At 38.3% G+C, this 144,179-nt stretch overlaps 4 protein-coding genes and 1 long non-coding RNA gene across 6 annotated transcripts in view; 3 read left to right on the top strand and 2 right to left on the bottom strand.

Moving 5' to 3' along the window:
• Positions 1 to 1,177, top strand: part of LOC139712411 (uncharacterized) — a 5,843-nt gene extending 4,666 nt beyond the window's left edge. For both annotated transcript variants that reach the window (XR_011709563.1, XR_011709562.1), the window contains one exon: positions 540 to 1,177. This is a non-coding gene — a long non-coding RNA (uncharacterized lncRNA). The remainder of the gene's footprint in view (positions 1 to 539) is intronic.
• Positions 1,178 to 33,021: 31,844 nt separating this feature from the next.
• Positions 33,022 to 38,557, top strand: LOC139712409 (histamine N-methyltransferase-like). The gene is made up of 3 exons (XM_071624232.1): positions 33,022 to 33,226; positions 37,310 to 37,639; positions 38,193 to 38,557. Exons 1-3 carry the CDS (start codon positions 33,022 to 33,024, stop codon positions 38,555 to 38,557), a joined length of 900 nt encoding a protein of 299 aa, XP_071480333.1.
• A 21,589-nt stretch (positions 38,558 to 60,146) lies between these two features.
• On the bottom strand, positions 60,147 to 102,667 carry LOC139712412 (homeobox protein PKNOX2-like). Its single transcript, XM_071624234.1, has 11 exons — positions 102,647 to 102,667; positions 75,237 to 75,437; positions 73,987 to 74,158; positions 70,994 to 71,133; positions 68,796 to 68,880; positions 67,745 to 67,819; positions 66,862 to 66,957; positions 66,178 to 66,462; positions 64,179 to 64,255; positions 62,235 to 62,443; positions 60,147 to 60,869 (listed from the first exon to the last, which is right to left on the bottom strand). The coding sequence occupies exons 2-11, from the start codon at positions 75,410 to 75,412 to the stop codon at positions 60,637 to 60,639; spliced, it is 1,548 nt and encodes a 515-aa protein (XP_071480335.1). The 5' UTR covers positions 75,413 to 75,437; positions 102,647 to 102,667; the 3' UTR covers positions 60,147 to 60,636.
• Positions 102,668 to 107,104: 4,437 nt separating this feature from the next.
• On the top strand, positions 107,105 to 114,073 carry LOC139712415 (small ribosomal subunit protein eS19-like). The gene is made up of 4 exons (XM_071624236.1): positions 107,105 to 107,136; positions 109,471 to 109,648; positions 111,718 to 111,786; positions 113,620 to 114,073. The coding sequence occupies exons 2-4, from the start codon at positions 109,471 to 109,473 to the stop codon at positions 113,814 to 113,816; spliced, it is 444 nt and encodes a 147-aa protein (XP_071480337.1). The 5' UTR covers positions 107,105 to 107,136; the 3' UTR covers positions 113,817 to 114,073.
• Positions 114,074 to 122,487: 8,414 nt separating this feature from the next.
• LOC139712410 (uncharacterized) lies at positions 122,488 to 135,817 on the bottom strand. Its single transcript, XM_071624233.1, has 7 exons — positions 135,701 to 135,817; positions 132,000 to 132,188; positions 130,233 to 130,567; positions 127,909 to 128,070; positions 126,452 to 126,555; positions 124,482 to 124,604; positions 122,488 to 122,575 (listed from the first exon to the last, which is right to left on the bottom strand). Exons 1-7 carry the CDS (start codon positions 135,807 to 135,809, stop codon positions 122,488 to 122,490), a joined length of 1,110 nt encoding a protein of 369 aa, XP_071480334.1. The 5' UTR covers positions 135,810 to 135,817.
• Between the last annotated feature and the right edge of the window lie 8,362 nt (positions 135,818 to 144,179).

The raw sequence follows: 144,179 nt of genomic DNA, 5'->3' as shown, positions 1-144,179 counted from the left end.
ACATTTTCAACTTTTCTCCAGAGATAGTGGACAGAATTCAACCATACTAGGAGTTGATCATCCTTGTTTAGTTAGGGGGCAAGGACCCAAAGTTGTTCAGGATATGGTCATGAGCCCCCCCCCCCCCCCCCCCCCAAAAAAAAAAAAAAAAAAAAAAATGGCCTTTACAGGGAAATTAATTGCATCTATGTCTTAATTAAATCATTGGGCAAATATACAGGCAATGTGGGGGCTTTTGATAATCTTTGATGTACATGTTCATAGATGTCTAATAAATTTTGTGTGCAGATTGGTCTGATTCCATGACTTAGGTTGGATGTACGTAAACTCCAACGTAACGTAATGTAACGTAAGCTCCAACATGCCAGTTGCGCCGTTCATTTATTATAAACCTATTCTCGTTTTCTTCCATAAGAATGCCACTACATGTATTTCTACTGCTATCAGATCTTCATCAGTTATAGTCAACTCTGTGCCAAAGTGAAATTTGTTGAGACTCGAGAAAAAGCTTTGACCTACAATGCATTCTTATATTTCAGGAGTACCTGTATGACAAGGATCTCGGGATTCATTGAGTATCGTTTGGAGACCTTGAGGAGCTATGACACCACTCATCAACTCAGGCAGAGAGAGAGTAGTTGCAGCTCCCACCAAGCCCCTGACTGAACACAATTCCAACGTTAGATTAGAAGCCCAACGAGAAGAGACAGCTACCATCGGTGTATAGGCCTACGTACATATCCTTGCTTTTTCCTCTTTTGAGATACATTAAATGCTCCTCTGAAGTTGGAACTTACATTCTTGTTGAAGAGTCAGCCTCATCAGGCTCATCTGTAGTTGAACATGAAGCTGTTACCAGGACGTACTGCAGCACTTCAACACTAAAAGTAGAACAGGGCTCGTCGATGAAAAGAGTTTGTTTTGAAACTTCAAGCTGCCCTGAAAACAACCTTATTATAGGGAAGATTTTATTTTCCCAAACAACTGGCAGTATTCACCAAATATTGTGATGACACAAAACGATCCAAATTCTGTATGTTCATCCATGCTTCCTTCCATGTGTCCATCTGTTACAGTTTCAGTAACTTTTTTGAACTTCAATCGTAACCAAACTTGGATAATAGGTGCACTATGGTAACTTTCCCCTTATGACACACTTTGAAGTCACATGACAGGGTCAAAGCCTCAAAAGTAAAAAAACAACAAGGTCATTTGAGGTATAATTGTTAGTTTATTTTGGTTAACTGTTTCAAATTTTGTCAATTAGTGCTAGTTGATATTTAATTTGAATATTAGATGATCAAATATCAGTAACACAATAAACTGCCTTTAGTCAGAAACTGGCTTTCTGGTGAAAAAAAAAAAATGATCTATTTTTAGGACAGAGACTGGTCGATCCATGTACTGTTTTCAAAATGTGGTCTTAACAACTGCTAGTGAAGTGGGTAATGTTCATTGTGTCTATTTTAAACTCAACTGAGCCAAAGGCTTGAGTGAGCTATTGCGATCGATCGCTTTTTGTTCGTCATGCGTCGTGCATAGACTTTTACATTTTCATCTTCTTCTCAAGAACTGGTGGGCGGATATCAACCAAACTTGGTGGGGATCATTCTTAGGGGGTAGGGACCAAAAGTTGTTCATGTGGAGCATGTGGCCCAGGGGGACAGCCCCAAGGGGAAAAAGGGGGTAATCTTTAAAAATCTTCTTCTCCAGACCCCAAAACAATGCAGTTAATATGTTATTTGTAGATCTATACATTTACCTATAAAGAATATAGTTTGTTCATGGAAAGACCCAAGTTTCGGTGGTGGGGGCCAAGGGGAAAAAACACATGTCCATCTTCTTCAAACCGGAGTCCAGATTTCAGTCAAACTTGGTTGGGATCATCCTTAGTGGGTAGGGTCCCAAGGTTGTTCATGTTGAGCATGTGGTCGAGGGGGGGGGGGGGGGGGGGGGGGGGGGCAAGGGAAGATGGGAGAAACTTTTGTGCTCCAGATCCAAAAGCATTATAGGCAAGATATGGTGTATGTGGATATCTTTATAGGTGAAGAATATACGTTCATGACAATGCCTCAATACCTATGATAACCTCCTTGGAGCTCGGGGGGGGGGGGGGGGGGGGGGGGGGGGCAGAGGATAGGGCCCCCAAGAGAGGAAAAAAAAATCTTGCTCTCCAGACCCGAAAGCATTACAGTCAAGATACGTTTTAAGTAGATACCTTAAAGATAAAGAATATTCATGAAATGTTGTTCATGACAATACCTCGGAAAACCCCTTTGGACAGACTGTTTTGTGTACTAACATCGGTCTTGTACTAGTCTGATTTCATACCTTGATACCACCTTCAGAAATGCATCCTTTCTGTACAAAATGGCATGATATAAAAAGAAAGTCAAAATCTGAAATTTTTAGAGAATTTGTTCCGTTTGTTGTATTTTTAGATCAGATTAATACATTACATGTACCTACATTTGTATTGGATGTTACATCACTGCAAGCCTCATTACATCTTATTCTTATGGACAGTAATGTGTTTGTGTGTGAAAGTTTATGAAATATACTCTGTAATAACGAAATTGTATAGGAACCACACACATTATCTCAATGAGTTATTACTATATGCCTATGTTATAATCATTTGTAAGAAAGCAACCAGAGTCAGATTTCTCTAATTAAATTCCAAAATACATGTACTGTACATTTAGTACACAATCCTTGGGAATGAATTTCTGCTTTAGTTTCAGACTTTGCCTTGCGGCTACTCCTTGACACAGATTTCGAGTTGTATAGCCACATATAATTTATAGTTCTTAATACACTGTACAATAAAACATGCGTTATGAAGCTGAAATAATGAGAAGGATGAGAAAGACTCAAATCAAGTTTGTAGCCCATATTATACCAAAATTATGAATTATAATAAATTTGCTCTCATAGTGTTAAGTTGACTTGGTCATATGATTAAAGCTTTTGTGACTTGATTTGAGATAATTATCATTGAGAAATTTATAATGCATTTGGAGTTGGATTATTATACCTGTCCTAGCTGTAAGAAAAAACCAAAATCAACTGCCTAGTTCCTAGTATAGCAAAGTTATTCACATAATTAAAAAAATCGCTCCCATAGACTTTATGTGTACCGTTTCTCTCCCCTCTCCCCCTCACCTCCCCCGCACCTTCATCGTTTTTTTTTTTTTTATTCTATCACTTGCCGTGTCACAATTTCATGTGCTTAATGAGCTCATATAACAATGAATCATAACATAATTTTTTTTTTTTTGGTCCACCCTTTTGGGTTGCAAGTTCACAACACATGGCCATTTACGGGTTCAATTTTATATAAATGTTGTATATAAGGAGATATGCAGTTGTAGAGCTCGACTCTTGATTTATTTCATGCTTCCCATTGTGCATTGAGTGTTTTTATGTAACCCTGTATATTCATATGTTTATTCAATGCTGCAATTCAATTTCTTTTCAATTATGTAAGATTCATTTGTGATATTCATGATGCCTACATTAATTTGCTGCATTCGTTGGATGAATAAAATTTGAGATTTTTAACCTGATATTATTGCTTTTGTTTTAATGTATTTTCGTCACAGTTACATTATCTGCATACATGTAATTTCATTTCAGATTCATCTCCGAGACCTTGACTAGCTTTCGCTTGTCACGCATGCTGCACTAGGTTTGGTGAAAGCTAGTCAAAAGGGCCAGACCAGCAATAAGCTAGTCTAGCTGTTTGTACTAGCTCTATGTTAGTGTAACTTGACACCATCTACACTAGCTTAAAGCTAGTCGTTTTCTAGTCAAGCAGCAATGACTAGCCTTACTCAGCATAGTCCAGCATCCATTACAAGTCTCATGCTAGTCCAGCAGTCATGACTAGCATGGAAATCCAAAGCTAGTAACTTAGTTCAGCAGACATGACTAGCTTTGTGCTAGTCCAGCACTCTTTGACTATCTTTTGCCTAACTAGTCCAGCAATCACTACTAACATGATGAGTAGTTTTATGCTCATTACTAGCTTGATTTCCCTAGTCCAGCAGTGTTAACTAACATCATGACTAGCATTATGCAAGTCCAGAAGTCATTACTTGCCTTGGTTTACCAAGTCCAGTAGTCATTACTAACTTCACGGTAGTCCAATAAGCAAGTCAAGCTAGCATTACTAGAATAACACTAGTCCAGGGTGACACCATCTGGACTAGCTTCTTATTAGTCCTGCCTACCAATTTAGGTTGTGTGTGTATTACTAACGTTAAAGGGGCCCTGAAATCCAATTTTATTTGAAAACATCACTTTTGCCGTGAAACAAATATCTCTATTGTTACAAGGGTGGTTCTAAGAAACATTCCATAGGCTCTAGTATTAGCTTACTACTTTTTAACATTTTTTTTCTTCTATTTTTCTTGAGATTACTTGGGAACGCCCACAAAAAAAAAATCCTTCAAAACTAACAATAACATGTTAATCAATAGTTTTAACGTTACGTTAACAGTTAGATCCAGTCTAAGTATTATTCTGATATAAATATTCTTGAGATGACATCATCTGTCAATCATTGCTGAAGTACAGAAAATGAGAAATGTTTAACAAAAGACATTTGGAATGCACCTTCCTTTCGACTCAGCATAACTTAACGTTAGATTAGAAGTTGCATGTTTCTATCATATAATATCATTGGGACTATTACAAAAAACATGGCGAGGGAAGGTGTAACTGTTATTCCAAATCAAATGTATTTTGTTAAATATTTCAGTACTTTAGTCTTTACCAATGACTGACAGATGAGGTCATCTCTAGAATAATATTGATTAGAAATGTCTTAAAGTAGATCTAGCTGTTAGCCCGTTAGAACTAGCATGTAAGTTTGATTTTTTTTTTTTTGTGGGCGTTGCCAAGTAGAACTCTAGAGTCTAATCTGAAGAATAAAAAGAAAAAGTCGTTAAAAATAAATGGAATGTTTATAACGTTAGAATATTCGTTTCACCAATAAAGTGATGTTGAGAATTTGAGGGCATTTTAAATCAACACAAATCAACATGCATTTGAATTTCAGGGCCCCTTTTAGTAGGGCTAACGTTAACTGTTAACTGTGTACGTTTAGACCTCTTTCTTTGGGCAGGTAGGATTTAATTCAGGTAGAAACTCGGGTCTATGGAACATTTTTACTACACTAGAACTGTAACGTTAACGTTAGTTATATTCCAAGTCAACGTTAGATTTTAGAATAGAAGTATCTGTTGCTAGGATGCCTCACAAAACAGTTAACGGTTGTCGTTAGATAGCGTTGATTTTAAAGTTTGTTAGTTAGGCACCCTGTCTCTAAATCTAACGTTAACTAGACATCTAACGTTACACCCCATGTGGACTCACTTTTTCCGTTATTGGATTGACAAAATGTGCTTAAAATGTTTCGATAAATCAATGTTTTAATTTTCTTTCATTTTCGGACTAACGAAACGTCGTATTTTTATAGGCCCTACCAAGATCCATAGTTGATTCTTTGTCGGATTAAGAAACTATAAAAGACCCTAGTAACGAACCTCTAGAATAATGACAAAAAGTTCGTAAAACAAACCCTAACACTACTTTGCTAGTGTTGTAAGCCGGGTTAATGATGACGCTGACAGTCTCCAGTTGACGTTGCATAGATTTTATTGAACAAATCAAACAGTCTCAGTCTGCCGTAACTGCGACCAGCCCCAACACACAGTAACTCCCACAGTGTGTAACTGTGTCCCGGGGTTAAGTCTGCCGATACATGTATAAACTCCGCATTATCCTCAGCTACATGTCGAATACAGAGTGAATAACAGATACAGGCCTATTAACTATTCAACATAGCAGAGCTCGTAGAGAATACATTTGTATGTCCATTCTCTCTCAAGTGAAAGTGAAGAATCAAGAATCAATCAAATCTGCGTCATTATATTCACATGAAAAATAAAAGTTGCGTTGTGCCCATGCCAACCACACGCACACTGCGCCATTGGCATGGACACAACGCGCCTCAACGCATTGACGCAACAATAACATACCGCATATTTCCATTTACCACAAACTTCCCCGCGATTATATAACACAACCATGTGTTATATAATCCCAATTACATCATATTATTTTCATACCATTACACACAATAATACATAACGAAAAATTCCCCGCTCTTCACATCAAATCATTACACTTTACAGCAATTCCACACAGAGCGGATTAACAGTAGATAATTACAAAAATATGTTTCAGGAAAGCGTGTGTTCCCCGCTTTTCCAGTCAAATATACAAACGCGGAAATACTACAAAATCGAACATTATTTTTGAAATCTGCCAAAAGCTGAAACTCTTGAACCTTCCAAATTTACAGTAAATCATACAAATTCAGATACATGGCATAAAGGTTCGGGCCAAGAGAATAAGACATCAATACGTCATCTTCAGTTCCGCTTAAATTCAATGTAAAGCTCAGTTGTTCCACATTGTCAGTTATGTACAGATTCTCCGAGAAAATGGTCTATATAAGCCCAGAATAACGTCAAACGTGCCGCAACAGAACATGTTCTGCGTCGTATATAAAACCATACATTAATGTCTGTATCAATTAAGATTTATATCGAGGCACAACATACATAGTCAGGTCTCTTAATACACTATGCAAATTGTACATACAACACGACAACTTCCCCGCGATTATATCATACGACCCGTATGATGATAATCTATTTTCTAAGAGTAATATTTCTCAATTACTCAATATAACACATATCAGGAAATGCAACAGTTAAAACAAGGTGAAGTCACGGAATGTTAGAATTCACTAATAACAAATATGAGCTTCCCCGCTTTAGCAAGCGAATGATAAAGATAACTTCCCCGCTTTATGTGTCATAATATATCGTCACAGTCGACAATTTGCTCATTGACAAAACTTCACACAAATTAAGGGATCATTCAAAGCATGAATTTTCGACCAACTATTCTCATTATCAAAAGTTCCTGACTCACTGAACAACTACTAATTGTCAGAATGCCACGTTGTTCAGCTTCAAACAAAACAATGAAAACAATGGCTATAGTTCCTTCATTTTTCCACGTATATACTAGTGATTTCAAATACTTTATCACTATTCCAGTATCATTAAAAACTTCTTATCAATCACATATCAATTAAAACAACCATATTATATTGATAATCATTTCTCGCATTGATATTGCATCTCTAAATGCGCATAATTCCTAATTCCATTGCTACTTGAGATGGTACACAAGTTTCAGCTGCAGTCATGAACGTATACACTGTAAGCGAATCAACTCACAACAAATTCCATGAACGGACAGCGGATTTCTAACCTGCAGCGACCAAGATTCCATGAAAATCCGGTCTCCAGTTTGACTCCCAGGGCCCCCATACCGTTCCCTGAATATGACATCCATGCTTCCACATGTTACAGTTAGGTATGCATGCCTCCCTTGTTGTTACATTATTGACAACAATGTCACCATGAGAAATATTCTCCCCTCTTGGAACTGACCGCTCCGTTGGCGCTACGTTAGTTCTTTGTGGCTGCACTTTTGCATGCTTTAGGACATCCTGACCTTCAAGTGATAATTCGGGACCCCTCTTGGTACCCTCTCCCACAGGTTTTGCAATTAGAAGCACCCCAGCATCTAAACCCTTTGCATCAACCTGTTCATCACATGACTCATGTCCATGTCCCTCAGCATCAATTTCTGCACCACTCTCATCTACATCAACGCAACCCAGAATCTGCGATCCCCCATCCAAAAGAGTAGATATGGCATCCTCCTTCTCCTGTCCAGCTGTATCTGAGGAAAGATCTAGCTGCTGAGCAACCGGGTCAGTGAACACTCCCTGTGTTCCAGCATCAGCACTCCCAATTTTCAGCCCATCTCCCTCTAGCATACAATCTTCACGGAGAACTAACAGTGCTTCTCTCCTAAGCACTTCAAATCGGCCTCCCCTATTTCTCATGTGCAAACGCCTTAGCAAAATTCGTTCTCTCTCATCCCGTGTACCACTGACAAACTGATTTGACAGAGCTTCATCCCTAAGCTGCCTCAAAGCCGCAGCTTCCTTCTCATCGTCTGCAGCACCTACACTGTAAAAAATTTGTTTAGTTTCTAAACACCTAACTAAACACTTTTCTGTGACAGTTTAAAAACACTGCGACGCGTTTATATATTAAACATGTTTAGAAACTAAACACATGCTGTGTTTATTTTCAGCACACCCTAGGTGTTTATCACAGACACATGTTTATGTTTTAAACGGTTCTGATGTTTAAAAACTAAACACCTGCTCTGTTTATAGCCTAAACACCAAACGTTTACACCATAATCACTCACAGTGTTTAAATACTAAACACCGCACAGTCACATAATCACCCACAATGTTTAAGATCTAAACACTGAACCAAAAAATAAACATGACGCACTGTTTACTATGTAAACACTGCGACATGTTTATTCGCTGTGACAGATTAAAAACACTGCGACATGTTTATTTGCCATTTTAGTGTTTATTCTCAGAACACATGTCTGATTTTTAGATCGATCACAAAATTGCATACACTAAACATGTGACATGTTTACATATTAAACATCGCAATTTCTCAGTGTTTATATGATACATGTTTACACCTTATACATGCTGAGTGTTTATATGAGACATGTTTACACATCATACATGGTAATTTCCACGTGTTTATACGAGACATGTTTACACATCATACGTTCATACATGCTAATTTATACGTGTTTAAATGAGACATATCATCATGCATGTTAATTCCCATGTATTTATTAGTGTACAGTGGATTGTTTCCACTTTTTTTTTGCATGGAATGGGATAAACGCATAACATTATATAGAATTTACCCAGTATGTACCAAATCATCAGCACACTTACATCGCATAATACCAGGGAAGACCTGGTTTAGCTTTCACAAACATTTTGGCTACAAGAGGCAAAGGTAATTCTCTGAATGCAAGTTATCAAAACATCAGTCAAACTTGGGCAATATCTAATGAATAATACTAGTAAGTTAAAATCCTTTAAAGGGGAAATCGAGTCCAATAAATACGATAGTCTGATAAAAAAGAGTAACGCTTAACAGTAAAAATCTGAATGAAATCGGATGAAAAATAAGGAAGTTATAAAATTTTGAAGTTTTGCTAATTTCTGCAAAGCAGTTAAAAGTGGATATAAATATGCAAATGAGTGAGTTGACCATGCCATAACCTCACAATTTTTCATTGATCGTATACAAAAAAAAATGATGAAATTCAATGTTTATGTTTCGTAATGAAATGTGAAACATTATGGTATTGCTGGTTGAATAACTTCAGAAAAGTGATCAGTTAGATATATCAGGACTTGAGCCTCGGGAATAATTGCGTTTGAATGAAAAACTTGAAATTAAGTAAGTTGTGAGGGAATGACATGCCCACGTTGCCATTTGCATATTCATATCAACCACTCAAGAACTGTTTCCTCAAAAATTAGCGAAACTTCAAAATGTCATAACTTCCTTATTTTACATCCGATTTCGATCAAAATTTTACCAATGAACTCTTGATATTTCACTCTTTCTTATCAGACTAACATGTATTTGGACTGGATTTCCCCTTTAAATATTGCCATGTTTTGCTATACGACACCATACTGAGTTAAATGCAAGATACCTGGGAGTCACTGGCCTGTTCACGAAGACGTAAATGAAATTCTCTCCTATACACACGGTAAAATTTGTATATGCAGGAAATGGCACACAACTCATTTTGGAGAAAAAAATTATTGCATTTAACAATTACTTTTCAGTCACATATAATTCTTGGCCTACTTTCAAGAATTGCCGTCTTTCTACTGTATTCAGAACTAATTCTTAGTATTGTAAAACAAACTAATAAACTTGTTGATTGTGAATTGCAACTCGACGCTTCGGAAGCTTGACATGTATGTAACACCTCCAGGAACATAACTGCAGTCTGTGAACAAATACATGCCGACCTTAAAGATTGCATCAATTATTGGCAAAGTGCTTTGGGATGTACCCGAACCAGATTAGGCTCACGGCAAATTATACCATGCACAACACTATATGGTCGTATTGGTACTGATCAGGGAGTGTAGATGATGCACTCCATCATAAAGAGACCAAAAAAAAATGTTTTCACTGTATTTAGCCTGTGGTGAACATCTGCACTCCCTGATCAGTACCAATAATGGAACTGAAATACATACATAATATTGTTCTTTTCACTGCGACGATCACTGAAAGTACATGTAGGCTAACAGTACTGTATGGATTTTTCACTTTTGCTATTATGAGAGAAATATTAGAATGTTAGTGGATATCAAGGGGTGAGTGAGAAAAAACTTCTACCTTGCTAGAACCTTGGAGAAAGAAGTCAAAGTCAATGGGTATACATGAATAGTCTATTAGAGTCTAATCAGTCTCATCATACTCCACATAATCATGGTATGGAGGGCTACTTTCAATCTCGACACAGCAGAATTTTTGGTAAAGACAAGAGGATATGAACAAAGAAAAAAATAATGCATTGCAACTGGAGGCGGGAGGGTATGCAAGGCTGTCATGAACACGCGATGTGATCAGCAAGACTCCTCCCTTGTCAATTTGTCAGTCAGTTGCAAGACTCCTCCCTATTCTCCATACATGTTGTACTACATTTCTAATACCTCTCTCCATGTCACCGATTTCAAGAATATCTCAGAAAGAAAATATTAATTACCGAATACTGCATTTCCTGTCAGGTCTACAAGAAAATTGCAAAGAATTCCAAACAAATGCAACTACTGGCCTCTTATTTGCGTCCAATATCTGCTGATTGTATTGGAAGCACCTGAGGGGGAAGAAAATGAAATGGCTGATATTTTGATTTGATTTGTTTTGATTTCTATATTCCTTTTTGCACAAGAATATAACAGAAAGCCAATCAAACAAAGTTCTTGAGTAATATCTTAACAGTGAATTACAAGGACATTGGTTAATGAATAAAATGAAGTGAATAAAACTGTTTTTTCTTAATAGTGCAAAACGATTTCGAGAGAGTGTCTTTACATATTAGATAAAATTACAATTTTACGTACCAGCTGTTAAAAAAAAAAAAAGACAATTACACATATCTATGAGCAATAAGAATGCAGGTGACCATTATCGTAAGCACAGAGGACGATAGAATCGCTTTGTTTTGGATATCCCTGCCATTTCAAAACCAATTTTCATCAAAAAAGCATTGAATTCATCTTCGAATTATATAGGCCCCCTACCTTCATATTTCTTTAGAGGTTCGTCATTATGTAATACACACACGCATTTACACGCACACGGAGAACTGAAGCCCCATCGCATACAAAACCCTATCATCCCCCATATGATTTACTTTATTCTAGTATACAGGTTTAGATGCAGACTGTCAGTGAAGACAAAAAAAAAAAAAACAATAGAAAGGTTGCTCTAACAGGTGGGATGCCTCCTAATAGGTCTGTAGTGCATCATGACGATGTGAGACATCACATGGCTAGCGGGAAAAAGATTATTAACATTCAAAATTATTATCCATGGTTCATTTCCTTCATATGGCATGTAGGCCTATAGATATACTGTATATCAGTATATCTTGCGATGTCCTTGTAATCCTCAGATGTTTGCACTTTTAGACGGGTTGTATAGAAGTAAGCGCATGCATCTTTCAGTCTAATCCAGACAGGTTTGGCGTGATCCCTGATCAATTCTTCCATGACGTACTGGTGCTGGTAAAAAGAAATGATTACACAAGGAAAACAAATCAGGTGGCTTTGCAATACAATGGACTTAACTGCTCCCATAGATTCTGAAAATGAATGGATAGCAAAGAAGTTGACTGAATCCATAAGCAAGTTCAAATTAAAAGGAATGACAGAATCCCTTCATCACATTAGCACTTAGTGTCTTGCGTCAGTTTTTACTTACTTTGCTGAATTTTCTGGAAATAATTTAAGTCTTTTTGTTGTTACTGTTGCTTCTTTCTGTAATATTCATCATCATTATCAAGCAGAGTTACGACCATTACTGTATCCTTTGTCTCTTGGGTGAAGATTTTCACATCTTTAATTTACACTTTCAACAATATTTGCAATAAATCAATTTTCCATATCTATTTTAGCTAATGGATTGGATTCAGGAGTCAGGAGTAGGTAATTCCCCCCCCCCACAAAAAAAAAACAAAAACAAACAAAAAACAAACAAAAAACAAACAAACAAACAAACAAACAGAAGAACTTAAAGCATCTAAAATCTGCATTTTATAGAAACTCATTTACATGCCCTTTAAGTACATAATATTCATTGATTTGGCTCTGCAATTTTGAGTAGACTACTTACTTGATTTCCACTTTCCACATTGGTAGTATACAGTGATGTACTATCCCCAGTTGATTTACTCTGCTGACTGCACCATGCCTCGTTCTCTGCCAGCAGAGGTAATGTCTTGCAGAATTTATACAGTCGTCAGGACATCATCGTCACCCACTTTGGTGCCATCGGCATCCCTTTCCAAGACATCCTAATGGGCTTTACATTCAATTTTCACCACCTGTTGAGTTATGAAGAATTTACAGGGAATAAAACTGAATTTCACTCAAAATATAGAGTCTAGTCACTAACTCATCGTCATTCACATGAAAGATACTTCATAACTTCGTAAAATTAAAGATACAGTGAGTTTGCTCGCTTGGCCGAGTTTACCCATAACTACGGTACCGGTAATCTGTAGAGTGTAGGCCTATTGTATTGATTGTAACGTTAACAACACTAACAGTGAACACGTTACAGTTAACGTTAGAGCGTTCCCCGTTCTAACGTTAGATTTAGAAATAGAAAACTAAAACAAACGAGCAAAATCTTTAAGGGCGTAGCCTATTTCTACGCCTACTACAGTTTTACATTAAACGAGGGCAATTTTGCAATAAATTTTGTTATTCACCGACTTAGCAGACTTAGCAGACTTACCGCTTTCATGCAGACCGGCCAGGCTAGAACTTTATCGCTTCGACGCCATCTTAGCTAGATTCGCTCCTTTATGCAGTACACAAACAGTCAGTGCTAGTGCAGTCGATCGAGTCGTATTGTACAGTATATAGTGTAGTGGACGATACCGTACACCAAGCCTAGAACGAATGCGCACGTAGTAATCTGTAGGCCTACGCACATCACGCTGCTAGGGCAGCACCAGCCAGCCAATCAGACAGATCCATCCGTACAGGTACGTACGCGCACATCTCCTTTCCCGCTTCCCGCCAATTGTGCATTGATTATGGTCATAATTTATGCATAGCACGAGTGTGCGCTAGAAGCGCACGCACAGGGCACCACTGCGTGCGTTGTGGCCGGCCGCGGCCGTCATGTTGTCACATGCGTTGCTGACTTGTAGAGTACGAGTATCACAGTGTTTATGTTAAACATGTGCGGTGTTTAGAACGTGTTTACGAGGCGTTCTAAATGTAAACGCGTCTGTTTACCCTGACAGTAGAAGTGTTTAGGCCTAACCAACAAACATTTGGGTAATGCCCTAAACCATGAACGAAATCATTAACAAAGGCAACTACCATTTTTTTTCTAGCAGTTAAAATATAGGACTGTACATGCGAAACAAAAATTTAAATTTATTAAAGTTGTATTACATATTTTTAGTTTATCCTTTTTCCTTATTGATTAGGCATTTCCATGAAAGGCCTAAAACATGAATTATTTCATAGTGCATCTTGATGTCGTAACAGTTTCCACTTTCTCGTGATAAAAGGAAACTACGAAATTGCAATTCACACGCCATTTCCAACACTTCTCCATATATATATGGACATATTGAGATTAACATAGCGTGACCAGAATAAACACTCCAACTAAACACTCCAAGCTAAACACTTTAACTCTCAATACTTTACACGTGCTATACACACCGGGTGTTTAGATGTTAAACATAGTGTTTAGATCTTTAACGCTGTGTTTAGTTCATAAACATGTCGCATGTCGCATTTTTTAGAGTGTACCAATTTGGCATAAAGACGAATGAGATCCCTACTGAAGTCTGCCAAGTCTTCATTATCATGTTGTACACGATTATAGAGCAAACATCGTAAATAGTGAGAATTCTCTCGACTAAAACATAGACGGAGAGCTTTTACAATCTCTGTGAAACTCCTCCGCTTCTCGTCAGACAGACAATAAAGAATCTCCTCTCTTGCTGGCCCCGTGAGGTTGCTCACCAAAACCCAAGCCTTCTCCTCATCATTGAAATGGAAAGGTTCAATAATAAAATTGAATCCTTCCATCCAGTTAGAAAAAGGTGTTTCAGTGCCATCTTCACAATACCCACTAAACTTTTCAATCTGAGCATGGCCTAGAGCGAGATTTACACACAACCCTATTGCCTGTCGATATGATGACGAAGAGCAATCATCACTTTGCACATCCTTATAAACAAACTGTTCACACATGACTAAAGACGCACTTAAACTGACCAATTATAAGACACGTCATTTTCAAACATGAAACGTAATGCCCAAATGGCATCATAGGTCAAAATCTGCATTAAGTCCAATCGGTTAACACGGTTAAACGAAAGTTCAGCATCATCCATTGATTCAGTTACCAAATACTTGCTCAGTGCGTGAGATATATCGCAGCTCTGTAACCGTCGATTTCGCATCCCGATTGATGTTCAGCCGCCCCCGACGCACGCCAGCGCACTCCGACGTCCACAGCAAAACTCCCGACGCACCATCAGCTCCAGTCTCCAGCCCGCCATCGACGAGCCTGATCATCTTGAAGCTGCCTCACAGAGTAGTGCTGCTCTACCAGGGCTGATCAACGTACACCATCAAGATCAACATCAAGATTACCCAGCACTCCTGTCCGCTACCAAAGTGTAGTTAAAACAGCAGGTCTCCTCGGAGCGAAACGTGGACCATTATTCCGTCATACTCGAGGCTGTTATTCGTCGATCAGGGTTCTTCAACTAGATGAAGTGGATCACTCCGTCAGGCTGTCATCATCCCACTCCTGACACCATTTGTTGTAAGCCGGGTTAATGATGACGCTGACAGTCTCCAGTTGACGTTGCATAGATTTTATTGAACAAATCAAACAGTCTCAGTCTGCCGTAACTGCGACCAGCCCCAACACACAGTAACTCCCACAGTGTGTAACTGTGTCCCGGGGTTAAGTCTGCCGATACATGTATAAACTCCGCATTATCCTCAGCTACATGTCGAATACAGAGTGAATAACAGATACAGGCCTATTAACTATTCAACATAGCAGAGCTCGTAGAGAATACATTTGTATGTCCATTCTCTCTCAAGTGAAAGTGAAGAATCAAGAATCAATCAAATCTGCGTCATTATATTCACATGAAAAATAAAAGTTGCGTTGTGCCCATGCCAACCACACGCACACTGCGCCATTGGCATGGACACAACGCGCCTCAACGCATTGACGCAACAATAACATACCGCATATTTCCATTTACCACACTAGTGCTAGACTTGATTAGAGTTTGTCTTTTCCGAACTAAAAAGTATTACTAATTAGGCCTAGAATATCTATTTAGACCCCAATGTGCATCTCACACGTATTGACATTGTTAGCGCTAGTAGTAGTATAGTATTGTCAATAATAGAATGTATCAAGTTAGTCGTACTCGGACATCAGTGCCACTAACGTTACTAGTACTCGTACAAAGTCGTAGAACTAGCGATAGGTTCTAGACTGAGTAGTAGATCTAGCTCGAATCTAACGTTGTTACTAGTGTTAGTTGCCTTGGTTTTAAAATCACAGCGCAACTGTGTAAAAATAACACCCCTACCCCTGTTCGTGTGTCTTTTCTTTATGCTAAAATTCAGAGTATTTTCTTTACAAGTTTGTCAAATCTGAGGCAAATTGTGACTAGTAACGTTAGAACCTGATACTCGGCCGTGTTGGAGACACCCAACTAACGTTTAGATAAATAGCTGCAGCATGCATGCAAAACATAAAAGTCATGGCCACATTACCGTACACGTGTATGTCAAACTGGTGATTGTCTTCCGGGTCAGTATCGGATTATTGAACCTGGCGTGTTTCTACAGCGCTGACACTGGAAACTGCCCCGGAAAGAACTACCTCATTAGACGGTTAAGTTAAGCGGAATCGGTATCGGAATCTGCATCGGAAAGAAACCGTTACTGGTGTGTTTCTACAGCCCCCTCTATCGGATACAATCCGATAGACCCGGAATTTGGGGTTCTGTAGAAACACGCTGATTGTCATTTCATTATGACGTAACATTGCACTGTTGCCAGGATGCGCACTGGGTGTTAGGATGCCTAGCATTGATGCGTTAAAGCGCGCATCCTTGGTAACACGGTTGCAATATATTGTTATGGCTTAAAGCCCAAACAAAGTTCTGGGGGGTGTTTCATGAAGCTGTTCGTAAAGTTACGAACAACTTACGAGCTACTGGTGATCAGTTCTGATGTGCTATACTTATCAGAATTTCCATTATTCAGCACAAGAACTGATCACCAGTCGCTCGTAAGTCGTTCGTAACTTTACGAACAGCTTTATGAAACACCCACCTGGTACGCCTGCAAAAGTTGTCAACTTTCGCTCCCGAATGTGAACGTATGCTAAGGAAATGTGCAGGATAACGATGTTATAACAACATATTCGATGAGTAACGACGAAAATGCGAAATATTAACCAAAAACGTTCAGTCTCAGAACTTACCCGAACGGGGTCTGGCTAGACTCGGACTCGGGGATAACTCGGCTTCGCTCTGACGGCGGGATAATGAGTTGTAATGGTTGTCCCTCTGATTGTACAGTGTTGTCCTATGGGAGCGGCCTGTATAAACTAGCGCTTCGTGTTCTGGCTACTCGCAGTAATGGTCCGAGTTGTTACAACGCGCGCATCAAAAACCTCTTTTGCGCGCATGCAAAATTAGTGTGCGCCTATCAAGCACCTCTAAAACAATCAAAGGTGCATGATAAACAACAACAAAAACTCCAAAGACCGCGCGTCTCAGCAACTGAGGACCGCGCGCTGTCATTTTTGTTTTGTTTTGTACAGGATTACGTTAGCACGCACTTTCCTGTCCATTCAGTTATAGGCCTCATTTGGTATTATGCAGTGGCCAGTAGAATGTGGCGATCACGAACTGCGTGTGAGTTGTCTGAAGTAGGGTCGATTTTTTCCCGAGACCGAGTTAGTCTGGAGCCTTCTGGAATAAAAGTCGGTTTTCCTACTATTATTATTTTTCTCAAAATACTCCAAACTGACTCATCATTCCGGCAAACCGCGTCAGCCAGGTAAGTTTCTTAGTGGACTCTTTCGATATATTGCAAGAAAAAATGAAATGTTGCTAGACGGGTTCTCAGGCACTAACCGAAACTTAGTTTTCACTTTAATTTTGTTATTGTTCTCTCAGTATCAACACTTGAGAAAGGGCGGCGAGACGCTCGAAAATTTGTGTGAAGAAATAAACCGTTGGTGAATACAGCATGAACTTTGTTGCAGCTTTGTTACTTATCTTTATATATATATATATATATATATATATATATATATATATATATACATATATATATACATGCATATATATCTATATCAATCTATATATATATATCTACATATATATATATATACATGTATAGATCATTGTTTAGATAGATATAGATATATACTGTATCTGTAATGAAACTGTAATGAGATATACTAGAATAGTAAAATTTTGTTACAAACGGGCACCTTTGCTAGTGGCCTTACCCGATGTTTTAGTCTAGGAAACAGATCACCGTCATCAGCTGACGACATCAAAGAAGTTACGTGCTCTCTGTCTTGTATAGTACGATCCACGTGTACCGATAATTTGAAATAAAAACTGGGAGTTTATGGAAGTGTGTCAGCTCAGCATCCATCAGTTGAGATATTTTAGGAAAAATCAATATTAATGTCAGGTTCAATTTCGTAAAAACCCAAGAATCATCCCGAGATCTGGTGGAAAGTGTGATCATATCTAAGCCGGAGAGAGACTAAAGTAGTTTTAAACGCTTTGAAATCAAAATTCTCACTGTTAATAGGGTCTTAACAGGATCCATCTAAAATACAAATGGTTGACAAACGAAACCGCACCTAAACACTGCTAAATGTTTCAGTTGACTTTCTTATAGTAACTGACATGTTGACAAAAGGCATCTTCAATCATTGTACTCACCATACTTTCTTTGTCAAATGTGGGGAGGTATAAAACTCCTCTACTGCCTTGATAAATTTGTGTGTGCGTGTGTGTGTGTGTGTGTGTATCCCTTAAATGTAATTTGCGTTTCTCTCGTCTTTATGACATTGTCTCAAAGACAAAGTTTTAAGAATTGTATTAATTGGATATCTGGTTTGTACTGCTAGGACACTACGTAATCTTTTTCGTGAAAACTGCAATTTGGGGGCATTTTCATTTTATTTTCATTATTCCACACCACATCGCAATAATCCAGTTTGGCTGTAGTGCAATTATAAATGAGGAATGCCTGCTTTTGATGTAATGTGGGTTTCTTCACAACAAAGTTACCGATATGTTCAACATGTTTATCGCAGCTTAGATAACTGGGAGTATATACACCAAGATATTTACAATTAGTTACATGTTTCATTCTATCATTATCAACATAACATTACTAGTTTTACGTTTTCCTTCTTTTTTTGAGAACTTATCCCATAGCTTCATGTTTCTTTGCGGTTATTGACAAGCAATTATATGACAAGACACCGAGACATATTTATCAAATCATTATTTACTCTACTCTTTATGTCCCTAATGTTTACCTGAATGATGTATGCAAGCATTGCAAGCATCATTTGCGTATAATTACGTAACACATTTCTAAAGACAATCCCTGAGGATGTCTATAATATGAAGAATGAACAATAACGATCCTAGGTTCGACCCCTGTCAGTGGCGCTCCCCATGAACAGTAGAAAATGCGCCATGTCTGTCACACACTGACACTCCTGGCGCAGAAAGGTGACGCCTCCGTTTACATTGATTCCTTTGGAAAGAGCAACGATTGAAAAAAAAAACTAAAACACTGGATAAAAAAGAAAGTGTTTTAGTTCTCCTTTGAAAAGAGAGAATGAGGTCTCCATTCTCGGTTTCAAAGTCAATGTGTTTAAAGATTTTCTTTTTTTAATGTTTTTTTTTTCGCTGTGTCCGGTAGTATGTATATTGTTATCCACAATTTATGTACTTGGTGTTTTCTGCCCGTTTTTCCAATTTCAACTGTTCTCATGATGATTATCATTTGAATGACACTTCAAAGGTTTTAATTGACAGATTTATCATTAGCAATAAAGATTTTCCAATAGTAATTAATAAACTGCATGTTTTGATAATGGTACAGACAAGATATCGTTTCCACACGTGTTTCCACATACACTTTGGATTAACTAACGTTCAGAATAACGAACCTTATTTCATTTTCGGACCTTTGGCACAATGAACATAACGCGTATTTCAAACGGTTGCATTCCAGTTGATCAGGGTATAGCTTGTTTTAATTTCATTTGTCTTCATTTGAATTTGTTATTTGAATCAAGTCAAAAATATCTTTTGTCATCTAAGTTGAGGCGTTTTCTCTAATGTCTCTTTTTGTTTGGCCTTTAGGTGTGCTTCTGTTGTAAGTATTATTTCAATCGACTATTTCGTAACGGTATGCACTATGTATATCATCATTAATCTTTAGCATTCCACTGAGACTGTATTTATATAAAATGTATACATTAATGTAATCTTTAATTGTGTATTCATTTTTATTTATGAAAATTTTTCTGATAGCGGCACACTCTTCGCCCCATGTGCAATATACCGGATGCCATCACAGAAACTTAAAAGTAAAATGTCTGATTGATCAATCTTTTCGTTTCATTTGTAATTATCAAGCCAAAAGTTTTAGCGGTACTATATGTAATTCTTGGCGGAGTGTCCATTAATTGAGCCAAAGTGTAATTATCTGTGATATCCAGGGTCCCATTACAAAAAAAAAATAAAAATGCTAGGATAGCAATTCTCGCTGTAAGGACAGTTTCCATGGTAGCGACGAGAACCTAATCTTTGTGTATCAATTTTCATTCATTAAAATTCTTCTGATGGCGCCACACACTTTACCCAGTATGCAATATATTAGATGGAATCACAGAAACTTAAAAGTAAGATGCCTAATTGATTAATCTTATCATTCCATTTGTAATGATCAAGCCAAAAGTTTTAGCAGCATATGTAATTCTTGGCGGAGTGTCCACTAATTGAGCCAAGTGTAATTATCTGTGATATCCAGAGTCCCATTTCAAACAACTTTTCCACGATAGCAATTCTCGCGGCAATGGTAGTTTCCACGGTAACGACGAGAACCTAATCTTTAATTGTGTATCAATTTTTATTCATTAAAATTCTTCTGACAGCGACACACTCTTCACCCCATGTGCAATATATCGTATGCCATCACAGAAACTTAAAAGTAAAATGTCTGATTGATCAATCTTTTCATTCCATTTGTAATCATCAAGCCAAAAGTTTTAGCAGTACTACTGTATATGTAATTCTTTGCGGGGCGTCCGTTAATTGAGCAAAATTATAATTGTCTGTGATATCCAGGGCCCAATTAAAAAAAAAAAAAGTTGCAAGGATAGTAATTCTTGCTGGAATGGCAATTGCCATGGTAACGACGAGAACCTAGCTTCCTGATGGGTACTTGTTACGCTAAACGTTGCAGTCGTACCTGTCATGATAGTCAACATTTGTACAAAGCTGATGCATGGCATATGATTATTAAAGTTTAGTCGGCCGTCAAACTATGTCATTAGCACAACATGGGAAATGATTTAGAGGTTTTATAATGAAAAACTTTTAGACCTCATTATTATCTAATGTATGTGGTACAAAATGTATATGTCTTCGTTGATTTTGTATAGTCGTAATCAGTTCTTGGCAGCTTTGCTGGAAAGGGGCTCCGTCTCCCCCCCCCCCCTTCTCTCTCTCTCTCTCTCTCTTTCTTTCTCTTTCAAACCCAATCGTTCAAAACCATATGTTTGCTCTCTTCCTCTATTTCTCTTTCTCCTCAAGCTCTGCGCCATAAATCGAAGTCATCAGGTAGCCTACTTCATGTCACTGTTGACAACGCTAGAAAATGAGCAGTTCCATTGCAATAACCGACAACCAACTTTCAGAGGCGAATGGCATTGGTAACGACGAGAACTTAGCTTCCTGATGAGCTTCTGGTACGTTAAACGTTGCTGACCTCTACCTGTCATGATGATCAGCATTTGTGCAAAGCTGATGGCATACGAGTAAATTTAGATTATTGAATCGGCCGTCAAACTATGTCACCTGCACAGCATAGAAAATGATCAAGAGACTTGATAATGAAAAGCTCTTAGACATCATTATTAACTAATCAGTTTGTCGACATAGATGTACATTAATGTACATCTTCGTTGATTTAGTCGTAATCCAGTCTTGGCAGTTTTGCTGGAAAGGGGATATTAAGCCCCTGTCTCTCCCTCCATCTCTCTCTCTCTTTCTCTTCCAAAACCAATCATTTACAACAATATGTTTGCTCTCTACCTCTATTTCTCTTTCGCCTCAAGGTTTGCGCTATAAATCGAAGTCAGGGAGCCTTCATGTCGCTGTTGATAACGCTAGAAAATGAGCAGTTCTATTTCAATAAGCGACAGCCACCATTCAGAGGCGATTTCAGTATAAGATTTGAAGTAATATCACCTAGATTGATGATCGTGATAAATCATCTTCAGCTCTTCTTTGTGCAATTGATTCTACCGAGCATCAGAAGAGAAGCATCCCCGAACATCTCGAGATAAAAACCATCAAGGCCTGAAGACAGTCACACTGAAGCATTACGGACTCATTTCGGTTAAAACGTTATTGGAACCTCCTGCTCTTTGAAAGTATACGAATTAGCATGGATAATTACACTTAAAACATCACCGAACTTCATGCTGCTTGATGGTTCATTAAGCAGTCATAAAACGAAACTGAACTACAATAGCTGACAAAGTGGCACCTGGAGACATATCTGAGAGCAAAGACATGAATTAGTTGCTACGGGCAGCTCAGACAACGGTACAAGACTGACCGCAATGACATGGCCTAATATAGCACCAAACAGGACAAGAAGTGCATCTTTTCATCAGTGCACAATTCACAGTTTTCATCATAAAAATTCACGTATGTCACTGACTCTATTCAGAAAAGCTTATTTTGAGAGGTACGGGTTTCCTTTTTTTTTGAAGAAAATATGGCATTCAACGGGACTACTTTGTTACCATCAAACGAAAATAAGAACGTGCTCATAGATTCTCGTGCTTACGCTGCAATGGCGATTTCACTTGCTGCTTTCGTTGTAGCAGCTGTGGTTAACTTCTTCGTGTATTCTACGCTCTCTTCGAAATACGACTTCGATTTTCCCGACGCAGACATGTATCTCTACAAACTTCTTGCAGTTCAAGACACGATAGCTGCGTTTTTCTTGAACTTGGGTGTCGCCTATTTTTCCACCAGCTTATCTGTGCATCTAAACGTCAAGTTTTGCTTATCTATCATGTTTTTTAACGCTTTCGCTTTCATTTGTTCTTTGTGGATGACACTGACTCTCAGTGTTAACAAATTTATATACATCACCAAGCCACTAAGGTACTACGCAATAGTCACTCGGAAAAGACTGCAGTTCCTTCTCCTTTTTGGTTACATTGTGTCACTGAGCAGTATTTTATTCTTGCCCATTCCTAATTTTCCATTTCACGACCTCGACGATTGCTCGGCCAACGCCATTGCCGTCACGTTTTCTTCTGAGGACATTATCCGACTTCTACCCGTGATAGGACTTAGCCTAGGAGCGCCAGGTGCTGTCACTATATTCTTGAACTGCTATGTCATCTTTGTTGGGGTCACGCAAGGTCGAAGGTACCGGAAAGCAGCCGTACAGCCAGTACAACGCGCCCAAGAAAGACGCCTGGAAAACGGCGGTGACCAAAGACATCGTTTCGGACCTAATGTGATATCCCCGATTGTTCGCCTGACGGTGCTCGTTTTTATGCTGATTCTGATTACAGGGACCGCGATACTTGTCGTTTCCCTTCAAAACGCTCCGGACGCAATGCTCGTGCTCTTCACGACTGCTATCTTCCATATGATCTGGCACGTGAAATCGCTCATTCTCATTTCTTGGAGCACCAAATTTAAGAGCGCTGCGAAACGAAGGCTCGGTGTGCTTTGCCGCGGCACAACCACTTGAAGATTGATCGACCTAAGTTCCCACACCTCAATGATTGGCTTTCATTCCTAAGGTGCTGCCTTGGTGCTCATCGTCAAACCATGATCAGCATCTTCGTGACTTTACAGGTACCAATATCTTTATACTGTCCAATCAATTTTCTTCGACCTTGGAAGGAAAAAAGGTATCCGATCAGCAAATAACAAGGCGCCTCTCTTCGATTTCCCTTTCTATCCAGAACAAAACTTATGGCATGCATAAATAGCGGCACTGCAGACAAAATGAACTTTAACTGGTATAGGCCTATATCCTCAGTTAAGTCGGCTATAACTTCTTTCATGATAAACTTTATTGTCAAAAGTGACTACGAAAGTTGATTCATTTGTTTACATATCTCATATTTCGCCATCCGAGCACGTGCTTCATATCTATATGTGTGACATTATTACATGCCATTTTTGAACGTTTCACGTCTTGGAAGAAGAAAAAAAAAACAGATGCCAGCGTAACTCAATGACAAATTGCCCTAAATCGACGTTTAGTAATCATTGAATTAATCAGTAGAAATAGATGCTAATCGTTAACGATTGGGCGGCGAGGTTTGCAATCAAGTGTCATGGGTTCGTGTCTCACTGTCCATTACTAAACAATGAAGGGGAGTATCATGCCGTTCCTTCTAGTATTCTAAGAGCAAAGCAGTCTGTCTCTCTGATAAGGCATCAATTGGACATCCATGCATGTGACAGAGACAAAACCCACACGCCTGAAGGATATTGTTTCCTGTGTGTCCCTTGATTCATCGCTAAGAGAAATGAGTCAACCTTGTGGAGTGTTAGGCCAAAAACGCGCCGGAAAAAAAAATGTCGGGAGAAAACGACCCCTCGTGGTCGACCATAGATGGCAAGCAACGGTAAGTTATCAAGCGTGAATTTGGTGCCACATTGGGAGAAGAAGCAGACGAACTGTGTGCAAAGCTTGTCGCTGTTTGGTAAGAAATGGACTAGAATGTAGCACGAGCCTTCAAACCGCAATTTTGAAAGAGCTTGCGGAATTCTTTTCTGAAGTTCGAGTCGCTTGCAACTAGAATTATCATCTTGCAGTCCCACAAGAGCATCGTTATATCGAGGAGGAGATCGACTGCTTCCAGATTACGGGACTTTGGCAAGAGAGCAGAGGTTATTGTTATCGTGCTTACAATTGTTAGTGTGACAAGGGCCACAGAAATCACAACGATGACATTTCTCACACCACTGTTCGCCGATTGTTTGTTCTGTTCGTGATTTCGACGGATACTGCCACTAGGAGGATCGATCAAAGCAGCGCCAATTGCTCGTGACTGCCTAACCGCGATGCGGATTAGAGCGACATTAAAGTAGACAGCGACGATGACAGGAAATGCAATGAAAATCAGAATCATTGTAATATATGGCTTCGGATTAGTGTGTGTTTGCTGCAAAAGCCCTTGGATTGAACATTCTGCTGGGCTGGAAAACGGAAAATCTTCCACCGGCAGCATGACGAGCGCGTTGAGAGACACGACAAGGGCGAGGCAGATGCATCCTTTCACCCTCGGCAGTGTGACCCGCTGGAAGTACTTCAGAGGTGACGACACATACACGTATTTGTTGATCGCGACTGCACTTAGCAACCATCCAGAAACGTTGAACAATATGCATATCAAACAGGCAGAAAGTTGACAACTCACTCGAATCGTTCCGAGAGGTATCCGTTCGGACAAGATGACACAGACGAAAAACGATGTGAACATACAGGACGACGTAATATCTTGTGCGACCAGTGACTTGTAAAGGAATGTATCGATCTCGGTGACTCCGTTTACATCGACTCTGGATAGCACGACCGCAATTAATGAGTTCAAAGAACATTTAATCACAAGATTAAAAACCACTATGATCATAGTACTGACTGACAGTGAACCATCAGAAGTAGTCCACGAATCTGTCACCGGATCAATCGTTGAACCTTGTAGCATGGTGATATTCATTTTGTGCGACACGGGTATCCTCTCGACTTTATTTCCAATGCTTGCATCAAACAAGAGTTGGTGCCTTATAGCGTGGTGCCAAAACCTTTATAAGACAAGGTAATGGATCTTACTCTATAACGTAAGCTGCCAACGACAGTGAACTACAGCGTATTAATCACTCTTGGATACGGTGTTCAGAAATCTGTTTCCAGCTCAAACAAAATAGCAGGTGCCCAACCACATAGATTATTGAAAACGGGAGCCTCCCACTTCTGTTATCAGTAATATTACTATAGGTGTCACTCAATATGGAAACACGTAAACGTTGATAACTACCCTAGGTGAGACTCAATTTGTTATTTGGACATCACCGGCAAAGAATTCTCGAAAGGTGGTCATTGTTGTAATACCAAAATACAAAACGTTCTATCTTTGCAAGGTAAAAAAAAAATACATGACGGACATTGTCACGTACCTGACCAGAACCTCCAACAGAGCCCGTGGCTGCCATTCTGCAGCATCAATTAAAGGATGTCATTTATTCATGAATGAAAAAATGCCCTATTGTGAATGATCACGCTTCTCATACATTTTAGATTAAATCTAAGTGGCGGGTTCAAATACCTTGACGACGAAAGTTTGTGTATGTAGCCAGGAAAAAGTGCCCTCTGTATGAGAAATCTCACATAAATATCATGGATTGTGTTCAGGCGCTCTGTGGTAGTATCCTAGAATTAATCAAATAAAAACGCAACTGTTGGCGAAGTTTCAATTTCTAACGAACAGAAGGCGGGCGTTATCTTAAAAATGCCTCATTCATTAAATTTGAGTCAGTTTGTATAACCACCACTCATGCCACTAACATGACCAAGATATTTCGAAAAGGTAATGTGAATTGACGATAAACATAAGAAGTTCTTTTTAATGACAGAAACACATTGCATATCTACCCGGGAAAAAATGAAATTTCGACATTATTTAATAAAAGACGTGGCATCCCCTTTGTGTGGTCACTCTTCGTTCCAAAATACAAAGAATAGAGCGTCGAAAGAAGAACTCTAAGACCTGAATTTTGAATCATGTCTGTCGCCAAGTTTCAATAGTTTAAATTCACCAGTGAAAGGTGAAGAATAATCCATCGAGGAAAAATAAAATTATGTTTTCTCATTTTCAATCAAGCCTATACTCTTTAGATATATATATACCCTTTGATGAAAACGGGGCAATTAAACCGCGGAAATTTCTTTTTGTTATAAGTACACAACTTTTCCCAAAATCTTTGACTTTGTAATCATTCTTTGTTATGCTAAATGTTTTAAAAAAAGATGTTTAAAGAGAACGCATTTCTTCGACGGAGATTAAAGGAACTTTTTTTGTTACACAAAGATTTCTGCTTATTGTCAAGCGCTGACTGTCGCCACACTCGCTACTCACACACACACACACACACACACGCACTCATATATTCACAACAGTAGTAATTACGGAACTAATATCTTCGTAGACTTCGTGTGAGGCAACATGAGAATGAAATTCATAAAGAATGAAGACGTAAAAGAGTATTTCACCAGATTTCTGAAATGCGTATTTAGAAGCCTATCATATTAGTAGATATTTGCCCCTTTAGCAGGAAATTCACCCACCAATTCTCTTAACTGTTTAAATCAGCACGTAATCTTAGTTAATTAGCACTCTCGTTATTTTAGATCAATTTCTGTCTTCTTGCTCATTTACATAAAGGGCTTTGTACTTCTGCTCGGTAAATGAAAGTGCGTTGTATTCTTATCATTGCATATAAATTTCTATTCTAGAAGAAAAATATACTCTAGTCTATTTGTGTTGTTATTGTACTATGCAGTAAATGATATCCGAGTGCAATTGGTCATGAAAAGAGGCCGTATTATGCCTGGATTGGAAATATGGGCAATCGAATAGAAAATACCGCTGGGGTGTTTGCGTGTATGTGTCTGTAAGGGGAGGGGGGGGGTGCGTGGGTGTTTATGCGTGCTAAGTCCATTCGAAGACTAAAATTAATCAGAGAGATGAAATACTCCGACAGCTGCTTTAAGGTCTAGTCGTGATGACGGATTTAATTGCTTATACATTATCTCTCTAATAATAAAACCCGAGATATACATCGTACATTACAACATGATGTTCAGTTACATACACACACAGACACACAGACACACACACACACACACACACACAGACAGACACGTATATCTATATACACATATACATTTATATGTATATATACATATATATAAAAGTACTTGCTTCAAAAGGCGCTAAATCCATTATTTTCAAGGGATTTAGCGCCTTTTGGAAGCAAGCTCTTTATTTACTTATACATACATAATCATACATACATTATAAGTATACATAATCTTTATGAGGGACCTTTGTGACAGATCAACATTCGAAGAATCACGCTTTAGATTCTGGTCATTATTCATCAAAGCAGTACGATACTACGATGTTATACGGCTTGGTACAAGCCATAACAATATTGCAACCGTGTTACCAAGGATGCGTGCTTTACAAAATCGCGCATCCTTGGTAACACGGTTGCAATATTGCTATGGCTTAATTTGGTTATTGTTCTCTCAGTACCAACACTTGAGAAAGGGCGGTGAGGCGCTGTAAAATTTGTGAGCAGAAATAAACCGTTGGTGCAAAAAAGCATGTACTTTCTTCCAGTTTTGTTTCTTATATATATACATATATATATCATATTATATAGACATATATATAATCCATATATTAATATATATGTATATATATACATATATTAATATATATGTATATATATATATATATATATATATATATAATATATTTGTTGCTCGACTTTACGATAATGGACTCGGTTCCAGGTAAAAGGCTTGAAAAAATATTAGATTAAGTTATTTAAAAATACATATGAATAAATTACCGATTTACACAAATCTTGCAATATGACCTTATGCCATGATAATTCACTTTGAAATAAATCATATTTCAAATACGTTTCTAAAAAATCCAAAATTATATGTCAACGTTTGACACCATCATCAACAAATTGTATTTCTGGTTTGTCAATATCAATAGACTTTGGATTCCGTGTTTCTTGTTTTTTGCCGGGTTTTTTTTTTCTGCTAAAAGTATTGCGTTCCTATCATTTTGCCTATCATTTTGTAGATGTATCAGTATCTAAACATATGACGGAATAACGTTTTTTAGTTTTGTTTTCAATAAGGGTAAATCTGCCGGGTATTTTGCATATTGAGAAAGACTTAAGACAAGGAGATTTTTGCCTTTGTAATTCATAAGTTTGTAAATTGACGAGGTAAAAACCGGTGCCTTTTTCATGTGATATGATCCTTTTACTTCAACGATACCGCATCAATTAATAATCTATACATAGAAAAGTAGTTTTAATCTTTAGTACAATTATCCGCTTTGAAAATTTATAGAGGCAAAGCTCTCATAGAATTGCTGAGCCCCCTTCCTAGGAAAAGGGGGAAAACGCCTTTTGATATGTTAGTTGAGGTTTTTAGAATACACGTACTCGTATATTGTAGGCGTATATATAACCGTTTCATCAGACGTTGAAGTATTGATTACATGGATATCGCGTGAAATATGAAAGACTGTGTCATGGTGTGAACAAAAGGATTAATTTTGATGGGTATAGTACAACTAAATGAAACGTTACTTTCGAAATTAAAGTAAGTATCATTACCCCAGTACAACTAGATTATAAAAGGAAGTGAGAAGTGGCTGTACAATTTATTTTTAATTCAATGAAAAGCACGGAATCAAAGGAATATAATATTTTTCCAATCAGGCTAACGGAGAACTTCGGATGAAAATGTATTGAATTTCCATAATTGCGCACAAATAATAACACGGATAAAGGACGTATCCTGGGTGATTTGAACATGGGTTTGCAATGATTTTATGTGCAGGACTCGTGAGATGGCAGGTCCAAAGATAATCTTGTTAATACTTTTTTTTTTTTTTGGAAATGACAAACTGTCTCTTAGTGGAAATGAATTAAATATCTACTTGTATGCCAAGTCCTTCTATGAATATTATGGTCGAATTGATATGTATATGCTTGTAAAGCACTAATATTTTGCACGCGCTTTCAAACACAATCTTTGATAAAGCTTCCAAAATTCTTTTCTTAGATGTGGGTCGCTCGCAACTAGTATTATCATCTTGCAGTCCCACAAGAGCATTGCGACATCAAGGAGGACATACAGTTCGTCCAGTTTGGGAGTGTTCGGTAAGAGAGCAGAAGATATTATTACTGAGCTCACAATTGCTAGTGTGATAATGGCCACAGAACTCACAGCGATAACATTCCTCACTCCACCATTCACTGGTCGAATGCAGAAGTTGACATGTTCTTTGTCCCGATGGATAAATGCGCGAGGAGGGTTGAGCGCGGCTGCATTAATTGCTCGAGACTGCCTGGCCGCGAGGCGGATTAGAGCGACGTTGAAGTAGACAGCGACGGTGATGGGAAATGTAATGAAAATCAGCATCATCAGGAGGTACGGCTTTGGGTCAGTGTGGGTTTGCTGCAAAAGCCCTTGGATTGAACATTCCGCTGGGCTGGAAAACGGAAAATTTTCCACTGGCAGCATGACGAGGGCGTTGAGAGACACGACAAGGGCGAGGCACATGCACCCTTTCACCCTCGGCAGTGTGACCCGCTGGAAGTACTTCAGGGGCGACGACACATACACGTATTTGTTGATCGCAATTCCACTTAGCAGCCATCCAGAAGTATTAAACATGACGCTCATCACACAAGCAGAAAGTTGACAACTTACTCGAATCATGCCCAGAGATATCCGACCGGACAGTATGATACAGACGAAGAACGATGTAAACATAAACGAGGACATAAAGTCGTGTATGACGAGTGTCTTGTAAAGAAATATATCGATCTCGGTGGTCCCTTGTTCATCGGAACAGGACAGAACAACTACGATTGTCGTGTTCAAAGAACATTTAATCACGAGAATGAAGAACACAAGGATTAAACGGGATGCTGATAGAGAATCGTCAGCATTAATCCACGAATTTGTCCCCATACTGAGCATCGAACCTGGTACTAGAGTGGAATTCATTTTCTCCTTCAAGTTTTCCCCTCATAGCGTCCACGCAAAAAACTGCTTTCATCAAAACGAGTTGCTACCTTATATATTTTTTGTTTTGATTGTTGGCTCATGAAATCCGGAAGTGCCCTCCCTCCCCCCCCCCCTACTTTTTATAACGCTCTGCCGACCCTGTATGTATGCACATACTAATGGATCAACGTTTCTGTATATACGTGTGAGTTTATTCATAGCATGTACCACGAGCTAATGGATGGTACAACACACCGAACAATAATCAGTTTCGTTGCAGTTAAAGTTACTCAATCGACTATAATGACAACATGTCCAGAAATGCGCATTTGCAAATCTGTCTCCGTCTCAAACAAAAGAGCAGATGTGTAACTAAACCCTGGAAAGGGAAGCTTCAACTTTTATGATGATTTTTTTGAAAGATTTTTGCCACAAGATGTGCATGTCTTAACATTAATTACCGCAGTCTTTTATATAACAACCCAGGGATACATATACGTCATTCAAACTTTTAGGCCTATCACTAACGTCTATAACGTCCAAAAAGGTTTTCTACAGGTCCTTAAAAATTCCGAAAGGTTTTTATTGGTTTTTTAAACGTTTATAAAGGTTTTTTATAACGTCCATTTGAAAAGTTCTAAATACGTCGAAAACCTTCCACAACATGACGTTCTGAAAAAGTTTTGATAGAACGTTCAAATAACGAACTTGGAACGTTTCAAGAACGTTTAGAAAACGTCCAAATGTTAGCTCGGTTAAAATCTTTGCGAGTGAGAGTATGTTTGTGGCACTTCAAGATCAGTTTAGGACTCATGAATAATTTTGGCATGTGGTTGCACTTCAGTAAAATGTACGGAAACGAGTACAAGATATCATAATTCTGTCCATGCTTTTTCTTATTTGAACACAATTATCATGGAAATGTTTTTAGTGTGAAAAGCTAATCAATTTAAAATCTAAGTGTCATTAAAAGGCGTCCTGTTTTAAGCGTTGTTATCAATGAGCCTGTCTATTATGATCACCATTTGCATTAATTCAACAACCTTTGAGTAAGTTGAGACTACATTCATGATATTGGCTGTCAAATTATTCATCTCGAGTATATTGTGTGTGTGTGTGTGTTGTGTGTGTGTGTGTGTTTGTGTGCATGTGTCTATAATAATACACTGTAAAAACATCGGTGTTAGATTTAACACCACGGGTGTTAAATCTAACACCGATCAAACTTCAATAAAGGACCACACCCACAGGTGTTAAAAATGCACTGTGATGGTGTTGAAAAGTGTTCACCTGACACTTCGTGGTGTTAATTTGACACTGTACCTGGTGTTATTTTGACACTGTGCTGGTGTTAATTCAAAAATGACACCACATGGTGTTGATTTGATCTTTGTTGGTGTTAATATCAATGGTTTAACACCCGTCCAGCTTCAATAAGAGACCACACCGGCTGGTGTTACTTTGGCGTAAATTTATTTTCACATGTTTTCAAAAATCTAGTATTTTAATGTAAAATTCTTGATCGTCTTGTTTAAATTAAAAATCAACAAGAAGTGCAGTTACTAAGAAACTCTTCAAAAAACAGTTTAAAATTTGGAAATGACACCCGGAGGTGTTAATTTAACACCAGAAATGAGCACCGAAAATTTAACACCAGCTCGGTGTTCACTATTTAACACCGGACTTTTTGCAGTGTATATCTATCTTCGATTCAATCATAATCCATCCTTAAGAGCTTTGTTGGTAAGCGGAAATTATTTTCCCACTTTTCCAACCCGTCATCTCCCTGTCCTTCCATTCGAAACCAATCATTCAATGTTCTTCCTCTCTCTCTCTCTCTCTCTCTTTCTGTCTCTGTTTTCTCAGCTCTGCAATGTACACAAAAGTCGCATATTTGTGGCAATTAACGACCATCTCATATATCATTGGCAATATTGGTTGCAGATCATGATCAGCCATCAATGCAATTTGGGTAGAAGAGTGGTTGATAAAAAGTTGGTGTAATTACGTCAAGCTTTCACTTTGAGCCAATGTTAGCTCGACGGCCATATGACGTTCGGCAACGTTATGTTTCTGATGCTTGGCCTAGAACGCACGCGCATGACGATGGATTAACGTTGGTGCAACGTAGTATTCAAGATGAAAATAGCTGATATAACGTTGGTCTGACAAAATTTAACAACGTCGCTCCAACTTCAGGCTTTCAGTGTGGCGCCAATGTTTGTCCAACAGCCAAACTGATGTTGGGCCAACATCATGTTTTTCAAGTTGGCCTACCCGATGAGCATAACGTCGGACTAACGTGAGGCTAACGAGGCATTACTTCACATTTTTGCTTGTATATTTCAAACGAATTCATAGAATAAAAGTACATTATTCATTTTTCTTGTTTGGTCGTCTATGCGTGAGTGCTACACAAATAACTCGGTGATCATGACTTCAAAAGCTAAATTTGGCGGTCGTGTCACTGTGATCCACATCACGTCAAAAGTACGTGTTCAGCACATGCGTTAGGTGTTAGGCATTAGTCTCACTGTCAATTTGCATCGAGACCGACGATGGAGCAAGCCAAGTTGAAACCCCTTATGTACGACCCGGACTACTACGCAAAGACTTTCCATGTTTTCGCCAAGCGATCCGCCAAGTTCCAGGTCCTAGCCAAATGGAGAGATACAGTTTTTCCTCAACAAGTGGTTGAAAGGCTCGTAGAGCGCTTTCCCACAGACTCCACAATATCAATGCTGGGAATCGGCAGCGGCTCGGGTGAGAACCTTAACCTCCAGTTACTATGATCTTTCTCATGCAAGTTAGTTCTAAATGTGTTTGAAATATTCAGCTAAGCTTTCATTCAACGAAAAGCACGAACACATTGTCGTAATTTGTAATTTGTGAGAAAAATGGTGCACTCAATCATCGCTTTTTAAGCATATTCTACGTTCCTATACTTTTTTTTTCTTACATTCTCTGCGACAACCAGAAGCTTGCTAAACTCCTATCCGACATGGCAAAAATCACGGCAGCTGGCAAATTCATTTAAGTGTTAAGTATATTCAGAAGCCAGCACATAAATTGAAATGCAAAATACTCGGAGACAACCATTAATCAAAACCCGTAACCAAAACATCAGTATAGTACTGTATACTATAATATTTACAGTAATGGAAATTATGTGCTTCTGTAGTGTACATCTAACTTCCATAGAAAGTGAACTCTGTGCACTGTATTGATCTTTTGTGCCCCCTTTTTACAGAAACCAAGTAACTTTTAAAAAAAGAAACAGTGAGTTGAAGCACTGATATAGTAGCGCATATCATAAGCCTAACAGGAACAAAATAAGCAGAAGATACCTGAAAATTAGTCTTATAACCGTTATTGAGTGTTTATGTTTGTGTGTTTGCTTCTTTTGGGCCCTTCTCTCGTTCTTGGAGTAACCCAATCACACAGCAGGTTTCGTGAATTTTGCTCCATGCTCTTTCAAACTCTGGTTTCTCTTCTTTCTTTCTTTTTTCTAATCATTCTTCTATTTTTTTCATTGGTGTGTACTTAACAACGTGTTTTGTACACTCATACATTCACTCTCAGAATGAGATCTGTCTGTGTGTATTCATACGAGTGTGTATAAGGCACATTAGAAGATCACATGCCGCGTCGAAATCGCGGCGTCGCCGTTCATCAGCCCTCGTGGCGGTGCTTAAAAAGACCGTTGATACGCAGGGGTACTCCAGTGTATTGTCACGACCGTTGATCACACCACACCTCTCTTCACCGTACACCACCAGTCAGAACATGCGAAGCATGCCGTCCCCAGTCATTCACGGGATTTACATGCAATGATTCAATGCAGGCCAATGATCACCATTTATGCCATGTACTAAATCATTCAATCGTCACAATCAGCTCTCTATGCATAAAACAAATTCCTGTAGATTTATATATTCGGATTACTACTGGGGAATCTCTGCTTCATTCGCTTGCCCTTGCCCATCAGCAATCTCCCAACGTGAGGCGGCAGCAAACCACCAACCCGTTACACTAGTCTGCCCCCTCTTAAGAATCAAGTCCTCCTCGAGTGCACTGTTTAAAGCAAACATGCATCAACTGATGACCCTCCTTATTGTACAATTGCAGCAAAAACGTTATTGTCTTTACCAATTCATCACAAGTTTGGTGAAAAAAAATATACAAACCACCAACTTTTTAATATGATATGTAACATCGAGTAATTTTCACGATAACAATCTCTTAGAACAAAGTGCATCAGGAAAGATCCTAGCAACTCCTAGCGGTAGCACCTTGAGGAAAAATAGATCTCACCTGAGAGAGATGCCAAATGGAACCAAGCCAATAGTTCTAAAACAAGAACATTTCGAAGACGACGGCAGGAGTGAAGAAAGGAAAAAACGTCAAAACAGAAGACAAGGACAATCTGATAGGAAATCAGACACTACCCGGTACATAACGCGATATGGATGTGAAGTCAGTCCCCCATCGCGGTAATAAGAATAATACCATGCTGGATGGTAAACTAGCAGCATTGCCAGTGTAAATAATAGTTCTTGTAAATGTATTTGTCTACAGTTGATTTAAAAGATATATGTTCATTCATTATGTTTACTGTTATTATATTTTCTTAATGCAAATCATTTGTGTAGCCAAGTGATACACATCGTTTTATTTCTCAAGACAATATTTGAAATTTAAGTTAGGAACCATAATGATTATAATTATGCTACATTATCAAAATAGTTACTGCATGCTATATTTTTATACATGTATAACTGTTAATCACACTTGTGCAGTGAAACTATGATGTAGTTGTTCACTAAAAAGACAAGCATATAGATTGTTACCTGTGTTTATGATAATCTGAGTACAAACTCAAAGGCTAAATTGCTATGTTTGTATAGTATTTCGTATAAATATAATTGTTCCTGCCTTATATTTCTAAAGCTGTCATTAAGACGTACGTAAAGTTATTGTAAATATGCTAGTGTTAAACTGCATGCATTTTTGACAATTAATTTAAATAGGTTTTTAAGATTCAAGATTCAAATTTGTCTTCACTTCCATCAAATAAGAAATTCTATACAATGCATATGTACAGGATATTTGTAATAATTGCAGAATGTGATTTAACAGTGTACATATCTAAATTATAAAAATGAGTGGCAGATAAAAAAAAACAACGCAGTTATATCTTTGTTAATATATACATAAAGCGTATAATACAAGTTAACTAAGGATGGGGATGGAAATGGAGGGTCCCACTAAGAAGCAAAGCTTGTACGATATGGGACCCTCAAAAAATACACAAGACAGCAATACAAAACAAGATAAAACGAACCGATGTCAACTCACATGAAATCAATATACTTGGGAAGGGGAAAAAAAGGAAAAAAGAGAAAAAAAGATTATTGATTTATTCGTCTTATCTTTCGATGCGAGATATGTCGAGATTTGTTCAGAATATATATCATACATCATAAATGTAAAATCTGTATTGTACTGATGAAAGGAGTTTTTTGAGTCGTTACATTAATGACACCAGCTGTTTCATGTAGAACAGATTTCATGTACCTGTCTGTTTATAAAATGTCTAATTCAACGTCTCTATGCAGGTCTCACACAAGCTTTTTACATTTTCAGTATTCTGTGTCAGAGATTCACATTCATAATAATTGGAGGATCAATGTGAACAACGTGCCCATGCAGTATTGTGTAGTTAAAATATATTCGCCATTATATCTTTTCAGAAGGAGGGGGTGTTGTATCCTGAGCGCACTACATTTATCGCACGTATTCTATTATTGAGTGATACGGTCAGTGTTTGTACTTGTGAATAAAAGTTGTTACAAAGTTAATTAATCTTTAAACGACTTTTTTTAAAATAATTACGCAGTAACCGCTGCATGCTGTAAGGATTAGAACCAACACTTGCTGTCGGGCAAAAGTTCGGTGGTCTAGTGGAGATGACGCCTGTCCGGTGATCAGGAGGTCGTGGGTTCGAATCCCGCTCGAGTATTATGTACGCCCATGATTTTTTTTTTTTTTTGTCATGGCTACTACTAAAACACTGATCAATTCAGTGCTTATTTACGTCAATGCAGGGCAATTTGTCAATCGGTTGCAGTGAAAGCATCTCGACGGAAGAATTTCATGAATTTGAATGATACATTACGCAGTACCCGCTGCATGCTGTAAGGATTAAAACCAACACTTGCTGTCGGGCGAAAGCTCAGTGGTCTAGTGGAGATGACGCCTGTCCGGTGATCAGGAGGTCGTGGGTTCGAATCCCGCACGAGTATGTACACCCATGATTTTTTTATCATGGCTACTACTAAAACACTGATCAATTCAGTGCTTACTCACGTCGATGCAGGGCAATTTGTCAATCAGTTGCAACTTTTTGTTTTGTTCAGCATTGAATCTGTCCACTATTACAACATGGTAGACGGCCAGGGGACTCTATCTAAATAAACGGAAGGTCCCCCCCCCCCCCGCTCGCTGAGTTAGTATTAAAAAAAGGTCTTTTTTTTTTCGTCTGACATGTCCTCCGGAAGTCCTCCTGTGGTCCTCCTAGACAGTGGGACTCTAAACAGGGTATCATACAAAATTACAGTTTTCATGCCTTGTTTTTGTCCAGCGTGTTTCCGCAGGGTGGCGGTTTATAGGGCTCCTGACAAAAGTGCGGGAATCCGGCTATAGCACGCTTTGTGTGGATACGTTTGTCTTTCTTCCTAAGTTTGTTTTTCTTTTGAGTGTTCTGAATAATATCTTGCTTTCACAGTTTTGTTTAGTTTCCTATACCAACATCAATCACGTGACATATCTAACAATCCTATTTAGGAGAGATGGATAGCCAAATGGCCGCCAAGATCCGAGATTGTTTCCAGTCCGTTCGAAACGTCGTCATCGAACCCGCTGCCAGCCAGCTTGATATGTATCGTGAGCTGATTGCCAACGGAAAGGAAGGATTCGCCGGGATCGACTTCGATCTTCGCCAGGAGACGCTAGAGGTTTATCGACAGAAGCAGAGTGAAATGGGAGTGCATCCGAAGTACCACTTCATCAGTGCCATTCACTCACTTTACTACGTGGACGATTTGAACGATACTATTCGATATCTACACGACTGTCTGGAGGAGGGTGGAATCCTGTTGGTCATTGCTCTGGCAGGTAAAAATGGGGAGGAACATAAGATAGCCATTTAGAATGCATTGGATAGATAGATTAACAGATGAACTGACTGAGAGAGAGAGGTACATAGATATAACGCCATTATGTGATGAGTAGGCCACAAATATTTGCTTCCCAAACTGACGTAAAGGTAGCGAGGTAGAAAATAGCACAAAAGATGCGTAATTGTACATGTTCTTCATGTTATTAACGTAAAATCTCATGAAATACAAATGAAAAAAAAATAACTATCTGTATCTAAAACAGAATGTTGAACATAAATAAATCTGTGCTTAAGTTGTGCAATTATAGTACATGTATCAATGTTAAACAATGCATTTTCTCATGTGTGTGTAATTTGAAGGCCCTACCACTTTCAGCATGACTCCTAGAAACGATTTCGACCCAAACATACACGTAATCACCACTACATGTGCCTGTGATTCAATTTCTCTACGTAGGTGTGAATAACCGTTTCCGTCGTTTTGAATAAATATTGATTTTCTGCATATAATCTATTTCAATTGCTGTAAATTGGCTAACACTGTTATAGATTCGAGTGGGTTGTGGCAACTGTGGCAACGTTACTCCCATTTCCAGGATGGTAACAGCAAAATGTGTAGGCAGAACCAGCGCGACGCCTTCACCGCCAACGCCATCCCGTTCACAGTCGTGAGACAGGAGTCGCGTGTTGATGTCACCAGCTGCTTCGATCCCGAGTCCGACGAGGGCAACCTCCTGGTCGATTTCCTTTCTCATGTCTGCGACTTCCGCGGCTCTGCGGCCCCGGAGCTCTATCGGGAAGTCCTGGATTATATGGGTTCCGCTGAGTGCTCGGAGAGGAAAGGAGACGGCACCGTGCTTTTCGACAATGACTGGAACGCCTTTATCGCGCAGAAGGGGACGGGGCATATCTAATGTCACTATTTCTGTTGTTCGGAAGTGGGGGTTCTTGTTTGCCTTTAAAGGGGGAATCCAGTCGAAATATTAGTTAGTCTGATAAGTGAGAATAAAGTCTTGTACGAGTACAACGGTAACATTTTGATTGAAATCGGGTGAAAAATAAGGAAGTTATGACATTTTAATATTTCACTATTTATTTTTTCAGGAAACAGTTCTTTAACGGTCAAATGAATATGCAAAAGGCAAAGTGAGCATGTTATCACCTCACAACTTGCGATATAGTTGGTACATAAAATTTTGAAATTTACATTTTTTTTTCATTCAAACGCAATTATGCCCGGGGCTCAAATCCTGGTATATCCAACTGATCACTATTCTAAAGCTATTCAACAAGAAATAACATCATGTTTCAGACTTCGATGACAGAAACATAGAATTTTTGTCATTTTTCCTGCACAATCAATGGAAAATTGTGATGTTATGACATAGCTCACTCATTTGCATATTATTATCTCCACTGTACACAATGATGTCGACTCAGCTGGTAGCATGTTAGTTTAATAAGTGTATATCTTTTACGGGGCTTGAAATACCATAACACTTTTGTATCAGCACTATCGGGTTCTTTTTTCGTTATTATCGTTATTAATATAATGATAATGATAATAATTGATATTTTTTTAAGAGCGCCTTTTCCACTGGACACAAAGCGCTATGAGATGTCATCTCTGGTCGCCATAGAAGTTCAAATATATACGAATTACCAGGCAGCGACAGTACGAGTCCAGTGCATACAAACAATAGGCATCAAATTTTGTTAGAATTAGTGATCAAGTGTTGGTGATGATTTCAGAAGAAGAGGGAGCCTATCCCAGTAGATGACAAGGCTGCATCGCTAGCTTTAGTTTGTTGGAGCATGGATGAGTGAATAACTGAGATGAAGAAAGACGACTGCGCCTAGAGTGAGAATGTCGTAGCAGACACTCCCCAATGTACTGCTTTGCGGTAAACCAAAATTCGAGAAGTTTGAAGGATGTCCTTGACTTGACTGCATGGCAGCCAGTGGAGTTGACGCATGAGAGAGAGTGGTACGAGTATACACATGAATATTGTGTTGAATAGCACAAATTGATTGCACTGACACAGTTCGTGGGTCGCCTCACCAAGGTTTTCAATGTTATACAAATACTATCTTGAGTATGCGTATCCAAGCAGAGCCATGGTATCCATAAAGCGTTTTATGAAATTCTTGCCAGGCATGGCGACATCTTATGAGAAGGGCACCTTTACGAAATAAGCCAAAGGAAAGTCGGTGATTGGAACAGTGTATCGGAGTGCAAGGATTTGGAAATGGTAAATGTTACCGATTTGCAAATGAGGTGTTCGACTGCCCAAAGAGGCAATGAATCGATTTGTCACGTTGTATTATTTTTCAGTCAAGGAAGAGTTCACGTTCGATGGGAGATTATTAGGAGAATACACAGAATTCCAATGATATTAAAGGTACTTCGCCATTTAGAATTTTGTTCAACACCAAATGATTAATCGGAAAGCATGTCAGTTGACCATAATCTTTTATGGAGGACGACAAGTCTACCGTCTTTTTTATTTGGTTTTTCTTCTTTTCCCCTGTCTTTTCAACTATATAGAAACCAATGTCAATGATTATTTGCACGCGTTTGCAATGTAAGATAACCCTATGGTACTTTGTATCGTTTGGCTAATAGGCAATTATTAGTAATAAGACTATATGTAGCTCATGAGTAACTTTGCCTTTTCACTTCACGTCGGAGAATCATTATGTTCATGCAGATATACATACATTGCATAATCTTATGTTGCTTTTAGGGGTGGGGTTGATGATAGTAATATCATCTGTACTATTGAAGGAGATCGAAGATGGGATTTGAGTTCAGTAATCCACCAATAACATAACATGATAATCTTCATCAAATCACATCGTCTTTGATGGACATAATCTGATAATAGAATTCAAATGTCGAATTCCGATACGAGCAATAGTCATGCCCTTCTACGTCTGCTTTTTATCGTTATTTCATCGAACACTTAAAACTCATTTCAATTCAATTCAATATTTTAATTTATATCCATCATGGAAAACTCACTTAAAACTCACTGGATTTTCTGTCATATCTGAATTCACATCTTAATGCAAATCTTTAGATCAAACTATTATTTCAGTTTTTGGTGGTTTTTTTTTGTGGTTTTTTGTTTTTGTTTTTTAAGAATAGGCCTATTTGACCTGTGACAATTTTAACCCATGTCAATTTTACCATTTTTAGATTATTACCTCTGATGATTAAGCGTTCGCCACGATGTGTCGCCGGAGGCACTATGTTTTCGGGTTGTCCGTTCTTCTGTCCGTCCGTTCTTCCGTGCGTAATTGATTTGTCGACAGCGTAACTCATGAACCGTAAGGGGTTGGAGGTATCCAAAAGAAACCTGGCATATTAATGTATGTATGCGTGGACGAAGCTGTGGCAATCACCTTCAGGGTTCGCACGGTCAAGGTCAAAGGTCAGAGGTCACAATCAAATTCATTTTAAAAATTCCTTATATATCTCTTCAATGCATGAAGTTGTTTGCATGAAACTTAGTGTATATATGTATTACCAGGTAAAGAGTCACTAGCTCCAAAAATTGGTAAAATGTTACTACTTAGAATGGATCTACTTATCTTCATGAATCTTAGTATATATGCATAATTTGCTTAACAATTATTTTCGTGAGAAGTTTGGTTTGAATACAATTATACACGTTCATCTGGTACCCAGTGACAAAGTTAATGTGCACTCGAACGGTGCGATGTGCACGCTTTCTCTGACTGCATAAAACGAAAAAAAAAAAACCGCACTGCACTACACGAACGATTTGTAAACGTAGCGTTGAGCCGCCTACGAGAAAGAATGGAAAACGATAGATTTAGCATTTATTTTCACTTGAAATTGAGGAATGCCCCCATGGGCGGGGGGGGGGGGGGTGGGGGGGGGAACAATGAGATCTAAATGAATCATTTGTGGTTGAGCAGTTCATGAATCTATAGTATTTTCCTGACAGTATCAGCACAGTCACTGGTGAATTTACAGCGCTGGTGGGATTTCACGTTGAAAAGTGGGCAATCGCGAAACAGGTACTACCCTGAACCATTCTAACTACTTTTCTTTAGTAGATGTTAAACTAGTTCGAGACTTTTGGACGAACGGTACAGAAAACCTGTTAAAGTACTATAGTACTAAAGTACTATAGTAAAGGGGACTGGAGATGTGATCAAGAGTTGAAGTCATTTGCAAACACTCTTCCCCTGTATCTCCATTCAATTTCTTCTGCAAATTGCTTCTGCCAATTGAAAAATTAGCCTTTTCTGAAAGTTTTTATTGGAACTGAGCTACTTCCTTGCAGTCCTTCCCATTGAGAATTTTAAAAATTCTCTCTAGCCGTTTTCGAGTAATTATCATTATCATTTTAACTACTAACTATATACTTGTCTCTTTTTACGTCTTTAAGTAACTTAGTGCTAATTGGACTTTATAGAGGTAAAAAGGAAGCAATGCCATTCATCATTCACTACAGTCATTAGCCCTATCTGCTTGCATGTCCATGACTCAAACAACCATTAGGACCCAAAAATAATCATGTAAACGTACGGCTAACTTGTAACGTTGATCTTAAAATTGACTGTGTTGCTGCAGAGCGTAACTTTCAATGAGCAGCATGAAAATACACGGTACCACACTATGCGACTCGCTGCAGAAAGATACGATGAAATTGTAACAAAGGAGTGTGTACATACTGACGAAATAATGTTCATTCACGCATGTAGAACAGACATGGATGATAGAATATCACTTCAAATGCGAAAAAGGTAGAATATTCCTGATATGCGCTACCAGTGCTGCATAAATAATGGCAGGGATTTGAATGATCTTTTACATATTCGTGAGAAAGTCCACTATCACAGCTAGTCTTTATTCATCCTTAAATGTTGTCTATGCAATCACATGAAAACATGTGCTTACTTTTTCAAGTGCGTGCAGTAAAAGTAACATAACGTTGTTAATATGATAATATGTAGTACTAATTTGTAATCAATATAAAACTAAGCACAATGAAAACATGTGCCTACTATTTTGAAGGGTAATCATTTACTCTAGCATGAATTCAGACTAGCAGTACCCAAGGCAAACCATCATGAAAATCAATATAGCATCCATGTGCCTTTGAACAAGAGACCAGAAGCCTAGTCAACAGAGTGAGCTCTGAAAAGGTGGTAATTGTGGAATTCATGTCTATTGTTCATGGTCATTAAAGTAAGCACACACTCGTATACACATCATTGGTTCCGTGTAAAGTTGAATTTTGTACAGATCGGGGGTTAAAATTTGACCAAAATCTGGAACATAACTTTAGAATTAATCTTGGATTTCATGAAACTGATTCACGCATACATAGTCAAATCACCTCCAACTAAATTGTACATTATTCAGCTAGTACTCATATCAATGATATCATGATAGTGTCATCTACAGTTTTCGAACTATCAAGGATCAAATGTGGAACTTTTTTTTGTAACACCTAATATTACATATCGCATATACATGCCTCGCGATTGCCCTTTTTTTAATGTGAAATCTCACCAACACTGTAAATATACCAATGATTGTGCTCAAATTGTCAGGAAAATATCATAGATTCATAAACAGTTACCTCATTTTGGCCTCGAACTCCGCGTATGCAGATCTATGCATATCAGTATCGCCTTGTCCAAGCCGCATAGTATTACTTTAAGTCTCACTTTACTGAATAAACAAGTCACATTGAACAGCGTGTTGTCAAAAAAAAAATGATGCATTGAGATTGTATTAAAAATTTTCGGGATTTTTATTCCTCAATTTGAATTTAGAATGGAGAGTAGCTTTATCGGTTTGTTTGTTTTTTTTTTTTTTTTGTATTTCTTTTTTCTCAAAGGCGGCCCAACATTATGTGAATCGTTCGTGTCGTGTAATGCGTAGGCCTATGTTTGTGTTTAATGCCCTGGCAGAAATCGTGTTTGCGAGTGCGAGCACATTATTAGTTTGTAACTGGGTACCAGCTGGACGGGTAAGATAGGATGGGGGAGGCTTGGCACGTGGGATTGTTATGGTTATAAATAAGCATGCTCAGTTCAGCTTTTGTGATGAGTTAAAAATTCTGGCTATAGGTTCCTATACCTTCTGTTTATTTAGACGGTGGTTTAGACATGGTCTGAAGTATTAAGTCCTTGGTTTATTTAGTCCGCCGTTTGAGAAATACTCATGGTTTGAATTAGAAGCATCGACAATTATACGTAGTCTACGTTTCAAGAATCTATGAACTAAATTGAGGTGGTCTTAGTGAATTCGGCCATTTTTGTCCCTCATTCGGGTCCATACTATCCCCGAATTTTATGTATGTGTGTGTTTTGAATTTGTGTGTACACATACTTCGCTTAAGGACTTTTTTGTTCGTTCATGTTCGTAGCGTAGATTAAGTTGTAGCTTAGATTAAAAGGGTCATAAACTAAAGATAAAAATACGTATATCACAAAAAGTGTTGTCCCCGAGGACGTGTATTACTACACTGCACAGAAAAAGTTTGGAATTATGAGTTTAATCGATTATTTTTCTCTTAACTCAATTATTACTCGATGTAAGATTGGCATCAGGGAGCTATTATTCGATTTTCTGTAAAATTACACCGTATTTTATACTTGTTAAGATTATGGCGTACATGCAGGTGCGGGATTTTCAAATGTGGGGTGAGGTCTAAATCAAAAAGTTGAAAAGTAACCCAAATTTCCCATTGTTTGCTTTTCTTTGGCTGTTATTCATAACATCAACATTTACATGAATTCAAACAAACATGTGCAAAAACAAATTAACAACTATAAACAAACATTCATGTATGGGTAGTTAAGAACAGGACATAAAGCATTATTAATCTCACAAAACCATTACCACATTAATACTGTTAAGTCATCAATATGGGGCTTAGTCCCGCACTCTTCAAGCTTTACAGGCTTAATTCTGTGTGTGCAATGGTTGTGTGAATGTCCAGTTAGTATCTGAGGATGGGAGTGAAAATCCATTTGGTTGGTTGTGGTGCATTTTCTAAAAAGAGGACAAGAGGAAGGACTTCTCTCTTCACTTCACTATACAGTAGTATAGTGAATGCCATTGGAGTGAAGCATGAAGTATGTTTGTCTGACAGTCAGTGACTTGTCAGTCGAGTTTCACAAAATCGTTCATAAGCTAAATACGACTTTCATAGTTGTATGTAAACATCGGCAGCTCACACATAGGTATTTCCAGACGACAGATTTAAGACGTCAGAATCAAGTATATACGTTCTTCGCATTAAACACTGTACTGTTTTCTTCATCTTTCTTCACGCTGACAAATAAGTATTGTGAGAAATCGATTTCGCAGAAATATGACGATAAAGTGAAAGAAAATATGGCAACAAAGATGTCTGCCGGAAAGGTCTCGCAAAGTGACGGACCATGGGCCGGCCAGCATCTCCGGTCAGTCAGGACTAAGGAGACCCTCGGTGCTGCCTTCTATAAATTATGTATGCATGTATATATATATATATATATATATATATATATATATATATATATATATATAATTATACATATATATATATATATATATATATATATATACGTATATATACATGTATATATATATATATATATATATATATATATATATATATGAGTATATGAATATAAGAACGACCCAAGTCCATGGAAGATCATTTCGAGTAAAGTAAAAAAAACTTCATATCTTTTTTATTTGTCCAATAATATTTCATTTAACTGTGATGGGAAGGCAACATTGTATATACAAATTAGAACATATATTATTATGACAATTATCATTTACATTAATTGTGGAGAGGCCATTTTGTGTGGTGGACTTGGGTCGTTCTTTGATTCATATGGACTTGGGTCGTTCTTTGATTCATATACATGATATTCTGCTATAGAGATGAGAGAAGGGTGAGAGAGGGCGCTATTATATGAATGTAAGAATGACCCAAGTCCTTCATTCTTACATTAATATAAGATTTAACTCATTCATTTCAGGCACTTCCGGGGGTAATTAGGATTTATCATTTACACACAAGATGAGTCCATGCATAAGCTACAATTTCCCATGTCAAACTGAATTTGGCCAAAAATTGGACTTGGGTCGTTCTTATATTCATATACTCATATATATATATGTATATATATATGTATGTATATATATATATATATATATATATATATATATATATATATATATATACATATACATATATGTGTGTGTGTGTGTGTGTGTGTGTGTGTGTGTGTTACATACATAAAATGCACCCCGAGGTAATGGATGCTACAACACACAGAACAAGAATCAGAGTTTCGTTGAATTCCAAGTTGATACCCAATTGATTATGTGACAATTTGTCAAGAAATGTGCATTTGCAAAATCTGTCTCAGTTGCAAACAAAACAGCAGGTGTGTAAATAACTCTTGGAAAGGGGAGTTTCAATTCTTATCATGGTGACTGCTTTTAATAAGATTTTGCCCCTAGATGTGCATGTCTTACCATTGATGACAACCGTCTTTTATATAACAACCCAGGGACGCAAGAATATATTCGTCATTCAGACACTTAAGCCTATCACTAAGGAATCCACCGAACGATTTGTTGTAATTCTGAAGGGCAGACCTTTCATTTTTAAGGAGATTTTAATTTACATATCCATTACTTTAAACACAACTCGTCATTCGCCAGCATTAGTTCAAAGCTGTCATTCATTGATATAACGGCATCATAAGAAACCGCCTTTCTCATTGCTGGCGCATTTCACACAGCCTGCATCATATACCGTGGGTTTGTTTTACTCCTTTTAAGACTAGATATGGAGCGCTCACATAAGACATATTCAAGACTATAATAATATATATACAAGCAACATAAAGGTACGAGTATAATCGAGGACTCTCTCTTATCGTTTGTGTGTGTGTGTCTATCTCAGGGTTAGCGCTCTAACCACGAGCTGCGAGGGTCCCCACTCGTGTGGACAAAAATCAACCATCTCAAAGGGGCAGGAGTTTAACCTCGAGGTTAAGCTTCGTCGTGTGGACGCACGTCGAAGTTAGGGGGCAAGAGCTTAACCTCGAGATTTGCTAACCTCGAGGTTAGGGTTTGTCGTCTGAACATATAGTTATCGTCTGTGTGTGTGTGTGTGTTATTATCTCCGCAGACTTATCGAGCTCTGTAAACAAAGTGAAATGGTGGTTAAAAAAAAAAGATGGGTGAATACAATCGAGCAGTCTCGATTTCTGTCTGTGTGACGATGGGTTAAATTCTTTTAGGCTTCAAGATCAGTACAGGATTCATGCGACAATTTTGACAGAGGATGCACTTCAGTAAAAATGCACTAAAATGGGAAAAGAAATATATCTATATTACTCTTAATTGGTTTCAAGTATCAGTGTCCATTATCATTATCTGTCAATGCTCTCACTGGTTCGAACACAAGTATTATGAAAATGTCTTTAATCCCGTTCGAAATTCAAGTTTCATTAACATGGCATCATAAGTCATACGTTATGATAGTACCTGCCTATCTCAGTGATCATCATTTGCGTCGATTCAACGACCTCCTTGTGAGTTCAGATTATATTGGCTGTCAAATTACTTACCCCTGATAGGCCTTAGATGTGTGCGTGCATGTCTGTATCAGTGTAGGTCTCCTTTGATTTAATCCATCCTTGATAGTTTTGTTGAAAGGCGGAAATTATTTTCCCTTCATTATTGTCAGTTCTCTTTTTTGAAACCAATCATTTAATGTCCATCACATCATTTGCTCGCTCTCTCTCTCTCTCTCTCTCTCTCTCTCTCTGTCTTTTTGACAGCTTTATGATGTAAACAAAAGTCGCAGATTTGAGGCAATTAAGGCGACCACGCCCGTTGTCATGCAAAACTAGCAGTAAATTGATCTCATATGGAGCACGATCAGTCATCACCAGTTTTGTGTCTTGCAACTAATCATTGTACCACGCATGGCCAGCGACAGGTCCATGCTATTACCCTGTAGAAGGGTCACAAAAAGATTACGCTATTTGATTTTCGGACATCGCGACACAGAAACCTATGATTGGAGGCCGTCATATCATACTGAAGCATTCAATTGACTGATCAGGTTAGCTGGGATAAACCAGCCTAGTACAACATTTGTCTCCGGATATAGTGTGCACATTTATCCATCAGATCTGTTCACGGTATTGAGTGTTACTGAGCTGTTCTCCTTCGGGTGGCGTTACGAGGAAAAGGCAGAGCAACGGCAGAGCAACTGCATGGGCTTATTTTCTCCGTCCAAATCGAGCTTAAAGACATGAATGCTGACAGCAAAGACGAACATAAGCAAAATTGATAAGTTGCTTCGGTTGCTTTTGGTTGCTGGATTCAAATCCCATCTGGGAAAATGGCTGGATAGCCCATTTTGAGCTGCAGAAGTTGGTCTTCCAAGGGGTCCAGTTGGATTTGAAGCGGACCACTTCACTGGGTTATGCACCATGCTCTTGACGATGAATAAATGAAGAGAGATCTTTACGTGCATGAGTTGTGATTCTCTCACATACCTGACCTTCATTTCAAGTCATATCCGACGGACGGAGTGTTTTGGCGTCAATACCTTGATGTTGGACTGCATTCACTGACAAAACCTAATGCCATAGAATCGGGACAAGAAGTGAGTATTCTGGTTACTGCAAAATTCGCGTATCGCACCATACACATTCACGCATAATACTTCAAAGATTCACCAAGGCTCTTTTTCTCAGCCTGTCTTCTCCACCTTGTAAAGAAATATGTTCTTCAATGGTACTACAATGATACCCCCAGACGAATATGGATATGTTTTCATAGACCCTCGCGTTTACGCTGCAACGGTGATTTCACTCGCAGCATTTATTCTTGCAGCTGCTGTTAACTCTTTCGTGTATTTTACCCTTTCTTCTAAACACGACTTTGATTTTCCCGAAGCAGATATATATCTCTACAAACTTCTCGCCATTCAAGACACTATAGCTGCGTTTTTCGTGAACTTGTGTGTCGCCTTTTTTTCCCACAGCCCGACTACGTCTCTCAACTACAAACTTTGCACATCCATCTTGTTCTTTAACGCTTTCACTCTCAATTTTTCCTCGTGGATGATACTAGCAGTTTCAGCCAATAAATTTATATACATCACGAGGCCACTGCGATACTTCGCAATTGTCACTCGAAGGAGACTGCAATTACTTCTCCTTATTGGCTTCACTGTGTCACTGAACACGGTGATATTCTTACCCATTCGTAATTTCCCATTGTACGGCCTCAGCGAATGCTCGGTCAACGCCATTGGCGTCAGGATGTCCGCTAAAGACAATATCCCACTTCTACCTGTGATAGGGGTAAGCATTGCGGCGCCAAATGCTGTCTCTGTGTTCATGAACTGCTATGTGATCTTTGTTGGTGTCACACAAGGTCGAAGACAACGGAAACCAGCCGCACAGCCATTGGAACACGCCCAAGAAAGACCCCAACGACAGGGCGGTAACCAAAGACATCGTTTCGGAGCTCCGGTGATATCCCCGATCGTTCGGTTGATGATTCTCATCTTGACTTTAGTTCTCATCCACGGGACTGCAATGGCTGCCATAATCCTCAAAAACGCTCCCGACTTATTTTTCGTGCTCTTCACAACTGTTATCACCTTTATGATCTGGCATGTGAAATCGCTCATTCTCATCTCCTGGAACGCCAACTTCAAGTGCGCTGCCAAACGAAGGCTCGCCGTGCTCTACCACTGCACAAAGACTTAACTTCGGATCACTCAGATTACCTTGCCTACAATGTCGACTCACACTGCCCCATTGACCCAAGGTATTCCAACTGTTCTTTAAAAGACAAGGGTCTCTGTCTTGATAATGTCATCACAACCCGGAACCTCAGAAGTGCCACGTCCATTCTACAGCTGTCAACGTAATCATCCTCCGATTTCAAAACGGGATAGAGGAATTCCTTCACACACGTGTCCAGGAGGCTCGCTCAGAAGTCAAAACCAGAAAGCTGAAAGTTGTGAGCTACACCAATCACAGCGGTTGCAGATAAATTAATGCAGTTTTGGTAACTGCCATACCTCTCAATTTCTGATACAGCTTCTCTCACTGTCACAACTGACAAGAAATCTAATCTAATGTTATCTTTTGCTATCCTTTATTTTTCCGATATATTTCCTCATGTCTTACTTTAAACGCCGCTAAATTTTTCGCACTTCTGTCTAAACTTTTCGCAATGTAAGAAGAACAATTTCAATATACATAATTATACACATGATCTTCGAAAAACTAAAGTCGCTTTACTGTCTAGTGTTGTATAATAATCAATTTCGTGTCGTTTTACAGCGATGTCATCCCGTTTTGGGGAAAAAAAACCAAAGATAGACCAAACATTGATCTGTGTGCATGACTTGGCGCCGCTTGAAGATTATTTTAACTACAATGTCGCGCCAGCCTTTACACAGAACAGGTGACAGAGTTTCTGAAACTCCTTTCTAAATTTTGAGTTGCTCACAACTAGAATCATCATCTTGCAGTCCCACAAGAGCATCGCTATATCAAGGAGAAAATATAGCTCATTCATTTCATGGGCTGCGGGTAAGAGAACGAAAGTAACTATAACTGTGCTTACAATTGCAAGAGTTAAAAGAGCCACAGAAATCACAGCGATGACGTGTCGCACACCACTGTTCGCCGATGGCAGGTAATCATTGCCTCGTTCGTGATCCTGACGCATAATGCCATTGGGATGGTTGACCAATGCAGCGCTTATCGCTCGGGACTGTCTAGCCGCGATGCGGATGAGAGCGACGTTGAAGTAGACAGCGATGACGATAGGAACAGTTGTTAAACTCAGCATCATTACGACGTACGGCTTCGGGTCTGTGTGGGTCTGCTGCAGAATCCCTTGGAGGGAACATCCTGCTGGACTGGAAAACGGAAAATCTTCCACAGGCAGCATGACGAGCGGGTTGAGAGACACGACAAGGACGAAGCACATACACCCTTTCACCCTCGGCAGTGTGACCCGCTGGTAGTACTTCAGGGGCGACGACACATACACGTGTTTGTTGATCGCAATAGCACTTAGCAGCCATCCAGAAACGTTGAACAATACGCATATCAGGCAGGCAGAAAGTTGACAGCTTACGCGAATCGTTCCGAAAGATATCCGACCAGACAGTACGGTACAGACGAAAAACGACGCGAACATACATGAAGACGCTAAGTCGTGGATGACGAGCTTCTTGTAAAGATATGTATCAATCTCGGTGATGCCGTTTACATTTACTCTGGATAGAACGACTGCAATCAACGAGTTCAAAAGGCATTTCAACACAAGAATGAGGGTCACGATGATGCAACGAAGGACTTCTAGTGAGACGTCCGCAGCATTGCTTACTACATCCGTCTCCTGACCCAGTGTCGAACTTGGTAGAGCAGTAGAGTTCATTTTGCAGGACACAAGATCATCTCGGTGACTACTAATACGCGGAAGACTTCCCCAGACCATGCCGACATGAACGAGTAACCGTCTAACAGCCTGTATGGCGCCGGACATCAACTTTCCTGCACAGAAAGAAGCTGTTATCAGCGCCATAGTAGAATATCAATCGGTTAGCTCATAACTTAGTGAAATGTAATTACGTATAACTTTTTTGACCTTACGCTATTAAAACATAAATTACTTCATGTTGCAAAGGTTAATACATCGGACTGGTTAAATTTACACAATTAATGTGTGAAGGTGTCCAAGACTTCTTGAATTTACATTTCAAATTTGGCTCTATTTCAAACGATTTAACACGTATTTAAATAATTGCCAACCTTCATTTCTACAATAAGAAAGGGAAGCATGTCTCTAATGTTTCGATATTAGAGACTGCAATATTCAACTTCACAGGTGCACGAGAATCAATTGTTCAGACAGTAACGTAAATAGAACCACGGAAAGAGGGGGAAGAGTGGGAACATTCAATCGTTTTACGTGCAGACGTGTGACGTACATTAAATGAACATCATGTGTAATGAGAGAAAGGTAAACAGAACCGACGCCTTTCTATTAAATCAAAGACAGTCATTTGTGTACACTTAGGGAAGACACAGTCGTCTTTACCAACGCCCTCACCATCAACATGTTCCGTATTGAATACAGATTCCACGTCAGTGGAAGTACAAGTATATTTAACCTTTTCTCTTCCAGGGACTTCGGACTGTGTAGAGTGCTATGGGATTTTCTGTGCCAAGCGGCACACAATTGGCACTCAACACACAAAGGGTTCAAATGCCATGACGAGCCCTAACCTACACGGATGCTGTTCGTTATTCCGAAGGTTCGCTATTCCGAAGGTTCGCTATTCCGAAGGTTCGTTATTCCGAAAGGTCGTTAATCCGAAACACGCAAATTCCCTATACCCAGAGGTTCGTTAATCCGAAAATGAAAAAGGGTTCGTTAATCCGAAAATTTGTGGCGTTATTCCGAAGGTTCGTTATTCCCAAGATTGGTTAATCCGAAAACGAAAGTCGGAACAATGAACCTTCGGAATAACGAACCTTCGGAATAACGAGCTGTAACCCCCATTACTCGCGCTGACATGAATTAGTTTGTTAGTGTTCTTTTGGACGCTATATTTGAAATGCTTTCATCGGCGCTAACTTGCAAGGTAACGTGCACAGCGCGCGATATAAATATCACAATCAACACGTACGATTTAGCGAACTTCATAGATGGCAGTACTAGTCTGAAAATAACACAAAATAAATGAGACTTCCAACTCTGTCTTGTCAGTATTTTTTTTTCTTTTATTGTCATCAGTCTTGTCAAAACTGCAACAATTACTACTCACGAGGACAAATCATTTTGGCGTTATTTTCTTCGTTTTTGTATGAAATAGATCCAATTACTCAACGGCAGTACTTTTTTACAATATTCTTTTTATATATACACATCCATGTACATGTTTTTGTGTAATAAAATAGAACAAAAATTAAAAACGATACATATACAAGATAAAACACAAAGTCATTGACGGGATTACTTTGAAGTCCATCGCTAATTGGCGGCCTGTCACGGAGGAACCCGAACAACAACACAGAAAAAAAACCTCCTATAGTTACGTAACCTTATACGCCCCCCCCCCCCCAGCCCTCCACACACCATCCAATGCGACCGTTTTCTTGAAGCTTACGAGAACTACCCTGCATGCTTGCCAAATTTTATTAATTGGTCTTAATTGGTCTAGAGATACACATACCTAACAATATGACCACCTTACATTATTACAGTACATTATTTCGTCACATCACTAAAATTAATACAAATTTTGAAGTTGGTATATTTCACATCGTTTTACTGCCTGCACATAAACCCCTGTACTGTTGTAGATACTAGTTTCGTGAAGTGGAAAAAGAAAAGGTTCAAATTACGCTGGACTTGTTTTGGGGACTTTTTTCTGTTTTAAATTAAATATAGTACCAAGTGTGATGTCATACCCCATTCATTGCCATGGAAACTAGTTGTAAACAACCTCACGTGTCATGAATTCGTATTCTGTGAACTTTGTTGCTGTTCACCATGCTAGCCCCTCGTTCCAAGCCCAAGTATAACAAAAGGCTGTAACAGCATCCCTTCGGTATCCTACTGGCGAACATCTCTGAATACTGGTGCGTGTGCTAGATACACGATAAATATTAAAAGACTGAAAACAAGGCGGAATACACTGAGCAAGATTCGGGACGGGGCCAAATGTTATTGGATTTGACGTCTTACTCTACGGCATGGACAAAATTTGGAATACAGGATCTCTTATTACCCCAGTTTACTTACTACGCACATATTCCCTAGTGGGTATGGTTTCACAAAATGGGTAACTTTCTACTTGAGGCCCTCTTTCCTGAGCCATCATGGGCTAACAATATCGGAAATAAGGTTGCCACACAAAGCAAGATTTGCTAAATTTGAATCAAGCAAGTTTAGCAAGATTAGTAGTGTAACGTTTAGAGGGGAATAGATTTAACGAGTACTCGATCAATTTCTGTGGCAACACAGCGCCCACAGAGCAGCGAACGAGGTGATTCTTACGACGTAAGATACTCTCTCACCAGAGCCGTCTACAGGTGTATTTAGGGTTCTGCTCACTTACTGGAGAAGTACGCCCTCTTGCGTTGTCTGGAAGACATTACGGCAATGGATGTTACGACACCACATAACTAGTAGCGCGGCCGTTTTGTAAGAAATCGCGGTGGTGAAATCCAGATGAGCAAACTTAGTTAAAAAGCGCATACCACAAACTTCATCTGTAATCTTTAAGTAAAATGTAAAACAACAATATAATGTGTATATGTTATGAAAAAAATATCATAAAAATACAAGAGCTTGATAATTGTTTAGAACCTTGTCACACACGGCAAGAGGAAACACAGCCGTGTCATTTTGAATGGCGGTCAAATTCAAAAGAAAATGCCCCTGGAAAATGCATAAGAAATCACCTTGTCACTGTGCAGGGTAAAAAAGAATTTAACCACACACCAGGGAAGTTTGGTCACAATAGTACTAACACATGCCACAACTTAATACAAAGCATGCCATGGAAATGTCTTTATGTTTGTTCACAAGAGCAATACAAACAAGGTATAAGACCAATGATATTTAAGCTTATTGGTTTCAAAATTAATTTAAAGGAGAATGCTTATCTGATAGATAATTGTGCTTCCAGGTAAGAAGTACCATGACGGAACTGGAGCTTTAAATAATATGTGACTGATTAAAATCTTTTTATTTACTGATTTCTAATTTTGATCTCTACCACCCATTCCCCATCTTCAGAAATGGGATCAGTCCACACAGGTAACTGTCATCTTCAAGATTTCCCTACATTTTAAGAGACACAGATAGCTGCTGGCTTCATAGCCACATAAAATATTGATACCACATCAGCTGACCCAAGTAACTGACCAGAAATAGGTATGCTCAAATAAAACTTTCTCCAAATAAAATGCATTTTGAGAAAAAAAAATCAGCCTGTCTTGTAGGCCTACGGGTTTAAAAGGCAGGAGACACAGCTCCGAAATGAAATTAAAAAAAATAATAATATTTTTTTAAAAGTGCAACTACATTCATGTTGGATGTTAACGACGATATGAAATATATTCAATTCCAGTCCCTTATCAGCTTATGTTCTACACTGGGAACAGGTCTATAAAAGTAAAAGTTGTACTTGAGAGAGTATGGAGGTTAAAAAGACTAACGGAGAACATCAGCCCCGTATTATCCCTCTAATTATCTCCATTATTTTTTTTCTACCACAGGAACATGGCATTATTTTCCCATAAAGTTTTTAAAAAGGGGAATATATGAAACTTCTGTCAAAACACAACACGCTGGCAATTGTTCTTATACGTAGTACATGTATACAAAAGCAGTACTTCACACTTAATGAATATGGCAAGAGCACAATTTCAATTCGGAAAAAGGGCCAATTAAGACAACCTATGATTCAGTGTTAAAAAAAATACAAGTCTGTATCAATAAGAACTACTGGCACAATGGTGGACCCGTGCATATGCAAATCAACCATCAAGCAGTACCAAGTCATTCATGGAACTTCAACTTTTAGCATTGTACTTGAATGCACAAGTACTCATATGTATAGATGTGTTATTTTGGACGAGAAGCAGAAATTTTCCAAATTTTGGTAAATGTAAGATTGCAAATTCATTATTTGACGAGTCATGAAGACTGTGTTATTCTGCTTATCATGAAGCCATAAACATTTCTTTTACAAATTTTGTTCTGTAGTGATTAATCACGCATAATCTGTAAGTAGATCATTCTGGGTGAACATAATACACGGTGTTGAAACTTTATCAAGATGATTAAAGATTTCAATTTTGGCACAACATGATTTGACTGTAAGAATATCATTTGATTTCATATCACAATGCCATATATCTTGCACATCTTAATATGAATAGTAAATTATGGGATACTCTGTTTTTAACCTCATGCAAGGTCTTGAATGCACTAAAAATATTATCATTTTATCATTTGATTTCATTTGCCATTTATTTTCACAAAAATACTCTTCATGGGAGAAGAACATCCAACTATTTTGCCAATGACCGAACAATATTCAAGATAAACTACAATGTATAATAAAATCCTTTTCTCCTTGCTGAATCATATTCAACTACCCTGTAAAATATAATCTGATCAAAAACACAATAAGCATGGCTATGGCTGACTGCACTATCAATCACAGTTCACTTCAATGTCCTTTGCAATTTTTTGGTGATTGGGCTACTTTGGGGGAAAGTTTCTTGGACCTGGCCTGACACCATGAACTTTTCTTTGCTGTCATTGGTAATCTAGTTAAGCTAATATAAAATGACCAACTGTAAGGACTGCCTATCTTATAATTCCTCCATATTAACCTACAGCCCTTATGTACACTGTAGTTCAAATAAAAACGCTTCACAGTATATCCCGCATAAGTAACTTGTAATAGTTCTTTCAGCCCAAACTTGCATAATTTAAAAAAAAACAAAAACAAAATCTGCTTGCATAAAACAGATTTCAAAAGATAGTTTTCACAGATGGCAAAAGTTACTTAAAATTTTGTAATGAATACTCCAATATGCAATTTTAGATTTCAGATTTCCTGGAACAGTTTAAACTGATAAACAGCAGGTGATTGCCTGTACTAAATTTATGGCACACAGAATTGGGTAAGAAAACAGCTAGGATAATTGTAAAACCCATTGAAATATCTTGACAATCACTCGGCATGAAAAACTACTTTGATCCCTTTAGAAACGCATGCATACTACAAAGCCAATAGGAGCTTAAGCTGCAGGTACACAGCCAAAAACTGCTCACTACTGCTCCCTTACAAAGTGAGGTTTATATGTAGCAGCTGATTTCCTATTACGTAAACAACAAAGTGATAAAAACTTTATATCCTGTCTTCTTTTCATTGGCACAATAAGAGTAAAAACACCAAAATACATGTAAAATCACGTGCTCAACTGTGGCAACATTGAAACTTAAAGGACAAGTTCACCTTCATAAACATAAGGATTGAGAGAATGTAGCAATATTAGTAGAACACATCAGTGAAAGTTTGAGGAAAATCAGACAATCCGTTCAAAAGTTATGAATTTTTGAAGTTTTTGTGCAGTAACCGCTGGATGAGAAGACTACTGCAGTGTATGTATAACTTAGATGTCACATGCGTACAATATTTTGTAAGGAAAATATAAAGAGAATTTCACAAAATTCCATCTTTTGAAAAAAGTACACATTCCCCTGACTCGTTACCGACAAATGTTATGGGTAATATTATTCCCCCCGCCTTTAGAAAGAGGCAAGTCAAGTGCTCTTTTATTATGCGAAAAAAAGTGAAAATATGTTAAATTTTCTTTTACATTTTCTTGATACTGTTGTACGCATATGACTCACAAGCTGTAGTAGTCTCCTCATCCAGTGGTTCCAACACAAAAATATTAAAAATTCATAATTTTTGCATCGATTGTCCAATTTTCTTCAAACTTTCACTGATGTGTTCTACTATTATTGTTGCATTCTCTCAATCCTTATGTTTATGAAGGTGAACTTGTCCTTTAAAAGAAACCAATTGTGTCACCAGTGTTACCAGATGACTACTCCCCATAGTCTACATCTATATTGTACTTGTCAGTTATATTGGACCATAATATATTCTTTCACTGGGAAATAAAAAAACATTTCATTTAAAAATTATGCAGGTCCTAGAATTATTTTAGTCATGTTCCAGGAATGTCTCGAAACATTTACAGGAAATCAAGAAATTTGCATGGGTGAGTTTAAGAAGAAGGAACAGGCACACACACACACACACACACACACACACATTGGCACTAAGTATAAACATGTATCTATGTTTCATGTTATCATTCTATATAGCACGAGTTGAAAGGCAGCAGTCAATACATAAATTCCTACGTATGCAACCCACACTGACTAGTGCATGCAAAGAAAAGAAAAAGGCTAGTATGCTACAACAGGACTCCCTCGCTTGCAACTTCTTTGCTCCTGCAAGTTCAAGCAAAAATTCAAAAACTTTGTTGGTCCTCATATCATCCACGAATGAGCTTCTCTGAGGATTACTTAACCCGTTGAAGACTAGTCCCGAGTATACTCAGGTAGGTGTCTATGGGAAATGCATGTTATAGCAAAATCAGCCTGTCCTCAAAGGGTTAACATGGACAAATGCTGGGTTTGTTTGTTTCTTTTTTTCTGCCTGCATAGATCAACCAAAAAAAAAAAAAAAAAGAATAGATAACTACCCATTCCGACAAAAGAACCTGTTCAGACATTGTTGATTCTTGCAATTTCTTTTTGTGGAAATTTTGACATACGATCTTGACTCCATTGGCTCCATTTCACAAACTTCTTCTTTTTTTTTAAATGAAATTTTCTCATTAAAACAAAGTCCCTTACAGATAAGAGCAGGGTTTGCGAAATAAGAAAAACAAATCAATTCATGTGTACAATTCAAAAAAAAGGCGATTTCACCTTTCAAAAAAACAAAAAATGATAAATTGGAATAGAATACAATAATTGCAGATGTTAAAAATTGACTATTGACCCTACTTCTGAAATAAACATATTTTTGGTCCCTGGAATGAAGCAAACAAGATTTCTTGCATTTCACAAATAATGATTGACCATTCACCTATGTCATGGGGAGTGGTGTGCTGAGCTGCAATGAAAATGCTGCCCTCTGTTGGCAAATGAGAGAAGAGTTTGGAAAACACCCAGTGTGGTGTGAGATCATTGATGTGAGATGTGTTGAAAATGTTGCCCTCTATTGGCATAAAACGTACAGCTGTGACGGCTGAAAGGTTCCCAGTTGCCCTCTCAGGTTCAACCATGCAGCACAGTCAACAAAGATGCAAAAACAATAACCCCCACAAAGTGTTCTTTGAGTAATTAACATGGCCGGCGGAACCAGGGGGCCATGGGGGCTTGGGCCTACCCCCCCCCCCCCCCACACACACACACTTTTTGTGCACCATACAAAGGAATACATAAGGTGTCATCACTTTGGCCCCTCCACATTTTTAAACCCAGAAGTACGTAAGTGGCACTAAAAAGAAATAGATAGAGATCTGGAAGTGTGAGCGCGGTAAGGTTATGTTTTTCCGCTGAAGACCTTCTTTGCTTGTTAGCTCATGAAACCCGGAAGTGCCCCCCCCCCCCCCCCCTCCCCACTTTGAGCCGGCCCTGATTAAAGCAAGTCACAGATGACCTAATTAGTCTTTGCTCATCACCCAAGGAAAAAAAGAAAATAGGCCTACGACTCACATATCTGCATCAGTTCATGGTTGTTCAACTCTTTTGTGTAATATCTATATAGCTAGATGCTATTTGTGATGGCCAGAGATCTATACTTCATAGCATAGAGCACAAGCACTTTCTAATGAATGAAATGCTCTATGAGCACACACAAATCCCTTCATGGTCTCTAACCATTAAAGGACAAGTTCACCTTCATAAACATAAGGATTGAGAGAATGTAGCAATATTAGTAGAACACATCATTGAAAGTTTGAGGAAAATCAGACAATCCGTTCAAAAGTTATGAATTTTTGAAGTTTTTGTGCAGTACCCGCTGGATGAGAAGACTACTGCAGTGTATGAATAACTTAGATGTCACATGCGTACAACAATATAAGGAAAATATAAAGAGAATTTCACAAAATTCCATCTTTTGAAAAAAGTACACATTCCCCTGACTCGTTACCGATAAATGCTGTGGGTAATATTATTCCCCCTGCCTTTAGAAAGAGGCAAGTCAATTGCTCTTTTATTATGCGAAAAAAGTGAAAATATGTTGAATTTTCTTTTATATTTTCTTTATACTGTTGTACGCATATGACTCACAAGCTGTAGTAGTCTCCTCATCCAGCGGTTCCAACACAAAAATTTAAAAAATTCATAACTTTTGCATCGATTGTCCAATTTTCCTCAAACTTTCACTGATGTGTTCTACTAATATTGTTGCATTTTCTCAATCCTTATGTTTATGAAGGTGAACTTGTCCTTTAAGTTGAGATGGTGGCATACATGCAGTCATGAGTGTCTAAACCACAGGGTACCCGATCTCTCTTGCATCATACACGCTACAATAGCACATGACTGTAAGTGTAAAGCTGAACAAGCACAACAGTAATAACTATGATTCCTATAAGTGATGAGTGAGAAGTTCAAGTGCATTCTCAGTTCATCTTTCAATGTGGCACTAGTACCTGGTATTATAAGAACTGGGGGGGGGGGGGGGGTCGATATATTACAAGGCTATGACAATTTTGCATGGCCTAGTCCCATGGACCAACCCTTGTATTGACAAAATCTGGTAGCAGAGGGATTCTACGAAAAGTCTCTCACTCAAAAAAGGTGGTGAATATTTCTGGCACAGTGTGGTTACATGTTAAAATGAAGCCAGCGTTTTCAACATGAAGGAGACATGTGCCGACAACATATCCTTTCAAGGACGACTCTCCACTCTCGCTGAGGACAAAGAAATGCGATATGCAATGTCTAGCATCTGCAAATAAATGACTGTCAATAGTCTACTGCTTGTAGACACAACAAAACCACAGCATTAGACACTGTTTTATGTGTTTGTTTTTTCTTCTCTACTGTCACATGCAAACACACTGTTGAATCTGGCTGACAAAAATTGTTCGCCTCTCCCAAGATGGAGAAAGTGCCATAATGGTGGGAGGTGTACGAGGGCGGGGTCATCGTTTATGACCTTTGACACTTGCTCCCATCCAGTGCATTCACGGGCTCCCTCTACTGTTGAGTAGGGCATCCCGTATCACGCATGGCATTGGTCCTCTTAGTTTATAATCGCCTAGCAACCGCTTCCTTGTACTTCTATTTTTCATCCCCCCTCCCCCTTGTAGCTTGACATCAGTCCACCATGCCCGAATCGCTGCCAAGTTCGAGGTTGGTCGAGAGGTCGTCATCGTCGTCATCATCGTCATGGAGACTGCTCCCGCCGTTGGGGCCAATGTCGTCCATGGAGGAGGAAGGGGATGGTGAGTGCTGCCTGACGCCCAACATGGGCGATAAACTCTCCGACTGTAAGTGTCTGACATTCTCCAGGGCTCCCGATGACAGTGCTGTTGATGCCTCAGCATCTTCTGGAGACGCAATCATTTTAAGGAAATGTTAACTTCATCATCTGACCATTTTACTTTTGGCTAGATTCAATCTCACTTCACTTCTACACATCTCAGACTTACAAAAGCATATCAATGATTTGATACAGCATGAAGACTTTAGTCCGAATAAAAACTTGCATGGCATGATTATTCACAATTGTGTGACACTGTGTACACAGATTTTGGATTACAGTATAATAATGTCCAAATTACAAAACAAAAAGGAATTGAATAATAACATGTGCTGTATACTTATTGATATCAAATCCATCCTCTTTACTTTCTGAAAGATTTACTTATTTCTTCTAAACAAAAATAATTCCTATACAAAAATAATGCTGTTTTAATTATATATCAGATAGTTAAGGAGTTTTGCTACTGACTCCAATGATCTACTTCTATGGAAACACTGCATTGAAGTTCATTTTTACTGTCTTTCATATATATTGAATGTCTGGAATTTTAGAATGCAAGGCATTGCTTTCAACGATCAAATTAAATTTGATGAAACACAAAGCACATTATCAAATCAAATCAGACTATCGCATTGTGGTATTTAGGACCTTGTTCTTTACTTCTGAGTCAGATTAGAATTTTGATTGTACACCAATCTCCCTGAAACAGTTTTGCACTAAAAATCAGTATTTTCCACAGCAAAATGTGTTCTATGTAGTTACATTTGATTTGACCAAAAAAAAATGTTCTTTCATACAATCACAAAAACACAAATCATATTCATCCTCCACGAAAGAGACATAAATTTGGCGAGGAAAAGAAAGGCTGAAGAAACTTTCGGATTCATGTTCAGTAACAATTTATGCATCACAGAAAATGGGACAATGCTAAATATACACTTCCTTAGCTGCAGCACAGAACAGAATGATAGCTGACTTGCAATGTGCATCACTGTTAAAGGCATAATTTACCATTTGCAGATGACTCAAAAACCCAGCATTAGTGTTTCAAAATAGTTCTAAAATATGAGTTAGGGATAGAAACAACCAATGTAAACATTTGAATCAGTGTTATTGATTCTAAGTATTGTTAAATATACAAAGTGTGAACAACAGTTATATAATAAATATGTTTCCAGATCAAACCATCTACAGTTATGGTTTATTGAGAAAAACAGTGATATCTCCTTGTATTTTAGGCTTTATTGCAAAATTCATAAATGACAGGATGTTTTGTGATACAACTGACCAACACAAATGCATCAAATGTGATATCTTGAACATTTTTAAATCACTGCTCCCAAAGGTGAACAGGACCTTTAATATTCCTTGATCTTTGCATTTGGAGTGTGAAAGAGATCATGTAAATCAAGATTAATAGTGACCTCACCTGCTCTCCTATCTAGCAGGGCGCTGTTAGTCCCTCCTGCAGTACTTTGCGTCACCGTGGTGGTCTGGCCCAGCTGCGCCAGCGACTGGGGCCAGAAGCGCTGGGTGGACGGCCGGTTCTGGCTCTTGGGCTTCTTGTTCTTGGTGGCTGCCTCGGGATTACTGGCATCCAGCATGGGTTGTAGGATTCGCCTCCTGGCATTGATAAACCTGTAGACGGCATCAGAAGTTTTTTCATTGATTGATTTTATTTTCCGTTCAAAAGACAACAGATGGATATTCAGTGATGCCAACACGTTATCGCTGGCTTTCATGTGGTCCAGAACATCAAAATTACAAATACCACATTATGAAAATATGAAATACATACATTGAAAACATGGAAATAGGAGATACATAAATTGGTAGGTAAACAGACATGAGTGGAATATTGATAAAGCATCATAGCTGTTTTGTGAATCCTCGCAACTTGTCATTGCTTGCATATAGATATGACTTTGTGATCAGTAATTGCATCTACATTTATTGATATTGTAGACCTTCCAACAGTATGAAAAACAAGAACATGAAATACTCAGCAACTCAGCAACTCAGTACATCCAATTTGTCCTATATATTCCACTAATTTCAGTACCATTCAATCAACAACATCAAGGAATAAATGTTGCCTTTATGGTATTGGTGTTTCCAAGTTGTTGCTAATTTTCAAATCGTGGAAAGAGTGATTTTCCTTTTACCATCAATCTATCACAGCACAGTTGTTTGATCAATGAAGCTAAAGTGTAAATTTGAATGTTCAGAATATTAACATTATAAGGATATAACAGAGTTTCATATGTTTTGTTGATTTTTTTTTTCAAAATTCTTTGTCTTTAAGAATGGCAGTAGGAAACAAATATGTTCACACCACATTTTGGTATCAAATATGAATGCAGTCATGCCAAAATCACTGCACTTTTGTTTGTGCCTTGGGGAAGGCCTTTTGTTTTATGTCATAAAAACATTTAGTTCAAATCAAAGCAAATATATGAAGTAATTTGGCCTCTATTAAAGCAAAGGGTAATATTTCTGCAGAAATAAAAAAAAAAATATCACAAAAGATGATGGTGGACAGTCAATCTGGTCCTGAAAGTCAACCCACGAAACAAACATTTCCAAACATGGAAAGTTTCAATTCACTACTTCCTACCCTCAGTCCGCTGCATTTTTTAAACGAGAAAAGCACTTGCAGAGCACAGACCTCCGCCAAGCAGTTCACTCCCACACGTTATACACACATCCTGAAAATCGCACAATTTCCCAATATAGAAGCCTTTTGTTTACATCATCAACTTCCAGCTACGCAACACCTCGCCCACGCACAGCATACACTTAAAAGCCCGTATGTAAACCTGAAATCCCAAGTTCATTGACACTATCTGCATAAGAATCCTTCAAAAATCAATTTTAAAAATTCTGAATCACTACCAATATTTAATAATTTGTTCCTTGTGCCATTATCAACTTTTCCTGCAAGTTTCATTCAAATCTGTTGACAATTTTTTGAGTAATTTTGCAAAGAGACAAACAAACCAACACTGATGAAAACACAACCTCCTCCTTCCTTGGCAGAGGTAATGATGATTGCAACCATGGCGTGACTTCCCCCTTTAACTTGCTGCCTCACAGATATGGTTAATCTCACAGAGTACTGTATACGCTGTTATTTTCGCGTACAGATATTTTCGCGAATGACGAGGTAACAGACATTTTCGCGAGATGTTGTTTTCGCGAATCGACGCGGACGCTTATGTTAATGCTCTATTAACACAGCGCATGGAGTCATTTTCGCCTGTTGTTAAATTCGCGATCCAACTGTGATTCGCGAAATTCGCGAAAATAACAGCTTATACAGTACATGCATGGCACTCCTGTTTCCAGCAAGCAAGGAGTTAAGTACACTCACCAATTGTTGACTTGAAGCATCGTGAGGTTTGTTTGAGCTGCTATCATCCTCTTCTCATCTTCGCTGGGGTAAGGATGCTGAGAGCGAAACCACAGAAAAATAATGAGAGTAAGTTTCTGGCAAGCACAGAACTAAGTCCTTTATGTTCCTGTAAACATCAGTATAAGTACATGAAGGACTTTAAATGAATTATATAGTTTTGTTTGAGATGGGGCTTCAGGTTTCCAACTTTTTTTTATGTGAGATAATGAGAAACGTCTTAAAACATATGAAAAAGCATGTACAAGTGTAATTCTACGAGGGATTCAAAGTTTATTTGATGAAAATTGGTCTTGAAGTGGCTGAGATATCCAAAACAAAGTGACCCTACTAAAAGGTGGGTCCCGCCTGTCATTAGGATCATACTTTGTTTTTGTGACCCTGAAACCTTGAACTTTCCATATCTGTTCTTGTAATAAACTGTCAAACGTGTCTATAGCGACCACTGTCTATAGCAGCCACCTGCCGTGTGCGACACTAAACACAATTACCCCAAAGAGAAAAGCCATGTTAACGACCCTGTCTATAGTAGCAACCTGTCTACAATGGTTACTTTTTACATCTCCTTGGGATGGCCACAATACGCAGGTTTGACTGTATCTGCATACATTGAATCCACATACCTGTATATATTTGGGATGAACAACGGCCCCTTTAAGTTTTTAATACAAACAATTCCACCTGAATGGATCATTGTATTGCAAATGTTGTTAAGGACTCATTCATTAATCTAAACAAAACTACACAGGACAAAGAATGATGGTCATAACATCATAAATACTTGTAGGATACAGTCCAGACATCATTATCCTTTCTGGAGTAGAAGCTACTGCAATGGCTTGGTAATCAAATCATAGCTCACACTGGAACACCTGAAACAATTGTGGCATGAAATTTTCACCAACTGGAGTCGACGGCCTTTTTCGCAACATGAAATGTAATGCAAATTGCCACTGGCATTCAATGCATATAGTGTCGCCAAGAATTTCACATGCATTTTTATCAATTTTGCAAACTTTGGTTCTTGTGAAATTAACGAAATTAAAATGCACATGAAAATTTCTGGTTTCACAGCACTTTTTGACATCAAACAGATAGGAGTTTAACGATGAAAGCCACTTATCAAAGCAAACATCACATTCTACAGATTCCCATAGCCATGAATAAGGCTGCGTGAAAAAGGCCTTAAAAGAGAGGTTACGTTGAATCTCACGGTTCAAACGGATTGTCCAATTTTCCACAAACTTTCACGAATGTGTTCTACTAATATTACTGCATTCACTCAATCCACATGTTTTCGAAGGTGGACTTGTCCTTTATGATAAGTTGTTGTTGTTTTTATCTGAATTTACGCTAAAATAACTCAAGATCAAAGTGTTGGCTTCCTGCAAAAAGTGTAAGAGCAATATGCTTGTTCCCTGGGACTACTGAGATAAAAATTGCACACTTTAAAATATGAAATATATATGAACAGAATTTCACTGTTAACAATTTAATCCTTCAGTAATGCTCTTGTCAAAACCCTCACAACACCATCATCTTAAACTCCTATTGACAATGCATACAAGCATGTCACCCATGAGACTAATAGAGTTAGTCCCTGCTAGCCCCAAAGATACATCCCACATCCAACAACCACCACCACTGCTAGCCCCAAAGATACATCCCACATCCAACAACCACCACCTGACTGGGGTGTCTGTGGTTCCCCCCCCCTCCCCCACCCCCCCCCCCCCCCCCCCCAAGGTCATGAGAACAACAAGCAACAACTCAGCTCCAGCAAACAAGCCACTTCACTCATATTGTAGTAAAGATGACTTCCCTTTGTGAGGTTTCACCATCTGATGGGCTATATACAACTCAATATTCAAACAGAAGAACAATTCCCTAATACATTAGATGAATTTCTCCCTGAAGAGCTAGTAGTCTTCCTTTTCCTCTCAAGAACGGTGGGACTTACTACTATATGTTGGAAGAGCCACGATCTCATAACAGTGGTAGCGTGTTTCGGCAGCACCCCTCTTTTCGGTTTCCTCTTGTTCAAGAGGTCGTTGACCTCCGCGGCATCCACCATGGCCGCCCGGAGGTCGTTCTGGGCGAGGGCCAGGGAGGTGGGCGTCGGCTGGACGGTGCCCTGGCCGTGGGATATACCGATCTGCGAGAGGGGCGTGGAGCCATGGATGATGGGCACCACCTGCTGGGGCTGGGCCTTCTTCCGGCTGATGTGGGCGTCTCCTGGAATGGACTGCAGAGGAAGATGAGGAATTAATTAAGATACAGCTTTGGCGGTGCAGTTGAGGTTCATGGAATTTGGGGAGAGAGAAAATGACAGTGATGATAAAATCAATGATGACAGTAATAACACTGCTGATGATGCTGATGGTAGTGACAATGACGATGATGGATATTGCAATGTAGGCTTATAAAACAATGGTCTGTGCTCTGAGGAAAGCAAAATGAGGATTTCATTAAAATATCAATCTAATTAGAAATCACGTTTTCAGATTTCTATATTCTTTTTCTCTCTTCCAATGGGTTGACAGATTTCACATGTCCTTACAACTTATGACAAAATGTTTTCAATAGTAATCCATTCACTTTTCAAAAGCTTTCACAAGGTTTTCTACTCCAAACTGAACCTCACCTGTGCTAGAATGCCCTGCGGTGTGACCACGCCCTGTGGAATGACTGGGGCGTAGACCACTTGACCAGCTGAATTGACCACTGTGGCCGTCTGGAACTGAGAACCATGAGGGGAACAAATTTTACATCAAATCAAAGTAAGACATTGAAATTTAAAGAAAATAATCAAATGTCAAATATCAACCACATATTTCAAATATCCCAGTGTATTTCGTGATACACTCCTGTATCTACTTCCTTTTCCTCCCACTTGATTTGACAGTAAAATGCAACAGGTTTGGTGATATTGGTTACTAAGTCCGGCAATCTCCATGCAAACTTCAGCAATATTCTGTCACTGACAGCCTGTGTGTTAAGAGGCTTGAATATTACTGTCATATACAAATCACAATCATCGCTGTTGGGGTGACAAATCCTCATATCTCAAAAATTTCAAATGTTCAGGAGACCTAAAAAAAAAACTGGCAAAAGAACTATAAGAAATGGTATTGCCTTTCCTCGTAGTGGCTTCTATTTTGGGGGTACGAAAGACAGAATTTTGACAGGACATCACTTAATTGATTACACACCTCCAAACCTTTGACTGAAAAATAGGGATGATATGGCTCAAAAGTAGGAAAGAAAGAGCAGCTCCTATAGGAGAGAATAGTAAAATTATCAAGAAAAATAAGAAACCCCTATTGAAACGAGGGCTAGGAAAGGTCAAAAATTCAGATTCTTTCCTATAAATTACAAATGGAAGGGAGGTTTGTGATTATTTTTTTTTTTTAAGTGATTTTTACCCAAATTTGAGATACAAGGTCTTGTCATCCCACCAACATCATAATCATACCTAATCGGATCTCAGATTCGGAGCTTGTGATATGAGAACCAAGCACACTTACTTGATTAGCCTGTGAGTGTGAACCGTGCTGAAGAATAACAGTACCACTATTTGGGGTAGATGTTGGATGATTACCCTGAAAGGAGAGAGAAAGAGACCGTGGGAGGAGAGGGGAGAGAGAGAGAGATAGAGAGCAGAAGATAAAAAGAGAAAGATATTGAGAGAAGTGACATGGAAAAGAGAAGAAGAGAGAGAGGGCAGAAGATAAAAAGAGAAAGATATAGAGAGAAGGGATATGGAAAGACAGAAGGAGAATGAAGAGAGAGAGAGCAGAAGATAAAAAGAGAAAAATATATATGAGAGAAGAGATATGGAAAGAGAGGAGAGCAAATTGAGAGAGGGCAGAAGATCAAGGAAGAAAGATATATAGTGAGAAGAGATACGGAGAGAAGAAAGTGTAGAAGATAGAAAGAGAAAGATATACAGAGAGAAGAGACATGGAAAAGAGAATAAGAGAGGAGAGAGAGAGAGAGAGAGCAGAAGACAGAAAGAGACAGATGTAAAGAGAGAAGAGATACAGAAAGAGAGAAAAAGAGGGGAGAGTGGATAGAAAGCTTCCTTTATATTAGCCAGTCTAACAAGTGGACTTATGATCTACAAAACAAAAGGTTAATTCTATGACAGAAACCATGAATTAGGAGCACATTTAATGTCTTCACCAATATACCCAGGAGATGCATATATACTGTAAAAGAGGAACTTCTACAGGACTAATGTTTCATAGTCAGATGAGTAAGATAAATTTTGCATGTTTTTAATTCCGAGAAAGTAACATAAGAAAAAAAAGCATCATGTTACACAAAATAAGTAAAATTTTCCACACCACAAGAATTTCCACTTTTACAGTATATGAAATTCAGATTAGAAGCTGTCCATGGAAAGAGATTGCAGTCGAAACCTTTTTACCATGAAACAACTAGTTCTACCCAGAAAATTAGGAGTGAAAAAGGTATTAAATGGTGCCTTGTTTCTAGAATGCAAAGATGAAAGGGCCTGGGCTAAAACTTTGGCAAGATACAAGTTCTGGATTCAAACCGCCGTACTTGACTTACCTGGTTCGGTTCTGCTTGGGGAGGGGGTTCCAGATCGAGATCTCCATTAAATAAGTACTGACTGTCGAGGGATGCCGACTCTCCCCTGTAAAACAAACAAAATGTTAGAACAGTTACTGCAATACCTGAAACATTCACAGCATAAAACGTTTGCAAATTGGCACTGACTGCTTTTCTCACGGCACATAATGCACTGTGTAGAAAAAAACCTTTGTGTGCATTTTGCTTTTGTGAGTCTCGGCTCCTTGCAAAGATCACGACAGTTTCTTGCAGGGACAAAATGTCTGGTTTACAGTACTGCATTGGGGGAAAAGAAGGGGAGTGATAGAGTATAAACTGCAAGAAAAGGGACACCACTGCTTGAATGGCTGGCTATGTCACAAAGCAAATGACACTGCATCCAATAACGAGTGAAAAAATGTCGCTACAGCGACTGGTTATACCCCCGCCAAACAACATTTCATAAGCTTTGGTGAAAACAACATTTCATAAGCTTTGGTCAAAAAACTGAGGAAGTAGTTAAATCCGCAAGATCTTTCCTTGATCTTCTGCCATTAATATGCCGTTACCATGGCAACGTACTTTCGGGTACTGTCGAAAAATGTGTCTTGCACATCTACAACCAAAGGCACACATCTGTACCAAGTTTCATGGAAATTGGGCAAAAACTGAGGAAGTAGTTTGCAACACAAAATTTTCCATCATTTTGGCTCATAATATGTGAGCTGTTACCATGGCAACATACTTTTTGTCACTGTCAAGAAATGTGTCATGCTGACCTATATCCTAAGACAAACATTCAATATGAATTCCATGAGAATTGGAAGAACACTGATGAAGCAGTTTTGCCATGAAGCATTTTGCCCTATATTTTACCAATAACATGCCGTTACCATGGCAACGCACTTTTTGCCACTGCGGAAATATGTGTCTTGCACATTAACATATTCAGATGAACATCTGTACCTAATTTCATAAAAATTGATCAAAAACTGTGGGAGGAGTTCGCGACGCAAGATTTGTACCCATTTTTGCCCATAATATGCCGTTACCATGGCAACATACTTTTGGGTACTGTCAAAAAATACGTCTTGCACATCTACAACGCAAGGCACACATCTGTGCCAAGTTTTATGGGAATCGGTTGAAAACTGAGGAAGTAGTTCGCGACGCAAGTTTTGCAACGGACCGACCGCCCGACCGCCCGACCGCCCGACCGTCCGCTGATTCCTGATATACCCCCTTCAAACTTCGTTTGGCGGGGGTATAACTATGCTGACACAGGTTACAATGCTCTTTTCTAAAACAATTTTAAGACCTTCTTCTGTAAATAGAGTACTGCAGATTTTAAAGGGATGACAACTCGAATCACTGCATTTAATTTGTAAATCAAATATAGATCCGTTATGATGAGCAATTGAGATGAACAATTCACATGTACATATGGTAAGTTATCTATATGTACATATGGTAAGTTATCTATGATACATGTGTCTACGCATCAAAATGTCACACTGCATAAACTTTTCACTCACCGATAATCAGTTGATGCCCCTGCCACAACATGATATCAAAAACATTTTCCTCAAGAGACATTCATAAGGCTTTTATCTGAACTAAGTTACTCAGTGTCAGTTTTTGTGATGGACAGGAGCAAAAATGACTGTGCATACACCCCAACCCCCCCAAAAAAGTTACATTTTTGCTCTTCGTGAAACTTAGTCTAGCCCATTTACGAGAATTAGGTTAGACACAAATAGGTTAAAAGGATGGTATAGTTTTGATTCAGATGGGGCTTAAAGTTTCCAACTTTTTCATGAAATAATAAGAAACCTCTGACTTATGACATAGGACAGAGCATACAATTTTAAGAGGAATTCAAAGTTTATTTGAGGAAAATTGGTTTTTAAATGGCTGAGATATCCAAAAGCAAAGCGGTCCCAATAAAAGGTGGGATCCACCTTGTTTTAGGATCACTTTGTTTTGTTTTGTTTTTTGTTTTTGGATATCTCACCTATTTTAAATCCAATATTCATCAAATAAACTTCGTATACCTCTTAGAATTGTAAACTCTTTCCTATTTTTTAGGTGGTTTCTAATTATCTCGCAAAAGTTAAGATCTGCATCACTCATCTCAACCAAAACTATACCATCCTTTTAACTGAAATGAAGAAGGCAGTATCCGTGCTACCACTCACCTCTCGTCCCGTAATAAATTCTCACTGTGCATTTTACTCTTCAAACAGGTAATGTATCTATGACAGAAGTCTTTACACAGTTCGTTGACCTTTTCTAGTTCAAGGAGATGGATACGTAGTACTTGGATAGCTTTGATCATCTGCAAAGGAAAAAAAAATAATAATAAATGAAGAAACATATAAAAACTGATGTAATTAAAAGATGTCCTGTAAGGAGAATCTTGTTGAACAAAGATTTTTTTTTTTTTTTTTTTGGGGGGGGGGGGGGGTGGGGAGCAATGTGTAGATAAGAAATACATACCTGTTATTTTGGGAATGTTAGTTTCATTTTTTTTTTTTAAGCTTGGCTTACAAACGAGCAGAATCATAATTTGCCCTAACATCATCTAAAAATAACCAATTCTGATCACACTTTGCAAGCTCTGAAGTGACATTCACATACATTAAAGGGGGCAATCCTAAATGCTCATTATTCAAGTAAACTGAATATTTTATCTCTTGTTAATCTACCTATTCACTTTAAAATACATGTACCTATAAAATAGATTTCTCCATCAAAAACACAATAGTACATGAGCTGTCCCCATGAAATCATAATGAAGTCATCAAACATTAATTTGCAGATTTTTATATCAATTTAACAACAAGAGACCTGCGGGTCTAGCGCTCACCTGAGTATCGCAAGTTCACCTTTCACGCAGTCACTAATCATTATTCACAGCTCTACCAAAATTTGACCAGGCATTCTCAAGTAGAAGATGAAAATGTACATTAAGGGCCCAAATTTTTTTAAGATTCCTAAATTTTGGGGATTGAGGGGCCCCCTGGGGCCGCATGTGGGGTATGGTGCCCATTTTAATGAATAGAGATCCTAACCCCCTAGGGATGCTACCTGCCAAGTTTGGTGAAAATCCATCATGAGGTTTTCAAGAAGAAGATGAAAATGTACAATTTAGTCCCCCATTTGGACCTCCCCACCCCTCCCCCTCCCCCACCATCAAGAGGGGCACCCCTGAATCTGCTATGAACAAACTTGAAACTACAGTTATGTACTAACTCATAGTATTATCTTAGCTCTATCACTTCTGATTCTAGAGAAGATTCCTTAATTTTGGGAGGTTTGGGCCTCTTGGGGTCTTCCAGGTGGGACTTGGCGCCCATTTGAACAAATTGAGATCCTATGCCCCTAGGGATACTACCTGCCAAGTATGATGAAAATCGGTTATCATGGGATTCTCAAGAACAAGCTGAAAAGGTACAATTTAGGCCCCATTAGAAACCCTCCCCACTACCCTTGCTGGGTTCCAAGGGGGCACCCCTGATTCCACCATGAACAAACTTGAAACTACAGTCATCAATGTAATAACTCATAGTATTATCTTAGCTCTATCACTTCTGGTTCTAGAGAAGATGATTTTTAAAGATTCCTTAATTTGGGGGGGGGGGGGTTGGGCCCCCTGGGGGCCCCTGGGTGGGGCATGGTGCCCATTTTAACAAACTGAGATCCTAATCCCCTAGAGATGCTACCTGCCAAGTTTGGTGGGGTCTTGCGGTCTTCAAGAAGAAGATGAAAATGTAAAAAGTTTATGCACGACCGTAAAAAAGAACAATCGCAATAGCTCACTTGAGCCTTCGACTCAGGTGAGCTAAAAATGCTGCTGATTCCAAGCTTTGCATTTATACATAGCTTTTGTTAAATCCCCTCCCCCACTCACCACAAGGGGACAAAAATACCTACTGCGAAATAAGATATCTGCAACTAGATAAACACATCTTTTGGGGGAAATAATTTTGAAGTATTGCCAATAGATATTCCTAAATGATATTTTACCTGGAGAGCAAAAGTTTTAAATGAAACATAGTAACCTTTGATCTTGAGCTTTGACCAATCACCACTTTCATGTTCTGCAAATAATTGTTTTATTTATTTCTACCCTATCCAATTTCCCCATCATCACTGGACAGTTCAGACTGAAGAAAACACTCTTTATGACAAATATCCAGTTAAAGTAGAGTGACATTTGACCTTGACCTTACAACCGTTTCATTTTTTGGAAAAAAAAAATCTGTTTCTATCCTTCATTCTAATAACACCAGATGTTATTCCTTGATGAAGTGACCGCTGTGACAGCTGAAAATGTCATTTTTATCAAAAGCTTACGGACCTTTGTCATTGAGGGATTTTGCCCAAAATCTCATCGGCGCATTTGCACTTGTCTGGGCCAAATACCGAGAAAATCAATGCAGCGTTTTGTCTCGAACAATGACAAAGAGATATGGAACGGACGGACAACCAACCAATCTCCAAACACACCAAGAGCATAATGCCTCCAGTATTCTCAGGGATGAAAAAATGAAGGTATAATGAAATCAAGGCATTCAAAATATCAGTGAAAGCTCATTATATACAGTACTCTGTTCTTCTCATGGGATGTACAACATGTAATATGACAGCCATATGAACAAGAAAAGACACTGCTCAGAAAAAAATAAAAGATTCCACTTCACTTCTCCGCCCAAAGAGCAAGGCGATAAAACCCTGTGAAGTGACCCGTCCTTCACATGCTCCGGAAACATGGGCAAGTGATACCAACCTCTTGTGGTTCGCCTCTGGTGGTAACAATATTCGGCTATCGGTTTCCACCTGGGCGCATTTTGCCACATGAATGAATATGTATGAATGAGTGAATGAATGAATGAAAAACTTAATGAATGAATGAATGAATGAACAACTAAATGAATAAATGAACAAATGAATGAATGAATGAATGAATGAATGATGAATGAACGAACAAATAAATACATGAATTAAGAAATGAATGAATGAATGAATAAACAAATGAATACATGAATTAAGAAATGAATGAATGAATGAATAAATGAATGAATGAATGAACAACTGAATGAATGAATGATGAATGAATTAATAAATGAATGAATGAGTGAATGAGTGAAAGAGTGAATGAGTGAAAGAAGAGAGTGGACTCTCTTACCAGGTTGTCAATTTCAGCATCATCGATGAAGAATGAACTGCCTTCCCTCTTCTGCCTGTTGACAAACTCCTCAATGTCCACGTCGAAGCTGGCAGACGTTGGCGGGTCAGGACTTTGCGTGGCTTGTTCACACTTCTCAAACAGTAGGGCCATGAGTGGAAATAGCGGATGCCTGCAATCAACAACAGAAGTGTCTTTAGAACCCAAAAAATTGTCACAGACAAGACTAGTATGTACAATAGCATTGGAGTTATATAACAAGGGGTTCTAAACCCCTTCGTTCTTACTGTTCCCCACGTCACAGGGGAGGTACCATGACCTTCCCCTCCAAATCCATAGTGTGGACACTCACTGGGACTTGTCACTGGGACTGGGACGAGGTAATGTTACTTCAGAACTTAACGTCTTGTCTCCATACAAGCGGTACTACAATTTAACTCCATATCCTGTATTGGAGAAATGAATGGAACTGTTTGAATTATAATAAACAAGTGGCCATTCACAAAAATATCATGCCGCAAAAAAAGAATGTTGGCTCCAATTCGCGAAAATCTCATGCCATGAAAATATCTTGCTGTATGGTAGTTAAAATAATACCACAATTCAACACCAAACCACGGAAATGAGATTCCTTGGTCTAAATGGGTTTGATACTGGTCAAAAAGTCTTCAGGAATTCACGGAGACTCGCAACCCCAAACATCTCTAAACCCAGAGATTCTCCTGTCTGGAAATCTCAGCAAACTGGAAACTACCTCAGGCAGCTTTAGATCAGTGACACGAATGCTAAGAAAGCGGGCAAAAAATGGTGTTCTATACATGCACGAAACAGCTTTTTCCATTATCCGACGCGAGAGGTTCCGTCTTGTTTTATAGTGTGCTAATAGCATCTCAGATCTAAAACTCGCTAGCTAATACAGTGTATTATGTGCACTACACGGGCATCACAAGTGCAAAAAGCAACGTCCCTTGCAGTTGGAATCTAGCATTATAGATGCTTGTTAGATAAAGCTCTGTATCGTCACCTATTTTGAAACATACAATGGTTTATATGTACATGTGAATGACCAAAAAAAAAAATGTTGGGCAGGAGAAATTTAGGTTTAAGGTGAGAGCAAGAGATGCATAACTACAGCAGGAAAAATTCAGACTCAAGTGTGAGAGCATGAGATTTTGCAAAATTGGCCTCAAAGCAGAAAGAGGTGAGGTCTCCGAGTCTCTTCATTGGTGGGAGTTGGTCTGCAAACTCACTGGTAAACCGCCCTCTTGTCTTTCTCCAGCTGGACCTGCAGCTCCTCTGCCTCCTCAGGGGTCAGGTTGCCCACGGCTTCGGTGCCCGCCTTCAGGATGCTGGCGGGAACGGTGCGGGTCCCGGCGGGACGCAGCTGCTGCTTGCTCTCTTGCTCCTCCCCGCTGGACTGCTGCATCTTGCTCCCACGGTGACGTCTGCTCCTGGTGGTACGGGGGAGAAAGGAGAGATGAAGATCATTAACCCTTTGCATCCTTAGGGTGCCAACTGACTCAGAAAACCCCATAGCATTTTACACACAGTCTAAAGTCTGTGGCACAGAAAGGGGTAATCTGCAGATTTTCTATTCATTATCTGACATTGGGGTTACAAACACTCATCTGGATTCTAACACAGGACTGCACACCCAAACCCATTTTTTTCTACCTACTGGTCCAACCTGTCTGCCAGACCAGTAGGTGCCCAGTTTTTCCATCATTTTCTGGTCCATTTCTGAAAAAGTTACTGGTCCGACAGTGATTTTTACTGGTCAGGGACCGTCAGACCAGTGCCAGTGTGCAGCGTTGTCTAACATTTCAAAAGAAAAAAAATACACAGTGTTGCTTACAGAAGCACTCCAGAAAGGATGTTTTAATCCCCAGTAAATAACTTCAATCATACTGCATGTTGTTGAACAATATGAGCGGGAAATACTTTGGCAGAACAATCACTTCAATGAAGAAAAGAGAACAAAATCACCCTAATATTGCCCTATATTCACAAAGCTTTTCAATAAAAAGCTCATGAACAAAAGATGACTCACATGTAAAAATGTACAGCACAGATGACTTGCTCCTGAACACATGAATCTACACTGTATATTTCAGAATATATGATTTCATCTCTCTTTCTCTCTCTCTATCTCTATCTCTCTCATTTGGTCCAGTAGAAATACATTGAGTATTCTGATTTTTCTATCTAGCCAACCATGCGTGATAGCTTTCCCAACAGTCTGAACTTCAACTTAAGTGACTGACCATACCCCCAGTTTAACAGCACTAGCACTCACAACTAAATGGAATATTAAACAAAACAGTGAGGGGACCCTAGGTACAATCAATGGCTTTGTGCAGTAAACAAAAGTATCACTGTGTAGATAAATCTAAACAGTCATTAAGAGTATATTGATTCACCACTATAAAGATTGAACTTTACAGGTTACTCTCATTTCAAGTTACTATATCTAAAGGTCCTCAGATCACCTCAATAGGCATATTCCTTGTGATGGTAGTTGCCTTTTCTGGCTTCATAGTATACAGTATGTGAATATCACTGGAAATATGGGTATTGCATTTGAGATCAGAATCATATACTTCATATTTTATGGAGGTTAACAAAATAATGATTTGAACTTGCATGTCTACCCTCGAAAAAGCATGAAAACTAATCTTTATAATCAAAATGGAGCCAGCAAGCTTTCAGCAGCCATAGTGCATCACCATCATATCCAGTTCCTTTCATACTGTAATGGTACCGTAAACTGGGGGGACATTGGACAGGCGGGTGACTTTGGACAGTTCAGAAAAAAAAGATTGTTTCACTTACATTTGTTTTGCTGTTGGTTTTTCTGAAAATATTTCTGTAGGTTATGAAAGGGGGATATGTGAATATTTGAATGACTGCACTTCTCTTGTATATTGCATTATCTTATATGTTTTTTGGGATTTTCTTTGCAGGGTCCATGGAATGCTTGAATTTTGTGGCTGTCGAACTTTTGGTACTCTAGGAATACGGAACTATGGAAGCTCAAGCCTATTTGTTGGATAGTGAACATGAAGTGGTCATGACCCCACCTGTATACTCAGGATACCTGACCACCCTTACAAATTTCAAAATAGGTCATGTCCAATTTCACCCCTGGATTTGGGGTCACTTACGGGGTGACTTTGGACACCACAAAAGTACCAAATGTTCGACGGCTATGCAATGTTTTTTCTTTCTTTTACATATGAAATAGTCAGTTAGGATGGGGAGATCATGTAAAAGATGATCTGGGTCAAGAGACTATAGAAACTCTTCAGAAGAAAGCATGAAAGATGCTGTGAATGCTTGCAAAATGGAATGTCGATCAGGAAAGCATGCGCAGAATTTAACGTTAAAAGAGGGACTTTGTGTAACAGACTGAACAATTGGCACACAGGCATACAAGATTTCCAGTAGATATCGGTTTTCAGTTTGTGAACCTAGGTCCAAGAATTTAAGCAAATATTTCCTGTATTTGGTTTCACTTTTGTGATTCCTAGGGCAAGGAAAACCTTGTATTTCCAATAGACATTGGTTTAAAATTTGTGATAACTAGGGCCAATAAAAACCTTGTGTTTCCAGTAGACACAATTTCGTTCTTTCTTTCCAAAGGCATTGAAAAAAAAATGTATTATTTTGCAAACATTTCAAACTGACCTAAAGTTACAATGAACATCATTCAAAGAAAATTACGAAATTTTCTTGTAGAACTACATACCCCGGTACTTGAATCTGGCCAACCTCATGTGTACATGCATTTCTTAGGGTAAAACCCCAAATTATTCTTTGAAATGACATGAAAATTATCCATGACCCATTTAAATAGTAGTTTACCTTATTAACATCTGTAGAATTTGACAACTCAATGATAATGATGGTACATGTACATTGTACAATACCTCACTAATCCATGTGATCAAAGTTACTCACTATCCTAATTGCAAGAAAATTCATGCAGTGCCTTGTTTAAGTAGCATCCTTTTTAATTTTAGTTCTAAACTATAATAAATATTTAGGTTTTTTGAAAATTCAGATTTTCAAATGTAGGGGTACCAGTAATTCTAGTACTAGTATCTTGAAAAATTGTGCAAGCAAATATCTGTGAATGCCTCTTTAAACTGAAATTCTTCACATGTTCATTACTGCAGAATTTTGCTTCTAAAAACTACCATACACAATGTATAATTCATTAGTGTGTATTTTGTATTTTGTAAATCATATTTGCTGGTTGTTGTGAAACATTTCAACATGTTAGAGTTGTTAAAACTTTTTTAAAAACTTGTTAGTAGTCAAAACTACCCCCATAGGGAGTTTATCCTTGGACACTCAACAATCCTGCAGGGTATATTGACAAGGTGTCTATAGTTGTCCAAAGTCCCCCCGACCCCCGGGGGCACTTTGGACAAACTTTGACCAAAAAAAATTAAGATAAAATAGAATAAACTGAAGAAGTCTCTATATGGCGTTATATCCTCTTTATTAGTACTTGTTAAACCCCACATTAACCCCAGAATTCCTTTGTTCTTAATGAAGATATTAATAAAGATAGTTCAAATTTGTCCAAAGCCACCCCGGTTTACGGTAGTTCTTTAGTACCTTATCACAAACTGAGTATCATTTTCATGCATTGTATGTATTGGCCTATTATCATATTTCAACTTACAACTGGATGCTCGTAATCATCCTATAACAGCACACTGTATTAGTATCAGCGAAACAGTACAGAACATACAATAACTGTCCTAAACACACACTCACAACACAATTTCTATTCATATATGCAGTGATATTTATCATCTGTAAATACCTGTATCCCACAAATAAAACAAAAGGGCAATTCCGCGGTTAGTAACGTTACATTTGAACAAATTCAGATATTTGTTTTTACTACTAAATTACCATTTATTCTTTTCAAGTCAAAATTATGTCAAAAACATGTTCATCCTTCCCAGGTTTATGATACAGAAAAGAATGAATACAATCCATGAAATATTAGAATTGCTATGGCAACTTAAAGGGCAGGTTAGTAACGTTACGAAAAAAGGACATGACAAAAAAATCAATGTCTTGTAACAAAAAGTGTGCAAAAATTCAAGTCACTTCAAACAAAGTGTTGCATTAATTTTAATTATTGCATCATGACAAATGTTCACATAAATTTTTTTAGCAGTTCGACCAATAATTTTTTAGCTAGACCCCCAAAAGCATGGTTAGTAACGTTACGGTTAGTAACGTTACATTTGTCCGGAGTAATTCCGCAGGTCATTTCACCCTTTTGTAATTGACAAAATGTCACATGACTTCTGGAGTATTTAAATGTATTCATCTTTTACCCATTAGCAAAACTTTGAGGAAAAAATTTCAAAGGAACCCACTGTAATTTGCATTTACGTGAATTTCAGCATCCCCAGTCCCACATGTACATTTTAAATGATGGTTTTAGATCTCGCGAAATCAATTAATACGAAAAATAAAATCTACTGAATTTGAAAGACCTTAATGATTGGTGAACATCCATGGCATTAGTTGGTACCTAAATTAAAGAGTACGATAAAGAGGCACATTTCTTTTATCCATGTCATGTCCACCTAACTGCGGAATTGCCCAAAAGCTGTATCTATGCTATTCGGTCATCAAAATCAGGCTAAGATAGTGGAGGGACAATATTTGTGTACTAAACACGTACACACTGTAAAGATCAGTGGTAAAGGTATACACATTATTTGTTAGGGCTATCCTCGAACATATCTGAGCTCAGCCAGCCTTCCCCTCTGCAGTATCCCCATGCTTCTAGGACTTAGAGGTTTTATAGGGTTTATGCATGTTGATCTGTGTATATTCATGATACCCTCAACATCACTTTTACGGTAAAACGAATATCTAGAAACATTCCATGTATTTTTTAATAATTTTTCTTCTATTTTTCTTCAGATTACTTGGATACGCCTACAAAAACAAAAACAAAAATCCAAACCAAGACTCTGGTTGTGACCTCCCTGAGACCAAGCGTAACTTGCATGTTCCCTCGCCATGTCTTTTGTTAGTCACATTAATATCACACAAACATTCAAGTTATGCTGAGTCGAGGGGAACATGCATTCCAATGTCTTTTGTTAAACATATCAGTACTTTCGCAATGATTTTTTTCAGATGAGGTCACAACCAGAATCTTGGTTTGGAAGGTTTTTTTGTGGGTGTATCCAAGTAATCTGAAGAAAAATAGAAGAAAAATTACTGGTAGTTACAAATATATGGAATGTTTCTAGATATTTGTTTAACCACAAAAGTGATGTTGAGTTGTTTATTTGCCATAATGTATTAAAGGGGTACCAATTTTACTGTTCTATTCTCTCATTTTCCCTCATTATCTATTATCTCCCCTTTTCCCATTCCTTACATAAATTCTCTCAAGCTATTCATGATTATTCTAGAGTAGTATCCTCTTTGCAACAAAATAATAAATTATTTATTGGTCAGTGAGTCATGTCATGATCAATCTACTCAATATCCATTCCCAACAAGATTTAACATTCAATATGGCTGTATATAGCATGTGTCATCGAGCAGCATAAGGAATTTTTTATTCTTGCCTATTTTTCTGTCATTTCATGTCTAGGCAAGACACACAGGCCTTTCACATTTCCAAAACTCATTTTTAGTCATACAAATGTATTTCTTGACCCCGGGTTCTGGACACACTTCATGCAAATGGAGAGCAGAGTTTTGTTTTAGTCCGAGTGCTACCTTCAGTCATGTTCTCATCACGTTTTACAAAAATGAAATAGAGTCAAACTTGCTTACAATGTAAGTCGACCTCACATAAGTCAATTAATCACCTATTAAAGGACAAGTTCACCTTCATAAACATAAGGATTGAGAAAATGCAACACTATTAGTAGAACACATCAGCGAAAGTTTGAGGAAAATTGGACAATCGATGCAAAAGTTATGAATTTTTTAAATTTTTGTGTTGGAACCGCTGGATGAGGAGACTACTACAGCTTGTGAGTCATATGCGTACAACAGTATAAAGAAAATGTAAAAGAAAATTCAACATATTTTCACTTTTTTCGCATAATAAAAGAGCACTTGACTTGCCTCTTTCTAAAGGCAGGGGGAATAATATTACCCATAACATTTGTCGGTAACGAGTCAGGGGAATGTGTACTTTTTTCAAAAGATGGAATTTTGCGAAATTCTCTTTATATTTTCCTTATATTGTTGTACGCATGTGACATCTAAGTTATTCATCAACTGCAGTAGTCTTCTCATCCAGCGGGTACTGCACAAAAACTTCACGGATTGTCTGATTTTCCTCAAACTTTCAATGATGTGTTCTACTAATATTGCTACATTCTCTCAATCCTTATGTTTATGAAGGTGAACTTGTCCTTTAAAGTCAAAGGTCTTTTCAAGTCCTCTTCTCTTAATACTCTATCGATTCTCATCCCTCATGATTCGAATTTTCTCTAAGTGGCAGCTATTTCTTCAGTCCAAATAGATTGGACTTGGGCAAGGCTGGCTGTACAATACATGTGTACGAATGCATGCACACCTTATATAGTGTATGTGTGTAAATTACAGCGTACACAGTTAAAAGCGACTACTGTATACACCGAATATTTCGTGAGGTTTTTATTTTCCCGAATTTCGCGAGTCAGGTGCTATTCGGGAAATTAAAGACATGGAAAAATAATGACTGTTATCCCGATATGGATGTGATGCACATACATTTCTCCGTTCAGTATAGTGCTCTGTATGATCGCGATTCTAACCACTCGCGAAATTGTCCTGAAGTCCCAATTCGTAAAAATTTAGACTCACTAAATACAGCTCTGTAGGCCTGTATGGCGTATACAGCCTTCTGCTAATGTGAGAGGCCTGCACTGCATTGCTCCATGGTCACTGAAGAGCTGGTGTCCAGGATGAGCTGGACGGACGTGGTTGTGGAGCATTCTTTTACTACTCTGTTCTGAATCAGTGGCTGGTTTCAGTTCAAGAGAAATCTTGATAAACATGTTCAGAACCATGCCTCTTGGTATCAAGTACAACATTACGTATCATAAGTCTTAAAATATACAAGGATCATACTTCTTCCAAACATAATTCAGAGATTTTAATCCATAGCCAATCATTGTCCAAATGTCTTTCTTTCCAATCAAGTTTTCATTGTAGTTCAATTCTGGGCACATTGTTTCCCGGTACGAAGGTTTGACCCTAGATGATATACACTGTAGCTGAGGAGGTGTATGGTGCATAGCATCACATTGTACGCATTCCCACCATTGTGTGAACATATTACATTGTACTTGAATGCAAGCATAGCGAGACATTGATTGACGGTGATCGTGAAGTTTGTAACACAGATGTTGTGTGAAAGAGCGTAGCAGTTGGCAGTCAGCTAATAGATTCATTGCAGGCCGAGAACACTGGGTATCATCTGCAGGGAATGCATTTCAGAGATATGCCTAAAAAGGCAATTTTTAGTGACCACCCACCCCCCCCCCCCCCCCTCGAACATGCATCATAACTGATTTATTTCTTTTGTGGCAACTTTTAGAGAGTTCATCTCGATCCCCTGGTTTCTTAGTTCTCAGAAAGTTTTTGTTGTTGTTGTTGTTGTTCTTGCTGGGTTTTTTTTTTTTTGAGAAAGAAACATATTACAGTAAAAGAGGTCAAATATAAACACTTTCAAAAAAGAAAGAAAGAAAAGGAATAGCCTACAGTTCCAAAGGTCACGCAGTAATATACCTGTACCATATCATATATCATATTGGATTGGTGGTCCATGCAACAATAGTAACAAACAACTACAGAACTTTGCTGACCGACCAGCACTGAAGTTGTATGGTACAATGCAAAGTGTACTTAGAACACAGCTGAAAGAGACATTTCCCTAGAATTTACATTACATTGTATTACAGTAGTTTGATTATTTGGTGATAGTTCTCGAGTGCTTATTGATTTAGTCTTTAACTTTTCATACTGTTATACTCTCTTATTCAATTCAAATAAATGGTGCACTATTCTTTGAGGATTCCCTAAAGCTAATCACAAAGTGAGGGTACTGGAACTTGGAAAGAAAACCTGCATTAAATATAAATGAAAAATTCACCATTTTTCACCCTTATCCTTCTGCATCTGTGGGAATAAAAAAGCTTTGCATAAAAATAAAAATAAAATCTGCATTTAGATGCAATGTACATTGTACATATCCATGGTTTGAATTTCTAATCAAACACGTGCAATGTCTACATGATACCACATTTATGTACATACATATAGGCACTACATTGTACCTGTATAAAATATTGTACTTTTCAGAAAATAGCATTCCTTTCAGCAAAAAGTAGAATGGGAAAAAGAGAAGATCAATTGAATGATCGATTAAATTGCTACATTCATACATCTTGTAAATCAAGGCTATTGAATCGATAGTTGAGGATTAATTGCAGATATTATATAAATGTATTCATATAGGCTGAAATCCACCCCCCCCCCCTTGTACAAGATTATGTCAGCTATTCAAGGGTATTGTTCCATATCTACATTGTAGCATTTTCCAACACTAGAAGTTGTGTAGCACATAATGGTACAGTATGTAAGTTCATTTCATGCATGCATGGGCATGATTCTGTCAGAACAATCAACTGAAAAGTTCAAGGTAAAGTGTAATGTCATTCATGATTAGTCAAGAAGAACAGCAAAGAGAAGAAATCAAGGATAATGTATACCAAAACTTTACAAAGGATATCATTACTATATAGCCTTCTTGTAAAAAGGATCTGAATACACAACTTTTCAGCCCAAGAAAAATAGTTATGAAAACCTCTTCTTTACCCACTCCCACTCAGTTCTTGGAAAGCAAAAATTAGATAATAAATGCAATTTGTTTTGGTAAGAATCACAATGAGGGTTTAAAAGAAAGAGAATGAAAATAATCATTAAGTCGACATTTTTTTTTGGGTCATACTAGTTTTGTAAAGACAAACATGTTTTATATAGCTCATGTATATTTAATGTACTGTATGTCATAATATCTCTCCTAAGATAGTTTGCCATAGCAATCAAAAGAATAGATGCTTTTGCACAACAACAACAAAAAATCATGAAATGAATATCATTATCCGTGACATTAATGGACAACCTCATGCAGTTAAATTTCAAAGTGTACAGCTCAATAAATCTTTCACAGCATGTTTTACATTTTCTTTGAATGTTTTTCTTTTTTATAATCAATGTTTCTCTCATACAAATATGAGGATAGCTAGGTCCTATATGTTCCTCTGCAATACATTTTGCAAACCCATTGCATAAATGCACCATTTTTCAGATCAGTTATATTCTTTTATCATATTCCTGCATGACTCCTGGTACCTACAAACCTTAATTTGCTTTCTCACAAAAAAAAAAACCTTAATCTAAGCCATAACTTTAAGTAATCATGCATTCAGGTCAGAATGCAGCCAGTCAGACAGACAGACAAAAAAAATGCCTGTTTCCCTTGAGCGAACATGTTCTGAGGCATAATCTACAAATGTACAATACTGGAAGTATGTACTCCAGAGTGTGATAAGTCTGGGACAGTCTTGCAGACTTTATACCACACAACTGGCTTGACCTCATGTCATCAAAGTCTTGGAATGAGACTAGCAGCAGGGGGGCTTACACCAGCTAAAACAAACACCCAAACAATGGACCTGTCAATCATCCAGCCTGTGACCTTTGGTCCCGACCTGGCCTGTCAATCAAACAGGACTGGCGCTATTAAACCACAATCAAAACAGAACAATCTGGCTTTTCATGGGGAGAAAAATAGAAGTCTCCCCCATCACCCAGTTTGCACTGAGAAATGAACTGTATTCGGGTTCATTCACGCAAATCGCAACTCTGGTTCTAAACTTTAGTCAAGAAACGAAAAACGCTGGAAAATGTGCTAGCAAACAACTACCTGAAATAATGGAGATTTTGAACCTTCAAAGAGCATACATACATATTCCATACCTCTGCATATACATGTATGATTGCATAAAAATTGAGGGTGCTGCATGTGGTTGGACCTACTACTCATTGACCGCCTTTATTTGTAACCACCATTTCAACGAAAATATTCAACAGTTACCTCAATTTCATCTCACTTTGGGAGAAAATACCGCAGATCCTTACCCCATGCTCAGATTGTCGCTCCATATCCTACGCACGAAAATCTGGGCAATTAACACACAGGAGGTTTTTTCATGCGCCCGTGGTAGCTCATTTTTTAAACCGACCGCCCGTTTTCCCATTGAAAAGCACATAAATCCAGTGAAAGGGCAAATATGTGTTAACAATAATTATGTGTATTACTAATGAGGATTTTCTTCAATTCTTTTTCCTCCTGTTTCCTCAAGTTATTCACCTGTATCCCCCTAATTTTTTCTTGATTTGTATTCATGTTCGAATGTTCCAGCGTATTGCGCCCCGTCCCACGCCTATTTTTTATTTTATACACGAGAAAGCCATTGCGCGAGCGTGGTCGATCTAAAAATAGGTGGTCGATGAGTAGTAGACTCACTACACTCCAAAGTTGTATACAATGCACTTCACATCTTTTTAATAAAGTATTGGCTTTCTATAAACTGCTATCTCCTCAGAATATTGTTGAATTCAAATTCCACAATCAATCCCTGTTTATCATGACTACTGTAAAACGAGGAATGTTCGCATGCATTTTAATTTCGTGAGCCCCAAGATTCACAAAATTAAAATCCAGGCGAAATTTCTTATCTACACTATATGCATTGAACGCAAGTGGCAATTCGCGAAAATTTCTTGCCACGAAAAAGGCCGTCGGCTCCAATTCGCGAAAATTTCGTGCCGCGAATATATCATGTTTTACAGTAAATCATAATCATTGCTGTCTTTTCTTTTTGAGGAGAAAGAAGACTGATTGTGATTATGGAATCTGTCCTATGGCTTGACACCTCCAATGATACACAACATCTATCCTGATAATTCTTTTCAAAGGCACCATACATTGAGGGTGTGCCCCTATTTACGTCGCAAAGGACATGCTCTTCAGCTCTGAAATGCTATAAGTTTTTTAAGAAATGCTAGTTGTCATCATTCCATAATTGCTCATTTACCCATTGTGCTGCTTATGTTCAATGTTTTGTCTCATGTTTTGCACCAAAAATTTCTACAGTCTGATGTTTTTCAAGCTTTGCACATGTTTTTCCCATTTTTTATTACATTTTGTATTGAGCACAGAACTGCCAACATTGGAAACTAGTTGAGAGTGAGACTTTCATAGGCCAATGCTATAATTTAGGAGTCAAAATGAGTGAGATCAACAGAAATGCATGCAAATGAAATAAAGTTTTAGAGTGAGAAAGGACCAAAATGAGCGAGTCTCACTCTCAATGAGTGAGAGTTGGCAGCCCTGTGAGCATGACCACAATTCTTGAGGATGTTGCTCAAGAATTGGAGCATGTTGCAGTGATATGCCCAAACCCCTTATGGACCTCCCTGAAGGCATACAAAACATACAGGTAAACTGTACCATTTTCTTACCCCCCCCCCCCCCATTTCAACTCATAGTGATTTCATGAAGATCAAATCATGTATATATATATGACGAGTTTGTTTGCAAAAATCAATGTCCATTTCTTAAGATTTTGAAGTACGGTCTCTGTCATAAAGTACCAAACAATACCTTTTAAATGATATATTGGTCACTACATAAAAGTACATTTTTGAAGTTATGGTCAAAAGGAGCACAAATTTTCATATTATTCTCTTTCTTTTTCTTGACCTTTAATCGCAAATATTGCCATTTGGCAAATATGGACTTATTGGTTTTTGCGAACAAACTCTTCATATATTCATAATATGTACTTGTAGGTGCAGCTGTACATGTATCATACTTTGGTTTACTACTGTTTGTATTAATTGCTTCACGACATATCATCTTCTTGTACAAATTGTTAATGCTACTTTGCAATCATTTTGTATTATTTGGATATGGAAATAAATAAATGAAATTTAATTCATCCATCATTTCTCAGACAACCATCATCTGTCATGTCTGTGGTCATTTTTTAACTCTCCCTCATCGCCACCTCTCACAGTAACAGGTTGTTCCATTTATGATACAGGTATGTAACCACATGATGTACTGTGTACAAATGTGGTAATATTGGGGAGAATAAACATATTTTATCATCCCTGGGGTGACAGACCTTGTATCCCACAAATTATGAATTTTGAGGAGAGAAAAAAAAAAGTTGTTTTTTGCAACGTAACATCAATGTCGATGTCAAATAATGTAAAATCATCATTTTGGATTACATTGACGATTGCACTGATAAAGACTCTTATCAGTATTAGTGATACCCAAGTACAAGTACATGTATATTCAAGCCAGTTAAGATATGAGATCTTGTCACCCAAGAGATGTTCTATAAGTGTACAACAATGTATGTGCTTGCCTTCAACTTGACTGTATCATGTGTCTTTCTTGAGTTGGTGTCCGTAACCAGGGTGCTATTAAGGGCTCACACGGGTAAATAATTCCCCATCTAGAGACATGTGTTAAAATTCAAAATTAAAAGAATTCTGTAAAATAGCGGGGAGAAATGAGGTGTTTCACTAACCTAGAGAAGTGAGATATACCCTTTCATCCACCAAATTTACAAGGCGGATTCTTCAGCTCAAACTCTGTCCAAGGGTCTGCAAAGCCGGACTATGAGTTCTTTTCATTACAATAAACACCTATTTTCTGTACATGCACCCAATGAAATATAGTCCCTTCAAATTCCATGAGAAAAGCTTTCATCTTCCAACCAAAATGCAGTTTGTAGAGGAATTCATACTCAATATCTGCAGCTATTCACTTTTTGCCAAACTGCATTACTGATTTTTAATTAATTTTTTTCTTCATTCATTTTGATATCTTTGGTACGATTTTGTGAAGGGGTCTTGGACATTCCATTTTATTTACAGGTGTGAGCTCTTAGAATAACTTTTTTTTTCTTACCACTTGCCTAGTAATTCAAGCAGATTTTCAAATTCTTCCAGAACATTTGCCGAAAAGAAAGTCCACAAAATAGAAACTGATATAGAAAATCATTAGGAAGTCAGGAGCTTAAAGTTATGGTACAGTATTGGTGGAGATGAAAATTGGGCTTTAACTTTTTTTCGAGATACCAAGAAAAAACTTATGTAATAGTACAGGGCATACCATTTTAAGAGGAATTCAAAGTTTATTTGATGAAAATCGGGTTTGGAATAGCTGAAATATCCAAAAACAAAGTAAAACAAAACGATCATAATAAAATGTGGGTCCCACACTTTATTAGGATCACTCTGTTTTGGATATCTCAGCCATTTCAAAATCAATTTTCATCAAATAAACATTGAAATCCTCATGGAATTACAAGCTCTTTCGTATTTCAGAAGAGGTTTCTCACTATCTCACCAAAAAATGATAAAAACCTGAAGTTAAGTCTCAACCAAAACTATACGATCCCTTTAATAAAACACAATCATCTGAATAAACAGCACGCATTGATTCGCATACGTAAACACATTAAAGTTCACTGTATTATGACAAACTTGGTTTGATCAAGTGTTGGTGCTGCATTGCATTCAGGCTTCTTCACACAAGTATTGGAAAGTTGCTCACTAAAATTTGGATTACATTACGAAACAGTCATTACCACTGAACTTCTGTACGGTTGAATTTGAGGGTTTGTGGGGGGAATGAGAAAAAAAAAGGTGGCTTCAAAACTTTATGCTTGTCCAATTTATCATTCCAAAACATTTGCCCGACTTTCACTTTCACTTGCCTCGGGCAATTGGGCAAGCATCTTGATAATATAGAAACACAAAATTTGTAGCACTAGATTTTGTGTTCTCAGTCAAGTGTGAACACAGCACATTGTCACCACAGGTAGGACAGCTGCACTGTCTTCTTCTGACTCAAAAATTTAATGCGAGCACTTGTTATGCATGAAATGAGGGTCATGCAAGAAGCGCAGTACACTTTCGATATTTCAGCGTTGAGTAGTACTCATTGACAACAACAAAAAGTACAATTTGTCAACGATGATAAGTACTGTATGAACATGATCATACAATGTAGCTGGAGAAATTTCACCGATTATCAATGGCAGCTAGCACCAAAGGCAAAGGCATCCTGTGTGAACACAGCTCACGTACGAGACTCGATATGAAACGGCAGGAGGTCCCGTGAAAACACCTCCCCAAGAGAGTTTGGGTTTTTCGTCATGCTAGGGCAATGCTGGCACACATGTGGAAAAGCATGGAGGGAGGGAGGGGGGGAGGAAGGGGGGAAGAGGGGAAAATGCTTTTGGATCTGACTGATCCACAGCTATTCAACACATGTTCCCAACAATGCAACCCCCCCCCCCCCAAAAAAAAAAAAAGGAAAAGGAGAGAGAAAAAGACAGACAAACAGACAGACAGACAGACAAACTTTCAAAGTTAGTCTGCCTCATCCAAGACTCCTGAAGAACCAAGGTTGGGGCTTGACCTCAAATCTAAGGAATAGAATTCCTGACAGACTGCACAAACTGAACTGAGCACACACACATGTCAGCCCCAAAGTATGCGCATTATATGGGTGGGAGGGGAGAGGGCAAATATCCCAATTGAGAGGAAGAAGCGATATTGGTGTGCAAGACTGAACATGTGTGAAATCATTCAAATCTATTTCGGTATGGAACCAATCTACCCATATATGAGGGACATCGCAACATAGAATAACATGGATGGACACATCAAAGCTTATGAGAAGGATCTAATTTTGGGACTCATTCATGCAATCGTTGTTATATTGTCGCTGGGGTGACAAGACCTTGTATCTCAAATTTTGGTGAAAATCACTTTTTTGGATAAATGGTCAGATGATCAGGTGATGTCCTGTCCAAATCCTAGCTGTCTTACCCAAAAAATGAAGCCACTACAGCATGTCAAAGGGAAGGCTCTCCCATTTGATATAGTGCTTTGGCTGCAATGTTTTTTTGCTCTCCTGAACATTTGACATTTTGTAGATGCAAGGTCTTGTCACCCAAGCGACGATACAATGTATATATTCATGCTCAGTTAATAATGTATCATATTATATATTTTCTATGAATATCTGTCACAAAATTGACACTACAAAGGCCTACATATGGAGTTGGAGTCTGGACACCTCAGGGTAAGAAAGGTCCAGTTTACCTTTGGGAGCAGTGATTTTTAAAAATGAAGAGTTTGTTCGCAAAAACCGATAAGTCCATATTTGCCAAATGGAGATATTTGCGATTAAAGGTCAAGAAAAATAAAGAGAATAATAAAAAAAATTTTGCTTCTTTTGACCATAACTTCAAAAATGTACTTATATATGTAGTGACCAATATATCATTTAAAAGGTATCATTTTGTACTTTATGACAGAGATCGAACTTTAAAATCTTCAAAAATGGACTTATTGGTTTTTGCAAACAAACTCTTCAAATGTTCAAGATATCACATTTGATGCATTATATGTGTAGGTCTGTTGCATCACAAAACATGCTACCATATGAAATATTCGCAATAAAGCCTAAGATATAAGGAGATATGAATATTTTTCTCAATAAACCATAACTGTAGACGGTTTAGCCTGGAAGCATTCTTATTATAACTATTGTTCACATTTTGTGTATTTAACAATTCTTAACATCAATTATACAAATTGAAATTCTTACAGTGGTTGTTTCTGTCCCTAACCCACATTTTAGAATTATTTTGAAGCACTAGTGCTGCTTTTTTTTTCATCTGCAAATGGTAAAAAACCTTCCATCAGACTGACTCTGTAGGGTCCCTACAATCACATCTCAACACTTTCCTACGTATCAACTTGTGCTTGTTATTCTTTTCTTTTTGTCCAATGTGGGAGAGAATAACATACTGGCAATAAAAAGAACATCATTACCTTATGACCTAAAACATATGTGAGTATACATGTAGTTGAATAGCCAAGTGGAGAAGTTTAGTAATGTGTTCAAAACCACATACTTTGTACATTTTGTCCTTGTAGGCCCTACAAGATACACTATTACTGGGGTAAATACGTCAGAACATTTTCTGATCAGGGTTCGAAATTGGCGATGGTCCGCTGGCCATTGGCCACCCAAAATCACGTCGGACTAGCTAAAAATCATAAAATTCTGAAGTTGCTAGTCCGTCTGGCTAGCCAAAATATTGCTTCAGTGTTAAAATTGATTCTTGGTAGTCCGCCAGGCTAGTTAAAAAAAAAGTTAAGTGCGACCCCTGCTGATTTCCCTGAAATATGCATAGGCTTGGTAATATCTCTCAAGCAGAGTTTATTTTGTCTGCAGATTTCAGTTAGATGTTTCAAACTTACATGGTATGTTAGTCATAACTACTGTATTCATAAACATTTCCCTTGCCAAGAAGTTTTATCTCAGACACTGATACATGTATTAACTAGAAATGTCGCTACAGCGACTGGTATGCCTCCGCCATAATGCATGGTTCTCCTCTAAATAGGTCTATAGTACAATGTCTTGACAATGTGTGATGACAGTTTCACATAACTGGCAAAATATCAAAATGACAGGTTTGTCACAAATGTGCTGAATGTTCCCTGAACTAGGTTTAACTGGATGAATGACTAAATTGTCAGAGTGCAGGTACAGTATATGGAGATTTGAGGATTTTTACTCAACTTCTGACCCTTTTATATTAACGTTTATGCATTGAGCAATTTACAAGGTACAACGTGTGTATGGAGAAAAAGTGTAATTTCAGTATTAAATGGTAAAATATTAGTATTAAAACCTGGCCTTTGACCCTTCATGTTTAACCTTAAAGTTCCTAAGAGAATCACTGTTAGGTAGAACATGCATAAGTATGTAATAAGTTTCATGATACCTTGAGTTATTTTCGAGATATGGAGGAAGAAGTGAAATTTAGCACTTTCACTTGACCTTTGACCTTTTGGCAAGAAACTTCCCACAGAATATCTATTGGGTAATACATGTATAAATCCTGTTTAAAAAAAAAAAAAAAACATTTAAGTATTGCATAAATATGAGGGAAAAAGTGCAATTATGAGTTGACCTTACCCTTTAACCCCCTGACCTTTGACCCATGACCCCCAAATTCCCTAGATAATCATTGCCAGTCAGTACATACATATATACTAAGTTCCACGAAGATACCTTGAACCATTTGCTAGATATGTAGAAACACATACAATTTCAACATTTTGACTTGACCTTTGTCCTCATGACCCAAAACTCTCTCTGGAGAATCTTTACTTGGTAGTACATAATATACACTAAGTTTCAAGAAAACACCTTCAGGCATTGCATGGATATGGGGGAAATAGTGAAATTTTGAGCATTTGACCTTGACCTTTCCACCTTTGACCTTGAACATACTGTATGCACCTAAAAGTTGATAGGCACAACTTAACCCACTCATACATACATGCCAAGTTTCATTAGGATACCTCAAACGGTTTTTTAGTTATGCTGTCCAAAAAATTGATTACGGACGGACGGACAGACAACCCAAAAACATAATGCCTCCGGCACCACTACGTGGCGGAGGAATAAAAACTTTTTTCTCCCTCAGATTGTCTTTTCTAAGATATATTCTATATCTTTCTCTATGTGGATATCCTACAATTTAATATTATCATCTTCTGCAATTATTCCTCTATGTGAAGATGGACCAGCTATAATGGTACATTGTAGCTTGTGCTGTACATTGGTAAGGCCTTGCTGTGATGTGTTTGTCCTGTTTTGCTTGGTTTTTTTTATAACTTTTCATATCAATCATAGTCAGTGATGGTTATGCCCCTATTAATTTGTGCTTTTGCTCTGTGTGTAATGAAAAGAAATGTTCATGACTTCTTAACAAAACAATGTACAATGAACAGATGTACAGTGTAGATGGATAGCTAGATACAGAAATAGATAGATAGATAGATAGATAGATAGATAGATAGATCTAGATTGATAGATAGAAAGATAGATAGATCTATAGATAGATAGATAGATCTCAATACATGTAGATACATGTAGGTAGATAGATAGATAGATAGATAGATAGATAGATAGATAGATAGGTAGATAGAGATAAAACCCTACACTTGTGAGAGAAATACAATCATACATGAATATCCCATGTAAGTCCATCAGAATGTGGTCACACATGCTGTATTTGCTCACATGCACACATTAAGTACATGCTGTCAATTCCTTTGAAGGAATCATGTAAGAAGCAACACCAGTGACCACACACTGGCACTGGTCCGCCGGTCCCTGACTGGTAAAAATCACGTCAGACCAGTACCTTCTTCAGGAATGGACCAGAGAAAAAATGGAAAAACTGGGTACAGTTGTACCTGTTGGTCCGACATACAAGTTAGACCGGTAGAAAAAAAAAAATGGGCAGTACGCAGCCCTATATAAAGCACTTATTTCTGCTCGCACATACATGGTGTACTTCCTTATGAATATTTCAACAAGGTTGGCTGCAAATAAGTTTGTTATTCATAATCAGGCACACTGCACAACTTGAGTACAAGGGGTTTCATACTATTAGAAACACTTATTTGTAGAATATGTTTAGAAACAGGCTTGCTACGCAAGTCATCCTAGGAAGTCTGGGAGCAAACTTCAATTTTGTTCTTACTTCTGTAAGAGTAACACCATTTTATATCATCACAATTTTTGCTCCAAGTTTTATCTTGCAGGGTTTTTTTTTCAAATCAAGTTCTGACTGATTCTAAATGCACATGTATAGATTTGGCTTTTCAACAAATTGAACTCCATAGCACAATTTGAGGCAGAGTATAGTTATTAAAGGCTGACCTCACAGTCAGTTCTGCCATGTTGTGCGCAGGTTAAATTGTACTTATCTATGAACATAATCATGCATAAGTATGCATATTAACGTGTCTGTTAGATGGACATGCATGACGCTAGTGACACAGACATTGTATGAAATGTCACTCGCAGCTCAATATTGGTCACCAGGGAAACTCATTTCAGCTTTATAACTCAGAACATGATGAGAAACCTGGTTCACAACCATGATTACAAACAAGGATTCTGTTTTTCAATCTGACACTGTCAAACAGCAAACAGGGAGATACTAAGCAGATAAAGGAATACAGAGACAGATGCATTGTAGATTTAGCAGTATGGACCTACAGAAATACACTTTATACTGAAAGTCATCATGTTGAGAATGCAATATCAATTTATGGCAGTGCTTGCAGTCAGCTACTTGGTTTTAAATTTTTGCTGTCCTAGATTCTGCTTCACCAGGACTATCAATACCCTCTCAGGCTACCACTAGTGTACAGATTGTACATGTAGTGGTTAAAATCATTTTTTATTGCCCGCTTTTATAGTTGAGATAGAGAATACTTTACCAGTCATTCACCTCTGTGACGCGTTTAAACTTTCCCGGACAATATGAGGCAGCAGACATTTAGTCTCGATGAGAGTGACATCCAATACTTCCTAATTCTATCCAAATATTAACTTTTTAAAGGTACAGTAAGCTTATCCTGTGTAGGAAAAAAATTTGTCGTCACAAAGCAAAATCTGACTTTCAGCCTTTGAAAGAATAAAATGTGCACAGTAGATGGCATAAAACTTTTACTCCATCAACCTCTATAAACATGCTGCCATTACACTTTTATCTTTTAATACCCCCGGCACATTAGATGAAGGAATTAAGAGGGTATATGTTGACAAAGAATTTTATCTTTTACATTTATATCTTACATGATTTCCTTTGCAAAGCCAGCTACATATTACGTATTTTACTCCATATTAAAGTTGACTTATAAGAAATGGAAGAAATGTTTCTTTAATAAAAATCAAATAATGATCCAAAAAGTTTCAGAATCTGACAGGTCACATGCCTGTACAACATTCAAGGAACAATAATATCATGCAAATGAAATGGTGACGATGTCATCACTGTGAAATTCGCACATTGATTTTCATGCTATCATGTCATATCATGGTATGTCTTTAGGTTGGTATAAAATGAGCACCCCTACAAACCCTTCACCCCTAGAAGTCATCATTACTGAGTAAGTAATTACTTCTTATAGAATGGGTAGCAAGAATCCTGCGATCTGATTGGTCGAGAACTATGTGTTCATTTTTACTGGCCGCACGCTGAGTCACAGTGGTAAACATGTTATCGCGCACTTAGCAAGAGTACGCGTACTTGTAACAAAGGTTCGCGCACTAAAGCAAGCGTTCGCGCACTCAGCTTGGCCATGCATCCAGTAAAAACTTATGCATGGCTGGCCATGCATCCAGTAAAAACGGTAAGTACGGGTATGCATGCCCTTTACGGAAAGCCAAAAGGAAATGCATCCAGTAATTTTGTCATCGGGTAACACGATAGAAAACTGGGTTTTTGACAAGAAAATTACCCATTCTATAAATCAAATGATGCACATGTCTTTTCGTACATCAGTTGGAATATAGTGTGCATGCGGTAACTATGGAATTTAGCCTAAACCCACTCGGCTTCGCCTCATGGGTTAAGCATTCCATAGTTACCTTATGCACACAATTCCGACTGACGCACTCAGACCTGTGCGTCATTTGTATAATGTGAATGATGTATGTTTTCTTCTTGATCTCATTCCTTAAGAATATAGAAATACAGTGAAGATTTGTTAGGGGTTAAAAGAGAGTATAAATACAAACAATGCACAGGTGAGAGTGTCTTGGTGGAGATGCAGCACACTCAAGGGTACTGGTGTAAGGCTGCGTTCACATAGAAGTATATTTTTCGGGTATTCGGGGCTCGTTTTCAAGGGCACGCGAATAGCTTGAATCGAACGATAGGATTTCCTCACACCGGTTCACATAAGAGGGCACTATTCGAAAGTACCGAATAGCTGTGAATAGTATAGCAAAGTGGGAATCGAGCTTGTTCGATTTTCTTGCAGTGTATACCGTCTCTCGTTTATGAAATAATGACAATTTTGGTCTGGATTTGCCCTTTAGCAAAAATAAGCATGTAGACTGACATTCTGATGCAGTTTAGAAATTGTTAATAAGATTTGCTGGGATGTAGGAGGAAGAAATCCTCACTGCATGGGATGGCGAGTTGACGGTGCGGGTGATGGTGTACTCAGTGCCCGAATAGCGAATAGCGAATACCGAATACCGAAATACCGAATACCGAATACTTCTATGTGAACGCAACCTAACATGCACAACTTGGTGAGCACCCGAGAGTGAGCTGCATCTCAACTAACATCCTGAACTTAAACCTGTGCATCACTTACTTTATAAAATGGTTCTATGAACTAGTCTTCATTTAATAAATTTATGGACGAATACCAGTCAGCTATTAAAGGTTTTATGACATGCAAATGCATGTTGATTTGTGTAGATTCATGATACCCTCAACATCACTTTTGCAGTGAAACGAATATCTAGAAACATTCCACATTTTTTTATTTATTTCTCTTTTATTTTTCTTCAGATTACTAGGATACGCCTACAAAAAAAAACAAAAAACCTTCAAAACCAAGATTCTGGTAGTGACCTCATCTGTCAATCATTGCTAAAGTACTGATATGATTAACAAAAGACATTGGTATGCACCTTCCCCTCCACTCAGCATAACTTGCATGTTTCTGTGATATTAATGTGACTAACAAAAGACATGGCGAGGGAACGTGAAGTTATGCTCAGTCTCGGGGAGGGTGCATTCCAATGTCTTTTGTTAATCATATTAGTACTTTAGCAATGATTGACAGATGAGGTCACAACCAGAATCTTGGTTTGGAAGGTTTTTTGTGGGCGTATCCAAGTAATCTGAAGAAAAATAGAAGAAAAGTGATTTTAGAATATATGGATTGTTTCTAGATATTCATTTCACCCCAAAAGTGATGTTGAGGGTATCATGAATCAACATTAATCAATCAGAAAGTGGAAATATTTGATGTTTTTACAAGTATGATAAATTAATCATATTCAGCATTCTATAAATAAGGAAGCCATCTGCATAATCTCATAATGTATCCTGTAAGATGAATCCAGTGTGTAAATATGAACAACAATCTGATGCATGGTTCTATCACTGAGGGACTGTGATGGATGGTTTTCAATGTGTGCATTAACTGAGCAAATACTCCTGAAACAAACTACAATCTTTTGTGTAATCAAGTCAAATATGATACTCAACATCACACAGTGATCATTACAAAGTTAAAGGGCCCATGAAATCCAAATGCACATTGATTTGTGTTGATTTATGATACCCTCAACATCACTTTTGCAGTGAGATGAATATCTATAGAAACATTCCATATATTTTTAATGACTTTTTTCTTCTATTTTTCTTCAGATTACTTGGGAACGCCCACAAAAAAAAAAATCCTTCCAAACCAATATTTCTCAAATGACCTGATCTGTCAATCATTGCTAAAGTACTGAATTGTTTAACAAAAGACATTGGAATGCACCTTCCCCTAGACTCAGCATAACTTGCATGTTCCCTCGCCATGTCTTTTGTTAGTCACATTAATGATTATCACAGAAACATGCAAGTTATGATGAGACGAGGGGAAGGTGCATTCCAATGTCTTTTGTTAAAAACATATCAGTACTTTACCAATGATTGACAGATGAGGTCACAACATGAATATTGGTTTGGAAGGATTCTTTGTGGGCATTCCCAAGTAATCTGAAGATAGAAGAAAAAATCATTTAAATATATGGAATGTTTCTAGATATTCGTTTCACTGCAAAAGTGATGTTGAGGGTATCAAATCAACACAAATCAACACGCATTTAGATTTTAGGGGCCCTTTAAGGGATCAAGTGTATGCACGTGCATTATGTTTTTCACTTTTGCTGGCTAGGTTTGTGAGATTTCTTGACCACTTCACAATCAAATGTTGCAACAGAATATGGTTGTGGTAATCATGGACCTAATAACATGGACTATTCACAGCAGTCTTTCTTTGATGTAATGATCGTCACCGACACCTGATTATGTGCATCTTAATGAGTACATTCAGGTGTCTTGACAATAACGATTGTGTAATCATGTATGTATCGTCACTAAAACGAATCATTTCCCTCATTTCAGTCTTGTTCACTGATGTCCTTTTTTCAGACAGGGCAACTAAAAGGTCCTATCTGGCAATTAAAATAAACGGGCACTCATCTGCTCGCAGTGCCAAGCCCTTCACCCATATGACATTTGCACAGGTGAGAGAAATTTTGTTCATAATTTTGTTGTAATGTCTGTCTATAACTGAATGTATCACGGTCGTGATACAAACACATTACGGTCGTCATGTGTTTGACTATTGCTGGTCAAACACACTGAAAGGTTAAAAAGTCAATATTGAATGAAAGCTGTGTAAAATGAAATCAGTGTACAGTGTGTATGTAATTATTTGTGTCATACTAGAGACATAAATACATCCAAACTCCATTAATATAATCACAGATATGAGATTTCTATATTACAAGAACTCTACTATTTATAGTCCAATAGAGACAAAAACTATGATCTAAATGACAATTAAAATTTCGGTAATTTCTGTATGTAAAACATGTAGTAGTGAGCAAAACTAAAGTGGATAAACAACCATGTAGTACACGAAGTACTAGTATTAAAGGTCCTGTTTACCTTTGGGAACAGTGATTTTAAAAAAATTTCAAGATATGACATTGAATGCATCTACTGTAGTGTACAGTGTAGGTCTGTTGTGCCAACAAACATCCTACTTGTATCATATAAAAATCTGTACTTTTCTCAATAAACCGTAACTGTACACGGTTTAGTCTGGAAGTATTTTTATTATACATGTAACTATTGTTCACATTTTGTATATTTAACAATACTTAACATCAATTTTACCAATTCAAATTTTTGCAGTGGTTGTTTCCTTCCTAACTCACATTTTATGACTATTTTCAAGCACTAATGCTGGGTTTTTTATTCATCTTCAAATGGTAAATTATCCCTTTAAGATTGCTTGTGTCTGCAGAGTGTTTTGCAACATTCTGTGGGAGTGCTTGCCGAAAACTGGCTAATGGTGCCTCCACAATGCACACACACACACACACACACACACACACACACACACACACACTTTGCACTGGTAGACAGAAACTACCAGCATCAGGTGTTTGGATTGCAATGTAAACAATAGTAGATACACTCAACCTAAATCTGAGCAAATCATATTGACTACAAGAGCGTGGTGTGATTTTTCAGGCAGGCACAATCTTTTATCTTTATTATTTTTTTTTTGGCTTTGTATCTTATGGCAAAAAAAAAGAAATATTACAGACACAGAATGTACAGGTACTGGGTAGTGTGAGACACACACACAAAAAAAAAAAAAATCAAAAGCTATCCTTTTTTGCTATCAAATTCATTTCATGCCCAACTAGAAATTTGCCTCTGGCTTGTGACTCAAATAATCAATGCAAAATTACACAATCCTCGAAAGTAATTTCTATTAACCCATTGAGGCCGGATGAGTCTCGAGTATATTCGGGCAGGTGTCTACGGGCAATGCGTGTTATAGCAAAATCAGCCTAGCATGTTATAGCAAAATCAGCCTATCCTCAACGGGTTACAAAAATGGCTACCTGACTCTAGAATGATATTATTCTGTACCTACAGGTATAGGTCCTTTGATATCACCATCAGGACCGTGATCGTAATATTCTCTTGACACTGCTTAAACACATGTTGGTGATGGGACTATTAAAGTTTGGAAACAAATCACAAAATCACAAAGACTTAGATAGAACAATTCATGACATCATGCAGGGATGATCAAAGATAAAGAAAATACAAAGAGTTCTAATATAAAATTCATTTCACTATGAAAAGTACATAGTCCCTCCTCTTGACACAGTTGGCAGATGATATAATTTTCCTTTGTTTTCTGAAAGATGTAAGTCCATTACTCTTATAAATGCAAGAAAAATAAAGTTTTGTGGAATTCTTCTTGCATTTCTAAAGTTACATATTGTGCAAAGTTGTTCTGCAGTGACATTTAAAGGGGCTGTACAGTACTGGTTGAGGTGGGGATTCACGTTTTTTTACATTCCTAACTGAGATAATGAGAAACTTCTTATGAAATATAATGTTTATTTGATGAAAATTGGATTTCAAATGGCTGAGATATCCAAAAAAGTGATAATAATAAAAGACTACAGGCTACGCTTTTATAAGGATCTCTTTGTTTCACCTTGTTTTTGGATATCTCAGCCATTTCAAAACTGATTTTCATCAAATAAACTTTTGATACCCCTTAGAATTGCATACTCTTTGACATCTCATTGAGTGGTTTCTGAATATCTCGCAAAACTTTATAAGCTAAATCCTCACCTCCACCAGAACTGTACACACCCTTTAAGAACTGTTTCATAGTGATCTTTTCATCCAGCAATTATATACCAGCCTACACTACCATATCCTTGTTAGCTTACTCACACAGGGCTAAACACCAACATTTTGCTCTGGTGGCCCATTCTGCATGGCCACAAAAAAAAAAAAATTAAAAAAAATAAAATCAAACAAAAAAAATTGGATCTGAAATTCTGGTGGCCCAAAAAGAAATGTAGCAGCCTGAAATTAAAAGGAAATAAAACATTTCATTTTGAAATTTACCTGCCTGAATGGGCCACCAAAAGATTATAACCTTTTCTGAAATTTCGTGGACCAACATCAATTTTTCTTGGCCCTGGGCTATACTGCTGATGTCGAGCCCTGGCACGGATGCATGCACACACACGCATTCGGTAAGTGGTGGGATATTTAGAGTTTTGTTTTTGGTTGGCTGTCCCAAAGGAACTCTTACAAATTTCAGGTATAAAAATATTTAATTGCTTTCACGCATACCGGTAATAATATTTGGTTCCACATTGTAAAAACCTGGGTGTATACAATGTAGGCCTACATGTAAACTCTCGCCAATTTCTGCGCAGAAATTTGTGTTCGTACAGTACTGTATCTCTGTTAGAAAATCATGACATCAGGTCATGCAAAATTTGTCAGAAAGAGCAACCTACAAAATTAGTTTGTACACTTTTTTACATCTAAGTTTGGGGTAAATGCATTTAAACACACAGCCGCACTATAATCATAGTATACGGTAAAAATGGAAAATTTTGCGGTGTTGAAATTTTCGCGCATTTCGCGCAAACAGAAACTAGCACAAAAATAAAAGCACGCGAATATTTTTGCTTGCCAGATGTCCCAGTAGTTGATGGACGTCTGATTCCGCGGAATTAAAAACATGTGAAACTCATCTTACCGAGCCGAGCGCAAAAAATTAGTCGCGCGAAAATATCCACTTTTATAGTAGGGGCCAACCTGTATCAAAGACACACATTTTTATAATCTGACAGGATTCTCATGACAGAAGTAGAGATATTACAAAAACGTTGGATATCTTTCTTGTGTTCAAGTGTGCAAACCTTGTTGATATTACCCCACCCCACCCCCGCACCATGAGGTATGGACTAAAATTAATAATTTTGACTCCCAAATATGCACATGTACTTATACTCTTACAATTGTATGTTGCAGCCCTATCACTGTATTACAAGAGTATGATTTCACAAGCCATACAATGTACATCGTACAAACAAATACGACATACTTTTAATATCATATGCCGAGTATTTATGTTGAAGTACTAGTGGCTACTCCATTGTACATTTACAGTAGTCTTCAACTGATCTTATCGACGTACAAACAGATCTACTTCTTCTCGGTTTTTAAGTCTGTGAAAATTATGCATGGTAAACAATAATGACTTTACTACTAATCATGCTGTATGTTCTTACAGTATATTGCCGATTGCGTACTGCAGTGCAGAGCTCTAGAGATATATGAGAAGTCGATATTTCACGATGGGGATCATACGAGCATGTGCATTTTCTATCCCACGCGAAACACATGGCTATTTTGAACGGGTAAAGAATATACTGTATGCATCGCATCGGAGGATCTGGTAAACATATGCATTGGCGACGTCTACTACTGAAAATGCATAACGACATTAGCATGTCCGACTGTATATCATTTCATAATACGTGAGGGCCGTTTGAACTGCAGAAATATTGTCGCGTCGTGAGATGAGAAAAATATGTTTCGTGAATTTCCCCCCAATTCTCCAACGCTCGGCTCTGAGTGGTCCGACTTGCTGAGCCTGGTATCTAACTACACGAAGCGCACATGTGTGGCCCCACAACACACAAGCCCCCCCGAAAGCCGGAACAACGTACCCAGGCGACAAACGAATAAATCATACAACGGGCTCTGCCTTTCCACACGTTGAACACTCCCCAATAGAAAAACGGGCGTAATATAAAGCTGCCACTCAACACACGTTCAATATCGCCACTGGATTTCACAACAAAGAAATCTCGCCAACTACGCTGCAAATTCACCGCGATTTCGGCGCATATCATAGGAAATAAGTGCATCTACACATTAGCAGGCGCTTGGGCAGATTCTATTAACAAGATGGAGCAAATCTGAAGAGAAAATCTACACAAAATTGAAATTGACAGCATAAGAAAGACATTTGAGTGACGTACCTTCGATGTGTCAGTCAGACATCAAAAGCGACGAAGTTAGATTATGGCGGCGGGGCTGCTATACAACAACGCTATGCACTGATTGACATACGTCACGTGAATCATGAATGATGCAGCAGTTCCTCATGTTTAATTAATTTTGGGCGGAGTCTGGACCATCGTATTATTAAAGAGGGATGCTACTCAATATTTTATGTGAACTTGATGATATTTTTTCAACAAATATAAAATCAATGGAATGCGAGTAACCAAAAGAGTAAAGAAATATAGATATGTAAATTATTGAGGGATATGAATGCAATCAAATTTATGTGAATGTAGGAGCAGGTAAAATATCACCCTGTTTTAGTTTGGAATAATCCTGACGTCACGTTCACCTGTACTCGAGCAGCAGGTGAATTTCGCAGAGAGAACATTATATCCCACCCGCTTGCACCAACACGGGAAAGGAGGGAAAATATGTGCAAACTTTGCTTTTCTTGACTACTTGAATACCAGGGGAGCAAGGGTGGGCGCTTTGGGGGAAAAAAGAAAATAACATAAAACATCAAGAATAAGAACTTACCCTTAAATTCGTGGATTATGAATCCTGAGAGGCAAACAGCTGGCATGGATGGAATCATATTCAGTCCTGCATTTTAGTCTATGATAATATTACAGTTTTTAGTCAAACATAGTTCAGCAGTAAAGACAAGTTATTTTTGTGTCGTTTGTTGTTACGGCTGGGGCAGGATATCGTGAAATTTCAATTTCTTGGAATCTAGACTTGTTGCTTGATAAACACATGGTGGGTTAAGGGAATGCAAAAAGAAAAGTGGAACACGGAAGGATTTTTTTTTTTTTAAGGCAATGAGGACTACACTAGTATCCACTCATCTTTTCTTCTTCTCTTTTTTTAACTTCTAACGTTTGCGTTGATCCCTATCAGGGCAATTACCCCCACCGCCTCCCGTGGACAATTATTCCCCGGCTAAATGCCAGTTAGTGATACAGTTAGAGTAAATATCAAGGTTAGGGTTAGAGTTTAGGTTAGGGTTAGGATTAGATTCAGGATTAGGATTGGGGTTAGGGTAAGGGGAAAGATCTGGGGTAAAATTGTCCAGGGGATAATTATCCTAGAACCGGGATGATTCCATGTACTGCCCTCTCTCGACAGAATCTCTTACGACAATCGTGATGTCACAGCAGTGGGAAGATAATTGAAGGAAAATAATATCAAGTGCATGGAATTCTCAAATCTTTACATTTTTACGTGAGAAGTACACATTCATTAAAACTTTGCTTTAAATTTTTTTTTGGCCTCTTTTGACCATAACTTCAAAGATGTACTTTTATTGTAGTGACCAATATATAACTTAAAAGATATTATTTTGTACTTTATGACAGAGACCGTACTTCAAAATCTTCAAAAATGGACTTATCGGTTTTTGCGAACAAACTCTTCATATATATGTGAATATATAAATATATATATATACATATATATATATATATATATATATATACTACGTGTTTTCCCATCTTTACATGTAAAATATGCACTCTATGAAAATACCACACAAAATGGCAGTCACTGCACTTTTTACATAATTTTCCAGTTACACTGTCGTTTGGTTCGAATAGTTTAATATGTATATTCGGTGCTTGTTCATTTTTCTCTTACACTTTCAAATCTAATTCATAACTTTATTTTGTATCACAATGATCTTTTTTTATTTTTTATTTATTTTTTTGGGGTAGGCCTAAATGGTATATGTGAATGTTATCTTGAAAATAAAATGCGAATCGAATAGAAACATTTAATTGTTGTTAATACGAATGTTATTGTTTTCATTTGTCATTTTTTTAAGAATGATATGAAAGAAAACATTTTCATATACATGTACTGTGCAAAAGTATGATTTGATTAGAAAAACTCTACAGACTGGTTTAATAACATCGAACTGTTTTTGTACATTTTTCAAAATTGTATAATTCGGCCTGCTTATTCATATTATCATTCCTCACACAAATCACTTTTGTCATAAACTTGATATCAAAGATTACTGATCCTGCCAATTTGATATTGCACATTACATTGTTGTTGTTGTTGTTGTTGTTGTTGTTGTTATTATTGTTGCTGGTGTTGCTCTTTGTGAATGGGTAGCTTCCAGATTTTTATCCCACTGTTTTAATCTAAAGAGATATATTCAACAAATTATATAAAATAATATTACATATTTGTATATGAGCGGCTTCTTGTATAATATAACCATGACGCCTTTCAATACTTTCTTCTTCTATGACCCATTAATACCAAACTTTTCTATATATTATTGCATCAGTATATTTTTTTTTGGTGCACTAGTTTTATATATATAGTATAAATGTGGATATATGTATAATGTATATATATATATATACATATATATATATATATACTCTATTTATATATATACATACATTGTACAAAACTAGCGCACAAAAAAAAAAACCATACAGATGCAATATACAGAAAGTTTGGTATCAATGAGTCTAGAATAAAAAAATATTGAAAGGCGTCATGTAAACAACAAGAAGACGCTCATTTGTATATTTTCTGATTTTGGTTACGACATGCATATGAGTAGATACAGTGCAAATCGTATAAGAAATAATATTGTAACCTATTACAGGTGTTCAGTAGTCCCTGAAAAAGTTTTACAACAGAAATAAACTTTGGACAAAAATAGTACGTCCCAAACAGAAAAAATGATGCGGTAATTTCTGTATGCACATGAGAAAGTGTATTTTTTATTGACTGTCAATACGTTTCATGAGCTTTGTTTTGTTTTGTTTGTTTGTTTGTTTGTTTGTTTTTTGTCGTTCATAATCTGATTCATCAATCCAACGCAGATTAAAGATATCATAATATCATGGAACCTTATAAAATCTCGAAATCCGTATAGGAGTTTAACCAATCATTTCTCATCCACTCAATCCTCATTTGCATCAAGATTATTTTGTACATGTCTTATTTAGTTCCCATAATTCGTATCTGATCTTTTTGTCACCATGAACACGTCATTATCACTTTGTTCCCTATGACTGTAAAAAAAAAAAATAATAATACCTATACAGTCACACAGCTCTGATCTATCATTATTGAACTAGTGACAGATACAAGGGGGAGTGCACCGGGCACGCGCCCCCTGCTTTTTTTTTCTTTCTTTTTTTTTGGTTAAAACAAAGAAATAAAAATTTTTGAAAAATATTGATTTTGTAAGGGCATCCCCTCTTTACGGAATTCCCGGATCCGCCCCTGATTGAACACATGATTTCGTTCCATATTCATACAAATTATATTATTATCATTAGGAAGATTGATATAAGTTTGGACCCTATAATGAAGACCTTGTAATCCACAAAGGCACAATGTAGCCTCTTCTTTTGTGAAAAAAAAAAATACATCAGTGAGAAAATGAGTAGTGCTAAAATGCACAGCAAAAATGTGATGAATAGTTGAAAACTTGAACGAAACCAACCTGCTTGTTCACTAATACCCCAGAACTTTAAATTAGTCAGCAAGAGGAGAATCAATTACAGTATTGCTGACGTAATTTTCAAGATTACTTAGTGATGTAATGCAGAGAGCGATATTTTCAGGGTCATCAACAGATTGAACCCTTGGGGTTGCGGTGAGGGTGTAACCTACCCCCCGCTTTTTTTCTTTTTTTTTGTAATTATTTTTTGTCAACACCCACAGCTAATATGCAGTTTCTTCAGCAAGGCATCAATTACTCTTCAGGTTAAAGCATTAGATTTATTTTTTATTCATTCATTTGTCTTTCTTTTTCTTTCTTTTTTAAGAATGAGAACTCTCTCTTTCTTTCTCTTGCATGGGTCAAGTTACTTCTTTCTTCCTTGGTATCTACTGCAGTATCGTCACACTTTTGACTTAAGTTCCGGAGGTGACCCATAGAGCCCTGTAATGATACACAGTAAGAGCACCCATTTTTTTTAAATACTATGTTGTTGTTTTTTTAATGATAATCCAATACTCTTTTGGTTCGCACTCGTCTTTTCGAAGGACTTCAGCTGACCGCGAAGATTCGTAAAATATCACCACCGAGTCTTCCTTATACTGGAACACTAAACTTTCTAGCCTCTACTTTTAGTAGGCCTTATACTCAATAGCACCAGCTGATTTCATTTTACACAATCTGCCGCTTTCGACAAGCAGTGATATCGTGCAATTCCTCTCTTCTTTGTTTGTTGTTTGTTTTGATTATTTATCACCTATGTGTCTAATCATTGATTTATTCTTTGAGTACAAGTACTGTGTCTTGCTTGTTTGTTTGCTATTCTAAATACAATGTACCGTTTGCGCAGGTCTGGACAAGATTTGCATGACTGCAATGTCTAGCGCCAACTAACATTGGAGATTGACCAATTTATCTCGCGAAATGCGATACACTTCAGTCTCGTGCATTGCGATAATCGGTCTTTTCTCCCTATCACAGACAAGCAAGGTACGGAAAGGAAATACTTGTGCTGAGAAGAGTGTTAATTTTTGAAGATTTTCAAAGCCAAACGGAAATTTTAAAAAGATCACGTATTACATTACTTGATCCCCATCATTTAATTGGTTGATGCAGATCCCAAGAATTGTGTTAAAGAGTGTAATTTGCCACCTATTACTGACCGTAGCATGTCCCGTTGTATCACATGGGAAGACTTGCACCATGTGTTATAACCTATGGCCGATGGATGCCACGCGCGGTAATGCCGTACATGAGTAGGCTTACTGCTGCACTACAACAATGCACAATTCATAATGCTATCCTCAGAATTAGGATTTTCTGTGGTATGATGCGCTGTGTGTACGAACTTTAGATTTCTGGAACTCTACACTCACTTTATTGGGATTACCTCTAGCAAGAAGGGAGTTATGTTTTCATTGTTTTCGTTGGCGTTTATTTGTCTGTGTGCAAAGTAACTCGAAAAAGGTTGTGGAAGGATTTGACTTTACCCTGAATTTATCTTGAAGTGCCACACCTCCATCTTCACGTAGATTGTAAGTGTGGCAGGGTTTAGGGAGCTTTGTAGCCCATTAGCATGATTAGTAACCCAATTGTTAGACAATTTCTTTTTGAAAGGTGAGGAGTGTCTGTGAACCTGTGATTGGATGACATCTTCTGGGAGTTTGTTCCACTTCCAGCTATCTGGGAATGTCCTACGACTCCTAGACCTAGTTCTAACTCAGTCCGGGAAACCCACTCATGAGGACCGCTCCCGCGTACGAGGACTGCCCCGCCTCATGAGGACCGCCCCCACGCCTCATGAGGCCCCCTATTCACTTCTTATTCATCTCTTATCTGACGTATAAATTGTCGCAACTTTGCACGGTGATTTTTTGTTTTTCCGCACCTAGCGGTAATACTTCGGATCAGGCCGCTAGGTGCGGCAGTCTTGCATTGTGCGAACACGCTGGCGCCCTTGTTTTGATGGGCGCTCTGCATCGGTTGATTAAAACTCGATTTTTGAAAAAAAAAAAAAACAGGATTTTTTCTTCTTTTCATCATGGATAGTGGACATGTGTGTGTAACAAAAAATCACCGTGCAAAGTTGCGACAATTTATACGTCAGATGTGAGATGAATAAGAAGTGAATAGGGGGCCTCATGAGGCGTTCCCCCCGGGCCTCATGAGGCGTGGGGGCGGTCCTCATGAGGCGGGGCAGTCCTCGTACGCGGGAGCAGTCCTCATGAGCGGGTTTCTCGGACTGAACTTGTTAGATTTCCTTGACCTTGATATGTTGCTTTCTGGAAGATGGAATTTAAGTTGATGTTGTCTAGATCCTATCTGTGCAAAGATGCGGTACGCTTTGAATAAGGTCACCCGTCTTCCTTGAATGAAACTTGCAGGAGCAGGAAAAATTGATGATACCGGTAATGACACAAGCAAGGAACAGGTGGATGTGATCCGGGAATTTTTATGGATTTTTGAAGGATTTTTCATCTTTTTGCAGATACGGTCAATGAACTTGAGAGGTCAAACTGCGTGTATTTGAGGTTTGCATAATATTATGCTCTATACTTCAGTTTCCGATTGTACAGGCAGACCAATTAAGGGCATCAAGTAGTGAATATTCCATTTGTACTCGAAAGCAACCTTTTATATGTCAAATTTGAGAAGGTATTTTGAGGGTTGTGCATTTTGCATAGGACACGTAAAGTTTCGTTATGCCGAACATTTAAGGGTATGTGCATTCATCCTATTCCATACCTGCCAACTGTTCAGTTTTAATCTGAATATTCAAATTTTTCACTGAAAGAAAATGCATTAATTTTAGTGTGTTCTGATTTTTTTGAAATATCTGTTAATATTAAAGTATATGGAATTTATGAAAGTTTTGTAACAGAATTTTAAATAACTTTTCTTTGTTCAGATTTATTAAGTCCCAGGATTGGCAGGTATGCTATTCTGTTTGTTTCTTAAGTGAGGGATTTTTATACAGCTTGAGAGCATGGAGAATTGATGATACATTTATTTTGAGTTGCCAGTACTCATTTTGAGAGAAGCATACTGTAAACGTCAATATTTTCGGGCAATTTTTCGTGCTAAGATGAGCTGCTCAACAACATATTTGCGGGTTCTTCAATTCGCGTTGTGCTATTGTCGACCCATTCACAAGGTGCAGAGAAAATCTTGAAGATGTTTTCGCGGTTTTAGAATTCCCGCAAGCCAAAAGTAGCACCAAGTACCCAAAAATAAATGTACCACAAAAACTTCAGCCGTTACGGTAGTCCATTGACATATGGAACCACACAAAAAATGATTTTGTTTCTTGTTTCAATTTTCCAGATGCCTGGAGGAGGTACTACCGTGAAGGACGTTGACCAGCAGGAGTTTGTGATGGCGCTTGCTGCCTTCTTCAAGAAGTCTGGCAAGATGAAGGTCCCCGAGTGGGTGGACATCGTCAAGACTGGAACACACAAGGAACTGGCCCCGGTAGACCAGGACTGGTTCTACACAAGGGCAGGTAGGTGATTCCATCCTCAGCTACTAGTACCTTGATGTTAGACTTGAAACTTAGTCTTCGTAGCAAGGGATCTATAATACAGCTAGGCGCTTTAAGTTGCAGTGGTCTTTTTTTTGGGGGGGGGGAAGGGGAAGCAACAGACAATGTGAGAGATGCAATATCCTTAAAATGTGACCCGCTGCAACAAAATGATCCTAAAGTCGGGCGCGTCGATTATTTGAAAATTGCATGACATAATTTCCTAATCTTTCTGCTTTAAATTGATATATAACACATCTTATAAAAATAATCGGCTGCGGAGATATTGATGTTTAAAAGAGAGCATGTCGAGATGTCTGAGAAATCACTGTTTCGAGAAAAGCGCCCTAAAAGTTTTCCTTTCGACGCAATCGCGATCAAGGGACACGCAAGTCAGTTTTCAGCTCCGGACAATAGAAGGTAAGCCCTAGCAACCCCCAAAGAGTTCATTCAAGCACAGCGTCGGCGGTCTCCTCACCGACCAATCAATGACCAGGATGTGAGAAGCGGCTGAGCATAGCGCACTCCGCCCGCACGCACCAGTCGACTGGGCAGTGTGCGAGCTTCACGCTTCGGTTAGCAGGAAGCAGCAAACTGACCGATGAGATCACTCTGGTCGTTGTTACGGGCGGAGCCTATCTGTGGCGCTCAATCCAAATTTTCAAACCAGTTTCTGCTTTGTTGAAACGCCAAAAAACATGGCTCAGAAAAACGCTATTTTTTGGTCTTTCCTTTCATCATTTTGCTTCAAGATTTCGACAGATGATAGAAGACATGTCAGACTCCAATAATATGTCAAAATCAGAAAATCATAAATTTTGACCAATTTTAATGCTCTGACTTCAAACTCGATTTTCACGGCTTCGACCATGCGCGACTTTAGGACCTTTTTGTTGTAGCGGGTCACAAATATGTTTTTCAAAACATAGAACTCAATGATCCATCTCACCATTGGCAAATGATGGATAACATTTTTCATGGCAGGTGTATGATATTACAATTTTTTTTTTTTTAATGTGAAATTGCATGCTCATTGATATGCTTTGGAAATGCCGATGGACTCTGTCGTCGGAATCTGAGCTTTGCTGGTTTGCCCCCTCTTTCCTCCTGAACATTGAAACGTTAAAACTGTCCATAGATTCACATTTTAGCGATGAGGACAATCAGCTGATGTCATGCCGTAGACATTGTAGATTTCTGCTGCTGTAGATATTCCAAAATATGAATGTGTTTCTGGTTTGTTTTATTTCGTTTTTGTTTTTGTTTTTCATTTGCATCCTTTTCCTCCCATGCATGGCATTAAAAATTGTGGAAGAGGTGTATAACTTGAAAGAATTGAGATTGTCCCATGCAAAAATATACACATGTGTGTTCTGCTCAAGTTCCAGTGCTTGCATATTCACATATGACTTGGCAAAAAGGGTTGAAGGGATGCAGGTGAAATGTATAGATGAGATGAGATTCAATCTGAACGGATTCACAGTCGCTCTGTAGACCGATTCTGTTACGCGCTATGTGTATTTTTGGCATGGGCAGCGCCATTAACGAGGTGTCTCAGCCGACCCCCCCTCCTCTCTCCCCCACCCCCTTCCGCGCGTGGAATGAAAAACTGATGCATGGTTGCTTCAGCCAATGGGCGTCTCGTACTGAGTGCGCGAATGCTTGCTTAGTGCACGAACCTTTGTTACATGTGCGCGATAAACATGTTAACCATAGGGTGGGGGGAGAGGAGGGGGGGTCGGCTAAGACACCTCATGGCTGCGCCCAGTGCCACAAAATGTCTGCTGCCCTCAACGAACCCGAATCGGTCTATAAAAAAAAGTTTCCAAATTGTCAACGAGTTGTAATGTTAATGCACATCTTCAACAAGACTGTCTTGATTTGTGTCAAATAAAAAACCTATCTCGTCATGTTCCCTCATGAGAAATTCTCAGAAAGACCATACTTCAAAGGCAAAATATAGAGCTGACTCTAGTAAACACAAAGAACTAAGTCTTAGTAAAACAACGAATGCTGAGAAAACCATGGATTTATGTTTGTGCCTTCCCCAGCTTCTACAGCCCGTCATCTGTACTACCGAGGTGGCGTCGGTGTTAATGCAATTGCAAGGATCTACGGAGGTAAGATCACACTTGGTTTGGGCATGATTTCCATTTCGTAAAGCAGTTCCCACCAATTGCAACTTAAGTAATCACAGTTATCCAAAGACAAACAACAGCTGTGAGTACTTAATGTCTAACATTTTGGTGGCTCAATTACAGGAAATCCTCAAACTTTCCTGACTGACAGATGTCTGACAGTGTTTAAGTGGATGAAATATCACTATCACAACAAAGCCAAAAAAAGCCTGGCCTGATTTGGGTTAAAACAAATTTAGCTCTAACCAGGCTGGGCTTTTTGGGGTGTTCTGTGGCCGGGGAGGGGTTGATTCAACCAACCCCCCCCCCCCCCCCCCCCCGAGATCTCGGACGTTGATCACGCAATCGCCATGAAATTTGGCACGTGCATTTGGCGTAATCTACCAAGCTATACAAAAAGAAATGGAAATTTTCGTCATAATAATTAATTATGCTAATATATGCATAAAATCACACATTTTGCTCTAAATCAGAAATTAGAGCTCCTAGAATCCTAATTTTTGGTGAAAACATTCTTTGTAGCATTCCTAACAATGTACTTGAAAAAAAAAATTTGGTATCAAAATCAATTTCTTATGTATTATATTGTTTTATGAATTTCTTATGTATTTCATTGTTTTTTCGACCTTTTGTTTTATCATTTTTTTCCGCAAAATTTATGACAGAACCTATTTCAAGCGTAATTATGCTAAAATTAATTAATTTCAGCCTATGAAAGTGAAAATAATCATGTCTTTATGAATAAGAAGAGAAAACTCCATTTGCATTACACTTTATACACAAAATCACGTTTTTTGAGCCATTTTCGGTCTGACAGGCATGTATAAAACGTTATGCAGCGTCGTAATGGTATGCACAATTTTCGCGAAAATGGTGTCAAAAGATGCGCGAGACTTGAAAGTAAAAAGTCAGCGAACGGTGCGATCAAAAAAAATCGCACGGTGGAGTAGTCGTGAAAAATGTCGAGGGGGGGTTGATTAACCCCCTCCCCCCCCCCCCCCACCCTTTTTAGAGTTAAACGTTGCATGTCAAAAAAAAGAAGAGAAATACATGAGAAAAAAATATTAGTAATAGAAAATGTATACAAAAAAAAAGTACAAGAAAAGTATTCAGATATTATGAGTGCATGACTGCCGTTTGTGCAGTGTTGACCAATTTACAAGCCACTGTGTTGGTACTTACAGATTTCAAAAATTGACATATTGAGGTATTGCCAAGTATGAGAAAATATATGTTGCATTATGAAGAGTGAATAAGATATGAAAATCTGTAATCATTACTAAAGCACATCTTACCCTATTCCTAATATGTTAATCCTTAGACATGCCAAGATTTGTCTTCAAAGAGGCAACTGCTGGGAGATACCCAGCAGAATTCCCCAACTTCCTTGGCCTATTTAGGATTAAAATCAGACTTATCAGACTTTCTTGCTAATGGGATCTCAGTCATGGTAATTGTACATTTATCTAATATGTGGTAGCTCAAGATCATTTCTGGAGATGTAAACATGAAATGAGCAATTAATCTTGAGACAACTTGATCATTGATTTCCAATTTGTGATACAATCAGATGTCAATCTGAAGCAATTTCTGTGAACAATTTAGTGAACTGAGGAAAAGTTTGCAACTTTTGTACTACATCTTATTTCAAGCAAATTGTCATTGCATTTGCATTTATTGGTATCATTGTTTCAACTGGAATCAACTTGAAAGAAGCATTGATTTATCTTGAAAATCAACCCTTCAAGGATAGTTGGTGTAAGTGCATATGCCACTGACTTGCTGTATTCCCTCTTCACTTTTGCTGTCCAAAAGGTCGCAAGCGCCGCGGAACCAGGCCGAGCCACTTCAACCGCGGCTCGACGTCTGTGGCCCGGAAGGTGCTGCAGGCCTTGGAGGGCCTCAACATCATCGAGAAGGACACCAACTGTGGTCGCCGTCTCACCAGCCAGGGCCAGCGCGACCTCGACAGGATAGCCGCCCAGGTCAAGTCGAAGCAGAGCAGGAAGTGAAGACCCCATAGGTCCCAGCTTGTCATGTGACCAGCACTGAAGTCATGTGACATCCTCTCCAACAGAATCTTCTCAAACTCACCACACTCACTCGACAATAGAACTCTATCAACAGGACATGACCTCCGCCTTCTTCATGAATTCCCCCAGCCCACAGGGAGCCGTTTTGCTTTGGCCCGCCCTCCACGAACCCGTCTGTTGATTAATGGAGGATCACGCATGTCAAAGGAAATGTGTTGAATAAAATGCATTTTACACCCAGCAGTCAAAGTCAGTCTGAAAATTGCTCTTCTGTTTGGCTCAAAGTCTTAGTTGTTAGTGTTTTTTCTTTTCAAACTTCATACACCTGTAGCTGGATTTGCCTCTTGTAGAGCTGCCAACTGGTACATTTTTACCAGGTTTACCCTGTTGTTTCTTCATTCAAAAGGAGAAAGCATGTTTTTTAGTGAAAAATATCATTTGTCTGATATGAATCTTTCTCCCGTATTTGGACCATAATGTGCTTACTTTGGCAAGGTTTGTTTTTTTTTGCTGCTAGAATGCTTTTAGCATGCATCGGTCTGTCCTTTGGATTGAAAAGGTTGGCAGCCCTGCTCGTGTACTGTATACGTCGTATATTTTGCATGGTGTTTATTATAGCGAATCTCACAATTCAGGTGCTATTTTCAAATATAAAAAACAACAAAAACAGTAACTCTTACCTCGACATGAATGTGACATGCACACATACATTTCTTTGTTCAGTACCGTGTACTCCCGTTACAACCACACAGTTGTAACAAAATTCCATTTACAACAAAGTAAAAATTCAGGCTGCAACTTTGTTCGCTGTATGTATTTCATTGTTTATTTGTTCGGTTATAATTAAATTTTGATAAAACGAAAGAAAACCGCCAGTCCTAAGGGACTTGTTATGATGGGAGTCCACTGTGCTCCACGATCGCAAAATACGGTAAAACAAGGAATGTCTGCATGCATTTTAATTTCGCGAGAGCTAAGTTTCACAAAATTAAAATGCACATGAGAGTTCTTGTCTACACTATACACATTGAATGTTAGAGGCAACTCGCGGAAATTACATGCCGCGAATAAGGCCGTCGGCTCCAATCGTGAAAATTTCATGCTGCGAGAATATCTTGTTTAACAGTAGTCTGGGAAATCCCAGATTCATGAAAAATTAGACTTGCTAAATATATGGCGTATACATTATCTCGTGTATACAGCTTAAAGTTGAAATTTGGATGTGTGTGTGTGTGTGTGTGTGTGTGTGCACACAAGTGTAATAGTACATGTATACAAATAATGAATGTTAATATGTGCAATGGACAATATTTCATGAGGTGAAAAATGAAATGATCCATTCAAGAGGCGCAGCCGAGTTGAATGGACTAATAATTTCATCTTTCACCGAATGAAATATTCTGTCCATTGCACAAATGAAAGACATTTATTAGTTGTTTTATGTAACACCTAAAATAAATCCTTGTCATTTGATGTTTTATGAATTTAGAAACAAGAGAGAATGTGTGGGATCTGAGATTGAGAGAGTGTTCACCATGTACTTAACGCTAGCACACTGTCGCGTACACATGGCACTGCAAACACAGGCGTTTTACATGCGTAGTGTGCCGAGCTATCAGCGTGCATGCAATGGAGCAAATCGTATGGATCCAAGATTGCACGATAAATTGAGCCACAATTGCACAAATGATGCCAAAATAGTAAAGTGGGATGAATGATCAATAGCACACAACCAATCAAATGGCAAGAATCTATCTGGGTGTTACATAATAAACGTATACGAATACTGAATGGTCATAAGTGCGATGGTACCGAGATTTTTCATGAGATGGAAGGTAGAGGTGCTCTATTCAATGAGGCGAGCCAAGTTGAATATTGCACCTCATTTTTCACAAGTTCTAAAATTCTAAGAAAATTTAGAAGCACAGGACATTCCATATTCATGAACATTATTGCTAGTGTGAATTTTTATCACGTCTGCTGGTTCGCCAAGTTAAACTCACAGCACAAAACACAGCAAGTGCACAATACATACAGTTAGAGGGAGATAAGAGGAAGAGAGAAAGAAATTGTAGTGTATTGAGCTTTGGAGCACAGTAAAAACCTATGACTGCTTTCTATGGAATTGAAAGTTTTGTTTGGGTTTTTTTTTTTCACCCACTGGTAGTATAATATCCAGTATATTACAGGTAAGCATTGGTGTGTAAACAAAACCATAATACCATCCAGTGATACATGAAGATCTTTCATGAAGACTTTAAAGATATTATTTGTCAGATGTATAAATCAAATAGTGGACAATAAATCATGATGAAGACGACACAGCGCTATCCCAATTCAACACTCGAACCCAAAATACAGGTATGCTGGAGAAGTCACGTACAGTAACATGAGCACATCGTTTGTTGGCGGGATTCCGAAGGACACGAATACATACATGTTTACATTGACCCTTTCGACAACATCGCCTTGGTTCCACAAATGTAGGAAGGTACTCTAAGTGTTCTTGAAACGAGAGCAGTTAGGAAAAAGCTGTTGTAAAAAAAAAAAAAAATGTCAAAAAGTAAAATTTGTAATTGGAAGAATGGAGAGGAGTTTGAAGCTAGGTTTACTGCTACAGTTAACCTTGCTTAAGTCTACCTTACATAAAATCGAATGATTGCCTAAGTCGACGGTCTTCTAAAAATATCCCTTTATGTTCTATTGATTTTAATGCCTCATAAGTCAAATTTTCTCTACGTCAAAGCTATTTCTTCAGTCCAAATAGTTTCGACATGGGCAAGGCTGATGTTTATTTTGTTTTCTAGTTTCATTCTGATTAAAAGAACTCATCTTTGCAGAATCAAGAATGAAAACAGACAACAAAAACAGCCAATAGTCAACCTTTTCTATAATATACCCCACATTTGCAGGGGTTTTATTTTCATGAATTTTGCACGTTGGTCGCTAACTGCAAATTTGACAATGCATGAAAATATTAAAGGGTGTTTACAGTTCTGGTTGAGGTGAGGATTTCGCTTTTAAAGTTTTGTGAGATATTCAGAATCCACTCTATGAGATGTCAAAAGAGCATGCAATTCCAAGGGGTATCAAAAGTTTATTTGATGAAAATCGGTTTGGAAATGGCTGAGATATCCAAAAACAAGGTGAAACAAAGAGATCCTAATAAAAAGCGTGGCCTGTCGCCTTATATTATCACTTTTTTCTTGAATATCTCAGCCATTTGAAAAGCAATTTTCATCAAATAAACATTGAATCCTTCTTAAAATTACATGCTCTTTCACATTTCATACGAGGTTTCTCAATATCTCACTTAAGAATGTTCAAAACATGAATCCCAACCTCAACCAGTACTGTACAGTCCCTTAAACTCTGATCCCCACATAAATGTGAAGTGTACGCGTACACATTTCACCATTCATCACTGCACTCTGCAATCACAAATTCTTGTGTGAAATAGTAGGCAAGTCCCGATTCACTAAAAATTAGGCTCACTAGCTGTGTACGACGTACAGTAAAAGTGGAAATTTTCACACATTTCAGGGAACCAGAAGCTAGCGTGGAAATAACAGCACAGGGATATTTTTGCATGCCATGTTCCAGTAATTCGTGTCCTGATTCCGCAGAATAAAAAAAGAATATATATATATATATATATATATATATATATATATATATATATATATATATATATATATATACATATATATATATATATACCGGGTGTCCCAAAAAAAGCGGAACGGTGGATTTTCAGTACCTTGCGTTCTAAAAGTGATATATTTTTTGACATCATTAGAGAGAGCATCTTCCGCAAAAGACTATGATACCAAAATCATTAAATTTGGTTCAGTACTTTTTATTCTACGCCAATTTCTGTAATTGCAGTCATTTTCAATTTTTTGCGACTTATGAGATAATAACTTGGGCGCAACACGTGTTCCATACGGTGAATTGTGTAAACTCGTTGATCCATGTCAACAAAAGATAACGCTTTCATAGCTTTCATATTGGGAGCGCGCGCACACACACACACACACACACACACACACACACACACACACACACACACTGCTTTTTCCTGGCCCGTGCCCAATGTGAAAGCTGTATCTTTTGTTGACATGGATCACCGAGCTTACACAATATTCACCGTATGGATCGCGTGTCGCACTCAAATTATTATCTCGTAAGTCGCAAAAATCCGGTGAAATTTGACAATGACTGCATTTTCAGAAACTGGCGTAGAATAAAAAGTACTGAACCAAATTGAATGATTTTGGTATCATAGTCTTCTGCCGAAGATGCTCTTTGTAATAATGTCAAAAGATATATAACTTTTAGACCGCAAGGTACTGAAAATCCACCGTTCCGCTTTTTTTGGGACACCCGGTATATACATTGTATATATATATACATTATATATATATATATATATATATAATATATATATATATATACATAAAATAAAGTATATATATCTTATATATTAGCGAAAATATCAACTTTTACAGTATACAGTTTATAATCCTCTTCCTCTCTTCTCTCTCACCCACACACAGTTGGCAACATACTCTGAACATGATATCGACATTTCTCTGATTTCACAAGTCTCACTAACTTGTTCCCACCCATAATACAAATGCTCTGTATACCATCTCAAAGTTGGGAAAAATCACTTAACTTCTTGAAAAGGGACATTACTCTCTGTAACTCTGGTTCTAGATTTTGCATTCAACCACTTGTAAAGCTGTCATGCAAGTCACAATTTACTACGTGCATGCGTTACAATAACAGAATACAGTGTATATAGATGGCTCATAATTAAAGTACAGTTGTACCTTGATACAGTACATCAGATAGAAATATGAACAATCATATTGCATTTGTTGTTGTTTTATTTTCATCATTTTCTCACAATGAAATGTGACAATGCAGAAAGAACGAGAGCTTAACATTTTTTTAGTCAAACTGAAGTCTTGGCCAACGGTATACATTAGGATATGAAGACACAGAAACAAATCCCACTACAGAATGGCCGTTACTCTTCTTGAGTAAATACATTGTGAGTGTTCTCTAACTCTGCATGTTTTTGTACAACATTTCTTGTATGAAACATTCTTTAATACCATGCAAAGAAATTACATGTATTTCAATATATGTACACAAGGTTACAGCAGAGTGACATGTTATTCATATCTTGCTCTCGCTCTCATACAACCTGTCTTGGATAATTATTTGCAACAGCTTTACCTGATGCATGCAATTAAGGCACCAATTTAGAACTCCGACATTGAAGGTGTACATCAACAGGACAATACAATTGCAGTATGCAGACCTCACAACCTTTCTGACTTCAAGATAGTGATGATCTGGCTCAAAAGTAGGAAAGGAAGAGAAGAAGAGCAGACAGTGTAGTAAAATTATTACGAAAAATTAGAAACTCCTATTGAAACAAGTGCCTGGAATGGTCAAAATTCAGATTCTTTCCTCCAAATTCAGAATGGTTGGGAGGTCTGAGTTATGCTAATGAATTATTGACGATGGTGTGTGTTCAAGAGTGGCACCAACCAATCACAGGTGAATGCCTAAGTGGGCGGGATTTTGGATACCGAATATTCATGACTTCTATGTTGCCATGACAACACAATGATATGTGTGGATTACTGGCTCCAGAACAACATTAATCTTCACTTCCATACACTTTGTGTGGCACATTGCAGTACGATATTTGAAAACATAAAAATAGCAAGTAGTAATGTTGAAAAGACAATAATTCTCCTCTCTCGGTCAGTTTAGTCACAAGGTGTAGACAAAACAATAATACTTCATGAAAATAATGTTGCAAGCATTGATTAGTTACTTTCCATTGCTATTCAGGGGAACATCAAAATAACATATCGCCCAAAAATGCATGACAAGCATTTTACTGTTCTTGCCAAGAAAATAATTGCCTATTGTCAGCTGCCATAAATCATGGAGGGCTGATTAATAATCCTGGGATGCCAATTGGGCACTCATTTGGTAATGCATATAGAAATACGTTTGCATTGTAACATGGAATATTTTACGTGGAACTTCCCCCAAAACATGAGGGATCATCAGCATTTGCCTGATGACTATCAGGCATTGATCTACAAGTACTGTCTCCCTAGAAACTTGTAGATGGTAACATGGAATGTGTCTGTATGGATTTATGATTTTGTGGCATTTGTTTGAGGCTCAGCATCTCCACAACGCAGCATTAATTGATAAAATCACTGCTCTTTTTCAGCTTATTAAAAAAAAAAAATGAAACAAAACATATGACAAATTGAACATAATCTCCTCTTTCCCCAAGTCCCTCTACTCGAGCACAAGTACAGTTAAATTCTGATGACAAAAGAAAAATTCATCTCTATTATAATATTCAAAATGAGATATTCAAACCTGATAGTACTGTATCAGTAGGAAAAAGGTTTCAAGGCACACATGTGATCATTCACATTCTAAATTTCAATACAATATCTTTGGAAAGTACAATGACGTCTTACAGCAATGTGTATGCCAGTATGTGATTTTGCACGGCACTAATATCTGTGCAAATGTACTGTCTAGTAATAATCACATATCATTATGAATTTTAAACAGAAGATAAAGTATAATGCAAACCATGTATTAAGCTGATTAATACTACTCAAAGAAAGCACCAAATTTGGACTACACTATCAGATGAATCGTCATCAAAATTAAAATGTTGCACACTAACACTTCCCTTTTCCCCCATTTACTGTAGCTATGAAATTTCATGCATCTGGCTAATGTGTTCACTTGTTTGTACACTTTGCTTGACGGAAGAGAACTTAAAAATTCAATCTCTTGCATGTCCCATATTGTGAAAGAAATTGCACATATTACAGACATTTAACTTACATAGCAATCATATGTACAAATATGTGCAACAGAACAACAAAAAAGAAATAAAGAAAACCCTGTTTAAGTTGCATACACTTATTAAAAAAAAAACACCAAACATTTCGTGTAGAAAAGCATTCAGCAAATGAATTTTCATCCCTTATATATCTGCATTATCTCAGCTGTACAAAACGTCTTACTTGTCTTCCGTTTCTAAAGAACTGTTCATGAAATATTTCATATTTCTCTTTACCAGAGATGTCTATATGTACCACAATGTAATGTCTTGATTACACGGAATTAAAAACCGCAAAATTCATCTTACTCCGCCGAGTGTGAAAAATTTCTCGCCAGAAAATATAAACTTTTACAGTAATTAAAATTGTATCCTTCTGCATGCAGTTGTTTTGTTTGCGCAAAGGAACGAGGAAGTATATGACAACTCCTCCATCTCTTTTTGGTCCCTCTTTCGAATAGCACTTCGAATATTCTACATCTAAGCCAGGTCGTGAGTAAAAACATTCATCAACCAACAAATACCCAGAAGCCAATACATCAAGAAAGTGTATACAAATAAACTATGGAGTAAATTCAAATCACTCGCAAAATCATTTTCAAAACCTTATTTGCAAAATACATGTATGATACTCGCAAACTGTATGGCGCACAGAGTATTGCTCCGATGTTGACATAAGTGATGGGATACATTTAGCTAATGAACATAAAATTGCACATTCAGCTCACTGAGTATTGTGATGACACATTGTACCCAACAACGGATGAACATTTTTTCTCTCTCTCTTCTACAATTCTGTCATCAACCTTTTCTCCTCATATGTAAAATTCAAATTATTTCATTCCATTTCTCAGTATTCAGGTCAAGCATGTTCCAACTCATCAACAACACAAGCTTGCAAGTTGTGTAGTTAAATTCACTACATCATGTAACATGAATTAAGAAATTTTTAATGCAAAATCTGAAGACAGCAACAACACTACATGATTTACAGAATATATACATCACAGCTGCAAAAGAATTTTAACAATCTTTAACAGTAACTTTTGTGACCCTCAAGAGTACAAGTCAGTGTATGCAAATGTAAGAACTTTAATGCCAGGACGCATTCTAAGAATCTAGACAGTCTAACATTTCCTCATATTGGCAGAAAAAGGGGTTAAAAATGAGAAAGTGGGGAAAACTTGTTCCTGATTGTCCTTTGGTATGTAACAAGGCCTTGCGGGTTTGACTTATGACAAAAAATACGGCAGCAGAGCTAGACCTGAAAGTTCCAACAGACGTGCATGACATCATCAGTTCTGTGCATGTGTTTTATCATCTGCAACTACAAATCAGTGACCAAATGGGAAACTATACCTAGTGGAAGGTCAGTAGTTACTGAAGGTTACAATAAAATGCAGATATCATCATCACTTGCTGTCCACAAGAAAATATTTCAGTTCATCAACAATAAATATGTGGGTTCTGAATCAATTTTATGCCTTTGTCATGCGGACGCCAGAGACAACATCTTTTTACGTTTCCATTTGAAATCAGCACAGGTATTGTGATGTCATCTCTATGATTATCACTGCATGAACACAAACTCATTAATATGTGATGTCACTGGATTTTTGTTTTCTGTTCTTATGTGGAAAGCGATGCTGCTTTGAGCAAAAATGGGGGGGGGGGGGGACAATCAGAAGAAAAAGCGCCCTCTTTGTCTGAGATCAACCATCTGTGACTGGACAGGTGCGGCTCCTATGATTCCGACACTGCAGCTATCACCAAGTTCAGTCTCTGGATGCAGGCGATCATTTCTGGAGCAGCGCTGGACATCTCTTCGATTCTGAATTTGGAAAAGAAAAAGGGAGAAAAAAAAGAAGAAGAGAAAAAACAAGAAATACCAGTAGGTGAGACACAGTCAGAGATGAAACAGAATTGAGATTACCATTACTGCTGTAAATGGCTAGTTAAGGACTACAGTTTCTGCTTCACAGACTACATATTGTACATGTACATTGTACAATGCAATTCCTCACAAAGTTCAAACTTAATACAGTCAAACCTGTCCATCGTGGCCACGCAAGGGAGATGAAAAAAGTGGCCGCTGTGGACAGGTGGATGCTACAGACAGGGTCATTAACATGGGGAAAATTGTGTTTAGTGGTCGCATATGGCAGGTGGTAGCTATAGACAGGTTAGACTGTACATTAGGGTGAAGAAACAGAGTACAGGAGTTTAATAGAACACTGGACCAGAAGTAGGAAATCTATGAAATCTAACACTTCGACGTGACTCAGGCAGTAGCATACAGTATCTATTGGGTGCAGGTGCGGGTTTGAACTCAAGTGAGTCTTAGCAGTGTTTGTATGTTACCATGCTGTCCCATCTAGAAAAGGCAAAGCCTTGTCCCTTGGATAGGACATAAAATGGAGGTCCTGTTGTGTCAGAGAGTAACAGCCCACGCACGTAAAAAATCCAGCTTCATTCATTTGTCCCAAAGAGCAGGTGGGGGCATAACCCACTATAAATGGTCTGTCCCATGTATACATAATTTGTACACACAACTGAATCCCATGGACGACCAGCTGGTGTAGCTGAATTATTGGACTATCCAGCCATCTTGTCAGATGAAAAACGAAAATAAACATTTTCAGAAAAAAGATGATGCACCCAAAGTAACCACATGTTCACCATGGAGAAGGTGAAGATACCACGACATCATACCTCTCCCATTGACCTACAGTACATTGACCTTCACTTAATTCCACCTCACTGATATAAAGTGCACTCCCGTTTTAACTAACATGGTTATAACGAAATTCCAGTTACAACAAAGTAAAAATTCAGGCCGCAACATTATTCGCTCTATGTCTTTTATTGTTTGTTTGGATATAATGAAATTTCGATATAACTGCCGGTCCCGAAGACTTTGTTATAACAGGAGTCCACTGTACTTCTTATCCTCACTTCATGACTAACATAAATCCCATAAACCCCATATGACTCCTGTCTGACAATCAGGAGGTGAAGGGTTTCAGTCCCGACCACCCAGTATGCGTGCCCACAATTTTCATCATGATGGCTATTACTCAAACACTGATTGATTGCTGTTAATCTATGCCAATGAATGACAGTTTGTCAATCAGTTGCAATTACAGTAAACCTTTGAAGCAAATTACGCCTATGAAAATTATCAAAATATCATTTACTGTGTGTGATGATTGACACATTTTGTAAGATTAATCCAAAAATCTATGGTCACTTCCTTGTAGTATTATATCAAATAACTTTGTAATCAGTTGCTAACTAGTATTTGTATCTTCATCAATATCAGAGTTTTAAGTTGATATACAATAGAACAATGAAGCCATTTCTAAAGAATAAGATTAAATAATTCTTCATTAGGAGATTGGATGAGTTCATACTGATAGATTGATATACGTCTCGAGCTCAGCTGTAATGAAAGACATTTTTTTCCTGACAGTTTGAAAATTTCACACAATTACCTGTAATCAGTGGATGACAATACCCGAAACACTTCAATTACAACGCTTCACACTGGCACTAGTCCGATGGGCCATGACCAGTAAAAATCACTGTCACACAAGTAACTTTTTCAGGAGTGGACCAGTAAAGAATGGAAAAACTGGATACCTACTGGTCTGACAGACAGGCCAGACCAGTAGAAAAAAAATGGGTTAGTGTGCAGCCCTGCTAAATGGCTGTTCCTCTCTTAACAGCACACTCACCTTGGTTTCCATTCTTCAAGCACCTCCCGGCTGAAGTCTCCCTTCCGCAAAGCCTCCACACACACGGCTGCGAGTCCCTGGTAACATGTGACCTTTAACCTGTTGTGGGCGGGGCACTCCCACCTGTAAGGAAATCAGGAAGAAATACAATTCCAATCAACTTATTCATGTACTTTAAAAATAATGAACAAATAGATAAAATATGAGGGGTTTCACACTTACAGCAGAACTTGCTCCTAATCATGTTTTCTCAAATGTGTTTCCAAACAAGTATAGAGTTCTAGAATGTTAAGACGTTCAGACATGTAAGATTAGTGTGCTTGTTGACCTATAGGGGCAATTAGTATTCCATACAACCTTGTCACACATTCCATATATAACCTGTCAATCAAAGAGGCTTCAGTTAACAGACCCATTTCAGAAAACAAGCAGTGCACACGTCTAAGTTCATGATGTTTTAGTGGGGATGCAGTGCACTCGTGTATTCACAATGTTGCAGCATTGTAAATACTCTCGAGCGCGCGCATCTACACCAGAGCACACTCTCGCCTGTGCGCCATTTTGTAGGCTATGTCATACAGAGGGACAAACAGCCTGTTGACTTAAGCTCAGAGTAAGAAAAAAAAACATCATCATCATCATCATAATAGTAATAATAATTTCTTATTTTTCATCTTCACTGTTCTATTTATTTTTGATGTCTAATACATGTGTGTAATGATTTTTGTATCATAATTCACTTTTTCTAACTACGCCTTGAGCACATTAGTCATGTGGAATTGGCGCATTATACACTTGTAAGCACGGAGGTACCTCCTTGCTTGTAAGTGCCCTGTATTATTATTATCATTACAAAAATAGTTTGCTGATAGTTTTGCTCATGCTTAGTAGTTGCGGAATATGCTTCACACTTGTTTTTCTGCAAGGAAAGATCACTGCTGTCCTTAAATGTTGAATGAATACTAAGCTGAATTCCCTATTGAAGTACAAACCATGGGGGGGGGGGAACAATAACCCCACCTCGCACAATGGACTACACTTGGCTTTGTAACCTGATGAATACCCAAAACAGCAGTGCCCATCCCTGCTTACCCTATACAACTTTTTCTTGGTCTAGTGGGTCTGGACCAACCCATGAAACAATTAATTCAACCACACAGAAGCTAAGAACCATAATCCCCTTTGCAACCCCTCTTATCCAGGCATTGGCAAAGTCTTTCTTTGCAGCTATGGCATGCTTCTCTGTTGTTGTCTGATGTTTTTCTTGTTGTTCTAGTCTTCTTTCTTTTATCTTACAAGGTTTTCACCACGTAACATTTCATTCAAGTGCCTGACCACTCTACTTAATATTGCCCTGGTGGCTGGAATCCAAGACCACACCTATAGCGCAAGCAATCTACTTCATTCTTTGGGAGTATTTCAGCTAAGCAGACATGTATACAGTGCACACACATTTGATGATAATGCACACTCTTTCATAATGGCACAAGTGCCAGAACTAGGCTTGAACCCAAGACCTGTTTACGTTCAGTGCAGTATGCAATCCATCCTTTAAGAATTTTACACTAAATTTTACTTTAGTATGCAATCCAAAATGCTTCACAGCCCACAATAGCAATGCTACAATGCATACTTGACAGCTGGCTGTCATACTGGAAAAGTGGAAATTTTTCGCGGTGTTGAAATTTTTGCACATTTCACGCAACCAGAAACTAGCGCAAAAATAAAAGCACGTGAGTATTTTTGCTTGCCATATGTTCCAGATGTTGATGTCTTGATTCCACGGAATCAAAAACATGTGAAACTCTTCTTACCCGGCTGAGCGCTAAAAAATATCCACTTTTACAGTATATAATGTCATGTCTTCATGTTCAGCAGAAGCACCCCTACACACATAGATCAATAACAGCACTGTTTTACAACAAATTAAAAAGGTTAATAAACTTCATTAGCAATGACCTCTGACTTACACAGGAAGTTTATGGACGTGTCGCCAGGCAACCAGGACGTACTTGATGGCCGCATCCCAGGCTCGGCAATGAAGAAAATGTCGGCCATGTTGAACACACTCTTTCTGTTAATTATTAAGAGGAACAAACAAAATAAACAACACGATAATGATACAAAAGGTAGGATTTTGTGTTTTGTCTGTCTTTCTAGCAAGTAAACAAAATAGCACAACCATTTCCAAACTCAAAATGTATCAACTGCTTTGAAAATTGCAAGTATTTTAAGGGAGATTGACTTGAGAAGATAAAAGAATGCCTTTTAGTTCCAAGTTTGAAGCAATTTTGAAAACGAAAATTTGAAGGAGAAATATTCAAACATTGGTAATTCTCCACATACGCAATTTTTTAAATTGTCACAAGTATTTTGAAAGATTAAATCTCTAATATTTCAGCAATGTAACTTGACAAACTTAACTGACAAATTACAACAAATAACCATCCTGCACTTGACCATTCTTGACCATCTATAGTCATCTTTGGTCACCCTCTTTAAACATTCCCAAGGCCTTAGTCATCTCTGTCTCAAAACTCAGCAACCCTTCTCCCCAGTTTCCTAGAACTCCACAATGGGATTAATCCAACCAAACAGCAGCCTTGTACTCCACCCCCACCCCCTTGCTCACTCCCTTGCTCTAACACTGAGTGCTCAAAAGAACAATACATGGATTACACATGAACTAGCCAGTCAAACACTTATCCCCACTCCCTAACCAGTCCCATCACACAAAAGAGAAGCCTAGGTTGTGTAGGCACAATACAGGTAAAGCCAGGGTAAAGTGAGTTACTGCATTGTGGGGAACATGTAGGGGCTTGCACCCCTCGTAATCCGTTACAGGACAATGTATTACAGCAGAATTGATGGAATTACAGAGTACAATGCAATTAACCACTCTGACAGTATTGACACAAACATTGAGTACAGTCCCACAACTGGGGTTTCTTCACTGGTGCTCCAGGAAGGTAAATCATGGGCTTGTTATACAGATGCATTAGACCAGACTGCAAACTGCACAAGAAGTGCACATGGATGTGGCCATTGTCAATGTGTGGTGCTAATAGAGTTTTCGTAATCATGGTCATTCAACACTCACATTTTCATGTATGAAATTCCTTAAAGGGATTTAACTCGCAAACTTTCCTTATAAAGTAAATAGTGATTGTTAATTGAAAATCATAATATTCACTTACAAACACATAGAAACACTATTTGGGAACATGGATAATACACTGTTTACAATGGCAAAACCTGTGAATATTAATATCTAAGAACTGAAAACATGTCATTACTATGTCAATTTGATTGATAATGTAGTGTGAATAACATGCATGTTATGAGGCCTTAGCCAGCACTTACATAGTCCCACATACAACCATTTATGTTATGGACATGAAAAAAAGGTGTGTCTGTTTCTTTGTACCTTGAATTTAATGATGTGTAGCCGAACACGGCGATAGTGGAAGGCACTTCGGGAAGAGCTCAGTCTCTGTCGCGGCATGGCGCGGTAGACACTGTGTAAGAGGTCGCATATCTTCTCCTCGTAGCTGGAAACGTCTGGTTCTGGAATGATTTCTTGCAGGTCCTGATATAAATGATGTCCACGAAAACAAGAGAGGATGAATTAGAAATAGCTAATCCTCATATCAGGGCAGTTAGTAACTCAGACTTTAGTAAGTCATCAGACAGAATATTGATAAGGTAGTGAGAGAGATGTATTTTGTGGAACTAATTGATAAAAAGATGACCAAGGATATGATGAACATCCTTGGGTTGAAGGAATCAGTAAAATGGCTAGCAAGGGCAAACAGATTACGCTGGTATGGGTACCCAGTACTGTAAATGTAGATATTTTTGCCTGAGTAGTTTATCCCACTCAGCTGCGTAAGATGAATTTCACGTTTTTAATTCTGCGGAATCAGGACATTCATTCCTGATAGGGAAAGATTCCAAAACAAGGCATGCAAAAATATTTGCTTACACTTTTAGTTTTGCGCTAGTGCTTCTAGTTGCGCAAAATGTAGGAAAATTTCCACAACGTGAAAACTTCCACTTTTACTGTACATGTATGTGTTGAGGAAGAATGATGATGAAGCTCTGAGGAAAGTAACAGCATTTAGAGAGAATGAGCCCCAAAAGTGAGGACAACTGAAGAAGACGTTGAAGACACAGGTGGAGGAGGAGCTTGGGAAGGCTTGCTCACAAGGAAGGAGGATGCCCTGAATCGGGTGAGGTGAAGAGAAAGTGTGACAGCAGTTGCTGTTCAGAGTGAAGTAAATCTGGCCACCCCCGTTATCTGTGACAAACCTGAATCAAAACTGGATGATGAGGATGATGATGACGATCTAATATGCTGGGTGGCCTGATAGCAGTAAATGTTAAAATCACGAATGGATCAAGGAGGTGAGTTACACAATGGCAACATCAGGCAAGAGATGCAAACATTAGAGAGAAATTATTTCATCATGTAAACTAGATATATCGCTACGGCTACTGATATGCCTCCGCCATAATGCATGGTTCTGGTCTATAGTACAATGTCTTGACAATGTGTGATGACAGTTTCACACAATTGGCAAAATATTAAAATGACAGGTTTGACACAAATGTGCTGAATGATCACTTTCCTAGAACTAGGTTCAATTGGATGAATGATTAAAATGTCAGAGTGCAGGTATTTGGGGAACTGATGATTTTTACTTGACTTTTGACCCTTTTATAAGTTTATGCATTGAGTAATTTTCAAGGTATTGAGAAAAAGTATAATTTCAGTATCAAATGGGAAAATAGCATTATCTAAACCTGGCCTTTCATCATTGACCTCACAGTTCCCAAGAGAATCACTGTTAGGTTGAACATGCATGAATATGTAAGTTTCATGATGATACCTCGAGTTACTTTCGAGATATGGAGGAAAAAGTGCAATTTAGCACTTTCACTTGACCTTTGACCTTTTGACCTTTGACCTTTTGGCAAGAAACTTCCCCAAAAATATACATTGGGTATTACATGCCATACAAATGTACATCAAGTTTTTTTTTTTTTTAAAAAAACCTTCAGGCATATTGCATTTTAAGGAAAGTAGTGATATTTTGAGGAGTTGACCTTGACCTTTGACCCCCTGACCTTTGACCCATGACCCCCAACTTCCCTAGATAATCACTGCCCATCGGTACAAGCATATATACTAAGTTCCATGAAGATACCTTGAACCATTTGCGAGATATGGAGAAAAACATGAAATTTCAATTTTTTTTTCACAAAATAACCTGTGACCTTTGACCTTTGACCCTGTGAACCTAAAATCCACACAAAGTATCATCCCCCAAGGATATACCCTCATACCAAGTTTGATGTAAAACCACCACACGGTTCTTGAGATATTGACAAAAACAAAACGGGACGGACGTACGGACGGACGGACGGACGGACGACCCGAAAACATAATGCCTCCGGCCACTTCGTTGCGGAGGCATAAAAAAATAGATTCCTGAAGAGTGTGTGTTAATTAAAAACTAGTGAAGTACCTTCCACAATAGATTATGGATAGCAGAGTGGAGTCTGCTGTTGGAAAATCTAAATCTAAGAAACCCCTGGAACAAGTATTCTTCTGGGAGTGTTTTTAAAATTACGAAGAACAAGACAGTTTACAATGTCAAAAACAAATATCAAACAAAATATCCCAAAAATACAATGGTTACCAAGTGAAGATTATGGCACGAGAACTTTCTAATTTAGAAAACAGACCTCTTCTAAGTCAGGGTGCTTGCGGACGAGATCTGATATGACCGTAACAAGCTGGTCAGCTGTGAGGGCCTGCAGCCTCTTGGTCAGTTCACTGGATGACTCACGCCTCTCTAGCCGCGCTTTCTTGGCCCGCCTTAGCCACGACACACTCTCCTCTAGTATGGCTTCCTCAGGTGACCCCGGGTGGCTGAAATAGTCCGACGTCTGCGTCCAGTGGCGTTTCCGCGCTGACTGGAGGGTCCTTGATTGGGATCTGTGTGGTGTGGATGGTCCAGGCGTGCTTGCATACTGTGGCGTGAAGTCTTCAAACGTTGGTGTTACTGGGCGCTCAGCATCTGAACATCAACAAGTGATAAACATTTCACAGGATTAAACATATTTATTTCAAGAACATGACAGACTCACAAAGTGCACTCATGTGGTAGATAAACGATACACTGTATGTAAGATATTAAAAATATAAGTGCAGGATAATTTTCTAAGGATGATTAAAGCGTTAACCCCTTATTACTTCCCCTAAGGGAGGAGGTTATGTTTTCATTTTCATTGGTTTGTTGGTTGGTTTGGTAATTAGTAAGTTTGTTTGTTTGTTTGTGTGTTTGTTTGTTTGTCTATGTGCAAAAACAACTCATAAGGTTGTGAACGGATTTGGATTAAACTTACAGGAAAGGTTGAGAAAGACACAAGTAATAGATCTATGATTAAATTTTGGTGGTGATCCGGGAATTCCTATGGATTTTACAAAGGATTTTCAATATTTTGGCAGGTAGGGTCTATGAACTTGGAAGTTCAAGCAGACCATATTTGAGGTTAGCATGCGTGCACTAGTTTCTGCTTAGGCGTGGCGCTGCGCAGCTGAAAGTTAATGACGTAACAAAAGGCTTCTATATTGGGAGAGTGAGCAATTTCAGCATGCATTACTGAGTGGATATCACCGATCTCCATGGAAGAACAAAATCAGTGGTGGAAAAACCCGCTTGGCACTCTCAGAGTGCTTTTCTAGTTTGAGGTCCCCCCCCCCCCCCCCCCCCCCCCCCCCCCATCTTGGTATTACAGTAAAATGAACAATTCTCAGGATAGGATGCCAGTAGTGTAATACAGTCTTCAGGAAATACAAGTCCACTTTTACAGTAATGGTGTTGCAAGTTTTCCATCATAGAGAGTGAGGCAAGCTAGAACTTTTGTTGTGAGCAGATCAGATGGACCTCGCCTCTGGGCTTAAAAACATTTCCCATCCCGAACCCACTCATTTCCCCATTCCACCACAACCAGCACAGACATGCAATACTGAGCGAGAGTACACCATCACATGCATTACTGACTTGTATGCATGCATTTATAATCACATTGCCTCTTAATGTCTCTGTCTCGGTACCTGGTACATGAAGTTTTAACATCTGACCAGGTACAAGCATCTTCACACAGCTACGTCACTAGATTTGTTCTCTTAATAATGTTGTGGGAAAAGGTGACCCAATCAAGGTTTGAAACCAGAAAGCTGCAAGCTTTGCTGTGAAGTAAATCTTACAACAAAGCTATGGTCATGATGCTTCCAGTGTACAGTATACTGTGGCAAAGTTAATCCATTATTCCAGGTAAATCAGGTAACTGTTGGACTGCAATTCTAATACAATTGTATCTGTGAGGAAAAATTTTCAAAAACCCCTGGCACACATCAATCTAAGATCTGTGATTTTTTGGTATGAAAGCAACCACCATCTGTAATCTGAAACAGCCTGGGGTCAAAGGCTAGCTCATCTCATGTACCTATGCCCAGCTCCAGCCGTCTCCTTGTTCTGCCGGTGGAGTACACATACTGGACGGGGGAGCAGAAGGGGCCATCTCCCCCTCCTCCTGTGGTGTGGATCGGAACCAGTGGGGGTCCCTCGGGGCTCAGGGCCAAGGTCATGGCACTGGCAGATCGGAGACTTCGTCCAATGTTGGCATCACTGTCAACTGCAGTAAAATAGAGCACACAAACTTAAAGTATGTACATATACATATTGCACATCATGTAAAGGTACATGGGCATAATTAATCAAGAATTAAACAGATTTTTTCTTCTTTTCATTTTTCTTTTTACAAAGACACTACCTAACAATTCATTTTATGTTGACTCGTGAATGACATTCTGAATGAACATTTTACTTAGATTCAGCTTAAAATGTGCAAGGTAAACAAAGGCATGGGACATAATTATGTTACTTGGTGAATGTCAAACACAATCGCATTACAAGGGGGCCACAGAAGGGGGGGGGGGGGGCAGTTAGGCAGGGTTACCATTGACCCTTTAACACCCACACTGAAAATATACCCGCAGCCCGACTAGCCTTTACCCTGGGTCCCAAAAGGTTTAGTCAGAACTAGTCACTAGTTCCGACTAAACCTTTTGGGACCCAGGGTAAAGGCTTTATAAAAATGTAATCCTCTCTCCATAAAAGGAACTGGAATACATAATGACATATGGTTACATCTTTGCATATCCCATAAACTGCTCAGGGTATTTTAAATAGCATTCCTAGTTTTTGGGCCACATAAATAATAGAGGGTAAAAGGGACTGTTTAGTTGCAACAACAAAATTTGTGTCGAGCTGGGGTCACCTTCCTGTTGGAGCCATTACACATATCTTACTGTACCGTATCGCCTACAACCCGGCCCTGCATAAATGAAAGTAGCCAGAGGTACTGGTACATGTTCTGCAGCATGTCATTTACGATGTCAAATTACACACGATTGTTGTGGCGCTTGATATCAGTAAAGCAAGCCGGCCATAGTTTGACCGTAACATGGTCCAAATTCGACCACTGGCTACATGTAGAAACCTACGCTTTTGCGTGCAGTCAAACCCAATTGGTGCGAATTTTTTAACCTACCATATACATTTATGTGGGTCGGGGTCCACAACTTGAAATTTGAGCATATTGCAAGCTCTGAATGTGAGAATATCATGGAATTGTATTTGCGTGGAGTACACATTACGAGTGTGCACAATATTTCACAATCACGGTCAAGCAGACAACGCGCAAGTCAAGCAAGCTGTAGGATTTCCAGAGTGAGCTCGCCCACGCATGGGAGGAGATTTCTGTACATGGCATTTTATTGCATGGCTTGTGTGCTGTCTGCGCTGGATGCCACGGAATGCTTGCATGAAAGGCGGCAAAAGGATGGTGGACGGCGGAATCACAAAGAAAGTAAACCCGTAATACCTGCAAAGTGATTAGTTTGCTCACAAATTGAAGTACCCACCTACTCTATCAGTGTGGAGTACCAAAACGTACAGTATAACTTCGGAATAGAACCTAGGCCTACATGCACAAGATCAGGTTAGTACAGATTTTATTTTCTCTTTACAAATATTTGTAAAATGATGTCAGACTTCCATTTCATGTAGCTGATTCATGCATGGAGAGGCAAGAGCCGCAGAAAAAAAAGCATAAAAATTTTGAGTCGAATCAGGCCAAGGTGCTGCAGCCCTGCATCTAACTGTGAAACACAGCCCGAACGCCGAATGCGAAGGAGCGCCCCGGGGTTACCCTGCATCATGATCAAACTCACTGGCACCCGTGTTCTGGTGGGTCGCTGCATGTACATCGATTGATTAAAACTCAATTTTTGTCAAAAAACGCAGAGAATTTTCCCTCTTTTCATCATATGGAGACTGGACACGTGTGTGAAACAAAACAAAAAAAAAAAACTCACGGAGCAAACTTGCGAAAATTTGTATGTCATAGCCTAACGTTAATAATAATGGATAATAGCCTATAGACCTTATGCATATGACGTACGTCACACAGTCTTAGCAACTGAAGGGCGCCCTCCCTCAGAGGGCTTTTATACGCGAGGTACATCATGCATTTACACACAGCATCAGTGTTTCTTTTACTGTCTTTTCTATTGCATCTAATTCACAGCCCTAGATCGGCAAATTCAAACTTGTAAGTTGTATAGCAAAACCAAAATTTCAGGTTACATGCATTGCACTCACCAGATTAATTATATATCCAACATTTTGGTAGAATTTTCATGAAAAAAGATGCAACTATACCAGCGGTTGGAACAACTCTTCAACATATGAATCCGTTAGCCAATCACATGCGAGGTAGATTTCTATGTGTTTTTTATTAAAACACGTACCTCGCACGTGATTGGCTAACGGATTCAAAATGGCGACTTACAGCTAGCGAACGGCGATGTTGCGATATGGATACAAATTTCTGCGATATAACCTAGGAATACTCTAGTTACTGAATACTGTGAGTATTTCGATTGCACAATGTTAGAAAGTTACCCCAAATATTGCTGCATAATGTGTCATGTCATGTCAAACTTGTTTGAATGTAATAAAAAGCTAGGTCTGAAATTTGGTTTGTCGTAACGTTTGATCTGTGTGCGCAACAGCTGGCAGCGCATCCTACAGGAGCCAGCATCATTGCCTTCGGTCTGTATAGGTCAACTCCACTACATATTTTGACAGTTTTGACATAGTAGCCATTCTGTCCCTGTTTTTTTTTTTTTTTTCCTCTTTGATTTGTAGAGACGAACAACGAAACATAAAGACCGCACTGCAACTGGCCTGGGGACGAATGGTGGCGAGTGAGGCGCCGGCGATCGCCGGAAACGCGCATAAGAAAAGCATATAGCTAGCTGCACGCGTGCGTTGTCAAGGACTTCGCTTATCCCTCTAGAGTCTAAGATGGCGTCGCGATTAGTTGTCAAGCGAGTGATGATGTCATTGCATAAGGTCTATTTAAAGTGAACAGGGGGTCTTGTCAGCATCTCGCTCCAATGGCCTCATGAGCACTCCTGGCCCTGCCATGAGCATGACAAGGAGGGATCCCTATGACTCTAACCGTTAAGAGTAGATGCCCCCCTCATGAGCGGGTTTCCCCCCGGACTGATCTTAGTCTACTATGTATCAAATTGATTGACTGACTGAGCTGACCATGGCATGCCTAGCGAGAGATGACAAGATCCCGAGATACAATGTATTTGCCCCTGAACCAAATTAAATCAAAGGCAAGGGGAAGAAGGTCTGTGTAGTAATTTACTGTACAAGACTGTAACGTTATAGCGAGAAGAAAATCTACATTTTTGCCAAAAATTAGGTGCAAGCACAAGATATTGAATTTGAAGACTTCATCTAATACTGTTTAATAGTAATAGTTGACGCAATTGTTACATCAATAACAGTCATCATACACATGTAGTAATGTACATGTACCTGGCTTAAATTCGTCAATATAGACCGTTCTAGATATTGACTAGAATCTATGGCATGAAGATTTTTGTCAGATCTCATCAGGATTGTTGATTGCTAGGTGCCAAGGTGGCTTCTCAAACTAATTATCAACTCTGTAAACCGCATTGTGTATTCTTTATCATCTCATTTAGTCATAATTTGATAATGAAGACGCCATTCTGATACTAGGACATCAGCTAGACGTTGTTCTACTCGTTTTTTACTCACTGCTTGAGACCGGCAGCTCCCGCAAAACATCTTCATGTCTGAACGACCTCGATCGAAACATTTTGAAGAAATGAGACGCAACAAGGATGAGTTGTTGAGCCTGAAGCATCAAGAGCAGCTGCACGGTACGTAGATGTTCAAACGTCCTTGCAGTTTTTCGTCATAATATTGGGATCTACTTCCGCAGAATTAACTAAAAGCTGCTACAATACAAAATCGAGCGTGACCGATTTCTGAATCTGAGGTCAGATCAGTTCGGTCGTGTAGAAACTCGATCTCGTCTGCAGTATGCGCTCAGGTCATCTCAGCGCACAGCACAGGAACCACGGAACCACTGGATCGCTAAATTACGGAACGCTGCACTTCCAGGTTTGCCAGCCAGGCCAAGTCGACGCTGATGAGATGTGGACCTGCCAGCTAATCGAGCCGATCATTATCTGTTGGAAATCCAAAACAATACTGAAGTTACTAGGTTGGCTTTTCTCAACCTTCTGTTAAATGCACGAACCAGGTAACCTGGAAAATATTCGTTTTTCAGGTGCTCGTTAGCACATCCAAGCGATCGGTCGAGGTCAGCATTCACAAATTAAATGCTCTTTTGTGTGCAGAGTGCAAGTGTACCGTACCCGGTACGGTGCCGCTGACCAATTTGGGAGTAGGAGGTCCAGGCTCGGCGTCAGCATAATTGACGCGCGACAATGCTAGAATTTCGCGCGGGAGTAAACAGATCATTGATTGGTTAGATTTTTTAAGCAAATATGAATATTCAATAGTTCTCTCGCTCAACTACCTTCGTGCACTGCTACTAGTATTCTGGCCATTTTTTCCCGCACGAATTCGCTTACTTTTGATGAGGAGTTTCCTAGGAAATTGTGTAATGGGGGAAAAATATCTCTACCTTGATAAAATCTGAGAAAAAGCTACCAACTGCTTTACAAATTATCGATAACATCCCGACAATTTTAACCGTGTAGATGATAATCTGAGTATATGAATAAACATGAGTTAAAGAGCCCTTGTGAATATCAGGAGGCGTGGTCTGTAACCAACTGCTGACCTGAAATTTCGCGCGCGAGCAAAGCTACTAGACACTACACTATCGTACTGCTCATACTGGATTATCATAATCATTCATGGTATTGACCGTAATACTCTTGCTTCAAATATATAGGACATATAGGCCTACATGCTGCGATTTCCCTTATTTCATTCAATTTTTTTCATTTAATTTCATTTCCATCAATACAAAACATTTACATACATTAGGCCTATATAGTGAAAAAAAAGTATTGTGAATTAAAGGGAACATAAACCCAAAGAGCAATGTTGATCGAGTAAAAGCAGTAACATTAGTAGAACACATCAGTGAAAATTTGAGGAAAATCGGACAATCGATGCAAAAGTTATGAATTTCTTAAGTTTTGGTGCTGGAACCGCTGGATGAGGAGACTACTAGAGGTTATGACACTGATCTCCTCAGTGGGTTATGACGTATGAGTGGACAATAATATAAAGAAAATATAAAAGAAATTCCACAAATTCACTTTTCTAGCAAAATGAAAGAGTACTTGACTAGCCGCTCTTAGAAAGCGGGGGGAATAAGTGCTACCCCTAACATATGTCAGTATCAAGTTGATGGAATATGTAATTTTCATGAAAAATGAATTTTTATTGAATTCCCTTTATATTTTCTTTATATTGTAGTCCACTCATACGTCATAACCTCTAGTAGTCTCCTTACCCAGCAGTTCCAACACCAAAACTTTAAAAATTCATAACTTTTGCATCGATTGCCCAATTTTCCTCAAACTTTCACTGATGTGTTCTACTAATATTACTACTTTCACTCAATCCACATTGCTCTTTGGGTTTACGTTCCCCGTATAGGTCCTACTGCGCATCACTTTCTGATGATATCGATTTAAAATTGAAATTGCCGGCAATGGAGGAGGAGGACCTTAACTAGGGGGGTTCAGAACCCCCCCCCCCCTTTTGAAAAAAAAATGAAAGGGGCTTTGTAGTTGCACCAGAAAATTGCGTTAGTGACACGTTTTGTTTTTTTTTTTTTTTTTGTTTAGTTTTAGTTTTTGTTTTTGTGTTTTGGTTTTGTTTTTGTTGGTTTGTTTGCTTGTTTTGTGTTTTTGTTTGTTTGTTTGTTTGTTTGTTTGTTTTTGCTTGTCAGCTGATTAAACCTAGATATACGGACCTGAGGAGACATGCTAAAAAGCCAAGCTTGTATTTTGCAGTCTCCTCGTGGACATCCCCCCCCCCCCCAAAAAAAAGTAGGCCCTATCGTACATGCAAGCATTGTGAAGGCAGATTTAAGCCTCAGTGGCGGCAGAAATCTTTAGGCCCCTGTATGCCATCATTAGCGTATTGACAATTTTAAAATCTTTTATAGTGTGTTGCCATGCAATTACTATCAGATAATGATGACGAGTTAGCAGTGCTTATATAGCGCATTACACATGCATAGGGCTTAAATGTCCCTGTATGCACTCAAGAAAAAGAAAGACTACACAAGAAAAGACCTATAGAATGACAATGGCATCGAATTTCATGTTTGTTTACACTGTGAAAAATATGCGTTTTCAAAGCAGACTTTCTGGGGTAGCTATTCCATACCTTTATACCCAGATGATTAAAAAAAAAAATGAGTTTGTTCGCAAAAACCGATAAGACCATATTTGCCAAATGGAGATATTTGCGAATAAAAGTCAAGAAAAATAAAGAAAATAATAAGAAAATTTTTGCTTCTTTTGACCATAACTTCAAAAATGTACCTTTATTATTATGTAATGACCATGAATCATTTAAAAGGTATTATTTTGTACTTTATGACAGAGACCGTACTTCAAAATCTTCAAAAATGGACTTATCGGTTTTTGCGAACAAACTCTTCAAATGTTCACTCTCCGCATAAAATCTGGTTCTTCTGTTCGGAATAAATCATAAGTCTTTGTTTTTTGTACGAAGGTCGTTCCTCTCTGATTATGTAGACTTGAAGTAGTTCTTTTAATAGGACGGAACAAACAATTCAATAGATAGGCCTATAATATTCAAAAGCTAAATAATATTTTATCATCTTATAAGACTTTTGACTGGAAATAAGTATACAACCCATGAAATTTTGTTAATGATTCTTGCTTTTGAAGACTACTCGTGCATCAAAGTTTTGGATAGCTGCTTGTAATCAATACACGGCATGACCGAATTCACAACTTTAATCCATTACAAAATCAACAATCAGACATAAATCTAGTAATTAAGAGTTTTTATTCCGCAATAACCAACATAATCAGTAACGTGAAAACAACAAAGAGTTCAAGAAAGAGTTATTTTTGACACTTTTGAAATCATCAAAACACTCCTTAAATCCTAAAAATCATGTTGTTTGGAAATCATGGTAAACAGTTGCCGCATTAACCCGAAATGAATTATGTTGTTTTCTATACTTTGATTTGATTATGGTTTTTACAAATATCAAAACTAAACAAAATACCAAAATTTCCAGTCGAGCAAACAGTGAGAATGCCATGTTGGCATTATTAGAACATCAAACGAAACTGATGGGTCTTTTGTAATAAGTTTGGCTATGATCAGCGCCCGTTGACGTACCACCCGCATCAGATTGCTTTGCTAGCTCCAACAACTCCAGCTCCTCCCAAGAGCATTTACGAGCCACTGGTGTCGACCCATAGAGCTATATTATGAATCCAACTCTATGTGTCGACCACACCTTCACCCAACTGGGCCACCTCGGCTAAGCTGTCTGCTGCCATCTACTGCCGTTACGATTCAGTTCGTCGGTCTTGCGCCCATATCAGTGTCATGCACCTGACTGGAAAGCAATGTGGGCATTTCATTGGCCTGGAGACATGACACAGAGTTAGATGGCGACCTGGGCCCTGTTTCATAAAGCTGTTCGTAAAGTTACGAACAACTTACGAGCGACTGGTGATCAGTTCTGATCTGCTATACTTGTCAGAATTTCCATAATTTAGCACAAGAACTGATCACCAGTCGCTCGTAAGTCGTTCGTAACTTTACGAACAGCTTTAGGAACTTACACTCCCCTGGTGTCTACTCGAGCCTGGTAGTCTGCTGGATGCCGTGTGGTTCCATCGACGTCTCTGCGACTTCTTCGGAGACTATAGCCGGAGAAGTCGCAAGAGAATCAACCATGTTCGATCTTTTCTTTCTTTCTTTCTTTCTTTTTTAAAGACTTTCTCTATATAGTCTCCGGCTGGTCTCCGAAACATCTCCGTAACGCATGTCTCCGCGACGTTTCCGTCAGTCGCAGCCACATTGCGGAAGCTACTTTTGTCCGCAATGTCCGTCCGCTACGTCCGTCCGCGATTTTTTATACAACTTCGAGCAATCTTTTCAACAGAGTTAACACTTGCGTGGTAATCCTTTACCAGGACCACAAAATTAAATCTTACCCTCCACTTAAATTCTGTCACATATTCATGCCTTTTAGACACACTACTGAAATTATCAGTGTTCTTATTTATACCCCCATCTCGCTAGACGGCGATTCCGCTACGATCATCAAAAATCGACAAAGCGCGGCGGATCGTGGCTTGATCTCCATCGTATCTTCAGCGGTTCAGAAGCGCGGAGAGTCACCACCATCGCCATGGTCGGCGACCTCGCTACAGAAGTTTTGAACATGTCCAAAACTTCCGTAGCGAGGTCGCCGTGGTTTTAGAGCGTATCATAATCGCCTCACGAGCGCATTAAAAGCGCCACATTCGTAACTCATCGACGGGGTAGCAACGCGTAAAGTGTAACTCAAGCGCATCGAAAGCGGCCCCCATCGCCCATGAAAATTACCACTTTTACAGTATTACGTAACAGGAACCAATCATGCGCGATAGAAAGTGATGCACAGACCAGGAAGGTGGACATGGAGAGAAACGTATAAAATTCCTTTTTCCAGGTACACTCAGTAGGAATCTACTCTGTTTATCAAATTGTTTGTCATATACCATTGCCAGTCAATGAAAGTAAATTAAGTTGTAATCTTTTCAAATATATGAAGAGTTTGTTTGCAAAAACCGATAAGTCCATTTTTGAAGATTTTGAAGTATAGGGTCTCTGTCAAAAAGTACAAAATAATTTCTTTGAAATGATATATTGGTCACCACATATAAAGGTACATTTTTGAAGTTATGATCAAAATAAGCAAAAAGTTTCTTATTATTCTCTCTATTTTTCTTGACCTTTAAAGGGAATATACAGTTCTGGTTGATACCTAATTTCAGGTTTCTAACATTTTTTTGGTGAGGTAATGAGAAACCTCTTATGATGAAAGAGCATGTAATTCTATGATCAATTCAACGTTTATTAGATGAAAATTGGTTTTGAAATGGCGGAGATATCCAAAAAAGAGCAATTCTCATAAAGTGTGGGACCCACACTTTATTACGATAGCTTTGTTTTACTTTGTTTTTGGATGTTTCAGTCATTCCAAACCCGATTTTCATCAAATAAACTTTGAATTCCTCTTAAAATGGTATGCTCTGTACTACATCATAAGTGTTTTCTTGGTATCTCACAAAAAGTTAAAAGCACAATTCTCATCTCCACCAATACTGTACTATCCCTTTAATCGCAAATATCTCCATTTGACAAAATTAATATGGACTTATCGGTTTTTGCAAACAAGCTCTTTATATCTTCATAATTATTATAATCGTCTCATTGTAGGATACGATTTGTAGTTTGCTTTATTGTAAGCCGGCTCCTTAATATTATATACACATTTTTACCCTTTTAATTGAATAGATGACTTAACTAATAGTGTGATTTCTCATCAGGTTCTAACTGGTGTGTTCTACAGTGCTACGATGTAAGGGTAAAACCATATTATACAAGTCATATCCATGTTGGTTTGACAGTGACATCTGCCTGAAGAAATCCAATCATGAAACCCATTTTATACCCCGATCGCTTCAGATCGTAGCATGAGCCCGGCGTAAACGTATTACTGTCGCTCCGATCGTATCACTGTTGTAGCGCGGTCTTGATAAGCGTACGAATATCGCAATACAGTCGGTTTGATCTCAGAAGAAGCGCGTCTCGTCGGCCTGGAAATGCGGCAACAACGTGGCAGAGTCGTATTGTCATCGTGGCGCTATCGCCTATATAGCGCAGGTTGAGCGTGGAGAAACCGTATTGTAATCGCCTCGGAGGCCAAAAATGGAGACGGACGGCGATCGCGCCACGATTTGTTAAATCGTCACAGATCGCCAGGTCGCCATGGCCGCCTTCCTAGTGAGATGGGGGCCTAAGAACAGAAAATCTAGTCTTATACGGTTGATATAAAAGCTAGAGTTCAGATGATAATAAATCGCGAAACTTTGATAAAAATGAAACGAAAATAATCATAATGGGGGTACATCGAATGCCCTAACCAATGCGTTGTTCGAAATAGCCGTGTTGGTAACGCGATTTCATAAACTACATTAGCGTAATGAACAGAGCGACAGAAAGAAAATCCGCCTTCTTATGAAAGTTATGACATCCTCTGTCTCGTAGAATGTCAAGAACAAGGTTGTGTGGATATTACATCTTTGACAGTATAAGGAAAATATAAAAGTTGTCCAAGTGGTTTCTTGTTATTTCTACAACGTTCTTCAGGATCTGACTCAACTCGTGGCTGAAGAATGCGTTAGCCTGTATTGGATAGGGTCTGATTCTTTTTCCACCTTGTCAACATCAAAAGAGTTTGACAGAAAAACAAAAACAAAATAAAACTGAAGGTGAACTTGTTTTCTGCAGATTTGGATTGTTATCTACCATTTTTGCGAAAAGTGGCCGTAAAGAAAAATATGCATGCCTTGCATTATGCCATGCATTTATTCGAGTTTTTCAGACGAATCAGAGTAGACAGGGCAGAGCCAGGCAAAAACTGCCTTTTTTTCCAGTCAAGGTTTTCTCACTTAATTCTGGTACTTTAGACCATATTTAACAAAATAAGCTTCTGCGCCATCTTGAAATCTGTCCCAAATCCAAGATGGCCGCCAAAAATCCAAAATGGCCGCCAGAGGACCTAAAACGTGCCTTCTGTGGTTAAGATTTGTCTGGGGATGGGTTTTTTTAAACTCTATTTGATGATAAATGGTAAGAGAAATAAGATTCAGTGGATTAAAATTAGAATCAGTTTCTTTTTTATTGCAAAAATCCAACATGGCCGCCAGACGCAGCTCCCGAAATTAATAAATGTCATAATAACCGGAGGGCCAAATCCTAAAAACTCGCTTACTTAACGAGTGAGTTCCACTCTCTCTACAAACTAAGTAGACCATGCCTATTTTCAAATTTCTATTGTAACAAACAACATACCACTGGTCTACCTCAAAAAATTTGTTGCGAAAGCCTCCAAATCCAAAATGGCGTCCAAGATGGCCGCCATATCTACTGAATTTGCTATTTGAAATATAGAATTTGATAGAAACATCAGATTTCAACAAATGTGATGTCATATGAAAGAGAATAAAATTTCCTACAAGTTGATACCATTTTTGTGGGAGATTGCTATAACTGGATTGAGATTTTAAGGAAAAATACTCATTTTTTGATATTTTTCTGAAAAAAGGGAAAATCATGAAAATGCTTGATTCAGCATAAATCAGAAAAAGACTGAAGGATTATCTTGAAACGTTTTAAGAATTTTGTTTAACATATAATTAATATTTGGAGAAAATTAGGGGTCAGTACCATATGCGGTTCAGGAGTTATAATGTCTCAAACTTGAAAACTCACTATGTAAAAATTTCCACTTTAGCTGTGACAAGACCTTGTTGGTCGTAAAGAGCGTCTGCACGCGCCAAGACTACTACACGCACCACTGGCACTGACGCTTGTAGCAGTGCCAGTGGTGCGTGTAGTAGTCTTGGTGCGCGCAGACTTTTTTTGACAAACAAGAGTTTGTGCCTGCAAACTAACTTTTCATACCAAGTGGTAGCTCAGGTGACGCCGATCGCTATCATTTCAAAGTAGATTGTTCTGGAGCAGATGAGATGAAGCAAAAAATGTCTTTCAAATAGAGGTACAAGCTTGAAACAACCATGCTATAGAAAGTTTAAAACAAAATTTGGATCAATCACTCAAAAACTTCAAGATTGCAGGCCATCTAAGCTGACATAGTTTATTGCGCCAAATTAAATGTATTCTTTTAATTTTGGTACAATTTTGTCTGTTGTGCTATCTATTTATAGTTTTTATATATTTTGAACATTGTAGTGCTATTTCAAACCGTCATGGGTTTTTATGGAGATATTTTTAAAACCAGTGATATTCTACTCCGAAAAAGAAAAAAAATCGAGTGGAAGTTTCATTTTTGAAGGAGTTAGTAATGGAAATCTGTAAATTTAAAGTAAAATTGGAGTGAATTTTGAGTGAAAATTCTCATTTTCACTGATTTTAGAGTGACCTTAGGGATCACTCGTCACTCTTTGAGTGATCCCTG

Source organism: Diadema antillarum, unplaced genomic scaffold (assembly GCF_040938485.1).
Source record: "Diadema antillarum isolate AM-2024a unplaced genomic scaffold, OU_Dant_1.0 seq00001802_RagTag, whole genome shotgun sequence".
Taxonomy (NCBI): Eukaryota; Metazoa; Echinodermata; class Echinoidea; order Diadematoida; family Diadematidae; genus Diadema; species Diadema antillarum.
This window is presented reverse-complemented; position numbering and strand designations above follow the sequence as displayed.

What these genes read in the sequence shown, in the direction of transcription:
- LOC139712409 (XM_071624232.1), top strand. Translation starts at nt 33,022, where the DNA reads ATGGAGCAAGCCAAGTTGAAACCCCTTATGTACGACCCGGACTACTAC. An exon ending in GGGAATCGGCAGCGGCTCGG is followed by an intron (nt 33,227 to 37,309) that starts GTGAGAACCTTA and finishes AATCCTATTTAG; the next exon opens with GAGAGATGGATAGCCAAATG. An exon ending in GTTGGTCATTGCTCTGGCAG is followed by an intron (nt 37,640 to 38,192) that starts GTAAAAATGGGG and finishes ACACTGTTATAG; the next exon opens with ATTCGAGTGGGTTGTGGCAA.
- LOC139712412 (XM_071624234.1), bottom strand. Translation starts at nt 75,412, where the DNA reads ATGCAGCAGTCCAGCGGGGAGGAGCAAGAGAGCAAGCAGCAGCTGCGT. An exon ending in GACAAGAGGGCGGTTTACCA is followed by an intron (nt 74,159 to 75,236) that starts GTGAGTTTGCAG and finishes TGTTGATTGCAG; the next exon opens with GCATCCGCTATTTCCACTCA. An exon ending in AATTTATTACGGGACGAGAG is followed by an intron (nt 68,881 to 70,993) that starts GTGAGTGGTAGC and finishes TTTGTTTTACAG; the next exon opens with GGGAGAGTCGGCATCCCTCG.
- LOC139712415 (XM_071624236.1), top strand. Translation starts at nt 109,471, where the DNA reads ATGCCTGGAGGAGGTACTACCGTGAAGGACGTTGACCAGCAGGAGTTT. An exon ending in CTGGTTCTACACAAGGGCAG is followed by an intron (nt 109,649 to 111,717) that starts GTAGGTGATTCC and finishes TGCCTTCCCCAG; the next exon opens with CTTCTACAGCCCGTCATCTG. An exon ending in AATTGCAAGGATCTACGGAG is followed by an intron (nt 111,787 to 113,619) that starts GTAAGATCACAC and finishes GCTGTCCAAAAG; the next exon opens with GTCGCAAGCGCCGCGGAACC.
- LOC139712410 (XM_071624233.1), bottom strand. Translation starts at nt 135,809, where the DNA reads ATGCTTCAGGCTCAACAACTCATCCTTGTTGCGTCTCATTTCTTCAAA. An exon ending in CACGTCCATAAACTTCCTGT is followed by an intron (nt 124,605 to 126,451) that starts GTAAGTCAGAGG and finishes ATTTCCTTACAG; the next exon opens with GTGGGAGTGCCCCGCCCACA. An exon ending in CTTGAAGAATGGAAACCAAG is followed by an intron (nt 122,576 to 124,481) that starts GTGAGTGTGCTG and finishes TTCCAAATTCAG; the next exon opens with AATCGAAGAGATGTCCAGCG.